The sequence below is a fragment of the Orcinus orca genome, chromosome 19 (genome assembly GCF_937001465.1).
Source record: "Orcinus orca chromosome 19, mOrcOrc1.1, whole genome shotgun sequence".
Classification (NCBI taxonomy): domain Eukaryota; kingdom Metazoa; phylum Chordata; class Mammalia; order Artiodactyla; family Delphinidae; genus Orcinus; species Orcinus orca.
The window spans coordinates 44,509,225-44,612,124 of record NC_064577.1 but is presented as its reverse complement, the minus strand read 5'-3'; the positions used below and the strand labels follow the sequence as shown (position 1 = coordinate 44,612,124).

Below are 102,900 nucleotides of genomic sequence, written 5' to 3'. Positions count from 1 at the left end.
ATCTGCTGTAGCTCAAATGTTTCCACCTTAAAGTAAAAACCATCCTGAAGGGTTTTTTTAAGTCCCTTCACCTGCTGTTTCTCCAATATCCTATCACAGCATAGCATGAAGTCCTGGGCATAGTCACTGACCAGAATGTTCCCAATGAATCTGCTAAAAGCTTACATACTCTAAGAAACACTCCTGGACTAACTCCAACATGCTTCACATCAGAGACGTGGATTTTGCCTCTTCCCTTAGTTGTTTCGACTACAGGTTTTCTGAGATGGCCTTGTTTCTCCTTTTTACATGTCTCCCCTCAATTGCTGGAAAAGAGCTCTACCCTCAGTGGAGAGTAACGATCCAAATCTTACATAAATCTTACTCCTTGGGACTAAATGATTTTTTTTACAGGAGCAGTTACATTTCAGTGGCATCAAGTTAAGCATCTGGAAAAATTTCAAGAATGAAGAGGGATGGACACAGGCAGCAAGACTCCTCGGCTCAATCCATAAGGGAGTTTCACCAAATCACTATGGTTCAAGACCTTAACATCTATCCTTTGTTCAATCTTTCACCAATCCTGAATCAACCCAGGCAGAAACAGCCCTACTGGCTGCCAATCCTTTGCAGGCAGGACTCTGAGCTTAGACAGGTGGAAACATTAGGAAACCACAATTATTTAAATCCAGTCACTACTCTGATTCTCCACCTAAGGACAGTCAAGGTGTTGCTTCGAGAAGCCAAGACCCCTGAGCCCTGGGCGGCCCTCTCTTATTGGCCAGTTCAGTGCAAGGGCCAGGACCCCCCACACTCTGATGAGATGGCATGATTCACTAAGCCTGAGCTGTTCATCACAGGTTTGTGATACCCATTTTACTGCTAAAGAAGCGAGGCCTCAGGTCACGTCAGCTGCCTGAGGTTACACAAGCAACCTGAGATCTTGACTTAGGTCTCAATCCAGTGCTCTCTGCAAGGTGCCTCCTGCTCCCGGTTTTGGCTTTTTATCCTCCGCAGAGGCCCAAAGGGCAAGGCGCCCCTAGCTCGGCGCCACGCGCGCCGCCGGAGCTCCGGAGGTAGACTTGCTGATCTGCGTTAGCCAGGACGTTCCAGCCGCGCCTGCGCACGACGCCCCGACGGCGCGGGCCCGGACCGACGCGGACGCGGGGGCGGGGCGGACCGGGGAGGGCGGGGACCTGCGTAGGGTGAGCGGTAGTCGCGCCTCGCGCGCTGGGAGCGCGGCCCGGCGTCCCCGCGTCCTTGGCGTCTCCCAGGGCGACCTCGGGCGCTTCCTTCTCCGAGCGGTTAATTGGGGAGCGGGATGGGCGCGCATGTCAGCCTACCGCAGGGGCCAGTCGAAGGCCTGGAAAGCCCTATATGCAAATAGGAGGGCCGGGCAGACCCCAAGTTAGGAGGGGCGCGGGTTGGGGTTACGGGTTGTCTGGCAGCCAATGGGAGCGTGTCTCAATCCTTGGAGCAGTGGACCCACAAGTGTGGTTTGGAGCGGTACAGGTGGCAGAGCGGGGCCGAGACAGGAGAGTAAAAATCGCGGGTAAGAGCGCCCCAAAGCTCGGTGCTGTCCCCAGGCCGCGGCTTCCTAGTGCCTCCCCACTGAAAACCAGGTTCTACATGTCCCCGTTGGCCCCCACGGTGCCCAGTGCCCCAGGGCTACCCCCTCTGCCCTCCCTGGTGGCGTTCTACCAGGTGGCAAAAGCCACCCGCACCCGCTTCCTCTCGGCTCCATAGCCCACCGCTTCTCAGCAGGTCTAGGTATCGCTCACCCTCTTCCACGCCCCATACTGAGTTCACTGCTAAAATATTCTCACACCCTTTTCTCATCCTCAAGACCCCCATGCCCAGGACCTTTCTCGCACACCGACCCTTCTTTTCCCAGCTCCTTACTCCCCTCCTGTCCTAGCTTTTCTCCCGAACCCGGGTCGCCCTTTGTGTGCACCCTCACTTCCTGACCTCCCTCGATTTCCCAAACCCGGTGCCCCCAGGGAGCAGTCCCTTAGATACAAGAGATCCCCGGGAATCGCACAACCCTCTCCACCTCCCCCTTCCCCATCTTTGGATCCTTCTCTTGATAACCTTTCTTCCTTTGCCTGGAGAATCCTTAACAGAAAGACACTGCTGTTTTTCTTGGCAGCACAGCCCTCTGCAAATAACCTACCCCCTTTCCAGCCTCTTTTTCTTTCATTTCCAGATGTTATTTCTCACCCTCCTGAAGGAAAACTCTTCTAAGCTTGAGAAAAGTTCTTTGGGATATGAACCCTAGGGAAAAATGTAACTTCCATTTGGGGATGACGCAGGAAGGGAGCTAACAGTTTACTAAGCACTGGTATGTGCCAGGCACTTAAATAAGTTATTTATTGTATACACCAATGCCACCATTATATTTTCATTTGACAATATAGCCCTTATTTTGAGCCAAACACTGCTTTAAGAGCTTTAGAAATATTAACTCATTTAATCTTTAAAGCAACCCCATGAGATGAATATTATTATCTTCACTTTACTTATGAGGGAACTGAGGTACAAAGAAACTCAGTTACTCACCCACAGTCGCCCTTGTAGTAAGTGGTAGAGACGGGATTTAGATCCAGAACCATCTGTCTTTGTTAGTTATGCACTGCGTTTTGTGGAGAAAATGACTGGGCATGAGCCTGCTCTGAAAAGTGCATCTTCCAGTCTTGCAGAATTCCTCAGTTTCTAGCAGAATAAAAGGTGGCATCTGAGTCAGCAAGATTCTTATTGTTCCCAGGGAATGTGGTCAGTCATTCTCAGCACTTACTGGCAAAGCCCTTGAGTACTTGAGTGTCCCCTCCCCTCCCCTGTTAGTCCACGTTTTGCTAAGGATCCCTTCAGGCCCTGTGCTGAAATTCAAAGGGTGGCTAGAATGAAAAGCCAAAGACCATAGAAGGCATCTTATTTTATCCTTCCTGCTTCAAAGCTCAATGCACTTTTCTGGATATGAAGCTTTTATCTTCCTGGTGATTCTGTAATGATGGAGAAGGCAGGGAATGAGGGAGGAGATAAGTACTGGCTTCTTATGACATACTGTGTCAAAGAGGCAAAGCTGAAAGCAAGATTCAGGGGTCCTACCTCCACATCTTTTTTTTTTTTTCCCCTATCTACTTCGACCTTTTCCAAGGACTACCCACTGAAAGCCTTCAGAGGATGCATCTAGAAGGGGAATGAGGACCAAAAGATGAGAAGAGGAGGGGAGTGCAGGAAAGCCTATTATTTGGGAGAAGAGAAGGAAAGTCACAGGCAGACACAGTAGGAAAAACTCTTCAGTGCCGTATGAATTCCTACAGACTGAAAGAAAAGTCTAGGCTGTGAAGGTCAGGGTGAAAAAACTTGGCGAAAACTTGAAACACTTAACTACCAAATGATTCTTTCCCTCCCATTTACAGAACACCCATATTAATTCAGCCTTGCAAAGGAAAGCACTAAACATTTCCCACCCTTCTGCAATACCCTTAGAGCCAAGAAGAGTAGTCAACATGAATAGTCCTTCAGAAGTGGAAACGAGTCCCTCCAAGTAACCTGCAAAGTGTTTGTTTGCGGTGGAGCCATCCCAGTGCTCATCCCCTCCCCCTGGTGGCCAATGAAGGTCATTTTCATGCTGCGTAACCCGGCTTTAGTTGGCAGCCTCTGACTTGGAAGATCCCAAGATCAAATCCCATACCAAAATGGAAGGAAACATCAGGGTTTTTTCACTGTCTTAACTCTCCTACTTGGGAAGGTGAATTGAATGTGTCTTGTGTCATCAAGAAAAACTGAAGATGGTATTTTCTATGTTTGCTACATATATCTGTACAACATAGTGTTCTTTTTTGAACTCCCCAAATCCCTTGGTCCTCATTGCCTGCCCACCTACCTGGCATAATGGAAAGCTATGTAGAAGGGCAGGAAACTGGGGCTTTGATCCTGGCTCTGCAGACTTCTCTCCGGCTTTGTGCATGTCCCCTCCAGTAGCTGGGAGGGGGGATTTCAAAACCTTTAAAAAGCAAACAGATTGAACTAGACACTCTCCAAGGTCCCTCCCAGTTGTAATATTCAGGACTTCCACTAGAAAATGTTCTAATTACACTCCAAATAAGAGCCCTGGTACAGCATGGATACTGGTGAAAAGAAGGGAAAGAAACAGAGTGAAAATAAATGCGAAGTAGAAACAATAGGGCTGGTCCCAGATTATGTCAAACCTGAGGAGACCTAGGCCCCTTGTTGGAAGTGGGAATTTAGAAGCACTTGGCTTTAAGGAAAACAATGTGGGACCAGCTGATTCTTGAGGGACTAAAGTCACCGAGACTGTTTCTGGGAGCTAAGAAGTCAGTTGCTTCTCTTTATGGTCACAATCATTTATAGGTGATCAACAGAGAGGAAAAGGCAGTGCATGGAGTATAGAGGAGAGACAGCTGGTGGGGTCAGACAGACATGGCTTCTAATCCCAGCTCTGCCTCTTAACCTCTCCATGTTTCAGCCTTCTCATCTGTAATAGAGGGAAGAGAGTATCTGTGATATGATATTATGAGGATGAGATGAGACAGTATGTATATAAAGTGCTTTAGTATAGTTAATACCTGTTACTTGGTAAGTAGGTTGTAAGTTGTATTTACTATTATAAGTGAATGAAACTAAGTGTTTTAAGTGCCTGCTATATGAAAGGATGCAAGGTCGATGCTTTAAAAAGTGTTTTTTATTTTTATTTTTTAATGCTCACAGCAACATTTCTATTATATAAATGGGGAAAAAGAACCTCAGTTAGGTGAAACTAGTTCATGCATTTATTCATCCTTCCAGTCCATTCATTCAAGAAGCATAGGAACCTCTGCCATGCGCCAGACACTGTGGTAGGAGCTGAGAATTTAGACATAGCCTCTTCCATCAGGCAGTTCATGGTCCAGGAACACACAGCTGAGAATGATAGGTAGCAATTAGTGAGCACCTACTATGTGCCAGGCACTGTTCTAAGCACATTGTATTAACTCAAATGAATTACCTCATCTAATCCCCATGGCTGGGGCAGACCATTTTACAGATGGGGAAACTAAGGCAGAGGGCTGTTATGATAAGTGAATTGCCTGAGGTCACACAACTAGGAAGTGGCAGAGCAGGGATTTAAATCCAGGCAAATAGACTCCAGAATCTTGAGTTCTTAGCCACGTCACTACAGCTGCCTCTTAGCAAGTGATTTAAAGCCACATCCCTGACTGCAGAGGCCCTTAAACTGGGAAATAGATATAGTATTTCAGGATGCCAGCAGCAGCCCCCTTCTCTCTTTTGTATTCTCCTTAGCCTTGTCCTTTGAATCTGTGGCCCCACCTCTTTTGATTCCCCGAGGCTGCAAGACTGCTTTTGAACAAATTTTAAGGCAGGAGAGGAACCCCCAGGTTAGCAGGGAGCAGTTGTTGAGACTGGGAAAGAGAAGTAGAGATGCGCAGGTGGAGGATGGGTAAATTCAGATGTCTGGGGTCAGGCATGTAGCCTAAATGAGAGAGAAGTGATCTGAGGCATATGAAAATGTTCCCTCTCTCTTAATGCTACTATATGGGAGATAATAGCACAGGGGCAGCTGTCACTTGGCTCCTGAATCACGGAGACAATAGGGAAAGACAGGGACTGGGACAGGCTGGAAAATGGCTAAAGAGGGAGCCATTGCTCGGCCCTAGTTGATTGCTGGCGTGAAGCAATGGGGACCTGCTTTTCCAAAGAGGAATGGAAATCTAGATTTTTATGAGAAATCTACGTTTCCTAGTTATTGGCAGCTACTTCTAGTTTACAGCTATAACAACTACCACCACCACCGTGGCCCAGTAAACATTTCTGTAGAGGCTAGATTCAGGACGCAAGCCCTGGTAGGCAACTTTTTCTTTTTTGGCGGTACGCGGGCCTCTCACTGTTGTGGCCTCTCCCGCTGTGGCGCACAGGCTCCGGACGCGCAGGCTCAGTGGCCATGGCTCACGGGCCCAGCCGCTCCACGGCACGTGGGATCTTCCCGGACCGGGGCACGAACCCATGTCCCCTGCATCGGCAGGTGGACTCCCAACCACTGTGCCACCAGGGAAGCCCGGTAGGCAACTTTTGAGTGAGCCGTTCTCTTTCGAGGGTTGGAGAGAAGCCAGAAGATTTAGCCTTGGGGATGAAACAGGAAGGAGAGGGCTGGGAGAAGAGAAAGCCCCCAAAGAGAAGGCAAATATAGTTACACGTGGCACTGACTGTTGTCTGCCGTCTTGCACCTGTCTCGGGTGCCTTCCAAGAGGTTCTCGTGTCATAGGTAGCCTAGTTTACAGGGGAAGGTGGGCAAGGCTGCCGTGATGAACTAGCTCCTGCAGAAGTATCAATACATGGGCTCCATCCCTTCCTTGCTTACGTGCCTGAGGCCCTCTTGTGCGAAAGTAAACAGAATTTGACTGTTTTTTGTTCTTCTCTTTGAGGCAGACACATATAAGCAGCCACGGCTTGTTTATACCACTTGGGCAAGGATTTGAATAAGGGCAAAGACAACTCACAACTCCAGAGGCCAAATTCAGGGTCAGTTTTCTCTCCTCAAGTTAACATTAACATTTAGGTAAACGGAGCCAGTGCTCCTGGAGGGCTTGGTAAACAGGAGCTGTTGTGGAGGCCATGGGAGGGGAGATGGCCGTTTACCTGGCAGGAAGGGAGCAGCCCAAGGTCAAGATCTCATGTACTATAGTCCTCTTGAGCTTTTGCCAGGAATGTGCCCGTTCACTAAGAGAAACTGACTCACAAGACCCAGGTTTCATTGTTAATTGTGCTGAGCACAACCCTTTCTGCCCCTGTTCCGGTGTCACCACAGAGGCCTTGGGTGTTAAGGGACAGCCCTCTTCAGCAAGAGAGAGAAACAAGTGGCAATCCCTGGCCATTAAAAAACTCTGCTCTCCCTCTGAGAAGTGGCTACGAGCATTCAGTGAGATCGTATATGTGACAATTCTTTGGAAAGCCTAAAGAATGATGCCCATGTAAGGGTTTATTATGAAATTATTCATAGGTAGCCTCTGAGTTAGAGCCCCCTTCCCCATTCTGGTTTGAAAAAGAAGCAGAGAGAGGTGGCAGGGTGTATTAATGTTAAAAAAAAAAACCTGGCCGTAAGGTATAAAAGTTGTCTAGAATTAGCACGGTTGGGTACAGAGGGGAGATGATTCCCAAGAGATTGTGTGACTCTGGTGAGCCTGCTATCATTGCACATTGCTGGTGGTAGTCGAAATTGTTGGAATCCCTCTGGGAAATAACATGGTGATATAAATAAATAAATAAAATATCAGAGGCTACATAATTTTCATATTCATTAACTTAGTAATTCTAGTTCTGGATAAATATCTTAAGAATATAATCCGAAGAAATACAAGCTCTTCTGTACATGAAAGTGTGCATTTTAGAGCTATTTATGTAATAGCAAGATTGAAAGCAACTTACATTGCCAGTAATAGGGCAATGGTTGGTTAAATTCAGACACGTTCCTTCAATGGGATATTATTACACAACCATTAAAAATTAGAACTATGTAAACTTTGCCACAGCCCAAAGGATGGTTATGTTATGATAGTAAGTGGGCGAAAAGCAGATACAGAATTGTTTATCTATTATTGTTACAATCCTATAAGAATAATTATGCTTAGAAATTTAGAATAAAGAAGAATACACAGTAGGGCCAAAGTTGCTATGTTAGCTACGGGTGATTTCCCACACTGCCCTTTTCTGAGCTTCCTTTAATGTTATAGTATTTCAATGATAATAATACATTAGAATAAATTATAATAAAGATATTATTAATACCTTTTTTCAAAGCCAAAGAGTTTGTGAGGAAAGAACAGGGTAAGTAGCAAGAAGAGAGAGGGCCTGAAATAGTGAGGAGGTTGGCGGGCTTTGGGGAGGTGAGGAGAGGAGGGGAAAGCACCAGAAATTTGGCTTTATGGTCATAGAAGCCTCAGATGTGAAGAGGATATGAATCAGTTTATTGGGCCTGGGCAGTTCTGGGTACCCAAAGGCAGACTAAGCACATTCCTAAGGATTAGTGAAGCAGGGGCATTAAAAACCATGTCAAAAAATTTGATATTTGAAATTTCAAGCAAACATCACAGAAGTCATCATGGGGGCGGCGGGGGTGGGGGTGGAATGGGAACTTTGCTGGACTTCCTTGTAGGTATTTTACAATTTGGTCTTGCTTTTATTTTGAATTGGATGGTGAGGGAGACACTGTAGCCCCTTCTGTGGTTGAGGTCTCCGAAGGGCTGCATCTGGCCCCGGGCTTGAATTTTGTTCAACCAGCTACGAGTCAGTCCTGCACTCACGAGCGCCAGTTGTGTTCACCCTCAGGCCAGCAGATTGTGGGAGGGAGGTTTGGTGCAGAGCCCAAATAGTTAACAGACCTCCTCAAAGCACCTCGTCTGCACCCACGGGGACTAAACTCCCTCAGCTAGGGAGGCTTAGGGCTTGGTTCTGAGGCTGTCTCCAGACACTCACTTTAATAATAAGATTGTTTATGGCATGGTGCCATGCATAGCATCTCAGCTTGCTTCTGAAAACCCCAGGAGGGAAAGACCAAGGCCAGTGTTGGCTGAATGAGTCCCCAAGGTCATAGTCATGGCAAAAGGTGGAATCAGCTCCTTGCTGGAGCCTGCACCAACTGTGGAGGTGGCGTGGCATTTTATAAACTGCAACCTGTTGTCTGGTCTCTGAGCGCTGGTCCACCGCCCACAAGAGCAAGGGAGGGGGGTCCCCCTGCAGGTGGATCTGAGTAACTGCCACTCCATTTACCCTCTCTCCAGGGGAGGACCCGTGTTTCCCCAGAGCTTCCCCCAGGCAGGGGAGATGCTCCAGTGCCTGCTTTTGGAAGGAGAGGAAGGGACAGACTCGGAAGAGGGAGAGGACAGTTCCATAGAAGACTCAAAAGAAATCGTCACCCTGGCTTTTGTGAAAGAGAACACTGGGGCTCAAAATGGGCTTCAGCATGCCCAGCAGCAAGGCAAGAAGAAGAGGAAGAAAAAGAGGTTAGGACTGAAAGATGAGGAGTGGGGATCCATGTTGGTAAGAGCAGGAGGGACCTGGAGCGGGGCGGGCCTCGGCTGCTAAGGAGTGGGTAAAGGAGAAACTGTGCGGAGTAAAAATCACACCACTTTTGGTTCATATAAAAAGAACCCACTTTTGATCATCTGTTTTATAGAATCAAATAATGGTGTGTAATATAAAACCGTGCCCGTCCTAATCTTCATTCTATTTGTGTTTAGAATCCCTTTAAAAAATTGTGTGGGGAGAGACGATGGATTTCCTTGTTTTAAGAAAGTACTTAAAGTACTTGTAACAGAATCACGCCGACTTCTTAGGATCTGACCGCAGCTTCCACATTCTAGTTCTTCTTTAATATCTTGCCATACCTTTTGCTCCATTCTGGAGGGGGAGTGAATTCCTCCTCAGACTGATTGATGTCTGAAAGCTTGTCTGCTTTCTAACTCACAGCTTCCCTTAATGGGGGGGAAAGAGGAGGGAGGCCATGAAGTATTTTGGCCAAAAAGATATTCACTTCCCGTTCCCGATGGGCCACTGGAGTAAAAGGATTGAGGAGGCGATGATGTTAATATGAAGCTTCAAGCAAAATCAGCTATAATCACAATACAGAATTTCTAGCTCGTGGGCAGAGTAACAGTACTCTGAACCCATGTTTTCTGTCACTCTGCAACCCTGGGGATTTGTGTCCTCAGTAACAGGGATGGTCAAACCGGGCTTAGCGGGACCACTTAGGTATCAGGCAGCTCCACGTGGGACACGATGTTTCTACGTGCAGCCCCTTGTTCTGGCATGTGTGTCTGTCTCTGTCTTGGTGTTTTCCCCTTTCTCTTTTCCAGATGATTGGTGATCAATCTATCCAGCTGCCGATATGAGAGTGGTGAGCACCTGCATTCAAGGCACCCACCATGGGGACCCACTGGATTCCCCCAAAGAGTTGGGAAGGCTCACTCATATATTCTTCTTTCTTTATTTTTTTTGAAGGGTGATTTTTTTAAAAAAATTATTTATTTTATTTTTATTTTCTGACTGCGTTGGGTCTTTGTTGCTGCCCAGGCTTTCTCTAGTTGCCGAGAGCGGGGGCTACTCTTTGTTGCGGTGCGCGGGCTTCTCACTGTGGTGACTTCTCTTGTTGTGGAGCACGGGCTCTACACTCATGGGTTCTAGAGCACAGGCTCAGTAGTTGTGCCACATGGGCTTCGTTGCCCCGCGGCATGTGGGATCTTCCCGGACGAGGGCTTGAACCGGTGTCCCCTGCATTGGCAGACGGATTCTTAACCACTGCACCACCAGGGAAGTCCACTATTTTCATTTCGAATTTGGGTGCTTTAGTTTGGTCCTGACTCTCCTGGTCACTGCAGGCCCTTCTTTTTTTCCAGGCTCTTGAAGGCATTTGAGTTTGTGTTGGAGTCAGCTCCTAGTTATTAAGATTAATGGGGACCGGGGAAGAAGGACGTGATAGCATGTATATGGTTTTGAAATACACTGCATAGTTTTTTCTGTCAATTTACCTTGCTAATTAAGCTTGGCTCTGGTCGACGTTAAGGATTAGTTTATATCCCCTGAACATTCAGTGCTAGTGCTTGGAGGAAACCCAGAGGCCTACTTCCTGGCAAGGGTGGGTGAAACATTCACCCCAGAAAACCTTCTGTGGAGGTCACTGGGCACAGGCTGTGTTCTCCAGGAGCTTTCCACTCTCCCTGTTCCTTTCTCGGCAACGGTGTGTCCAGATGGGGCAAGATGGCTTCCAGTCCCAAGGAGCCCAGTTGTCTGGCTTCAGTGTACGGTCTGGGAGCACCTAGAAACATAACCTCCCCACCACGTGCTCCTCCCCCACTTCCCGGCTGATGGGCCTTTCTTTCTCCACCTGCCACGGCAGTGCGTAGGGCTGCCCAACAGTATGGCCTTCGAGAGGGAGGGGAAAACGACGACTGGACTCTCTACTGGACTGACTACTCGGTGTCGCTGGGGCGGGTGATGGAAATCAAAAGTTACCAGGTATCTGGGTCAGAGCCAGTCCTCTGTGTAAGCGTGGCATCTACCCCGTGGAGCCCCAGTCTTATGACTGTCCCCAGCGGGAGCTCATGGGTACTCCCATGGGCCCCCTTGTTCACGACTTCCGGCTTCCTTTGCAGAAAATCAATCACTTCCCAGGGATGACTGAAATCTGCCGCAAGGACTTGCTGGCCAGGAATATGAGCCGCATGTTAAAGATATTCCCAAAAGATTTCCACTTTTTCCCTAGGACCTGGTGTCTTCCTGCTGAGTGAGTGCCCACCTGCGCCCCTTTCTCCACTCCCCACCGCCAGTTTACATTTTCCACTTGCCCCCGAGTCCCTGGTTGCTACTTTCCCTTCCCATAGGGTCTCCCATCTCTCTCTCCTCTTCAGGAAGAGAAGGAATAAAGGGTGTGTCCAAGGTTGAGAAAACACAAGGCTCTGCCTATACAATTAGATGACATTTAGGGGCTGGGTGCCTTGGAGCCTGTGCCTGCAGTTGGGATGAGAATTTGTTCTGACCTTGAAAGCTGTTGATTTTGAACTTGTTCCAGCCTTTTCACTGTGCACTTTCGGAATTTTTAAGGCCCTCGAGCATTTCTGGAGGGAGTGAGGTAATCGTTAGCACCCAGGTTAGGAGCAGGGAGGGACACCTAACCTCTGACCCATGGCAGTGCCGTGGATGGCATTCAGCCTTTTCCCATCTCTGGTCTCACTATATCCATCTGGAAAATGGACATCCATTCCTGGTACCTAAAATACTCTGGACCACATCACGAGAAGCAGGAGGAATGTGAGATGACGTGAGCATGACCTGGGTACAGTCTGGTGTTTGGGACGAGGTGGGGGAGTAGAGAAGCATTGCCATCAGAATTATACTTACTCACAAAGGCCCCCCAGGAATCCCACTCTCCCGTCTCCCCCCAGTGCTTTCCCAAACCAGGCGCCCCAGGGTTCTCAGCCTTTCCTAACTTGTCTGGAACAATTTGCAGAGCTTAGCAGCAACTTCAGAGAAAATGTGTTTGCCATCGGGTTGACAGGCGCCTCCAGATTACATGGCCACTGAGGGACATTGCAGTCATGTGACTTCTCCAGGGGTGACAATGCTTCTTTGAGTTAAAATGCAAAACAAGAAGTATAGCAAGCCTGAGATTTATAATCCTTTAAGTTGGTTTCTTTCTTCTGAATATACTTTCTTCAAACTACATTCAAAGATAGTACTTGGAAAAAAAAAAAAAAAAAAGATAGTACTTGCCCTGTCATGCTCTAGCTGGAGTGGAGGTGTTACAGAGGAAAGGCTGAAGCCCAGAGCAGAGGAAGAGACTGATGGATCCAAAGTCACATCATTTGTCAGGGCCTGAGTGAGATTCAGAACTTCACACCTCTTGTCTGCAAACTCAGAGAGCCGAAGCGCTCGGATCACAGTTACCTTTGTGGGGTGTGCGGCATGGACCGGCACCGTGCCCGCATCGTGTCATGTGTGAGATAGCTGTCATTGTCTTCATTGTGTAGATGATGGAATTGAGGCTTAGAGAGGTCAAGTCCTGGTAAAGGGCTACACCGCTGGTGAGTGCTGTTGCCGGGGCTGAAATCCAGGTCTGAATTCCCTCCAGAGCCCATCTTCTCTCCGCTGTGTGTGCTCGACTGCCTCTCCTATAACCAGATCTCTGGGCATCTGTCTGTCAACTCCAGGGCTTTTGTCACTTTTTTCTTTTTTTTTTAAATAAAGAGCTAGCCTTCATTTTCATTGATCCCCCCGCTAAAGGTGTCTCTCATTCTCTTCCTGCTCTGGTAGCTGGGGAGATTTGCAGAACTACAGCAGGTCAAGAAAAAATAAGGTGTACATCTGTAAGCCGGATTCGGGCTGCCAGGGCAGAGGTATATTCATCACCCGGACAGTGAAAGAAATCAAACCAGGGGAGGATATGATCTGTCAACTCTATATCTCAAAGGTACTTCCTCCTCGTGATTATTTATTTATCATCCACGGCAACCTCAGGCTGTAGCTCCGATGGACTGGTTGTGAAAAGAGGGAAGGGAGGGTGGGGTGGGGGTGGAGCCCAGTCCTGCCTTGGACTTGGTCGGACCAAGCCTTCTGACCAGAGACGCGACATGTGCCTGGGCCAGAGCGCCCTTGCCCTTGCACTCTTGTCGATTGGTCTGGCGCTGCCATGCTGGCCCCTTGCCTCTAACAGACGGCAGCTGGGAGAGCCCCTTGGGTCTGTGGAGGCCCCACCTCCTTTGGGAGAGGGAAGTAGCCCTGGAGAGAGCATGGTAACCAGCTGTCCATGACTGGAGGTATAGCCCTTTACAGGGAGGGAGCCTTCTAGAAGATGCATAAGAGACCTGGCTGGCATTGCAATCCATACTGCAACTGCAGGGAGAACTCTGGCAGAAGTGCGACGGTAGCAAGCCCTGGGTGGTGACAACGTGGCCTTCATCACAGGCCTTTTTCCTGTTATTTTGTCTTGTTGCCAGGAAAGCTCTTGGATTGTGGTTACTCATGCCATTTGACAGATGAGGAAACTGAGGCCTGGTGTGGTTAGTGGCTTGCACAAGGTCACATAGCCTAAATCCCCTTGTCCCCCTCCCCAACCCCAGCCCAGCCTGGCCTCTGTAACGCAGGTAACACCGGAGCTGAAGCCATGAAAACAAGACAGGGCGCTAATGGGCTTCAAGTCGGGGTTTCTCCTCTGACGCCGTGTGTCTTCTGTTCTCTCCTCCCAGCCCTTTATCATCGACGGGTTCAAGTTTGACCTGCGGATTTACGTGCTCATGACATCCTGTGACCCTCTCAGGATTTTTGTGTACAATGAAGGACTGGCGCGCTTCGCCACCACCTCCTACTCCCGCCCCTGCCCAGACAACCTGGTGAGCTCGGGGACACGCCGCCTCCCCTCCTCTCTTAGCTGGTAAAAATTCCTAGTTGCACCTACATTCTCAAGGCATGGTGGATGTGGTTGTCACTTGCTGAACTGTGGTTTACTATGTGCCAGGGTGTATCTGTTCTTTCCTTTAGCCCTCCCAAAAGCCCTCAGAGATAGGGATTATCATCTCCAGTTTACAGATAAGGAAATTAAAATCCAGTTATAAGGGACTTGTCCGAGGTCACAGAGCTAGGAAGAGATGAGGTGGGGACTCGTGGCCTGACTGCAAAGCCACAATTCCGTGGTGCTCAAGGAAAGAAGGATGTGGGCAAGGCCCCAGCCCTCCCACAACATCCCCAGGCCCTCAGGGCTCCTGAAGTCCCCCCTCAGCAGAGCGCCACCCAACCTCAGGAGTGGGAGTTTCTTATGCTCCAGGCTGTAGGATACGCCTTCTTACTTCCTCTGTTTTGCCAGTGTAAGTAAGCCCTAAGACGCCCCCTTTCTTTTCCATCTCCTTAAGCCCCAGGGGCCATGGAAGGGCACAGAGAGGAAGTGGAAGGCTGCCCTTCCTCCTGACACCACAGACTTGTGTCTCTTTCCCCAGGACGATATCTGCATGCACCTGACTAATTATTCCATTAATAAGCACAGTTCCAATTTCCTTCGAGATGCTCACTCTGGCAGCAAGAGGTAAGGAAGCGGCTTCCCTTCTCTTTTCTTTCCCTGCTGGGCTCCGAGCTGCTCTCTGAGATTCTATCCAAACCCTGTCAGTCCCCATCAGTGTTTCCATCTTGGGTCACATGGTGTCAGAAAATATTTCTTTGCCTCTAAGCCCAGAACAGACTCCTTAGTCTCTGTCCTCTGGCTGTTAATCATTAAAAGAAGGCCACATCATAAACCCTAGGAGGTTGGGAGGAGGAGAGATAAACACGAACTGTTTCCTCAGCAGGATACACACACACACACCGAAACATACTCTTATTACAGTTGGCCCTTCTGACATTTCTAGACCAACAGATATTTATCGATTGCTGGTCTGACACCGGAGAAGGACCTGCCAGGCCTGTGGTTCCCTGGGGTGTTGCTCCAACAGAGATTCTCAAGTGATGTGTCACGATGCCCCTGCTCTTTCTCTTGCATCAGACTTAAAGGACTGATAAACAGGCAGTCTGTTTGGCTTCAGAGCATCAGAGAAGCACAGGAAATTTCATGACTCCCTTGGTAGCAGAGTTCCAAAAAGCAAATGGAAAATCACTAGGTTAAGCCTGCTGGAAGGGGACGTGTTGGGCTGGCAGGAGGCGATCTCCCCCTTGTCGGAGGGCGCTGGCCACCCGACTTTGCCCACAGCTCCCACACTTCCTCTTTGCCCACCTGGTCTGTGGACACCCTCTGGCCTCCTGCGCGGTTGCATGTTGAACATCGGGGCTCGGTGAGGCCTGGCTTCCGGTCCCCGCTCTGACCCACGCCAGCTGAGTCAGCTGGAGCAAGTCCCTTCACCTCTCTGAGCTTCCATTTCTTGGTCTGTAGAATAGGGCAGTGAGACGCCCTGCCCTGCCCACCTCGTAGGGTCACTCTGAGACTCAAGTGACCTGTGACAGAGCACAGATATTGCTTGTAGTTACTGTGATTTCTCCTTCGTCTAAAAGCATGTCATCAAAGGGCCCTCATCTCCCTCCTCTTACGAGAATGGACACCCCACTAACAGGCCTTGGGCCCTCAGGCTGTGATGGGGGGGCGTGTTATGTGGCGCCAGGGCTAAGGTGAGGGTGTGGAGTATTGTTCTGCTACCCTAATTCCCCCTCCCCCCTTCCCCTTCCTTCTCCTTGCCTCACTCACGGGCCCTGGCCTCATCCCTCTTCTCCATCCTCCCTCCTGCTGGAGCTGTCGGCTGCCCCCCCTTCCCCTGCCCCTGCATTACCCCCCACCTGTCCCCCTGCGGTGCTCCAGGCCCATCTCTCCTCAGCTGCACCTGGATGTCTCCCCGTTGCTTCCAGCTCAGCATTTCCCAATGTCACGTGTTCTCTCACATCACTTCCACCTCAGCAGTCCAAGCTTCCCCCTCTCTAACTTCTAACCCGCAGGACTGGAGAGTTTGGTGTCATCTTAGATGTTTCCTTTTCCAGCATGTCATTGAATTCTGAAGTTTCCTCCTTCAAATGTCCCTCCATCCCTTCCTTTCCACCAGACGTAGCCTCAGCCTCATCCTCGACAGCCGCACGGCCTCCTCACTCTTCTTAGCCCCAGCCGCCTCTGCTTAACCTTTCTGTACCTCCGGTTTCTCCTCTCTAAAATGACGCAATAAGGAATTCCCAGGCAGTCCAGTGGTTAGGACTCTGCAATTCCACTGCAGGGGGCCCAGGTTTGATCCCTGGTCGGGGAGCGTGGCCCAAAAATAAATAAATAAAATGAATCCCGGCTGGCCAGCCTCACAAATATGCCGTAAGGACCTACTGAGATGATGGGTATGAATAGGCCTCAAAAACAATACCCCCTATGCAAGTGGGTGCTGTTATTATCACACATTCCGTATACTCATTACTTCTGCTCTCAGGTAACCAGTGTGGCTCCCAGGTGCCTAGAGCATCCAATTCAAACTCCTCTGCTTGCTGTATGCTTTGACCAGACCCCATTTCCCACTATTATTATTACTACATTAATAGTTGCCATTTTATTTGTTGAGCGCTTCCTGTCTGCCAGGCACTGCTCTAAGAAATTTACATTCCTCAACCTATTTAATCCTCATAACAACACTATAAAGTTGGCATGATATGATCACCCCGATTTTGCATATTGGGGAACAGGTATAAAAAGGTTAAGAAATTTGCCCAAGTTCGCACAGCTGGGAAGTGGCAGAGCTGGAATTAACCCTGGAGTCTGTGCCCTTAACCACTAGCGGTACTGCCGGTGCCACCCGCTCCGTGGTGTTCTCCCAGGACACTCTTTTGCTCATTTTTGATACACAGGCCTTGCTCATTCCCACCTCTCTGCCTTTGCTCAGCTCCAACTGAAAACATGGGAGAACATCCTTGAAGGCCCTTTTGTCAAACTAAGCTTCCGTGTTGCCTTCTCTGACCTGGTTCTAGGTGCTGGTTCAGCCATATAACCACTGCAGTGTGGGTGAAACCCATCTTCTCTGTGGGCCTCTGATACCTCACCTGTCTGATGAGAGGACTGGCTTCCATCTCTAAGGACAAGCCTATGGAATCCGAGTCTAACCACCCCCAGTAACCTCTCTGTCTCTGGACTCCCACCACCCTCACGGTCAGCATCAGCTGTAGCCCGTAACTTCTCTGTGCTTGGGGCACATGTTTTCCTTGTGTCCCCAATGGTACTTAAGTTCCTTGATGGTTAGAATGGTGCCCTGGCCTTCTAGGTGCCTCCCATATTACGGGGCAGAGTCCTTGCCTTTTCTCCCTCCTGTTTGCTTTCACCTTTCCTCATCTTCCTCTTCCCCATCTTTTGAGACAATCTGCTTCTCCTACTAGCCCATCCCCTACCTCAAATTCCCCCCTCCCTAGCCTGAGGCCAGCTGTACCGGCAGTAAACCCCTGCCAGGCTGCAAACTCAGTAGGAGCAATGAAGAAGAAGAAAAACTGGAAACCTGGCAGGCCTCTGGGGCAGAGACCGGGTCCTCTTCGTCTTTCAGGGTGCCTGGCACATAGCTGGTGTGTTCAATTGAATGGACTAGCCACTGGCCGTTATGAAATTGCACAATTATGTGTATTCATTGTGATGTGCCTGAGTCATCAAGAAGAGGTTATGTTATGATTCATAACGTCTGTTATAAGAAGGTAGAGGTGTGTATAATCTACTCTGGGAACATTTATTTTCCAGTTAGGCAAATTAAACACTTTTTTTTTTTTTTTTTTGCACTTGAAAGGGTTGCTTTCAAGCGATCTGGAAAATTCATGTACGTGCAACACTCCGTCCTTGACAATGGCAGGTAGAAAATGTGTGCCTCTATATTGAGTGGCCTCTGTTCATCTGTCGTGATATAAATGCATCTTTGGTTGTCTCATGTGTGTGCTGACTCCTCAAATGGTCCTTAGGCTTCCCAGAAGAGAAGTGCTGGTTTCTTGGGATCCCCTCATTGCATGAGTTTTGCACACACAGCAGGTCCTTAGCAAATGTGCATTGGCTCCATTGACGGGAGTCCATCTAGCTCTTTGGATGGCCCGGGTGAGCTGTGTTTCCTGTCTTCTCATCCTTCTCTTTGTTCTTCATTCCCCCGCATCGCCCATATTTCCTCCTCCAATATTTCCACTTCCCACTTTGGCTCTCTGTGCACACCTGTGTGCGTGTGAGGGGGTGAGTGTCTGTCCCCGCCATTGCCTTTGGGACCTGTCAGATTCGCCCTGTCTCTGTACTGCCCAGCTCAGAGCTGACCGGAGCATTTCCTCAGATGTTTCCTCACAAACCTCTCCTCATGGGGTAGATATCCTCTGATTTCTGTGATAGGGTGACCAGCCATCTAGGTTTGCCTGTGACTGAGGGGTTTCCTGGGATGTGGGACTTTCAGCTCTAAAATCAGACTGTCTGGTTTGCCCTGGGACAGTTGGTAACCCTATCTGTTGAGATGCCCTGGGGTTTCCTTTCCCCTCTGGTCAGCCCTTTAGGGGGTTAACAGTGAACAAAATTTCTGTGTCTTTAGCGTCCCCAGAATCCCCTCAGATAGCTGAGGTGGAACCCAGGTATCGGTGGCCTTCAAAGCCTCCCTAAGTGCTTCTAATGAACACCACAGGCTGAGAAACCATTGCCTCCAAAGCAAAACCATGATGTAGGGTGTTTTTTTTTGCGATACGCGGGCCTCTCACTGCTGTGGCCTCTCCCGTTGCGGAGCACAGGCTCTGGACGCGCAGGCTCAGCGGCCATGGCTCACGGTCCTAGCTGCTCCGCGGCACGTGGGATCCTCCCGGACCGGGGCACGAACCCGTGTCCCCTGTGTCGGCAGGCGGACTCAACTACTGTGCCACGAGGGAAGCCCGTAGGGTGTGTTTTTAAAAAATTTTTTATTCATCCATTCAGCTTTCACCTGGGATACCGAATGCCTGCCCCAGCCCACAGGTGCTTTCTATGTTACAGTGAAAGTGCCCAGGCCAGGGCTTACATGTCAGTATATCTCTGCCCACTCCAGGACGGTGGAGGCTTGAGGAGTACGGCCCTGCGGCTCCTGCAAGGTCCTCCTGAGCCGACACAGCCCTGGTATGACCCTGGCTCCTGGGTGTCCCTCCCCACTGGCTTTGGGGCCTTATCTTCTCCAGAAGTTTCTGGTTTCCAGCATGCCATGGCCTTAGATGACCAGAGGTGGGCTGCCCTGCCTCATGGCCCGTGGGTCCCTTCCAGGAAGCTCTCCACCTTCAACGTGTACATGGAGAGCCACGGCTACAACGTGGGGCAGATCTGGAGAGAGATCGAGGACATCATCATCAAGACGCTCATCTCTGCTCACCCCATGATCAAGCATAACTACCACGCCTGCTTCCGCAATCACACACTCAACAGCGCCTGCTTTGAAATCCTGGGCTTCGACATTTTGCTGGATCACAAACTCAAGCCCTGGCTGCTGGAGGTGCGGGCTTGGGGCGAGGGGTGAAACTGACGCCTGTTACCAGGGTGAGCCAGCCGGGCCCATCCTTCCGCCCTCCTGCTCAGCCAGGATGTTGTAATCCACTTCCCAAGCCACTGCCCCCCAGAGGCGCTTGCTGCCTGGGGCTTCTCCCTTTGCTGAAAAGTGGCCACCAGAGGGAGGTAGACGGCCGGGAATTAGAGAATTCCTTGTGCCTTCTCGAGGTCCACCCAGACTTAGAAGCTCTCATCTCAGGCCCAGAGTGATTCTAAAGACAGCTCTACCTTTCATAACAGAGTCATCTCCCAGAAAGGGGTGGTTCTTCACCAAAGCTGGGTGGAGGGTGTTCAAGATCAGACAGGAGCCACCAGGCTTGGTTCTCAGGGGCCTGGACCACTCAGTCCCAAGCACCAACGGAGAGCGGCCCGGTGTCTGTGGGCACGGGAATGGGTGGGGAGCCACTCAGTGAGTTTCTTGCCTCCCCCAGACCCATGTGGTGGTGGGAAGAGGAGGAAGAGAAGCTCCTGGGTGGCCTCCTCTCTTCCCGATTGGACCTGTGCAAGCAGCCCTTTCCCGTGGCCATTCAGGGTGCACGCCGGGAGTGGGGGTGGGAGTGGGGCTGCGGTACAAATCAGAGGTGCTGGTGACAGCTGCCAGTGACACAGCGTCAGCCCTCAGAGCGCAAGACCCAGATTTACAGATTCCTGGGGCCTTGCCTTTCCTCCATTCCCAGCCCTTATTCCCAAGTGTGGCTGGGAAGGAGAATATGGCCGTTTGGAGCTCTCACCCGAAGAGCAGAATAAGCCACCAGGAGCAGGCCTTCAGAAACTGCTGGAAACCTTCAAATGTCACACAGTGCCTCTGAACAACGTAGACTCTTCTGTGGGCAGAAATGAGTCCTCTCCGTCCTCCCACCAGTCTCCCTGTCAACCCCGGTCAGGATCCCGAATACATCACTCCTTTCCCCTCCCCACCTCCCAGCCTGGCCCTTTGGACTGTCCCCTTCCATCTACTCTCTGGGATGCACAGTGCACGGGACGGGGCACACGCACACCAGGTGGAGGGGAAACCAAAGACAGCCCCCCCCGCCCCCTGCCGTGCTTCTCAGGAAGACAGGACTAAAATGAAAGCTAGTTAAACTGGAGGGGGTTCTGCTTCCTCCTTTCTTCACTGTGGCTCCAGTCTAGACCCTCTCTCCCTCTCCTTTCCATTCATCTTGGTAGCCAGGGCCCCGACCGAGGTGGGCTCGGGTGGTTCCCTGGAGGGGCCGTTTCGCCTCACACCCTGCTTGCACCCTGCCCAGCCTCCCCAGCTGCCGTCTTGCCCTCACAGGTCAACCACTCTCCGAGCTTCTCCACTGACTCCTGGTTGGATAAAGAGGTAAAGGACAGTCTGCTGTATGACACTTTGGTCCTGATCAACCTGAGAAGCTGTGACAAAAAGAAAGTCTTGGAGGAGGAGAGACAACGGGCGCAGTTCCTGCAGCAGTGTCGTTCTCGGGAGACCAGGTACAGTAATGGGTCAATTCTAACAAATGATAATCCTGTTTGGAAAATTAATATATATTGGCAGGATGTGGCAGTTTGAACAGTTTTACTGTGGCTATTCCTTTGTTCCTAAAAATAGGAGATTAAGTTATAGACATAAATACCTGTGATGGATATGAGTTTATTAATATCATATGAAGATCCAGGGATTACCAATTCAAAAGTAAAACCATTTATCTATACAAAAAGGAAGATTTGTCCATCCTCCCCTTGCCACTGTGTGGGCAGGAGCCTCTGTCGCCCTGCTCCCTGCTGGGTAGCATTTACCTTTTAACAGAGGCCTTCCTCTGTAGAGTGAGAAAGAAGACAGGAGCCTGGCCAAGGAGTGGCTTTGTTGCTTTTCAGATCCCACGGTGGCCCGCTGCCCCCCGCATGAGCAGAGCCAGCCTGATCCTTCGGGACTGAGCTTCTGGAACCGGGGCATTGCATCTCGGTTTGGATGGCACTGTGTTTCTCAGAGCGTGTTCACGTGCACTGTCTTCCCTGGAAGGGGGATGGGTAGGCGGTAGCATGGGGTGTTGTATGGTCCTAATTTTGGAGCTAAGAAGACCAAGACTCTGGAAGGAGAACTGCCTTGTACAGGTCACCTCGCTGGTCAGTGGCAGGTCTGGACACCGAGCCCGCTGGGTGGGCTGCCTTCCATTAAACTCCTGGAGAAGGAGGCAGCGTCAGCTAAGGGGCGGCCAGGGCCCTTCTCTGGATCAGTCTCCTCGTCATGACTTGGCCCTGGGTGGCTCAGGGGCTCCTGGTTTCCCTGCTGTAAAAGGGGCTTATCGTTCCTCGCTCCCTGACCTCCACCTCCCCGGGGGGCTGTGAGGAAGAATGAGATCATCACAGCTCATAAAAGCTCATCAGCCTTATCCACAAAGCCCTCAAATTTAGCAAAACACAAGCTGTCAGTTCGCCAGAGAAGGGTAGCAGGGGCTGTGATTGGGAAGATGGCGACAGTCTGCCTCGTCAGAACAAAGCCAAGGGGGAAATAGGCTCTACTTGTAACGGGAGAGAATTTGGTGAGCTGTCAGGAAGACCGTTCCAACCAGCTCTCAGTACACTGTGACACTTGCTGTCCCGGAAGGGCTAGAATCTCCTTTCAGGGAAACTTTTCATGCGTTCATTTATTTAGGAAATACTGACTGACCACTGTTGCGTGCGAGGCCTCCGTCTGGCCCTAGATGACATCCGTGTCCTTGGAAAGGCCATGTCTTCTCCAAGCTCGGTCCCAGGAAACCCTAACTGCAGCCCTGTGTTCTGCTTCCCAACAGGAAGGAGGAAGTCAAGGGCTTTCAGGCCGTGCTTCTAGAGAAAACTGAGAAGTATGAAAAGGAAAACTGCGGAGGCTTCCGCCTGATTTATCCCAGTGTGAATTCGGAGAAGTATGAGAAGTTTTTCCAGGACAACAACTCCCTCTTCCAGAATACAGTTGCCTCCAGGGCTCGGGAGATGTATGCCCGGTAGGAAGGCTCCTGGGGCTAGGGGAGCAGGGTGTTGGGGGAAGAGGGGTTTGCCTGACCTGAGGGGTAACCTTGGGGCAGCCTTGAAGTTGCTTTGGTCTCGCAAGGACCAGGAATCGTAAGATTCTTTGGTGTGGGATGTTGTTAAGTGGATATGGGGCTGTTTCTAGAAACTCACCCATGAGACAGGCACCCCCACCCCACTCCAGCATGCCCAGCCCCTCAGGGCTGCCTCCTGGATTCATGCAGGTGTCAAATCTAAGGACCGGAAGGGACTCATCCCATCCGGTCCATTCCCCGCCCTCCACCTCATTTCATGGAGCAGAAAAAGGATCGTACAGCAGATAACAACAGAAGAGGCTCTAGAACCCCTGTCTCCTGAGTCATGTGACTGAGTTATTTCCGTCACATCATTGGCCAGAGAGGCCCAGCGTATGAAGGGGTCCAACGTGGGAGCCCCTAACTTTAGCGTCCTACGGAGACCTTCTTCCCAGCACCTGCCAGCTGTGGGATCTGGCCTACTGGGAAGTGAGGAGAGAGGTGGGGTGTGGTGAGTGGGGTGCAGCCCGCCACTCCACTCTATGAGGTGGGCAGGGCAGGGTGTCTCATTGCCCTCAAGGAGAGTGTCCACATTCCCAGCCCATCCCTAACCTACATGACTGTTCCTCACTGGGCAGGCAGCTGATCCAGGAGCTGAGACTGAAACAGGAGAAAATATCCTTCCAAACTAAAGATAAGAGGGTGGAAATGCAGGGGGAATCAGCAGGCGAGCGAGCGAGAGGCAAGAGCACGCAGCACTGGCGACAGAAACAAAGGCAGGAGTCCAAGACCGCCACCAGCCCGGCCTCCAAACAAGTAAACCTGGATGGGAGGGGAGCGCGCATGCCCAGCGCCCTTCCCTGGCTGGGGCCAGTCCAGGGGGGGATATGAGGAGACCGCTACTGAGATCTCAGGCACACTGAAGGAATGGGGCCGCATGGAGAGCTGGGCCCCGGGAGGGGAGCCCGGAGGCCTTCAGAGGATCCCTCCATCCAGGCAGAGAGGACTCTCACTGGTCTGCCCTTCTTCCTTCAGCTGGAGTAAAAGCAGCTGGGAGGCTGAGCACCATCCCCATGTAGGGAGTAGGCTCTAAGACTACCTGTGGTCATGGTCCCCAACTCTAGTTTGGGTTGGAATGCTCCCCTCCAGCAGGCCAGGGGCACAGCTGAGAGAGGAGGCCACAGGGAAAAGCTTCTGGGAGGCAGGACCTCAGAACACTACATGGGGTGACTGAACACAGCTGGTGCTTCCAGCCTGCTCTCTGCTCAAAGTGTGGACCAGCCTCTAGGCTGGGGCCAGCTATCCAGTTGTCCTATCATCTGAATCTCTGGATCCCCCGCTTCTCTGCCTAGCTCTCTCTTCTGGCTCCCTGGAAAGATTCATTGACTTTTCAGTCTATCTCCTTCTCAAAGACTTACCTGAAGGGACAGGTTTAGAGCAGGTTTTTATTTTTTAAAAAAATAAGTTTGTTAGGGTCATAGACCCTTCGAGAATCTGATAAAAGCTATGGAATCTCTTGCCATAACGTATACAAAGATACAATTTTAAAACTGCAGTTTCAAGTGGCTCAAAGGCCCCGTGAAACCATCCGTGAGCCCTTTAGGGGTCCTTGAACCCCAGGTTAAGAGCCCCCGATTAGAGAGACTTTGATTCTGATTGCTTTCCTCTCCTCCTCATCTCCTTTGCACCTACCCTCGGGTGCAGATGATCTGGAAGTGGACAGAGCTGGGTTCCCATGGGCTATACGTTTGGTTTCCTCCTTCCCAGTACCTCCAGCCATTGACATTAGAGTCCTGCACACCCGACTTGCTGTCGAGCATCAGAGACACAAAGAAAAATGAGACAGACAGCAGCCTCGAGCAGGAGGCCCCCAGGGAGGAGGCTGGCCCTGCTCCCCATAAGCCTACATCTGCGAGGCCTTACAGCTCTATTACTGACTTGAGGAATTCAAGCCTCCTCAGCTGCTCCAGGCCAGAGCTCAGTAAACCCGTCTCCGGAATCAAGGAAGCCAAATCCACCTCTGCAGTGAACACAGTCACCAGCACTGTGGTAAGTAGAGCAGTCTGCCTTCCCTGAGGGCCGAACTGGTGGTGGGGTGGGGTGGGAGGTGAGGTAGGAGTCTGGCTTTCTGGTCCCTTCTCTGCACGTACTATGGCCCTTTGAGTAAGCCACTTACCCTCTCTGGGCCTCGATTTCCCCACTTGTGAAGCCCAAGTTGTGGAATGGCATACTGTTAGGAGTCTAGACCTATACCTTTAGGGCTTTTAGAAAGGCCGTCTTATGCATCCCCTCTTTTGGGCAGGGTACCGCCTGTTGTGTTAGTTTCTGTAGGGCCGCTGTAACAAATTACCATAAACTTGGTGGCTTGAAGCACGAATCTATCCTCTCACCGTTCTGGAGGCTAGAGATCTGAAAACAAGGTGCTGGCAGGGCCACGCTCCATGTGAGGGCTCTCTAGGGAGGATCCTTCCTTGCTTCTTGCTAGATTCTGGTGGTTGCTGGCAATCCCTGGCATTCCTTGGCTTGTGGCAGCATAACTCCAATCCCTGCCCCTGTCATCACACAGACTTCTTCCTGTGCTTCTCCTCTGTTTCTTCACGTGGCTTTGTAAGGACACCAGTCATTGGATTTAGGGCTCACCCTAATCCAATATGAGCTTATTTTAACTTGAGATCTGCAAAGATCCTATTTCCAAATAAGGTCACCTTCTGAGGCTGTGGGTGTCCATGAATTTTCGGGGGGATATTGTTGAACCCAGTCCACGACCCAAACAGTGTTTTTCAAACTCCATTGTTGTACGGACACCTTTTGAAGGAAAGAAAGCTCTTTTAGATTCCAACTGTAAACTTAAATTATTTGTATAAATATATGCAAGTATAAAACCAGATATAAAGTCTTTACACGTATATAGCTCTTATGCAACTGCAAAACAAAACAAGTAGCACCAATAAAATTTGCATAAGATATTAATTTAATATGACAGTTGATTTTCTATTTTTCTGGAAACTAAGTTGCCACCTGAATGTAGTACCAGCAATGCTAACACAGGGTCTCTTGTGTTCATCATACCTAGGCCCACCAAGAGCTATGTGATGACTCTATTATAACTACTGGAAAATCTTCCGCGTTGTTGGGTCTTTGCTTGGTCCAAATGCAGTGCAGAGTAGTGCAATGTTTTTCAAATTTCTAACCATAGCCCATAGTAGAAATTCATTTTATTTCATAGTCCATCACATACACACACATACAACTGGAGAAAATTTTCTAAAACGGTGCTTAGCCACACTGCATATAGTGACTCATTCTTTTTTTTTTTTTTTTTTTTTTGCGGTACGTGGGCCTCTCACTGCCGCGGCCTCTCCCGTTGCGGAGCACAGGCTCCGGACGCGCAGGCTAAGCGGCCATGGCTCACGGGCCCAGCCGCTCCGCGGCATGTGGGATCTTCCCAGACCGGGGCACGAACCCGTGTCCCCTGCATCGGCAGGCCGACTCTCAACCACTGCGCCACCAGGGAAACCCTCATTCTATTCTTTTAAAAATATCCGTTACATGGGCTTCCCTGGTGGCGCAGTGGTTGAGAGTCTGCCTGTCGGTCCAGGGGACACGGGTTCTAGCCCTGGTCTGAAAAGATCCCACATGCCGCGGAGCAACTGGGCCCGTGAGCCACAACTGCTGAGCCTGCGCGTCTGGAGCCTGTGCTCTGTAACAAGAGAGGCCGCGACAGTGAGAGGCCCGCGCACCGCGATGAAGAGTGGCCCCCGCTCGTCGCAACTAGAGAAAGCCCTCGCACAGAAACGAAGACCCAACACAGCCAATCAATCAATCAATAGAAATGCTGTAGAATTATTTAAAAAAAAATACCCATTACAGTCCACTAAGTTAATTTCCTGACCTACTGGTAGGTTTGCAACCGTGGTTTGATAAACACCGTTACAAGAGTATGCTTTGGAGCTTCATCACGTTGGATTTGGCAATGATTTCTTGGATATGACACCAACCCCACAGGCGACAGAAGCAAAAGTAGATAAGTGGGACTACATCAGACTTAAACAGTCAACAAAATGAAAAGGCAACCTGTGGAATGGGAGAAAACGTTTGCAAACCATATATCTGATAAGGGGTTAATATCCAGAATATATAAAGAACTCTTACAACTCACAATGACAACAACAACAACCCGATTAAAAAATGGGTAGAGGCAGGCTTCCCTGGTGGCGCAGTGGTTGAGAGTCCGCCTGCCGATGCAGGGTACACGGGTTCGTGCCCCCGTCCGGGAAGATCCCACATGCCGCGGAGCGGCTGGGCCCGTGAGCCATGGCCGCTTAGCCTGCGCGTCCGGAGCCTGTGCTTCGCAACGGGAGAGGCCACAACAGTGAGAGGCCCGCGTACTGAAAAAAAAAAAAAAATGGGTAGAGGCTTAAATAGACATTTCTCCAAAGTGAAATCAGCCAGTCACAAAAAGACAGATACTGCATGATTCCACCTATATGAGGCATCTAGAGTAGTCAAACTCTTAGAAACAAAAGGTAGAAGGGTGGTTGCCAGGGGCTGTGGAGAGGCAGAAACAAAAGGATGTTTAATGGGTATAAGTTTCAGTTTTGCAAGTTAAAAAGGTTCTAGATATGTGTTGCACAACAGTGTGCATAGAGTTAACACTACTATACTGTACACTTAAAAATGGTTATGATGGTAAGTTTTACATGATGTGGGTTTATGTGAACCACAGCTACTGAAGCCTGCGTGCCTAGAGCCTGTGCTCCGCAACAAGAGAAGCCACCGCCAGGAGAAGCCCACACACCACAACTAGGGAAAGCCCGCGTGCGGCAACGAAGACCCAACGCAGCCAAAAATAAATAAAATTTTAAAATAATAATAATGAGTAAAGAGTATACTTTGGGGAATCTGGCTGCCACTGTTTAGATCCTGGGGTCTCCTTTTATTATATGTATGACTCCCATCTAGTCACTCTAATCTGCTTAAGCCTCAGTTTCCCCATCTGAAAAATGGTGTTTTCATAATAGTACCTACCAGCAGATCATCGTGAGGAGTAAACGAAAGGAGCCAAGAAAGTGGATCCACGAGTGGTGTTTATCACACAGGAGTCAGTACGCATTAGCTATTATTTTAATATAACTACTTCTTAAGACTGCCCTTGTTCTTTTTGCATTAACTTAAGGCTTAAAGCAGTACTATTGAACACTAAAGAGATTAAAAAAATAAGGCAGCTAACAACAATTCATTCTTTTTTTTTCTTTTTTGGATTTCATGTTGATTTAATCAAAATCATTGGTTCAGGATGTTGTATCATACTTGGTTCATTCAAAGCCTTTGACTGGTTTGTTTATTTACTTGTCCCTTTATCCCTATGCTCACCTCCCATTCATCTATCCACCATCTTTTGTTAGTTTGTTTCCTTGTAAAGAAGGGATTTCAAAATTTTTTTATAATCTTTATTTTGTCATTTTTATTTTAAAAAATTTTTTGGTCACGCTGTGTGGCATGCAGGATCTTAGTTTCCCGAGCAGGGAATCTAACCCGCGCCCCCTGCAGTGGAAGCACGGAGTCTTAACCACTGGACCACCAGGGAAGTCCCAAGAAGGGATTTTTTTAAATACATGCATTTAAAATCTGTTTAAATGTGATTGGGTTATTTATCTCATTCTATGTCCTATTTTTTTTCTTATTGAGCCCCACTCTTTTTTTCTAAAATCTTAACTGTACAATTCTGACAAATAAATACACCTGTGTAATCCATATCCCTATCACAATATAGAACTTTCTGATATTTCCCCAAAGTTCCCTCCTGCCCATTCCTAGGCAATTGCCCTCCTGCTCCCTGCATCCCTCCTCAAGGCATCCACTATCCTGACTCTGACTTTTTCCATCTTAGAGTAGTTTTGCCTGTTCTAGAATTTTGTGCAAATGGAATAATATAGTATATATTCTTTTGAGTCTGACTTCTTTAGTTCAGTATTATATCTGTGAGATCCATTCATGTTGTTGGGTATATCAGTTGTTTGTTCTTCTTTATTGCTGAATTGTGTTCCATTGTACAAATACACCGCAGGTTTTTTTTTTATCATTCTCCTGTTGATGGACATTTGGGTTTTCCCGGTTTTTATTCTTTTATTGCTATTGTAATTAAAGCTCTTATGAACGTTCCTGTACAAGTCTTTTTGTGGACATAGTTTTCATTTCTCTTGGATAATTACCTAAAAGAAGGATTACTAGGTCAAAGGGTAGATCTATGTATAACTTTATAAGAAACTCCAAAGTCTTTATTTAAAGTGATTGTATCTTTTGTACATTTCAGCCAACAATGAATGAAAGTACCAATTGCTCCACATTTGTCAACATTTGGTGCTATCTGTCTTTTAAATTTTAGCCACTCTAATGGCTATGCTGTGATTTCTTATTGCGGTTTTAATTTGCATTTCTCTGATGATTAAGCATGTCAAGCACTTTGTCAAATGCTTATTGGTCATTCTTGTATGTTTCTTTATGGAGAGTCTGTTCAAGTTTTTGCCTTCCTCCCTTTTAAGAAATGGGATTATTTATGTTTTTACTGTTGTGTTGTAGGAATGCTTTATATAGTCTAGAAACTTACCTATTCTTTTTCTTGATAGTGTTTTTTGATTAGTGAAAAAACTTAATTTTGACGAAGCTTATCAATTTTTCTTTTATGGTTTTTGCTTTCTGTGTCCTATATAAGAAATTTTCATGCACTCTCAGGTCACAAAGATATTCTCCTAGGTTTTTTCTAAAAGCTTTATAGCTTTAGCTTTGTGTATAGTTCCATGATCTGTTTCAAATTAACTTTTGAGTGTGCTAGGTGATGGGCACTAGGATTTTTTCCCCATATGCACATCTAGTTACTACACTATTTATTGAAAGACTTTCCTTTCTCATTGAATTGCTTGGGTGCCTTATAAATTCTAGTAAGGATTTTTGTCGTTGATTCTGTAGGATTTTCAACAAACAAGTATGTCATCTTCAAATAAAGATGGGTTTTACTTCCTTCTTTCCAATCTTTATGCCTTTTATTTCTTTTTCTTACCTTATTGCCTGGCTGGGATTTCTAGTACAGTGTTGAACAGGAGTGGAGAGAACAGATATCCTTGCCCTGTTTCCAGTCTTAAAGGGGAAACATTCCAGTCTTTTATCATTAAGTATGGTGTTAGCTGTAGGGTTTTTGTAGATATTCTTTACTAGGTTGAAGATGTTCGCTTCTATTCCTAGTTTGCTGAGAGTTGTTTTTAATCATGAATGGATGATGAATTTTGTCAAGTGCTTTTTCGGTATCAGTTGATAGTATCATATAGTTTTTCTACTTTAGACTGTTAATATGGTGGATTACATTGATTATTATTATTTTTTTTTTTGGCCACACCTCGTGACGTGCAGGATCTTAGTTCGTGGATCGGGGATCAAACCCATGCGCCCTGCAGTGAAAGCACAGAGGACTGCCAGGGAAGTCCCATCATTGATTAATTTTTGATCTTTAGCCAGTCTTACATTCCTGGAATAAACCCCACTTAACCATGATGTATTGTTCTTTTTATGCATTGCTGGATTCAACTTAATAATGTTTTGTTGAGGATTTTTTTTTTTTTTTTTTGCGGTATGCGGGCCTCTCACTGCCGCGGCCTCTCCCGTTGCGGAGCACAGGCTCCGGACGCGCAGGCTCAGCGGCCATGGCTCAGGGGCCCAGCCGCTCTGCGGCATGTGGGATCTTCCCGGACCGGGACACAAACCCGTGTCCCCTGCATCGGCAGGTGGACTCTCAACCACTGCGCCACCAGGAAGCCCTGTTGAGGATTTTTATGTCTGTGTTCATAAAAGATGTTAGTTTATAAGGTTTTATTTCTTCTTTTACTTTTTTTCTTTTTTTTTTTTTTTGGTCTGTTAGCTCCATAAAATAAATTGGGAAGTGTTCCCTCCTCTTCTGTTTTCTGGAAGAGATAGTGTAGAATTGTCATTATTTCTTATTTAAATATTCGGTTAGAGTTCTCCAGTAAAATTATCTTGGCCTGGAGATTTCTTTTCTGGAATATTTTAAACTACAGTTCAATTTCTTTAATGTTATGTATTTTATTTTGAGTGAGTTTTGGTGGTTTGTGGTTTTTGAGGTATCGGTCCAATTTATCTAAGTTGTTGGATTTATATGTGAAGAGTTGTTTATAGTACGTCCCTATTATCCTTGTAATGTCTGCAGAGTTTGTAGTGATACCCTCTCTTTCATTCCTGATATGGGTAATTTGTTTGTTCTTTCACTCTCTTTTTTTTCTTGGTAAGTGTTGCTAGGAGTTTATCAGTTAATTCTTTTCGAAAAACTGGGTTTTTGTTTCATTTTTTTTCTATTATTTTCCAATTTTTTATTTCACTGATTTCTGCCCTTATTAATACTTATGTTCTGCTTGCTTTGGATTATTTTTCTTTTCTTTTTTCTAATTTCTTACGGGGGAAGCTTAGAATGTTGATTAAGACCTTCTTCCCTAATAGAAACATTTAATGCTATAAATTCCTAAGAACAACTTTAGCTAGATACCACAAAGTTTGATATGTTTTCATTTTCATTTAGTCCAAAATATTTTATAATTTCACTTGAGATTTTCTTTATGACCCATGGGTTATTTAGAAATGTAGGGTTTTTTTCATTTAAAAAATTTTATTTTTATTGAAGTATAGTTGCTGTACAATATTATATAAATTACAGGTATACAATATAGTGATTCACAGTTTTTAAAGGTTATACTCCATTTATTTTATGTAAAATATTGGCTTTATTCCCCATGTTGTGCAATATATCCTTGTAGCTTATTTTGTACCTAATAGTTTGTACTTCTTAATCCCCTACCCCTATATTGCCCCTCACCCCTTCCCCCTCCCCACTGGTAGCCACTAGTTTATTCACTGTGTCTGTGAATCTGCTTCTTTTGTTTTTATACCCACTAGTGGGTTGTATTTTTAGAGTCCACATATGAGGGATGTCGCACAGTGTGTGTCTCTCTCTGCCTGACTTATTTCACGTAGCTTAATGCCCTCCAAGTCCATCCATGTTGCTGCAAAGGGCAACATTTCATTTTTTATAGCTAAGTAATATTCCATTGTAAATATAGACCACATCTTCTTTATCCATTCGTCTGTTGATGGATACTTAGGTTGCTTCCGTATCTTGGCAATTGAGAAATGCGTTGTTTAATTTTCAGTTGTTGGGAGATTTTCCTGGTGTTTTTCTGTTACTGCTTTCTACTTTAATTCCATGTCGTCAGAGAACATACTTTATATGATTTCAGTTCTTTTAAATTTGTTAGAGTTTATGTTATGACTCAGAATATGGTCTCTTTTGGAGAATGTTTCACGTGCACTTCAGAAGAATGTCTATTTTGCTGCTGTTGCGTAGTGAGTCGATTAGATCTGTTTGGTTGCTGATGTCGTTCAGTCCTTCTATATTCTTATTAATTTTCTGTACACTTAGTTCTGTTAATCACTGAGTTCTATTAATTACCGAAACCCACCTCAGGATTTCATCATGGACATGGGGGTACAGAGAGCAGAGAAAAGAAAAGACGAAAAAAAGGTCTTTGAGCCACAGCTATAGGGCTTCTCGTAGAGCTTTCTCTGTCTACTCCCCAGTAGCCACTTTTGAGTTTTGAGTTGCCTTGGGTTCAGGTCAGAGGATACTGGAGGAAAAACCGTAGACTCACTGCTCTCTTGCTGGTACTTTAAATTCTCATCTTCCTCAATCTGCCTGCTACTGTTTACTTTTCAGAATTGTCGGATAGCTACTCTATGCATGCATTCTGTGCAGGTTTTATAGGAACAGTCAGTGGGAGAGACAGATGCAGTATGCTTAATCCATCTCAGCTAGAACCAAGACTACTGTCCCTTCTCATTGTTTTAAATTTCCTTATCCCTTTGATGTCTGCATGATCCGTAGTGATATCCCCTCTTTCATGGATGATAAAAGCAATTTCTGTTTCCTCTTTTTTTAATCTTGATCTTACTATGGGCTTATCCATTTTATTAAGTAAAGAACCAGCTTTAAGCTTTGTTAATTTTCTCTATGGTTTATTTTCTATTTCATTGCTTTCCAGTATTATCTTTATTATTTCCTTTTTATTCTACTAGCTTTTAGTTTAATTCGGTCACCATTTTCCAGCCTTTTAAAGTAGAAAGTTAGATTATTTATTGTAAGCCTTTCTTCCTTTCTAATATGTGTTTAGCACTATAAATTTCCCTGTAAACACTAGTTTATCTGCATCTGTTGCATTTTTATTATCATTGTTTGAAATATTTCCTAATTTCCTTGTGATTTCATTTTTGTTCCATGGGTGATCTAGAAGTATATTGTTTAATTTTTTAATATTTAGGGATTTTCTAGATATCTTATGGTTATTAATTTCTGATTTAATTCCTTTGCGATTAGTAGAAATGCTTTGTTAAAATTTATCAAGACTTATTTTACGGCCCAGCAAATGATTTATCTTGATGAATGTTTCATGTGCACTTGGAAAGGATGTGTGTTCTACAGTTGTTGAGTATAGTATTCTGTGAATCAATTAGATCACTCTGGTTGACAGCGTCACTCAGATTTTCCATATCTAGACTGATTTAGTTTCTACTTTTTATATCAGTTGCTGAGAGATGGATGTTAAAATCTCAACCCCAATTGTGGATTTGTGTATTTCTACCTTTTGTTCTGTCAGTTTTTGTTTCATGTGTTTTGAAGCTCTTTTATTAGGTACACATTTATAATTATTTTGTCTTTTTGATGTAGTGACCCTTTTATCATCATGAAATGATAAAATCTTCTTTATCCCAGGTAATACTCCCTGTCCTAGAATTTATTTTGTTTGATATTAATATAACCACTCCAGCTGGTTATGGTTAGTGTTTGCATGGTATATCTTTTTTAAAAAAATTCTTTTAATTTCAACTCACTTTTCTCATTATATTTAAAGGATTTCTCTTATATACAGACATAAGTGGGTCTTACTTTCTTATCCAGTGTGACAACATCTGCCTTATAATTGGAGTACTCCATTTTCATTTAATGTAGTTATTAATACAATTTAGGGCTGAAATTCTGTTTGTTTTCTATACATATTTTCTGTTTCTGCTTTTTCCCCGTGTTCCTCCTTTTCTGCTTTCTTTTGGATCAATCAAAAAGTGAGTATTTGTTAGTTTTAATTTCTCCGTCATCTTTTTAGTTATAAGTTTTTGCCTTTTTGTGGGGGGTGTTATTCTATGGATTGCAATATTCATCTTCAGCTTGTCAGAATCTACTTAGAGGTAACGTTGTACTTAATTTTAAATATGGCAAAATTATTCTCTCTTTTGTACTAACATACACTACTAGTATTTACTGTAGTGCACATCTGTATACTGGTGATGAATTTTCTGTTTTTGTTTATCTGAAAATGTCTTTATTTAAAAGCCTTCATTTTGAAGGAGATTTTTGTTGGACCTAGAATTCTGGGTTAACATTATTCTTGAAGCACTTTCAAAATGCTGTTCCAGTTCTTCTGATCTTCTTCTTTTTCTTTTTTAATGAGAAATTAACTGTATTCATATCATTGTCCCATGTATGTAATGTGTCATTTTTCTCTGGCTGCTCTCTTTACCTCTGAATTTCAGCAATTTGAAATGCAATATGATGTAGTTTTATTTGTATTTATCCTATTTAGGATTCTTGAGCTTGTTGGTTTTGTATATTGATGTCTTCCACCAAATTTGAGAAGTTTCTCTCCATTATGTCTTCATATATCTTTCCTGCCTTATTTTGTTCCTCTCTGTTGTATTTTCTGTCTCTATCAGGACTCTAGGTAGCTCATATAAATAGAATCATACAATATTTGTACTTCTGTGTCTGGTTTATTTCACTTAGCATAATGTGTTCAAAGTTCATTTATGTTGTAGCGTGTATCAGAATTTCCTTCCTTTTTGAGGCTAAATAATATTCCATTGTGTGTATACACCACATTTTTTTTTTTTTTTTTTTTTTTGCGGTATGCGGGCCTCTCACCACTGTGGCCTCTCCCGTTGCGGAGCACAGGCTCCGGACGTGCAGGCTCAGCGGCCATGGCTCACGGGCCCAGCCGCTCCGCATCATGTGGGATCTTCCCGGACGGGGGCACGAACCCGTGTCCCCTGCATCGGCAGGCGGACTCTCAACCACTGCGCCACCAGGGAAGCCCATACACCACATTTTTTTTATCCATTCATTTGTTGGTGGACATTTGGGTTGTGTCCACTTTTGGCTATTGTGAATAATGTTGCTGGGAACCTTGGTGTACTTGTTTAAAAGGAGCAATCTAATAACTTATTTAGCATATATAGCTAGGAGCAGAATTGCTGGGTCACAGGATATTTGCAATCTTATCTAACCAAGTATTTCTAGATGGTTCACCAGAATGGCTGGACCAGCCTACATTCTCAACAGCAGTTCATGAGACACCCCCGCCCTTCCCACCAACACTGATATCCAGCTTTCTAATTTTTGCCAGTCTAATAGCTGTGAAGTAATACCTATTTCTCTGATTACCAGTCTCCAGGGTTTAAAATCTATCTCATGTTTAGAAAACCATAATTCAAAAAGAGTCATGTGCCAAAATGTTCATTGCAGCACTATTTACAATAGCCAGGACATGGAAGAAACCTAAGTGTCCATCAACAGATGAATGGATAAAGAAGATGTGGCACATATTTACAATGGAATATTACTCAGCCATAAAGAGAAACGAAATTGAGTTATTTGTAGTGAGGTGGATGGACCTAGAGTCTGTCATACAGAGTGAAGTAAGTCAGAAAGAGAAAAAAATACTGTATGCTAACACATATATATGGAATCTAAGAAAAAAAAAAAAAGGTCATGAAGAACCTAGGGGTAAGATGGGAATAAAGACACAGACCTACTAGAGAATGGACTTGAGGATATGGGGAGGGGGAAGGGTAAGCTGGGACAAAGTGAGAGAGTGGCATGGACATATATACACTACCAAACGTAAAATAGATAGCTAGTGGGAAGCAGCCGCATAGCACAGGGAGATCAGCTCGGTGGTTTGTGACCACCTAGAGGGGTGAGATAGGGAGGGTGGGAGGGAGGGAGACGCAAGAGGGAAGAGATATGGGAACATACGTATATGTGTAACTGATTCACTTTGTTATAAAGCAGAAACTAACACACCATTGTAAAGCAATTATGCTCCAATAAAGATGTTAAAAATAATAATAATAAATAAAATTGATCTCATGTTTAAAGACCTTCAGAGGAAGCTCTGTGGACACTCCCCACCATCTTCTGCCCTAGTGTTTAACCAGTTCATGGTTAAGAAACTGTTCTAACCAAAATCTTTCTTGCTGCTCATGAACTCAGCTCTTCGTCTGTTTGTTTTAATTAAAAATGGCATAGGAGGGAGCCCTTTGCTTTCCACAATCTCATTTTGGACCATTTTCTTTTTCAGCCTCTAACCTCAGTAGAAACCTTCCCAGAATTCACCACCCAGGTCTCAGACACCCCCCAGTCTCTGCTAGGGGTGACCATGGAGACCAGCTCTGAGTGCAGTAGCTCAGAGATGGACAGGGGGGCCTCCTTCAAATGCAAGCAGCAGCAGATGCCTTGGCACCTCATCCAGGAAAAATTATCAAACAATTCTCTGCCTACGAAATCCCAGAGCTTCTCAAGGAGTCTGAACCCAAGCTGGACTTTGCTAAAGAATGGCATGAAGAAGCAGCATCCCGTGTCAGAGCTGTTCGCCAGGGTTCCACTGAGGGAGAAGCTGTCCTTGTTCCCAGGTCACTACAGCCCAAAGCTGGTGCTGAGTGACAAGTCACGTGAGTGCCAGTGTACAGGGATGTGCGAAGAGCTTAGGGGATGGAGAAACCAACAGAACCTGTCCTAATCTTGGGGAGTGCCCCATCTGAGGGGGGCTGTATTCCCTGCCTTCAGGGAGACCCCAGTCTGATGGTGGAGACATAGTTTTTGTTCTTAGGGAGTCTCTAGTCTTATTGGGAAAGCAAAAAAATGATAAAAGTAGAGCTATGTCTAAGTACCCTCTTCAATCTTTCCTGTTCTCATTCAGATGAGGCCCACTCAACTGAGCCTGTACAAGTTGGGCGTGTTAAGTTTGAAAAAAAAAAAAAAACAACAGGGAAGAGAAACTGTTTGGAGGAAAGGCACAGTGGCTGATTCTGATGCAGCAGCTTCCGCCAATTTTCAGTGGGAGACCCTAGTGGGAGGTGGCCTTCGCCAGGAATTTGTGCTGAGTCCAGCAGCACAGACGGATGATGCCAATGCCTTTGCCTTTCCAGAAAACCCCTCCCTGCCCCGGGAGTGCTGCTTCTGCGGCCGAAGCTCTGGCGAGAAGAAGCAGCTGGATGTGCCCTCCCTCCTCCTCTTGCAGAATTCTCACAGCCATGCTGTTTCCCTGAAGGACCTGCTGGTGGTTGCCACTGCAGCCCGACTGGATCCGAGGCCTGGCAGAAGCCATACAGGTGCTGTGCGAGACCGGTGTACACAGGATCAGGAAGCGTACAGCCACTGCCTGACCTCTGGCCGAAGAGGATGTGAGAGGAACTAGGTAGGCCCACCCATATTCCCTTCATGTGTCTGGTGCACTGGCAGGCACTGTACATATACTTCTAGAACGTTGGGTAGGTAGGTGGACTGATAGATCCATAAATACATACAGGTAAGTAGACAATTAAGACTTAACCTCAGTCAAAATGTGACCCCCTTGCAATGTATATTTCTGCTATGACTGATCCGGCCCCGCTGCTTTAGGTACACTTAGCCTTGTCTTCCACTCATGGGTGAAATTGAGACAGTCGCTGATGTCGGTCCCGTAAGTAGAACCAGGCCAACCGTGAGGGGTTGATTTCCACACCTTTCGTGCTCTGCCAGCCTGGCCTAGGTCCAGGTCACTTGCCCTGAGAGCTGGCCCTGTGATGGAGTGTACTGAGGGCACGGAACACCAGGATGGTGGCGTCTGAGAAGATCTGGAAACAAAGACCCTTAAGCTTTGATTCCACTGTGTAAAAGGACCAAAGAGATAGCAAGGGAGCCCTCTGTCAGAAAGTTAGTGCTTCTAAAGGAAGGTGATATGTAAAAACTTAGGAGAACTCTACAACGTAGTATTGCCTGTGGTGGAGGGATCTGTGCTGCTCGGCGGATTATGGAAGGAGATACATTTTAATCATCTCCCTCACTCCTGCCAGCCACCTAAAGCAGACTGTGACCAGACAGTCTGCCCTGACCCCCTCGTGACCTGGAGCTCACACTGCAGAAGGGCTGGCGAGTGAACATCAGCCCATAGGGATCACTTTGGATGCTCATAAAAATGCATATTCCAAGGCCTGCTCCTGGAAATTCTTACTCAGTAGGTCCTACTGGGGCCCAGGAATCTGCATTTTAAGAAGCTCCTCTAGGTGATTCTGTTGGTCCTCTTACCACCATCAGAGAAAAACTGGGCCTGGTGTTTCCCAAACTTCCCAGATGATATGAATCATATGGGGCTCCTTGTTAAGCCTGTCGTTTCCAAGGCCACACCTCTGGAAATCCTGACACAAGAGATCTGGGACAGGCCACTGAGAATTTGCCTGTCAAGGAAGTATCTCAGGTGTGGTAGTGAACACTGTCCTGTGTTTAGACCCAGGTCTGGGCAGAGGAACCTGTGACGGCCAGGCCTGACCTGTGGGCCTGTGATAGGAACAAAACTCCCCAGTCCTGATGGGGCTCAAACCTACCCCCACTGTCTTCGGTTCGTGATTTTCCATAATTTTAAGTTATTTATGCTCCTACTTTTAAAGAGGGGGATCATGTAGCAGATTACAATAAAAACTTGTATTTAATATGACTGTTAAAATGAAGTTATAATGATCAGAAGCCACACAAGGAAAGGGAAGAGATAATTATATTGAAAGGATGTGATAAAGTGCTTCCCGTAATGACCATTGAATTTGGCTCTAGACAGAAAAAGCCAAACATAGCATTCTGTTTTGGACTTTGTGGTCTCCCCAGTCAGAATAGAGACTCCTTAAGGACATGGACTATGCCTCCACCATCGCACTGGGGTCTCTCTGAAGGCAGGGGCTCCATCCTCCCACCCCCACCCCACACTGAGCTCTTGGACATCCCTGTACACACTGGCACTCACATGACCGGTCACTCAGCATCAGCTCTGGGTTGTAGTGAGCTGGGAACAAGGACAGCTTCCCCCTCAGTGGAACCTTGGCGAACAGCTCTGACATGGGATGCTGCTTCTTCATGCCGTTCTTTAGCAAAGTCAGCTTGGGTTCAGACTCCTTGAGAAGCTCTGGGATTTTGTAGGCAGAGAAGGTTTCGATATTTTCATATCGAAAATATGAGTAAAGATAAGTTTACTCATCTAGTAAATAGGTGATTCTTTAGGGGAGACTTCCTTCCCTGCCTCTAATTTCTAAGAGCAGTTTGTCATGTGGTCGTTTGCTATTATAGACTTACTACCATCCATGGTGGATAATGGCTGAAGGTATTGACATGTTTTCTAATGAATATTAATGATGGTAAAGTTTACCCTTTTTTTGGTAGCGTACTCTCTAGGCGCCAGCACTCCTCTAAATATATATATATTATCTAATTTAATTATAATCATAACTGTACACTTTAGAAAAGAAAAAACTGGGGCTCAAAGAGCATAAGGCTTAACATTCAGGAGGTTCCACGGTGGTGGAGGAAGGATTTGAGTCAGACGTTGCCGATTCCCAGCCCTCGAGCTCTTAAAGCTACACTATTGTTCTTTCAAATGGCATTTTTGATATTAGGCTTCAGTTAGAGCTGAGGGAATAATAAATGGCTCTTTCGTGAAGGCATTTCTGTAGGAAGTAGTGATGGCCAAGGCCAAGCAGGGCTTCCTAGAATACCATGTGGTGTCACCAGATCTCAGAGCTGGTCCTCTGCTTTTGGATCAAATAATGGCTTCTAAAAATTCCCAACTAGCCGGATTGCAAAGGACTGACACATACAAGTCTGATTATGTACAGCAGAATGCCTGTCAACACACTGATTTACAAATGGAGCAGGATGTGGTGTGAGAATAGGGCTTCTGCATAATAAATAATGGTTGAATGAAAGAGGGAAAGAGCAGAACAGAAGTCCAAATTATGGATCCTGGGCTTTCTTGGTAGGTGTAATAATAAAATCTCCCACATCAAGTTTATGTACCGTATCTCATATAATCCTCAGGTCAGTGCTGTGAGTTTGGCAAGGCAGACATTATTCCTTTATCCTCAAATTGCAGATGAAGAGAATCAAGGTTCGGGGACATTAAATGATTTGCCCAAACTCACATGAGTGGTGGGCTCTGGACAACATAGCCTGATATTTCTTCCCCTTTACCACTCTGCCATGAACTTAGATCGCATCCTGACCCATCCTGAGGAATGGACCCCTGACAATTTCCTCCATTTTTCTGCTTAAATCTCTATGATCTCATCATCCTTTCTTGGGATCCACTTTCATAGTGAGTGGGCCACTTATTTAGGGGATAAATAGGCCATTTTGTAGGATTTTAAGGATGATTTAAAGCTTGCTAAAGCAGGGTGCCGGGCACCCTACTGAATAAGTAGCTGCAATGATGATGATGATGATGGTGATGGTGATGACGATACTGTGCTCGTGGTGTTGAGCCCAGCACTCTGGACACTTGCTTTTGGTGTACTAAAAGCTTTGCATACAGTATCTCAATCCTCAAAGCAGCCCTTTGTGGTAAGTACTGTTGTTATTTTCTTTTTTCAAATGAGGAGACCAAGGTTTAGAGAAGTTAAGTAACGTGCCCAAGGGCACATAGATACCAAGAGCTAAGTTTGTACTCTGAACTGCTACCACTTGTTGTCTGTGGCCAGCTTTTAAATGATCCATATCAAATGTTTGGGGCTGTAAGGATGCAGGAAGATGAATGTTGTATAGGAGATCAGCTCGGTGCTTTGTGACCACCTAGAGGGGTGGGATAGGGAGGGTGGGAGGGAGACGCAAGAGGGAGGCGATATGGGGATATACGTATACGTATAGCTGATACACTTTGTTATACATCGGAAACTAACACAACATTGTAAAGCGATTATACTCCAACAAAGATGTTAAAAAAAAATAAAGTTTCTGGTTACTGTGGATGTGAATCACCTGAGTGCCTCCTGACCCATTAGATAGGAATGATGACGATGAGTTAATTGGCTGGAATATTCTAGAAGCCATTTTAAAGGAAAATCTAAGAAAAATCTTTTTTTCTTTTCTCTTTCCAGAATCAGACTGGATCTCTGCCACTGTGTCCCTTTCCTCCTCTTACTCCCAGGAAATGATTTGTTTCTTCCTACAGTGTCTACAATGCCCATAGAAGCAACTGAGTTTTATTTCCTCATCTAGACATCCTGGTCTTATGACTACCACCCATTAGCACCCTGAGGCTAATAGCCTTGACTTTTGTGCCCCCCCACCACCCCACCCCCCCCGTTAGCTTACAGTGCTGGAGGACCATGACTTCTGGGAGTTACTGGTGCTGCCCAGGACACACCCCAGTTGCCCCACTAGTGACATTCCTGTGGGTCCCGCATAGAGCACTGTCATCCAGAACACTCCCAAGGACAGAGCAACACGAAGGGAGGAGAGCTGCAGAGAAGGACTCACAATTTCCAGGAGCCCAAAGCCCTCAGGGCACCAACAGGCCAGTGTCAGTTTGTCTTCAACTCCAGAGAGAAAAGACAGAAGGCTAAGCTTGATGGAGAACTCTGAGCCCTGAGTAAGGGAGTTGAGGCGGTTGTAACTTCATCAGGTAAAGCCCAGACCTCCTCCTATGCCAGCACCTCAGTGTGCAAACATCTTCTGCCTATCTCCCTTACCAGCCTAACTCAAATTGCTGATGAAGACAGAGGTGAGGTGAGAGTACCCTGTCTGCAGGTGTTTCTCCCACTGACCTGCAGGAATGATGCATCTTCCCCTCGAGTGTGCGTTAATCAAATAAACTGCCATGCTCCATGCCAGGATAAGCCGCCTGAGCCCGAGTGAGAATGGGAAGGGGCGGGTGGGAGAGAGTTCTGAGCGCCTCTCATTAAGAGAGCCCCAAATGTGTCAGGAGGCTCTGAAGAATTCTTTTGGATGAGTGGTCTTCAATAAGCCATGTCCTCCTTGCTGGGAGCCCGCAGCCTGAGGTGGCCCTTTTGGGGGCACCATGGCTGCCATGTCTCTGGCTAGCATAGGGCCTGGCTAGACTCGAGGCGTAACATCTCAGTTTGTCCGCCAGCTCATTCTCTACCCTCTCCAGGAATGTGAGCCAGGAGTTTTGCCTCACTTGCTCTTCCTGAGTTAGATCTCTGGGATGAGCTTTAGAGGAGGAGTATGGAGCAGAAGAGGAGGGAGAAGGGTGAGGTCTGAAGTCAAGCATCTGCTTTGCAATGTTGACTCGCTTTGCTTGATGGATTCCCAATGGGATGAATTTCTGGCCTCAAGGATGTCAGGGGATTATGAGATTACCCTTCAGGCAAAAGACTTTAATTATCCAAGATATTGAATGGAGAAGTTAGGCTCTAGCCATTTGTGTCCAGCTGTGAAACACATACAAAGACACACCACCTTTATCCCGACCTAGGCCTGATTATCAAGGACTCCTGGTAGAGGGTTCTTTTTAGTAGTAATTCAAGGCCCACCTGAATACCAGAAGAAGGAAGCCCTGGTTACCACTGGGCAGGCTAGTAAAAGCTTAACTGTCACCTCACCCCCTTTCACCAGCCCTTTCCTGATGCCACTGTCACTATCAGATTGCCATAGGTCATAGTCTGGCCCAGACAAAAGATGTAAGACTTGCTGAAATGGGGCTTCCTGGAAGCTCTGTATCTTTCCCCTTTTCTCCCTAGTCACCAGCCCCAGCCACTCAAGGTTCCTGAGCTGATAAAAAGGAAGTCTCTTAATAAGGTGAAGTCAGAATTATTTGTCTTTCTAAGGGACAATTTTGATCCTAGAGACAGGGTCGGCTTCCTGGGCATGCAGTCTGTGCAGTCACCCAGGGCTCCACACTAGGAAGGGCCTTGCGTTTGGTTTAATGCTCTGCCGTTACCATCTTGAAATGCTGAATAAGTTTTCAGTGAGGAGTCCTGTATTTTCATTTGGCACTGGGTCCACCAAATTAGGTAGCTGGTCCTGCCTATAGAGACTGTAACGGCTCTGAGTTGTCCAATGAGAAGGCAAAACAGTAGTCTGCCTGTCTAGCCCCACCCGCCTCCTGCCTGGGGCTATGCAGAGCAGCTGTCTGCTGAATGCTCATGGGGGACAAAAGACGCTTGTGGTGGTCCTTGCCTCCATGGAGTGCACAGTCGGGTAAGACAGGTCCACGGAGAACTAGCCTGAGTTAAGTGCCGCTGAAAAAGAGCATCGGTGGATGAGAAGGAAACGCTCTCACACCCAGCTGCGAGGATCAAGTCTGCTTCAATAGAAGAGGTGACACTTGAGGTGACAGAAAAAGATAAATGGACTGTTTTTTATTAAAAAGATTTTTAATGTAAGAAAGTTTTCCATTTCAGCGATGATTTATTTGCCTTTGCATGAAGTTTTGTCTAAAAATTTAAGTTCAGAAAAATTTAGGTTCAAATCCCTTTCTCCTACAAAATTTTCTTTTAGGACTTAGGGGGCGTGGGTTCAACCCCTGGTTGGGGGAGTTCTGCATGCCGCGCATGTGTGGCAAAAAACAAAGCAAAACATTTTAAAAAAATTGATGTATATAGTTGACATACAATATTATATCAGTTTCAGGTGTACAACATAGTGGTTCAATGTTTACACACATTATGAATTGACCACCACCATAAATGTAGTAACCATCTGTCACCAAACAAAGTTATTACAATATTATTAACTACACACCCTATGCTGTACATTACATCCCTGTGATTTATTTATTTTATAGCTGGAAGTTTGATTCTCTTAATCCCCTTCACCTATTTAGCCCAACTTCCTCCCCTCTGGTGAACACCAGCATGAGTCTGTTTCTGTTTTATTTTGTTTGTTCATTTGTTTTGTGTTTTAGTCTACATATAAGCGAAAAAAATTGGTATTTGTCTTTGACTTATTTCACTTAGCATAATACTCTCTAGAATAGGGAGGGTGGGAGGGAGGGAGACACAAGAGGGAAGAGATACGGGAACATATGTATAACTGATTCACTTTGTTATAAAGCAGAAACTAACACACCGTTGTAAAGCAATTATACTCCAATAAAGATGTAAAAATAATAATAATACTCTCTAGAACTATCCATGCTGTCACAAATGGCGAGATTTCGTTCCTTTTTATGGCTAGGTAATATTCCATTGTGTATGTATACCACATCTTCTTCATCCATTTATCTATCGATGGACACGTAGGTTGCTTCCATAACTGTCCTATTGTAAATAATGCTGCAATGAACATAGGGGTGCATATATCTTTTCTAATTAGTGCTTTCATTTTCTTTGTATAAATACCCAGAAGTGGAATTTCTGGATCATATGGTAGTTTTACTTTTCATTTTTTTTTTTTTTTGCGGTACGCGGGCCTCTCACTGCTGTGGCCTCTCCCATTGCGGAGCACAGGCTCCGGATGCGCAGGCTCAGCGGCCATGGCTCACAGGCCCAGCCGCTCCGCGGCATGTGGGATCCTCCTGGACCGGGGCACGAACCCGCGTCCCCTGCATCGGCAGGCGGACTCTCAACCACTGCGCCACCAGGGAAGCCCTACTTTTAATTTTTTCAGTGACCTCTGCACTGTTCTCCATGGTGGCTGCACCAATTTATGTTCCCATCAACAGTGCACGAGGATTCCCTTTTCTCCACATCCTCACCAACACTTGCTATTTGTCATCTTTTTGATAGTAGGGATCCCGACAGGTGTGAGGTGATCTCTCATTGTGGTTTTTCTTTGCATTTCCCCGATGATTAGTGATGCTGAACATCTTTTCATTTGTCGGCCATCTGTGTGTCTTTTTTGGAAAAATGGCTATTCAGGTCCTCTGCTCATTGTTTTAAATTGGATTGTTTGGCTTTAAAAAAAATTCCTATTGAGTTGTGTGCTATTTCTTTATATATGTTGGATATTAACCCCTTACCGGATATATCATCTACACATATCTTCTCCCTATAAATAGGATTTTATAAAGTGTATATGAGGTGTGGGACTGAGGTATAAAGTCCTGGAAGAAAATAAAAACAACCCTGAAAATGATTAAGAAGTAAGGTCTAAAAAAAAAAAAAAGAAGAAGTAAGGTCTAGTCCAATTTGGCTGGATCAGAAAGGAAAAATTGGGAGATGACGATAGAAAGATAGTTTAAAAGAAGACATTGGAGACCCAGGTGCTCTTTGTTTATGTCGTCGTTATTGTACCCTTCGTGATGGTGGACCTGTTTGTGTGGCTGTCTCTCCACTGCACTGTACCATGTCTTTACTTCTTTGTATCCCCTGCTTTCAGCCTGGTGCTTAGGACATAATTGGATTCGGTAAATACTTGCTGAATGAATTGATATCGTGAAGAGTCTAAAATGTTATCCTGGGAGGTGTTGACCTAATTCAGTGGGCAGTGGGAAATCACTGAAGGTTTTTGAATGGAAGAGAGACTTTATTAAGTGTTAGAAAGGTGAATCTCATAGTAGATGGTAGAATGGAGGATTGGCAAGGGAAGAGAACGAAGGTGGGAGAGAGATTAGGAGGCTCATTACCATGACCCAGATTTCGAGCCCTTGCAGCCCCTATCAGGATGGCTGACTGTGGGAAAGAAAGGGAGACAGGTGAGAAAAACATTGTCGAGCTTGGACATAGCAGCTGAATGAATGCAGGGGAAAAGGAAAAGAGAACAAGAAAGATGGCTTCAAACGAACCGAGTCCCTCGAAAGAGAACAGGAATTTTGGGAGAAGGAGCTTTGGGGGAGGAGATCAGGGTCATTGTTTCATAAAGCAGATGGATGAGTTTCTGTCTCCAGATGGATTTAAAAGAGCAGCACTGAAGGAAACATTTCCAAATACAAAAGTGATTTCCTAAAGACAAAATTGTTAAATGTAGCCATGTTGGACTGGGTAGGTCCTCCAGGCTCAGAACTGGTAGGTTCTCCCGGCAGCTTAAAAGATCTTTGTGCCCCCACCCATCACACGAAAGTGGTCAGTCTGGCTGGGGTGAGGGGGGCTGTTGACCTGGATTTAGAAAGCTCCCTCAGAGCGTCCAGAGAACAGCCAAGTCTGGGAACCACTTACCTGGCTCATCCCACTGGACGGCCCCAGCCCACCTCAAACAGCCTGGGTAGCTCTCCCTAGCCTTAAAATAGCCATTTCAGATTCCAGTTTTCCCTCCACCCTGGCAGGGAGTGTGAGGCAGGCAGACTGGCAGCTGTTCCAGCGTCCTCCCCCACCCATACTGACTGATTACATGAGCCCAATGTAATCATTCACAACCCTTGTCTTCACAGCTGGCATATCACTTAGCTTAATTACAGCACACAGTGGCATTTCAACTCGAGGAATCTAAAAAGGCAATAAAATGGGTTTTGCAAATTGTTAGGAAGGCAATGAAGACCTTGAAACTGCAATTTACTAAGCATTGCTTTCAATTATTTTGCATTCTCCAGCCATGACTCTTGTTATTAACCAGCAGCCTGGGAAAGCGGATCAGGCCATGTGTCCTGTGGAGGGTATTTCACGTCTCCTGAGAACGCGCTGTGTGCTGGAGAGGTGGTGAGAAGCTCCGGGAGCTGCCTTGAGGTGGGAGGGGATTGTCCTGAGCATGTGTTTTTCCCACCAGGCACCTACTAATCCTGCTTCCGCCATGACTCTCCCGAACCATGGGCCCTGACTGGTCTGGGGTGGTCTTCATCAAGCCCCCTCTTCCTCTTTATTCCTGAATATCTACTGTCCCCAAAAAGCATGAGGAAAGAAAGCAAAATCTAGGATTTAATTTTAAAAATCTAGATTTGGTGCTTGGTGTCTTCAGCTCTCTGTCTGACTTCTTTTGCTGACTTATTTCCCGGCTCCTCTTAATTCTTGAGTATGTACTACTTGGGCAGCCATTTTATTTTATTTTTTGAATTTTATTTTATTCTTTTATACAGTAGGTTCTTATTAGTTATCCATTTTATACATATTAGTGGATACATGTCAATCCTAACCTCCCAGTTCATCCCACCACCGCCACCCCCCGCCACTTTCCCCCCTTGGTGTCCATACGTTTGTTCTCTACATGTGTGTTTATATTTCTGCCCTGCAAACCGGTTCATCTGTACCATTTTTCTAGGTTCCACATATATGCGTTAATATACAATATTTGTTTTTCTCTTTCTGACTTACTTCACTCTGTATGACAGTCTCTAGATCCATCCACGTCTTGTACAAATGACCCAATTTCATTCCTTTTTATGGCTGAGTAATATTCCATTGTATACATGTACCACATCTCCTTTATCCATTCATCAGCCATTTTAAAGGGAAAGACTATGGTGTCTCTCTAACACCCTGCTTCCCCAAGCCTAGGAGTCTTAGTAATGATAATAAAAAGGGACCCTGCCCATCTGAGAAAGGGGCGGAAGCAGCAGGAAGTCCAAGCAGGCACTGAGGTTCCCTTGCTATGAGCAACATTGGTCAGCATGATAATTGGGAGCAGAATGCCCGCTGCCTCCTCAGTCATGCCAGGCGGGAGAGCAAACACCCAAATCCTGCTAGCAAACCAAGCAGGGTCGTCACAACGTGGCCAAAGCAAACAGGAGCTGAGGCAGCCCGCTGTGATGGACTCTCACTTCCCCTTGGATCTGGTAGAGGGTGAGACCGAGGCAGCCAAACCCAGGTGTCAGGGCATCAAGTAGCCATGGGGACACTCATCTCCATCCCCAGGCTGGGGCACAAGCTGGACCCTTGCTCTCCTTGCCATGATCCCCTTTGAATTTGGCACAGGCCAAGGAAAGTCTGATAATGATCAAGCATGTTCACATGTATTACTTTGTTTGTTCTTCACAGCAGTCTTGTAGATCAGTATTATCCCCATCTTGCAGATGAGAAAACTGAGGCTAGGGGACATCAAAGACAAAGAGCCTGGACTTTGTCTCAGGGCCTCTGACTCAGTGTCTGCTGCACTCTTCATCCCCTCTGCCTTTCCACCCCAAACTCTCCCATGTCAGTTCCCAGTCCCATCACTGGCAGAGCTCCCACACTCTAAGCGGGACTTGAGTTCTTTCTTTCCCTTTCTGAGAAAGTGAGCAGCCGCTCAAAGGAGGGAGAGGGGGTTCTTTTTGTTTTTATACCAGGAAAGATTCTGTCTGCCACACCCACCAACACAAACGGAGGCCCAGTGAGATGAATTTGTTTACAGATATTTTCAGTTATTTGGATATTTCAATAGTGTTTCTGACCCCCACCCCTTATTTAAACAGGAAAGATCTGAATCAAGATCTCTGGTTTTCATGTTAAAATTTGGTTGTGTTTGGACATCGTCTGAATAGACCCTCTTCTGACTTGCAGCCTCTTGGTGTCTCTAGGGCCCAATGAAAATTCATATCCCTTGCCACCTGGTTGGGAAATTTATATTTCACGGAGAGTTGCACAGTAGCTATATTCATATCTAATGGAGGCACTGGGCTCCTATTGAGAAAAGAAAAGCCAGCTGTTGGGATGGCTGTTTCCTTCTGGGTCCCCATTCCTCAGCAGATTCCCTGGTTATTTGAAATTTCCTGATTATTTTTCCAACATGACTGTTTGAGGGGAAGGAGGGACAGGAGGAAGAAAGAGAAATCGTTCATTGGACTCGGACCCTGTAACCAGTCCTTTTCCCCCTAACATTTTCATTTGCTCTTCTTCTGGGAACCCTGCAGGGAAAAGCCACTGTCAGAAGGGGTCCGGGAAAGTGGAGGTGGAGGGCGTGATTGGAGCAAGTCCTCCATCCCCTTCTCTGGAGAGAAGACTTAGAAGGCAGAGTGGGGCTGGGGGTCCCCAGGAGAGAGCGAGGTCTGTGCGGAGCTGGTTTGGAGCTTCTGTTGGAGAAGGTGCGGCCCCGGAAAGGCGCATCAGGGCGAATTTGCCGGTAACTGGAGATTAGGACACGCGGAGTAAAAACCTCGCTCCCCACCACCCAGACCCGAAGCGCGGTTGCAAGCAACCCAAGCAGTACGACTGATTTGGGGCGCTGAGCCCCGCACTCCCCAGCGGGGAAAAATCGCGGGTGGACCATTACTCCCAGCCCGCTTCCCCGACACCGAGCCTCACGCGCGCTGTCCGGCCGAGCGCATCAGGGCTCCGGCGCCGGACCGGGCGGGCAAAAGGGCTCCCCGCAGAGAAGCCAGGCCTTCGCCCCAGCGGGGTCGGAGGAGGATCTGTCGGGGCCGGAAGCAGGACAGAGGTTGGGGGAACTGTGCCTGAGCTCCCGCTGAAAACGCTCATGGCAGGGCCGGAAAGCCGGTTACCAAGCGCTTCCCTTTCGCTCCTCTCCCGGCTTCGCCCCACAAAGCCGGAGAAGTAAAGTCGACTCCCCAGAGGCGTGAAATTGGCTTCCTCCGGTACGGACTTGAGAATCCGAATCAGTACGCATCGCTGCTGTTTATTTAACAAATATGATGTTCCAGACCCTGGGGCAAAGCACATAACTAGCTTTATTATTCCCCAAACCACCTGATAAGGGGGCTACTATCCTCATTTACAGATGAGAAAACTGAGCCTGAGAAGCAGAGTAAACCAATATGTGTCAGATTCAAGACTGAACAGTCCATGTCTCCAAAGCCAGGGGAGACCTTGGACTCCTGGACCACCACTGCTTGAACTTACACTTCAGGCTTGGAATTAGTTTCTAGTGTTTAGATCTCGTGCTCCCACGCAGGGAACAGAGCTTGGACATTCCAGCGTGGTCACCTCCGTTCCGTTGCTGCTCCCATAAGGACTCCCATGAAGACAGGGTGGGAATGGGCAACCTCAACCTCAGAACTGGGCTTAGTTACATCCAAGTTATACTCTAGAGAAGTTTCAAGGAAGGTCTTCTGATGTCCTAAACCCAAGAAGAGCTTTCAGCCCGGCTGTTCTCCTGACTTATTTTCAGCCTCGGAGTAAAACACAGACTGTTAGGGGTGTCTCTGCCCATGGTAGCTGTGATTTACTAGCATCTGTCTCTTCCCAGAGCCATTGGTTCTCTTGGTGTGGTGGGCTACAGCCTGGACACCAGAAGAAAGGGAACTGAGCTCTCTCCCTTTCCCTCCCTCCCTCCTTTCCTTCCTTCCTTCCTCTCTGGGGGCTGTGGAGAAGAGTGGAGTTGGATGTTACTTTTCCTTTAATTCACTTCTCAGTCATTCTAGTCACTCGGCTGGGACTAGACAGAGGGCGAGTGGCTCAGGGTTTTTCTGGGACTCAGGTAATTGGGGCCTTAGCAAGGTCTGAGAGGAAGCTGAGGCTGGTGGGATATTTTTCTGACACAAAGTCCCGTGTTGATATGATTCCAGCATCAACACCGTAGCTGTTAGTATCACCCTCTTTTACAGACGAGAAGGTTATGCTCAGGGAGATGAAGACTCTTGCTGAAGCTGGTGGGGAGAGGGATCCGGGTCTGTGCTGGATCTGTTTGACCTCACAGCTTCTCCCTACTCCGCCCATGGCCCAAGAATGACTTTGAATTGACAGTCAAAACAGGCTCCCTCCACATCATCTTCAACATTAAAAATGATAGTCATAGTAACTATGTTCTTAAAGTTTAGTGACCAAGTCCCTCCCCAAACAGTGAGGATTTCCTCTTGTTGGGTATGTGCCCTTAACCTTTCACAGATGCCCAGTGTCCCTTCGAAAGGATGTCCTTTGAGGGATGGGAATCCAGCTGGTACCTGCCAGCTCTTTCTTGCTCCCCCCATCCCCCAAGGCTGGAACCATTTTCAAAGTCCACTTCTGAGGCCCTAGAGAACCAATTCTTTTTTTTTCTGATCACGTTAATTTATTAGTGGACCCTCACTTTTTTTTAAACATCTTTATTGGGGTATAATTGCTTTACAATGGTGTGTTAGTTTTTGCTTTATAACAAAGTGGATCAGTTATACATATACGTATGTTTCCATATCTCTTCCCTCTTGCGTCTCCCTCCCTCCCACCCTCCCTATCCCACCCCTCCAGGCAGTCACAAAGCACCGAGCCGATATCCCTGTGCCATGCGGCTGCTTCCCACTAGCTATCTACCTTACGTTTGTTGGTGTATATATGTCCATGCCAATTCTTTATCTAGCTGGAGAGAAACAATGCCCCCATGGGATGCTCCTTCTTCGGCCTCGAGCAGGCAGCCAGGCTACCCTCAAGAAAGGCCGCCACTGAATTCTTGGCAGGAGAAAGAGAGAGAGGACCTCAGAAACTTCCCTCGTCTCAGTCTCTCTCTTTCCTCCCTCCCTCTCCCAGCCACCCCCTCGGTTTCTTGTCCCACCAATTTTCAAAGTGGAGAGGATGTTTACCCTCTGGAGTGTGGCCGAGATGGCGCTGAGGTCAGAAGCCTGATTCACCGCAGGGAGGCACACGAGCCCGGCCCCCAGCCAACGGCCCCGAGCTCGGCAGAGGGTGAGGAAATCCAGCCTTGGAAACCCCACACAGCCCTGCCAATGACTTGCGTCTGTGACTCCCCAGCCTCCCAGGGATCCCTCTAGCGACCCGGCCCTTCCTCCCAAGCCCGCCTGCTAAGCCCGGATGCTCGCTCAAGCGTGGGAGGACTCCGAGCGGCGTTCCCAGCCCCAGTCGCTGTCAGAATTGAGGGCTCTAGAGAGGACGTTCTCATAATCCACCCCACCTCACCCACAGTTTACTTTAAGACTTTCCTGGCTTGTCTGGTGCATCCCTGTCCAATGGCTAGAGATTTCTGCTCACCTCCCCCCACCTACCCCACCCCCCAACCTAGCTGAGCGACTCTTCTTTGCCCTTGGAGAGAAGGAGCCAGGAGGCGGGGTAAACTCACGAACTTGCACCGTCCCAAAGGCCAGGGGTTGGGGATTCAAAGGGTTTGGAAGTGAATCTCAGGATGCGGGGAGGAAGGGGTAGCAGCCTCCCAGCTCTTCTAGTCCATGACCTCCGAGGAATGGCTCCCCGCTTCAGAACCCAGAAGGGGTTGATATTTCACCAGCTACCCCGTTCCTCCCACCTGGAGGCTCCGGGATGGACTGTCCCCTAGCCCAGCCAGCCGCCACGTCCCGAGTGGGGTCAGCGTCCTCACCTGTGCAGCTCCACCCCGGGCCCTGTCTGCCCGAGCATGTCGCCTCGGCCCCCGCCTGACCCCGACCCACTGATAAGTCCCCAGACGGCCAAACATCGTTAACTTCTTTGCCTTTCTAGACTTCTCTGCCTGTCCTTTCCACGAGCCCGGCTGAGGGCTCAGCTGGTGAGTCTGCACTTCCCCCAGGGGCTGGACTCCGGTGCACCACGCTTTTGGCCTTTCCCCCCACATCCCCTCCCCCATCCTCATGCTTCAGGACCCGGAGCCAGCTTTCTGTGAAACACGGTTGGTCTAAAGTAGGGTTCCTTCACCCTCTGTCTCGCCACAAGTCCCCTTGTCTGTTAGATTCCGTCTCAGAAGAGCTCCAGGGAACAGTAAAAATTAAGACAAAGAAAGGAGAAATTGATGTCAGAGTGTCAATAATGATTTCAGAAACGGAAGCTTAAAACCCCTCTCAGCTCCACCTTGAACTTGGGGGGGAGACTGAAAAGGATTGGACTGTCCACTGGGACTACATAACCACCAAATAATGTTCTTGCTTTCTCAGTTTCCTTTGCTTTTTGAAATTTTGCTCACACACACACGAAAAGGGAATTACGCTAATAGGAGACCATCTGCATCAAAACAACCAGTTGCTGGGAAACATCAGGATGCTGGTGGTTTCCCCCTGGTATCACAGGAGCGTGGACAAAGCCCATGTAGGTCATGGCCCCAGGTTCGCAGACCCTCTGTCCAGGGTGGAGGGAGCCACCGTTACAAAGCTGGGTCTTCTCGCCGCAGCTGCGTGCTTCAAGCACCCCGACTGCCACCAGCGACACCGGTTCTGCCCTCAAATCCTTCCCTAGATCTCTTCTCTTCACTCCTCCAGAGGAAGAGATGGCTACTGGAAAAAGACCCCAGGAAGACAGGCTCTGGCCAAAGAGGAAGTGTGGGGTTGTGGGGAAGTGGCACCCACAGGGAGGGGCAGAAGGGTCCCGAGGGTGGGGATGGGGAACTCTTCTTCCTGGAGCTGAGCACTTAAACCCAAGTATGTAGCTTACACTAATTCAAGCAAATATTTGGATAATTGGATCATTTCCTCACCCGAAATAATGCAATAAGGGGACCAAGAAGTTAAACGTCCTTTGATCAGAAATCAGGTAAGAAAGCCCCTCACGCCTCTCCTGGGAAAGAGGTCTTTTGACTGAAAAATAAATAGATAATGTCATTATCTAATTTTAAAAAAAAAAAAACCTTTAAAATTCGATTTACCAAATCCATACCTCAATTCTGACAATTCTGACGGGATAAAACTTTATAACAAAATCTTGGGGAAGGCATATCTTGTTTTCAAATCTGAAACACTGCCCCGAGGCATTTGACTACCTTGAAATTCCCCCCAATTCCAGGTTGTTAGTCTGGCTCACAAAGCGCTCAGTGTCAGCGCGCGTCCTCTCCTCCTTGGGTAGATCCGGCTCCTGACGAAGGAACTCTGCAGGGCCCGAATTCTCTCTTGACCTTTTCTCTACAGAGCTGCCTAACGTTTTTTGCCCAGGTTCTTTCCACTGCCCAGGTAGGATAAAGACGCAAACCATTCTGCCTTCCAAAGAGTTCCTGAAAGTGGTGGGAATGCGCGGCTGAAGGTCCCCCTCACCCCGCTCAGCAAAGCGCTGGCAAAGGCTCGTTGGTCCACCAGCGGAATATCCGGTGCGGTAGAAAGAGGCTCTGTTTGCGACCTGGGATCGCGGAGCCACGCCTGGAGTTTTGGGAGGCAGGATGCGGGGAGGTCGGCTCGTTGCCGGGATCCCGCGGTTGATGGGCGCCTCTGCGGAGAGCGAGATGCGGCCTCTGCAGCACCTCCGATCCCTCCGACTCCTCGCTTGCCTCCCTCGTTCCCCAACTTCATCCCCGCCGACCCTCCAGACCCCACGCAGTCCTGGCCGTCCCAGATGTCTTCTGGGGAAAACTAAGCGCGTGGTGATCACTAAGTTCCGAGACGGAGCAGCTTTTTCTCAGTTTCCAGAGAACCAGAGGCCAAGTCGACAGACGCCCCCCCCCAACCCCCGCCGTCCAGAGTGGAAGGGCCAAATCTCCAAAGGCCCATCTGCCAGGTGTCTGGAGGAACCGTATCTTAGACCCCACGCCAATTTTCTAGTGATTTCTAAGTTCTTGGGTGAGAGTCTGTGACCTGTTGAGGGGTTTGCCCTGGGCTGAGGCTTCGAGGGAAGGAGACAGAGGGGGAGCCAGGCCTGAGGTCTTAGTTCTGTAGCGCTGAAGCCGTTTCCATCAGAGTCCAACCTGGGACTTTTCTTTGTCTTCTAATCTTAAGGAGAGTCAGAGGAGATGAGGAAATGATTAAGAAAAAACAATTCTATCCCCACTTTCCAATAAAAATGGAATTCTGCAAGAGAAAATCCAAATGGGCACTAGTCTGAAATCTACACTCTATTCCCTCCAGAAAAAAAAAAATGTCAGGAAAACTCTAATACATATAAACTCCAAATCCTCAGTCACAAGTGTAATCATAGGGACAAAAACCACAACCTCACATTTTAGTAAAATATCGTAAAAAACAAATTAGTAGGAAACTAGATTAACAAAAAACAATAGAAAAATGGGAGGACAAGAAAAGACAGTTCTCTGAAAAAGGACATACAAATTGCTTTAACACTGTGAAGCAATGTTCAACCTCTATGAATATTAAAAATTCACAAAGCCTCAAAGATATCAAATACCTCCCATTTCTAAGAATATATCATACTGATACACTTGCATATATACACAGAGTAGTGTATTTTGGTGCAATAGCAGAAAAAAGAAAAAAGGAAGAGAAAATTGGGAACAATCTATATCTATCAGTAGTAGCCTGGTTAAATAAATTGTGGCACATTCATACAATAAAATGGAACCATTAAAAAGACATTAGTAAAGACGTAAAAACATCATTAACACTTAAAAAAAGACAAAATGCAAAGCTCTGTGTATGGTATGCTGCCTTTTGTGTTAAAGGTATTTGTAAGGATACAGAGGACTCTGAGAGCAGTGGTTGCTTCTGGGAGGAACGGAGGTCAGAAGAGACAGAGAACTACTTTTCAATCTATGTCCTTTTGTAACCTTGGAATTCTACTTTTAGCATACATTACCTAATTTTTAAAAAGATAGATTAAAATCTGGTATTTATTATGTTAGTAGTATTCATTTTTAATTTTATAGATAATAAAATTTATTATGGAAAAATTGAAAACAGAAAAATTAAAAACGAATTACATTTCTGCTTATGAGGTCTGATCCACACAGTCTTTGTAACAACTAAAATGTAGACTTCTCTCAGAATTAGAATAAAAATCAGGCCGTTGACTTATTCGTTTTAAAAAATAAAAACTAAGGGTTTTTTTTTTTTTTTTTGGTTGTTTTTGTCTTTTTTTTTTTTTTTCTGAAGCAAGTTTTCGGAGTTTAACTCAATGAGAACGATGCTACAGCAGGCACTTAGCTGGTAGTCCGAGTAAAAAGATTTATTTGGCGGGGTGGGGGCGGGGGCAGTAGGAATTAACTTTTAGCTCCCAGACCAGGTCTATACATCTGCGATCTCCGACCGAAGAGTGAAAAGGGGACATTGTTTGCACCGCTCAGAGCAAAAATTAAGCCAAACTGTAGCCGTTCATTTTCAAGTTGAAACATATGTACTGTTGCGGGACTTTCCCGCCTTCTCCCTGTCGGCTCGGCTCTGTAGATCTTCCGTCCATTTCGCCCAGGGACCGGCCGAGGCGCTCTTGGAGATGCTGTTTCGGCGGCCACTTGGCGGGGAGTCGGCGGGCGACTTGAGCTGGGGCTGCCCTGGGGCATCTGGGGATGGAGACCGAGCAGAGGTAGAGGCACCTCCCCTGATGGGAGTAAATGCTCCTGGAGGGAAATGCCTCCCTCTGCGCCCCTCGCGGCCTCCCCAGTCCCTGGCTTCCCAACCCACCTTGACGGCCGGACCGCTTCGGGCAATCTCAGCGGGTTGGGCCGGCTACCGCGCGTCGTTCTAAAGAAAGTCGGCCCTTTAGGCCAGGTATCCTAGGATACGGTGAGAAAGCCAGCGGGCCTGAAGTTCTCCCGATCCCTGCATTGAGCTGGGGGCCGGGGGTGAGTTGGGGGACATGGGGCGAGAGCCAGGCGGCTTCTGGGGCGCCTGTGGGTCCGCTGCTCCCACCCGCTTCGGTTGAGGTGGCTTTTGGCACTTGCTCTCCGTGTCACTGGAGCGACCAGCGACCGACTCCAATCCATGCAGGAGAAACATGAGTCTGTGGCCCAAATCCTCCCCTGTCTAGACCAGTGCCTCAGCTCTCTTCCCAGCCTCCCTCAATAAAAACATAGGGAAACTGAGGCACAGGAAGATTCAAGACATTTGCTGGAATTGGGTCAAGAAGGAGATCTTGGGGACGGTTTCTTGGCCAGCAGGATATCTGGCAAACCCAGAGGATGAATTGTATGAGGCGGAACAGACAAGTAAGGGAGGTCCGAGTTGGGGGTCAGGAGAGGGGTTGCTGGAGGACATTGAGATCCCACACTCCCGGAGCCCCTCACGAAGAGCCCTGGGGAGGGAGATTTTGATTTAAAAGACAGCAAGGCAACCCCCCACACCCCGTGTCTCCTCAAAGAGCAGCTGCTCAGAGGCTGAAATGGTCCAAACGTCATGGGAATTATAAACTGACTGGATTTACCCCCAAACCATGAATTTCCTTCATTTCCTCCCTTCCTGGGGATTCTGCTACCCATTTTCAGCCCTCTCCAAGGAAACTTCTAAATGAAGGAAAGATCGCCGTCAGCCCAGCAGGGCCCTTGGAATCTTGCTCCTCTGTCACATTCTCCCCCATCTGACTGGCATGGCTAAAATGGGGGGGGGGGGTGGCTTGGAATCTGAGTATTTGCCTAAATGCTCCAGCCTTCTTTATGTAAATATGGCTGTGGCTCTGTCACACCAGGCAAGAGGAGATGACCAAGAATAAGACTAATAATAAAAATAAAATAACAACTCATTGGCTTTTTGGGACTTGAAAATTATGGTTGGGCCTCTGGTCCTGCTTCTGGCCTATAACCTGATCAAGGAAATAAAATTGAAGTTGATAAAACTTCGAGATCATTCAAGGTTGTTTTGTTTATACGCAACAAACCAAAGCACTTCCTCTCCAATATTGAATGAGTAAAGGTGAGAGATTTTCCCCCATGGGAGTTGTGGGAGAGAGTCCAATCCTAGATTGGAGCAGAAGGGGCCTGACCACCTCCCTTCAGGAGTTAACAGCTCAGGGAAAGCTGTTTGGTTGAAGAAAAGACAAACAATGGCTCTGGCTGATTTCTCCTGGAACTGGCTGAGCTGCCTGGGCATTTTGGCATCTTAGAAGGCCAACCTAGCGGGTGCTGAACTAGGATATCTACCTGTGTCAACACAGGTTATGGAAGATCCCAGGCCCCGCTGCTTTCCTGTCCAGCTCACCAGGACTTCCCCTCTGTTCTGCATGCACTGAAATTTCCTAATTTCTTTGCTCCAATTTCGATCCCTATTCTTTTCTCTATATGTGCTCCCATCCGGCTCTCTATCCGTCTCTCTGTCATAGACTGCATCCATTTTTCTAGGGGCCTTCCGCTGAATTCATTCACTCCTGGTGAAAAAATTAACAGGTCACTGGTTAATCGGCTCACATGTTCGGTCAGAGCATCTGTGTGATGATGCAACTGCTGTCTGTGGTTCTGTCAGACTGGTTCTGTCAGTCTGTCCACAGGCGGAGCTTGTGGGTACTGTTTTGGATGTATGATGGACTGGACAAGTTGTCTTCGTGGGGAGGGTGACCCACCTACCTATGCTTATTAAATTCCCACATACTTTGAAATGATATCAAAATTTCTTTCCTCCTGAAACTGAAAATATGAGTGAGCCAGAGAGGGAAGGCAATTTTATTTCGTTTCAGTTTGGAGTCTCCTTGTCTTGGCTATGTCTGGAAAAAAAATTCCAGGCTGAGATTCCAGCTGAGACAGACTTTCCTCTCCATTTGGAAAGACCCCACTTCAGGGATCAGCCAGGACAGATTTCTGGGGTCCAGAGGGAGCTGAGGGGTGTTTGAAATCCAGCCTCCCTTTTCCTAAAAAAAAAAATAAATTCTGGCACCCAAATCAAGGAAGGAAATTAAAGGAGGCAAAAGGGAAAAGAAAACAAGCTGGGGGAGGCCTCTCTTGGCTCCCATCTGGCTCGGTACAGGTCCCCTGGCAGAGCCTCCAAGCTCAACTCAGGGGCCAGACTAAGACTAAGAGAAAACACATCACCCTGCTCTTCTTTTTAAATCTCCCCCTCTTTTCTTCCCCCCTAAAGACCCCCACTCTTCCCTAGGGCAGGAACCCAGACACAGTGCCAGAATCCCCCACCTCTTCTTGGTTGAATTCTGGGTGGGGGGGCTTTAAATCGACCTTGGACCCCCGTCCCTCTACTCCCCTCCCTGCCTCCCACTAGCACTGCCTTGATCTGGGGAAGGAGCTTAGCAAACACGTATCACTGCTCAGAGCAGCCAGACTGCTCCCCCCACCCACTATACCTCCAGACTCTCTTTAAATGAACACGTTCAGCTCCCCAACCCTACTCAAAAAAGTCTAAAAAATGTAGCCTCCCTGATGCTATGGACCAGCCCTGCAGTGCTAACGGCTCTATGGGGATCCCACACTCGTTCTGGGAAGGAGCCTGTTTTGTAGGTGTGGGGCCTGGGGTAAAGGGCTTTTAGGTTAAACAGAAAGGAGTGTAAATCCTAGACAAGAGCAATTCTGTGCTTGCACAGCAGAGACCTCATGACAGGCGGCAAACATGAATCTTGGATGATAAACACTGAATTTCAGAGGCCCCAGCAGTAGGAGGACCAGCAGATGCCAGGTTAGCTGAAGCAAAATTCAGCTTACGTTTCTATTCTGCAATGAGATGGCTTCCCGTGTCCTTTGCAGACATTGCAGAACAAGTGACTAATATACATAAATGTGCATGTGTGCACGTGTACACAAAACACCAGATTTTCTAGGAAAGAAACTCTGTCAAATCAGCAGTTGGAGAAACAAGACTCAATCTCTTAGTACCGCTGTCCGACTTTAGCTCTTTAAGCTGAAGTCACACTTTAATTTCACCCCAAGACCTTCTAAGGATAAATATGAGTTTGGTGTAAGTCTCTGGAGAGGACCACAAACAGCCTGTTACTCTGAATGGATTATGTGAGATTCAGTTTACGAGGGCAAATTGCATTTCACACATGAGTCACCTTGAATAACCCAATAATTAATTAAAACCATGTTCTGCAGGGGATAATTTATTACATTCACCAGCTTTTTATGAGCTAAGTGTAGTTTGGAAATGAAAAATGTGAGGGCTCTTCAATGATGTTTGCACTGCATTCTGCACTGGCTCATGGAGATTCCCTCTCACCAGATCCCAGAGAGCAAAGTCGGGGGTGGGGGACTTCAGCTTGGAAGGGTAGAGCCCATTTATTGCAGCTGAGTTGGACCCTCTTCAGCTCCTGTAACCAGGGCCCGGCCAGTGTTTCCTGGACTTCCTCTTGGAGATGAGTTGGGGCTTTGGGGTGGCTGAGGCACCAAAGCTGGGAGCCCTGGAAAGAGGGAAGTGGTGTGGGCAGTGGGGAAAGGGTTCAGGGATGAAACGAAATCCTAGCTCCAGGCTCCTTGGCAGTTCCTGGGAGAGAAAAGTCAGCATCATGGTACACTTCTCCATGCCAGGAGGTCACAGCTTCTCTGGTTGGGCACCACCAAGCCCAGATCTCTTCTTAGTTTGCAGGTGGGGGGGCATTGCTGTATGTGTATGGAAGTGCTTCTCCATAGACGTGGGACCAGAACAAGCTTGTAGGCTGGTTCCTCTTCCCCCAGTAGAAATCCTCACATTCTCCTCGGACACCACCAACTATGAGAGAAACAACCTATTGGTTATATGTATGTTGTAATCTTTATACAGAATCTCCACTTCCCTCATCTTTATTGTCTCCAAGAAGCCCTGTGTGGAAGGCTGGGCAGAGACAATCACTCCCACTTTACAGATGAGGAGACTGAGAGTTGGAGAGAGATGGCCAGCCCAAGGACACACAGCTGGCAACATGTGCCAGAGCAGGGAGAGACGTTCAAGCTCCCCATGTCAATAATGCCCTAGGGGCAGGAAAGAGTAACATATGGCAAAGCTAGTCTGGCCACTGCACCTTGGAAACAGACCATGCTCTTTGGTTCCCTTGGGAAGCATGGAGGCCTCTGGGGGCACCCCCAAGGAAGGGACTGGACAGTCCTGCCACAGTGGCAGTAATCTTGCCTCTAGATATGAAGCTGTGTATCAGTCTCTGACACTCCTCAAAACTTGGATAATCCAAAGACTCATCAGAGGATTCCATTCTTGGCTGCCTGGGAATGGGAGAGGGAGGAAGGTACCCCATTCCAAGGGCAATAAGGGAACCAAAGGGGGGCAGAATATGGCCTGTGGGGAGAGGGGCATTGCCTGGCCCAGCTCCATTTTCTTTGGGAGCGGGTACAGGAAACTGTGCAGCTCTCCTGTCCACAGCCAGTTGCCCTAGACAGTGGAGCAGAAACCTGTAAGAATAAGTTGTTTGGTCTAACATAGAACAGTAATCTTTTTTGAAGATGACCAATACCTTTGGAAATATGGTTGACCCAGGTTTTTTTTTTAATCTATTTATTTTAATTTATTTATTTTTGCCTGCATTGCATCTTCGTTGCTGAGCTCTGGTTTTCTCTAGTTGCGGCAAGCAGGGGCTACTCTTCATTGCGGTGCGCGGGCTTCTCATTGTGGTAGCTTCTCTTGTTTCAGAGCACGGGCTCTAGGCACTTGGGCTTCAGTAGTTGTAGTACTCGGGCTCAGTAGTTGTGGCTCGTGGGCTCTAGAGCACAAGCTCAGTAGTTGTGGCGCACGGGCTTAGTTGCTCTGCGGCACGTGGGATCTTCCCGGACCAGGACTTGAACCCGTGTCCCCTGCATTGGCAGGCGGATTCTTAACCACTGCACGACCAGGGAAGTCCCTGACCTAGGTTTTCAAATAAACAAATGGTATGAAAAAAAGGAGACAAGGAGACAAGTAGACTGCCATAAGAATTCTGAGACATATCAACCGAATGTAATGTGTGACTTTATTTAGATTATGATTTGAGTAAACTAATTGTAAAAAGACAAATTTTGAGACAACTGAGGAAACTGAAACATGGATAGTATTAAGAGGTTATTGTTAATTTTGTTATGTGTGATAATCACATGAAGGTTCTATTGAAAAAAGAAAGAAAATAAAAAGAAAGAAAGAAGTCCTTGTCTGTTAAGGATTCATACCAAAGAATTTTTGGATGAAATGATGTCTGGGACATGCTTTAAAATACTCCAGAAAAAAACTGAAATAAGATTCGTTTTGAGTTGTTAATTGTTGACACTGAATGATGAGTTTAAGGGGTTATTATACTCTTCTGTATGTGTGAAATTTATTTTTTATTTTTACTGTTTACTCTTCTGTATATGTGAAATTTGCCACTAGAAAACAAATCAATAAGGCTGTCGATCCACATCCCAGAAAAACCACACACGCACACACACAAACACACACACCAACTTTCACCCTCAATGTCAAGGGGTGAGCCTTTGAGAACCTCACGGAATCAAGTTCAGAATCTTCAGGCTCACCAAACACCCATTTTTCCCCAGGGAGAGAGCAGGATTGGAAAGTGTTTTAGCACCAGACTGATCCCATCGTTTTTCTCTGCAGTGCTATGGGTGTGGGCAATGGGGCCAACGAACACTGAGGAGTTTGAGTCTCAGGCGATTCAGCTATAGGTGAATATTCCAGGCATAGCTCCCTCCTTGGTCTTATGGACTAGGCTCCGAAGTGAGACAGGGTGGTGGGAGAGGGGTAGGCATAAGCGGGCTGAGCTCAGTCCCTAACTTTGTAGTTTTAGAAGTCACGGGGAATACATAGAAAAATGACTGCGTGTTCCTGAAATTTGTATAATATTGTACATCAACTATGCCTCAATTTAAAAAAATGCGTGTGTGTTAAAGGATTCCTTTATTTTGGAGTCAGTATTTTATTTGTCCCCAATCCCTTTATTTCCTCCTTTTTCCTTTTATAACTTCCCAAATACCTCAAGTCTGTTTGTATCAGTTTGTACTTTTAAATGGGATTTATTTCCATTTTAAAAATTGGAAACGACTTGGTGTTTGAATAGGGAAGAGAAAGTGAAATGGTCAAAGCCTGGATTTGGTACCCAAAAGACCCATGTTGGAGTCCAGGCTTCATTATTTATTAGCCTCTTGAAGTTGGACAAATTAATCTCCTAAACCTCAGTTTTCTTATCTACAAAAACGAGAATAACAATTGCCCTCCACCCAGTTCTATTGCTGTGGGGATTAAATGAAAAGTACATACAGAGCGCTTACACTCCCTGGCACACCCGCACATGAGTGACGACGATGATGAGGATTCTAAAGGAGACTCCCCAAGAAGCAACGTTGCCCCCAGGAGGGACAACGCGCAGGGAGGTAGGGGCGCGAGGTCCTGGCCAAAGCGGCGTCCAGGGAGGCTGCGTCGCAAACCCGGGTCGGGCAGGCGGCCGCGCGTGTCTCCCCGACGCTCTAAGCGGGTTTTGGTCCAGCGAGAGCTTCCATCTTGAGGTAGAACCTCTGCCTGAGGGTGAGGGATCCCTGGAGGGCAAGGTGCACCTAAGTCTCTGGGTGGAAGGGAGGTCTGGCTCCCATGCTCTCCAGCTGTGCCTTTGAGGTTAGAGACCTCAGCCGCCAACGGGGCCGTTTTGCCAGGCGCGGGCGAGTAGACAAACCTCAGCTGGGTCCGCCGCGTTACTGAAAAATCTGCCGGACCAAGTGTTTACACACGGCACGGAAGGGAATTAAGGCTCTTGGACAAAAGCGGGAAAGTCCTTAGGCTGCCCCTCGTCTTGGTGGAGAGCTGTTGGCTTCCCTTGGGAGCCGCCTAGCCCGCCTAACACGCACGGGTCTCAGGCCACGAAGGGCCCCCCGGGGACGAGGTCCACGGTCCATCTGCACCTCCCCTGGTCCAAGGCTTGGCCTGCATCCCTGGGACAGGTGATTCCTGAGCTAGAAAAACCATGCAGATGGGGCGGGCGAGCAGGGGATAAATGCGGCAGAAACCAAAGGTAGGCTAGTGGGGGGGATTCCAATCCAAGGACGGAGAGCACCCCCAATCCCCGTCTGCATCACCTCCATACACACAGGCAGCTGCACATCTGGGTTGGGCCTGTGCTGGATCCTGGGGGATATGGAGGGACTGGAGGGGATGGAAAGATATGGTCTGCTTCCCATGGCTCTTCCTCAGGCCCCCATCTGGGCCTCTGAGGCTGAGCCCTGTTGCTCTGGAAAGTTTCCAGACTGACCTCAGGAATAAGAAACTGGAGCCCTGGTCTTGCCTAGAGGAGCTGGAACAGCCAGACCAGCAGTCCCTCAACCTGGGACGGGTTGCCCTTGTGACCAAGCTTTGGCCCCGTAGGACCTGCTAGACAGGGAGCTGAGACTTGAAAACCACCCTGAACTTGCGAAGCTTCTACGTACCCAAAAGTCCCCTGTCTGCCTGGAGGAGGCACGAGAGGGGTACTCAGGGCATCACTGGACGTTCCAACATCACATCCAGCTGCCATAGCCGTCTAACTTCAGTGCTCATCCCTCCTCCTGCCCCCACTGTGGCAGCGCAGAGTTGCCTGGACCCACAGAACTGGCTATCAGTTTCCTGAGGTCAAGTCGTTCTGATTTAGGCAAGACAGCTTCTTTTCCTTCCTTCTTTTCCTTAGCATCTGCCACTACTTGAGCACATAGCTGGCTAGAACTGAATGATCTCTAAGGATCCTCCAGTTCCAAATGCCAACTGACTAGTTTGGGTAACTAGGGGATTTGAGGCTTCCTAAACTTCTAGATCCTTATTCTAAACTTCTAGATCCTTAACTCCTGATTTACCTTCTACACCTGGAGCTTCTAAGATTGGAATCTCCTCTCAAGCCCTACTGTGGCCATATAAGCAATGTGAGGGGAGAGCAAAGATTTTCATGTCTCTGGGGAAAAATTTCTGGCATCTGGGGACAATAACAGCCACAATCCCTTCCAATCATGGATAAAGCTGTGGACTCTATGGAGGCCAAATATTTTTTAAAATAAATTTATTTATTTTTGGCTGCATTGGGTCTTTGTTGCTGCGCGGCTTTCTCTAGTTGCGTCAAGCAGGGGCTACTCGTTGATGTGCAGCTCGGGCTCTAGGTGCACGGGCTTCAGTACTTGTGGCTCGTGGGCTCTAGAGCGCAGGCTCAGTAATTGTGGCCCATGGGCTTAGTTGCTGCGTCATGTGGGATCTTCCCATACCAGGGCTCGAACCTGTGTCCCCTGCATGGGCAGGCGGATTCTTAACCACTGCGCCACCAGCGAAGCCCAAGGCCAAATATTTAAAAAAAAATTTTTTTTAGTGGGTGATTTTCCCATTTAAAGTAAAAGACACTTCGTCTACCCTCTCAGAACTCTTAGAAAACCTCTGAAGGAGGCTAGAGGGGAAGAAGCACTAGTTTAAGCCCAAGTGACCTAGAGCTGAGCAGATTATGAGCCCAGAGCTCTGCACCAATCCCAAATCTCACTTTGGTGGAGTTCCTTATGTGTGGCCCGATATCACCTCTGGACGTTTAGGGTAACAGCGTAGACAGTTGGACAGATTCCTCCAGCCCCATAGGTGTCAGGTTCTGGGATAAGTGGCCAGTCCAGAACCTTGGGGGCATGAATGAGATGGGCTTTCCTCCAGGTCAGAGTCCTCAGATGGTAACAAGGAGCTACTCAATGTTCATCTCAGGCTGAGGCTGGGATTCAGAAAGGCAGATGGCATATGTGTGTGTGTGTGTGTGTGTGTGTGTACAGCCAGACACTCTTGGAGGCAGAAGGGTTATTTTCAAGGCTTTCTTGAATTCTCAGAAGGTAGTGTTTTGTGGCATCTTTCCCTCCCATCTTGGTTATGCTCCTTCAAAGACAGGAACTCATGAGCACCATGGACAGGACATGTCTTAGAAGGCATGGATTATGGGCCATTTTCCTCTGCTCCATTGTGTGTGCGTGTGTGTGAAATGCTTGCCTTTCTCTTCTCCCAACTTTGTTCCTTGAAACAGATAGCTCAGTGAGGGGAACAGGGAAAAGCTTTTGCTATGGTGGTGGTGGAGGGAAGAGGGCCACAGGATGGTCTAGTCCTGGGCCATTGGAAGGGTCTCAGATCTCTCAGCAAGGGGAATGAGGGAATCAGAGCAAGAAATCAAATCTCTCAAACTGTACTTTCCCCTAAACCTCAAAACTACAGCTCCAGTTCAGGCCAAATAAGCAGGTTTGGGACTGGAGGGGCCAGGGCCTCGTTGCTGACATTCCTCTTGATTTCAGGAGTGAAAACTTAGCAGAGTCTACACGTGAGTAGCCAGAATTTATCCTGATAATTACCACCTACATCCACATTCCCTGAGGGAAAAAACAAGGTGGAGGAGGGGGTGGGGGGGCGGGTTGTGACTCAGATCGCTTTCTTGAATTTGCAGGTACGTTTGTTGATATATTCCCCCATTCCTGAGCCCCATGCAGGATCCCAGGGGCTGGAACAAAGGAAGCTGAGTCTCCCAGGACCCTGGAAGCTGCTGCAAACCCCAAAGACGTTGGCCGTGGGCTCTCACTTGAGGATCCCGCCTTTATGAGTGGGATTTGAGGATCCGCTCCCGAGTGTGTGTAGCGGGTGAGAAGGCTGGAGGGCTCGGGGACCTACAGGGTGAGGGTGGAGGAGGTGATCTCCTGCACCAGTTTTGTCCCATTTAATGGGCTACTGCGGAGTTTACACCCTAGGGCTGATCGTCCCATAACGGTTGCCTCTCAGAGGCCAGGTCGAGGGGCTGCGTTCCCTCAAGGACCTAAAACCTGCGCCCCGCCCTCTAGACCTGCGCGGAATAATCAGCGGCGAGCCTAGAGGCCTCTTGCTGGCTCTCGCCACGGTTTTCCTCCACACTGAGGCCTTCAACCTCCAGGAGCGCTCCCTTCCCTCCTCCCGCCTGCCCTGCGCCACTCTTGTGCCCAAAGTGAACACTGATGCAGACTTAAAGAGCAGCTGGTCCAACGCTTCCCTTCTTACACACGGCAGATAGGAAAACGGAGGCACAGAGAGGGGAGATGACTTTTGCCCACCACTCCGAGCTAGATCAAAACCTTGCCTGAACCTTGCGCCCCTCAGGGCGGCCCTCTAGGCCCAACATTCCTAACGGCTGGGGCCGGATGCGCCTGGGCTTCTCTGGATTGGGGCTGCGGGCGCGTGATCGAGGTCGCCCTCCCAGTAAAGCGCACAGTCCGAAGGGGGGCTGGGGTCTCTGGGCCAGCGGGCCTTCCAACCCGGCATGCGCACACGTGGCAGGCCAGGAGCAGCCGGCTGTTCAGCGCCTAGCAGCTTTACTCCCATCCCTTCGCACTCCCCGCCTCCCTCCCTCGGTGTTGGACCCCCCGCTCACGTTCCCCGGCTCACCGCTTCTCCGGTTTCTCGGCGCCATCAGGACGGTGGCGGCGGCCATGTGGCTGGCACTAGCTTCTCCCCTTAGCAGACCCTCTTCGATCGCCCCTCAGATCCACTTGCTGGGTGGCGGAGGCCACGATCGGCTCTAATTTATGGACTAATAGCTGGATCCCTCAGCCTCCGCCTCCGAAGCACTTAGGTTCGTCCTGAGAGGGTCCTAAGCCCAAGGATGTCGCAGGGCTGCCCGGGCAAGAGGGATGCGGAGGTGAGAGTGGCCTCCTCCTGACCAGTCAGGCCTCCACTCTCTGGTTCTTGTAGCTCCCAGACTCCGCTGTCATTTTGTCCAAAAGGTTTTCCTCTGAGGCCCGTCCAGGTCCCGCCTGACTTCTTTTCAGGGAGAAGGGCCCGGGTCGCCTGTCATCCCCAGTCGGGCCTGGCCGTTCTCGCTGCTGGTGGGCTCGGGCTGGCGACGCCGCTCCAGGAGCGCCCGGCGAGGCCGCCCCGCCAAGGGCAGGCTCCGGCCGCGGGGAGCTGTGGGCAGGCCCCGTGCAGAGAAGAACAATGGAAAATTGAGAGGGCCGGGAAAGGGGGTAGAGAAAAGTAAGAGGGAAATAAGAGAGAAAAAACAGGAAAAAAAAAAAAGAACTAGACGAGAGGAAAAGACAGAAAAGGAGGAGGGAAGGAAAAAGGAGAAAACGAAAGAAAGAAAAGTGAGAGGAGGAAGAAGCAAATAAAAGGAAAACAGTGTAAGTGACAGAGAGGGAGAAAGGAACCAAGGGGAAAATAAAGGTAAACGGGGGTGGAGGGGGGTGGGGAGAAAATAAGCAGTAAAGACGAGAAGAAAGAAAGAAAACAAGACGGCCCCAAAGGCAAGATAACCAAAATTAAAGGAAAGAAAGGCAGAAAGAAAAATATAAAAAGAAAAGAAAGATTCCAAAAGACAAAAGACAGATGAGAGAACATACAGCCAGAAAGAAAAGGAACGGAAGAAAAGCCCAAAGAAAGGAGAGCACCGCATCAGGCCATTTTCCTGAAACCGAGAGAAGTAAGCGACCTCCTCAAGCAGTTCGGCCAGGCCCGCGCACTCTGGCAGGCCAGCGGAGCCCCAACCTTTCCAGAAAAAGAAGCGTTGCCGCTGCAAATAAATTCTCATTTTTCATCACGACCTCCCTGAAGGCCGCGGTCGTCGCGACCACGTACGTTCTTCCAGGTGGGAGGACGACGGCACCGGGCGCTCGCTTTGCTTTACAAAAAATAAACCATAATTTAACAAATGCCCCAAGCGGGGCTGGTGGGCTTCTCTCGCCCCCTCCCCCTCGTCGGCGGTCCCGAGCCCGGGAGGGGCGGGAGCTGACAAGGAGGTGCCAAGTCCCCGTGGCCGGAACCCCCGGGGGCGAGGCGGCCGCGCTCAAAGGCCTGGCTGTAAAGGTCACAGGCGGTCTGTGGGGCCGCGCTGAATGGGCTCCCGGAGGTAAACAGACTCTTAACTTTCAACTTGGCCTTGACCTTCCTGGAGGTGTCTGGCCGGTATGTAAAGGAGCAGCTGAGGCTTTCAACGCGTTTGGCTGGGTCAGTAAAGGGGGTTGGGATTCGGGGGAGGCTCAGGGGTGCTGAGGGTCTGCCTGGAGGCTCCCAGCAGGACACAAAGGAGTCTGTGGGGCTGGGGGAAGGGCTGGCGCAGCCCAGGCCGGCGGGGAGGTCAGGACGCCTGGGTTGTCCTAAACTTCAGCCCTGAACTCTTGTAGAGCCCAGAGAGGATACGGAGGCACTGAGCCTCAGGTTCTCTATGTGGGAACCGCAGGCTTTACTCGAGGCTGAAAGAGGCAAGTGAGAAGTGACCAATACTCTTTAGAGAAAGTGCCCTTTTCTTTTCAAATAAAAACAGGTGCCTTGTAGTTCATTAGAAACAGATACACATACAGAAACAGAAACAGAGCTCATTTATTCAGTTTAGAAAATGTTTTCATGTGCAAAATCTCATTTAATCTTCACAGCTTTCCCGTGATGTAGAAATTATTATACCTTTGAGGAGATGGATAATTTTTACATATAAGGAGGCAATCTTCCTTTATCTGGCTCCAGTTGAGGTCTATGATAGATCACAGATTGTTGCAAATACATAAACATGTACAGAAAATGGGAGCACATGCTCATATGTTAATAATATGATATCCAGAACTGTTCCCTGGTATCTACTAGATGCTAAATAAATTAGGGAGGAGGGCTTCCCCGGTGGCACAGTGGTTAAGAATCCGCCTGCCAATGCAGGGGTCACAGGTTCAAACCCTGGTCTGGGAAGATCCCACATGCCGAAGAACAACTAAGCCTGAGCGCCACAACTACTGAGCCTGCGCGCAGCAACGGAGACCCAACGCGGCCAAAAATAAATAAATAAATTTATTTTTAAAAGTGCCTCAAAGATATTTAAAAAATAAATAAATTGTAGAGTGAAACAAAAACAACACCCCCATAGTATTTACTTGTATTGAAATGTCTCTGTTTACATAGTGGTCTCCAGCACAGCTGGTGAGCTTCTCCAGGGCAAGGCTTGAGTTGGTCACCTCTGCATTCCACGATGATGCTGAGTTACGTGCATTTAGCTGCTTATTTCCATGGACACAGATAAGAACACTAATATCCAAAAAGCACAGTTGCAGGCGGTGTTGCTATGAATCTTTAAATTTTTGTATTCAATTATTTTTCCTTCTAAAGAATAGATAGGCTGATGTCAAGTGAAGAAATAGCCAGTGTACGTATTGAATTTTTTCACAGTGAACGCACCCCTGTAAGTGTCATATAGATTGAGATTGAGAACGTTTCCAGCCCCCAAAAAGGCTTCCTTACATCACCTCCCTGTCAGGAGCTCCCCCCCCCCAGGGTGATCTCTTCTGACCTCTATCACCATAGATGGATTTTGGCTACCCTTGAACTGCATAGAAATAGAATCATACAAAAGTTACTCTTTTCTGTCTGGCTTCTTCACCCACCTATCTGTGCGATTTATGTTGCGTGTAGCAGTCTTGTTTTTGAAATTGAGGTTTAGTGCTCCATTCTTTAATTATAGAACAATTTACTTGCCCGTTCTACTATTGATGGACATTGGGTTGTTTCTATTTTTGAGCTGTAATAAATAAAGCTGTTTTGGACACTTCAGTACATGCCTATTGATGGACATAAACATTCATTTCTGTTGGGTATATTCCCAGAAATGGAATTGATTGGTCTATTTTTTAAATTCAGGGATCTATTCATGCCCGTGCTGTCATCTACGAAGCAAAAACTAGTAAAAAAAATTCTTAGTCTTTAGGTAAAAATCCTGGTATTTCTGTCTTTCATAATCAGACAAACAAGAGGTTGTAATAAGAAACTGGAAAGCATCAAAGAGCTATCTCCTCCCTTTTCTCTCATGTTGTTTTCAAATACGACAAAATCCATTGAGGATTTCATGCTTGGTGTCCTCATTTATTAGCAGTGTTCATTGAGGGTGATCTATCGTCTTCACTACAGCCCTACAACTTGGGGCAACTCCAGTTTGCATGGGCCCTTTCCCAAAAAAATGGCTCAAGTTCAGACTCAGGTTGAACTCAGGTGAGGGGGCACGGCTGAGCCCACCTAGAGGGCAGGGTGGTCTGTTCTATATAATTGCCTTGACCCTGGTGTAGAATGCAAAAGTTCCTGTCTTCTCCAGAAAACCTGTGAGTTCTAGAAAAAGTGAACCCAGAAGGATTTGATTTGGGAGGGGTAGTGGTGGAAACAGAAAACCTCTGAAGACAGATCTGTGAAACAAATCGGTTTGGGTCTTCTGCCTTGCACTGCACAATAGGCCCCAACAGAGAGGCCTCAGGCAAGTCCTCCAGTGGTTGGGGCTCCCTCTCCCATCTCCTTTTCCTTCTAAGAAAATGTAAAGCCTGGAGGAAGCAGATAGGGGAAATGGAAATCCAGACCCCCTTTTACAGACAGGTCCAGAAGCTCCATTTCCACTTTAGGTCTGAAAGTTTAGCGTCTTCAGTTCTCAAGTCTCCTTCTTTGGAGCACGTGTCCCACTCCCTCTCCCTCCCACCCCTCTCCGAATCCGGAGCTTTCTGGGCAGAAACTTGAGTCCCTGGGGAAGAGAAGTCCCAGGCACTTCCCCGGGCCCGGGAGCAGCTTATTACTGCACATCCAGGATGGAAGGGCACCTGGAGTGAACTGGGATGCTAGTACCTAGGACTCAAAGCAAGGGGCTTCCAGAAATACGCCTTAATCCCCATTTTCCAGCCTCCTCTGACTCAGGCACATTCCCGGGTTCCCCTTTCAGGCCCAGAGCGGCCTCCCGGCCCCACCCCCGACTCCCCTTCCCCCCACGAGATGGACACTTTATAGGGAGAGCTTTTTATTCTCTCGTTAAACCTGCCAAAGCACAGGAGACAGAGAGCCAGGGAGGGAGAGGAGGCGACCGAGGTGGGGCGGGCTCCGCGTCCCCTCTCCCGCCTTCCACTACTCCCCCCCCCACCCCCGACGTAGCTGGGTTGCTCCAAACTGGAAAGCAGCGAAAGGACACCTCCTCTCTTTTCTCTCCTTTTCAAATGCAATAAAAAACCGAGAGAGGGAGGGAGGGAGAGAAGGAGAAAGGGGGGGAGGGAGGAAGAGAGAGAGAGGGAGAGGAAGAGAGAGAGGGAGGGAGGGAGGGAGAGGAAGAGAGAGAGGGAGGGAGGGAGGGAGAGAGGGAGGGAGGGAGAGAGAGAGGGAGGGAGGGAGAGAGAGGGAGAGAGGGGGGGAGAGAGAGAGAGAGAGAGAGAGAGAGAGAGAGAGAGAGAGAGAGAGAAAGAGAAAGCGGGGGTAAAGTATTTTCGCAATTTCTGCCATGAAGATTTTATTAGCTTCTCTCCGCCAGGCCGCAGCCAATCAGCGCGCGTGCCCGGGCACCTGCGTCTCCTGCGTCAAGACGGCCGGGCTGAGCGAATGCAGGCGCCGAGCGAGCTGGGAGCAATTTAAAACGCTTTGGATTCCCGGGGCCTGGGTGGGGAGAGCGAGCTGGGTGCCCCCTGTATCCCCCACCCCCAGCACCCCATGAGCCGACCCTCGGCCCCATGGAGCCCGGCAATTATGCCACCTTGGACGGGGCCAAGGAAATCGAAGGCTTGCTGGGAGCCGGAGGGAGTCGGAATCTGGTCGCCCACTCCCCACTGACCAGCCACCCAGCGGCGGCGCCTACGCTTATGCCCGCTGTCAACTACGCCCCCCTGGATCTGCCAGGCTCTGCGGAACCACCAAAGCAGTGCCACCCATGCCCCGGGGTGCCCCAGGGGGCGTCCCCAGCTCCGGTGCCCTACGGCTACTTTGGAGGCGGGTACTACTCCTGCCGAGTGTCCCGGAGCTCGCTGAAACCCTGTGCCCAGGCGGCCACCCTGGCCGCCTACCCTGCGGAGACTCCCGCGGCCGGGGAGGAGTACCCCAGCCGCCCCACCGAGTTTGCCTTCTACCCGGGGTACCCGGGACCCTACCAGCCTATGGCCAGTTACCTGGATGTGTCGGTGGTGCAGACCTTGGGCGCCCCTGGGGAGCCTCGCCATGACTCCCTGCTGCCTGTGGACAGTTACCAGCCCTGGGCCCTCACCGGTGGCTGGAACAGCCAGATGTGTTGCCAGGGAGAACAAAACCCACCGGGTCCCTTCTGGAAGGCGGCATTTGCAGGTAAACTGCCAACTACTCCGGATCCCCTTGGCGCTGAGTGCGGGGTTGCAGGCCCTCCTGGCGCTTGCCTGGGAGGAGGTGGAGGGAGACTTGGGGCTGGTGAGGAGGAGCTTGGTTCTCCTTGGTTGGCTATTAGGACTCTGAAGGAGGGTCCAGGCAGTTAGAGAGCCTGGGTAGAGGCCCCAGAGGGTCTGTGTGAGGGCCTGAGCTGCGGGCTATCTGAAGCCTGAGGACCACCAAGCCCCTGACCTCCCCAGGAGGCCTTGGGACCAGCCTTTCGATATGTTGGTGTGTTTGGCTCTCTTTGCTGTTGTTTGGGGCTCAGGGTATCCCTGCCCGGCAGGATCCCAGTTTAATTCTTCAAAAGGGCCAAATAACTCTCAATTCATTGAGTATGGGGTGCAGTGGGGTGAGTGGGAACAGAGAAATTGGATGTTCTGTAAAGAATACAACCCCTCACTTTCTCTCAGATGAGTTTTTCAGTTTCCAAAGGGAAGTTTAGATTTCCTGCCGCCATGGCTTAGGTGTGTGCATTAGTGCATGTATGTGTTGGGAGCGGGGGCAGAAACGTGTTCCCCCTGTACAGAACTTGCTTGTAGTATCTATAAGAATGGCCAAGAGTTGGAAAATGCATGTGAGGGTGGACATATGTAGACGGTGGGCAAAGGTCTGGCCGTGTGTGATGGGTGTGTTTGCAGACTTGCAGGTGTGAGGGCAGTGAAGAGTGAGGGTGGCCTGCAGAAACCGCTTTCCAAGTCTGGGCGGTGATCAGAGCTGGAAGCCGAGGTGTCCTCTTGTGCTTTGGGGGAACAGGAGTGCACGAATGCCTGTAGGGTTACCTGAGTTCTCCTGCAGGATGACTTAGCTTGTGGGGCCTGGGTCTGCGCCTGAGCTTGCGCCAGGCGGTGGTGTGAGCATGTCTTTCTCTCCCTCCCTCTCCTGCCGCGCAGACTCGAGCGCGCAGCACCCTCCAGACGGCTGCGCCTTCCGCCGCGGCCGCAAGAAACGCATTCCCTACAGCAAGGGGCAGCTGCGGGAGCTGGAGCGCGAGTATTCGGCTAACAAGTTCATCACAAAAGACAAGAGGCGCAAGATCTCGGCGGCCACCAGCCTCTCAGAGCGCCAGATCACCATCTGGTTTCAGAATCGCCGGGTCAAGGAGAAGAAAGTCCTCGCCAAGGTCAAAACCAGCGCTATTCCTTGAGGGAGCTCCCTGGCTGTGCCTGGGGAGGTGGGGAGGAGGAAGTCGGAGTATCCTGGGGAGACCAGGAGCCTGCCACAGCCAGGCTGGGGCCCAGGACTCTGCTGAGAGGCCCCCAGAGGTGACACTCTTCCCAGACCAATGCTCCTGGGCTGTTCCTCAGGCACAGCTTGGGTACCCCATTGGTCCCAGAGAGCCAGCGAGGCCCAGAGTTACAGCCCAGTCCACCAGGTAACACCACCCAAAGGACCTTGTCCCAGTCATAATCATTCATCCTGGCAGTGGCAATAATCACCATAACCAGTAATAGTTGCCATGATAATTAGTATCATATTTTCTATCTAGAGCTCTGTAGAGCACTTTAGAAACTGCTTTCATGGATTGAGCTGATTACGAATAAACTTGGAAGGAGACCCGTGGCAGGAGAGCTTCCTCTGGAACCCCTTCCATTTCCAAAGCCCATCCCCATCCCAGTGAAGGCAGAGGAGACAAGAAATGGCAGATTCACCCCTGTGACTATGTTGCCCCTTTAGCATTTTTCTAAGATGACAGCTAGGCAGGATGGACAACACTGGAGGGTGCATCTCCCTCCCTCCGTGCCCATCCCCTAGGTTGTACCCACTGGTCTCAGAAGTCCGCATCCCCACCTCTTCAATTTTGTCCGTGTGTGAAAAACAAGCCAGCGAGCTGCCCTCCGGGGTCTGTTCTCCTTCCTTTCAGAGAAATGGGGTTTGAGAACGTGCCTGGATAATTCACCACTTCCTCTCCCAAACTTTCCAAACCCTCCCTTAATGTTCCTGGTGGTTCTGACTTAAGGAGGTCATGGTTCATTGGGCATTTGGGAGCCGCATGAAATAGATATTTGTGGCCTTGTAGACGGAGCCCCTCCCAGGCACAAACGGTTACAGAATGAGGGAATAGTAGCCTATCCATGGTAGGCACGTCCCAAACACACTGGTATAGCCCAGAAGGAGAAAAACAAAAAAACAGAAAGCAGAAAATGGCTCCTTCACTACCCGTTCCTCCTCTGCTTGCCTGCCGGTGACACCGCGGAGCTTGCAGGGCTCAGGCCTGGGAGTCGCGGAAGGCTCTTTTTCGAGTGAAAGAACCACGGGCGGCGGAAGCCCAAAGACCCAGTCTCAGAGTGGGGAACGGCAGGCAGCCGGGACAAAAATGGGCACGGACTCATTTCCTTTTCACTTTGCGCTGGTTCAGTCCACATACCCTGAATTCTGGGTGGGTGGAGGGCAGGTTGGCGCCAACTCTCTTTTCCGCAGCCACGTAGACAGTATGGGAACAGTGCGGAGTTCCAAAAACCTGGGGCAGACCAGCTGTTAGCAGAGCCGGGGACCCTGATGTCCTGTACCTGGGCCCTGTGCCCGGTGGGATTCGCTACCTTGGCCGCGCAGCAAATCAGCGTGTTTGAGCTGGATCTTCCTGCAGCCCAGGCTGGAGGTTTCCGGCAGACACTCTCCCGGCGATCGAGCGCACAGGCGTGAAGTGGAGAGGACCCAACGCCGGACCCACGATCCGAGCCACCGAGCAGCGAGTAGGCGGGAGGCGAGCAGCCCGAGGGAGGCCCCCGGCCATGGTCTCGACGGCCGCTCCATCTCGGAGCAGGCTCCTCCTTCTCCAGGAAACCCTGCGTCGGCCGCCGCAGCCGAAGAATTCGAGTCGGGTGGGATCCCAGTCCTGGCTCTTCTTCCGGGAGAGAGTTGGGAAGGCTGTTCTAAATCTTTTTACCAAAGAGGATCCCGAGGCTGAGGGGAAAGGCCCCGACGGGCAGTCACCCTCCCTCCCTGGGTCTTCTTAGAATGCGTGTGCTTGGGGAAGGGGAGGGTGTCAATTTCGTGATTTAAACAATTCTTCCAAGCCCCGTGGTCCAGTTTAAGCTCCCTGGTATCGCGTCCCGCCCAGGGGAAGTGACTTTCTGCCTTCCACGTTCTCCTTCAAGCTTAGTCTCAAGCGAGGAGCTTTTAATATCACAGGTTCTCAAGCTTAGTGGGTGCGACCCCCTCCCTCGCCGCTTCAGAAAGAGCGAGACTTCAGATAGGCCCATGGGTAGAGAGAGCGCCCTGGTGCCGGCTCCCCACATGGGGAGGAGAAAGGCCGCAAGAAGGGTTGCCACTTGGACTTCCTGAGATGGCGTAGGTAGAGGCCTAAGGAGTCAGGGGCCTCGAGCCTCTGGACTCCCAGAGCGCTAACTCCTCCACTCCGCTATCAAGCCCTTAAAGTTTCGGAGCTCTTCTATTATTCTCTCTCAATAATTTTAGAACAAACAAAAGAATTGGATTTTAGAGATTTATTTCGCTACCAGTGTGTTCGACCTATTAAAAAGACAAGGGCGCCCCCTTCCGGTATAAGCTCGCCATTTCAGGGAAACCCGCCGGTCTGCTCGGCTTTAACCCCTCAACCGAGCCTCTGGCTTCCAGATGCCTGGCGCGTCGGGCCTTCGGGGTTGGGGAGTTCGGGGCTGCGTGTGAGAGCGCCGGGACCCGGAGTCGCCTGGAATTGGGCCAGGGTATAGGCAAATGTATCGGTCCAGCGGCTGAGAGACTCAGGAGGAAGGCTAGGAGAGCAGCGAGCGATCTCGAATAGTGAAAAAACGGGGCGGCCAGGACTCCCGGGAGCGAGGCTGCGGCGCCATCAGCCCTCGGTCCAGGTCTTCGTTCCACTGGAGTATTATATTTATCTTCCTCGCCAGGCCAATTCGCGGCGAACCCCTTCCTCCCCTTTTATCCCCCCGACTCATTTACTTGTATGGAACCTGTGCAAAAAAATTTTTTTTTAAAATTTCGCTTTGTATTAAACCCTTTTATGGAAGCTCTTTCCAAACACCAATTTTACTCCCGAGGCAAATTATACCCCCTCCCACCGAGGCCGACCATTTAAAAATCTTTCAGTAATTTGTGTCAAAATTACAACAAAATATATCTACATGTATTTGCCTGTAGCTATTTGCTTTTTAAATAGGGCCATTTTAAGCTACAGGAGAGAGGGTTTTGCTAAATTTAGACTGAAATGTGTTGACTATAACGTTCACAAATAGGTAAATTCAAACAACAGTCTCATGAACAAATAAACGCAGAGGCGCACGAATAGACTCCGGAAAATACACCGGGCGTCTTTTCACCAGCGAGGTGTAATTTTACTCGGAGCTGCCCTCCGCGCCCTCTCCCTTACTCGGAGCAGATCATCCCCGGTTGAGTCTCAGCAAACGTCGAAACAGGATCCGAGGGTCGCGTCTACGCTGCTCCAGGACCGAAATCACTTACTTCCAACTCCAAACCAGGTGGATTTTATTAGGCCGACTTAGGGGGTAGTGGTGGAGAAGTGCATAGACGTGACCTCCGGAAGCTCTTTTCGAATCTAGGTTCTCCAAGCAGCCCAGCGGAGAGCGAACCCGAGGCTCTGGCTCCGGGGTCCTTCACTCGTGCTGGCAAAAGCTTCCCACCACCCTGGAAGTCGCGAGGCCGAAGCCGGCGACTCTGCACAGCCGTGCCCCCCTCCGCAGTCACCTCTAGCTAGCCACCCCTACTCTGAGTGGTTCGAGGACCAGAAGATGTCCTGCGGCAGGAAAAAGGCCCAGATCAAGACCCGCCAGTTCTACGAGAGGCGCGGCTCCCCTCCTCCAACACGGGGCCAACTGCCCTCCCCTCTTCCAGTCCCCCTCCTCCCCTTAATTAAAGTTTTATTCAAGGTCCTAAGTGCTGCACTTTAATTAGGTTTCCTTCGGGGGAAACCCTCTGTGCCCCCGCCCCCGTCCGGTCTAATAGAAACCCCAGAGCTTCAAACGTGAATTAAATAAATGAACCCGTTACCGTAAACTGGCAATAAAGCGCGGAGGCAACTGCTGCGGAGGGGGCGAAAGGAGAGGTTCCGTTGTTTTTGAAAGAAATGTATACCACATTCTCACCCACCTGAATAGTCCCTCTCCGGGAAAGTGGGGAGAAAGCACTGGATCTGCCCTCGGCCTCTCACCCGAGTGGGACACCCCGCCCCTCCCCCCAGGCGCTGGCCTGGGCCCGGGGAGAGATTTTAAAACATCCAATGGGGAACTGATGCCAGCCTTTCTTCCTCTCTAGGCTACCAGTTACTTTTGTGTAGAAAGCGGGTGGGGGTGGTCGGAGCAGACGGAGAAGAGGGAGTTCCACCACTGGTCCCCCTCCCCTAAATTGCCTCTAAAATGATGGAGAACAGCAAGAGTTCAATCACCCTCGGAAAGTTAGGGAGGGAAAGGCAGTCTGCCGGCGCCCAGAGGTGAGGGTCGGGTCGGGGCCTTTGCCATTGAACTTGAAGTTTCAGGCCTTTGGTCTCCGCTGCCCCTACCCCCACTCTCCTCAACTCTTTATAGAAAGAGTGAGGAAGGTGAGGGAAGGGGTCCCATCTCTGGCCTCGGGAAGGAGGGAGGAGGCCAAGCGGCGTTGGAGGGGCCAGAGCGACCGGAAGACCGTCCAGAGACGCCGAGGTTGGCGGGGAGACGAGGCGGCCCCGGGTTGCAGTGGGGAGGGGTACTCCAGCCTTCTCTGGGCTCCCAGACCCGAGGTGGGGACCCTGGGGCTGTGCGCCATCTCCCTGAGCCTCGCCCAAGACTCGGCTGGGAGGGGGGCACCCGGTGCTGCGCTCCATTCCTTCCTCCTCTAGCCTAAGGTGCTCGAGCAGAGCCCTGAGCCACTCGGAGGCTGGAACCTTCAGGCCGGCGCTGCCCCAGCTCAGGGCCTCGGGGCCCAGCTGAATTCCAGCCCTGGCCTTTGCAGAGGGAGCAAGAGTGTGATGCCCCTATTTCTCAGATCAAGACCCGCTCATTTTGCTACCTCCAAGAGTGCGTTTCTCTCTAAAAAGATAAACTAGCTGATTCGTGGGCCAAGGGCGTTACCGCTCTCTCAGCCTGAGGACCCGCTCAGGGAGCCCTGGGGGGGGGGTCCTCCCAGGAATTTGGGGGACTCCGTGGTCACGGCGGGCAGGGAAGGGCGAGCGTCAGGCTCTTGCAGAGACCACTCGGCGGAGCGCCTCCTCGTTGGTTCCTGGAGAGACCGGCAGACACCTGGGCAGAAAGGGACAAAGAAAGCGCTTCGCAGCACGCGGGACCTGCGCGCCCTCGGCAGGGGAGAGTCTGGCGGGTGAGAGCAAGGCCCCCCCCGTACGACCTTATATTTGTCTCTGACTGGATGGAATCCTGGTACAGACAAAATTAATGTTATTGTTATGTTGGTGTTCTTATTTGAACTGCAATACTTTACAAAACATCTACTTTGAAAGCTGGGTGAAAATTAACCGTAATGATAACGGTAATGATGATTTATTAACACACTCTTAAGGGAAAGGCTCTGGCCCTTTAAAAAATAAATCAGCGCAGCTTAGTCTCAGACGGCTGCCTTCCTTCTGCCATTCCTATGCCCTCTTCGGAAGCTTGGTTAGTGCTGAGATCTGAGGAGCAACCGGAGGTGTTGCCCATGGCTGGCACATCTGCACAGGGACTCAGAACCTGCACAGAAGCAGCAGGGGGCCACATGCCCTTGTCCTCAGCCACTGACACTGCTAACTTGTTGTTCTTGGGGTGGGGGCAAGGTAATCTACAGACACACTCTGGACTCACCTAACCCTCCCCGCCCCAGCTGGTTCCTGCCCATGCCTTCTCAGAGCTACTGTCCCCACACTGACAGAACCCACTTTATAAAATGAGGACGCTGAGACTAAGTGTAAGTTACTTGATCAGTGTCGCAGACAGCAGTGGCTAAGCTGGACCCCCAAAGCAGGAGCTCCTGAGGACTAAGCTCTGTGGTCTACGCCAGCGCAAGAGAATAGGAAGGGGACTTCCCTGGGGGCGCAATGTTTAAGAATCCACCTGCCAATGCAGGGGACACGGGTTTGAGCCCTGGTCCAGGAAGATCCCACAAGCCACGGAGCAACTAAGCCCCCGTGTGCCACAACTACTGAGCCTGTGCTCCAGAGCCCGCGAGCCACAGCTACTGAGCCCGTGTGCCTGGTGCCCGTGTTCTCAGCAAGAGAAGCCACTGCAGTGAGAAGCCCGCGCACTGCAAGGAAGACCCAACACAGCCAAAAATAAATAAATAAAATTTTAAAAAGAGAGAGAGAGAGAATAGGAAGCCAAGCCTCTCCTTCACTCCCAACATACCTCTCCTCACCTGTTTCCATCTGGAGCCATCCCTTGAGGTCACAGAGCTACACTCAGACTCCCTAGACCCAACCCTTCCTGGGTGCACCCGGCAGATTTGCATAAGTGCAACAACAGGGGAGTAAACACAAGTTCCATCACTCAGTTTTCGAGTGCCTACTGCATGCAAAACCTTCCACTGAGGTGGAAGGCTGGAGGTGTTACAGTGGAAATACTATCTCTCTTCCTAGTGATCACTGCCTCTCGTTCCGCCTCTCACTTGCTGCCAGGTCTTAGGTCTGCTGTTTCCTCAGATGTGACCTGAAACCGGGGGACTATATTCTGTGATCTCTGACATTGTAAGGTGGGCCAAATGCCTACACATGGGGAACTGAGACCGAGAAAGAGTCACCCCTCCCCCCACAGCATACGGAGAGACTTTCTGGAAAAGGCTGTGTTGGAGAAGGACCTCGAAAGATGCTTAAATACCAAACCCGGGTGGAAGATGTGAGCAAAACTCGGGAGAGGGGACAAAAGAGGCAGGTCTCTTAGGGAGAGAGGTCTGGACCTCCGCTCTGGTTGGGGCAGAGCTGGTAGGGAAGAGCGCAAGGGCGTTCTCACTGGGTCCTGAACGCTGGGCGAAGCCTGTGCTGTGATCAGACAGCCTCCTGCCCATTCAGGCTGTGACCGCCCCACTCCCACCCAGGCGCGCACGCACCGAATGTTGGTGCAGGCGCTGCTGGTGGCACACCGCAGGCCCCAGGAGGAGATAAGGAGACAGCTCTCGGAGAGAGGAATAGGTACCCCCCTGGACTCTCAGCTTCCCATCTTAGGTGTGTCCAGTCTGTCGCCCCCGTCTGAGACCTGAGCTCGGTCTTCGGCTGACGGTTGAAGTTCGCCGCCCTTCCCCCTCCAGGCAGGGTTTTGTCGTTGAACTTGAGCCAGGCCATAAACATTCCTTCACCCCTCGGGGAGCTGGACCGGGACGGGGAGGGGGTGGAGGGAAAGGTGGCGGAAGAGGGCTGTGGAAGGATCCGGAACGCCAGAGACCGGGCATCTCCCACCCAAGCCTGCATTGCTATATCAACGAGCTTCGGATCTTTGCATTCTGCGGAAAATTCGCCAGATCTGCATTTTTAAAACCCGATTATTGAGGCCTTATTGCAAGTTAGACCAATAATTTAGTCAGGATCAACGTAATGTAACTTTCATTTTCACTCATTCGTAATTCATGTTTTCTTATCTTATTTTAGGTAGTAATATCCCCTATTTTTTTAATGAGCAGGAAAAGCAAATGCATAAAGACCAAACGAATAATAGCTACAGCAGAGGAATTATTAGAGAAGATTGGAGTAGGTCATCCCTAGGCCATCGCCTCTGCATTTTAAAAGCGCCCCTCTCTGGGCGGAACAATCCCAGCCTGCGGCCGACGAGCCCCGCGGAGCCCTCGTTCTCCCCAGGATCCGGAAGCTTAGACTTGGTAAATGCCCCCCCCGCCCCCATCCTTGGCCTGGGGAACCGCCCGCGGGACCCGGGAGCCTGCCGCGTGCTTCCCAGTGACCTGCCGCCGGCGGAGGCTGCTCAGAGCGGCCTGCTGAGACCTTGTTAGAGTTTTTCCTCCCTCCCTCCCTTCCTTCTTTCCTTCCTTCTTTCCTACCTTCCTTCCTTCCTCCAGGATCCCGGAGCAAGGGAGGATCAAAGACTCTATCCCGGGGTCTTTTCCTGGCTCAGTAAAACCCAGTGTAAGGGTAACTGGGCGCGCTGCGCGGGAGACGCGGGGCTCTTCTGTATCTCGTGCGGGGCAGCTCCGCGCGCAGGGCTTCCTTCCCCGCGAGGAGCCCAGGCGGCTCGGCGAGCGGCCGAGAAGGCACCAAACCCTGGCGAACCTACGACAAGCTCCCGGCCTCCTAAACGCCCGGAGGCAGGTCCTCGCTAGCAAACCGGAAAAGGGGCTTGACGGAGCGGTCAGGATACTACTCTCCGCACTCAACCCGCCCCCTCGTCCCCATCTGGCTTTAACCTGCCCGAGGACTTGGACCGAAGAGGGTTTTTTGTCTCATTCTCCTCCCCAGCCTTCGATTCCCCAGGCCCTCGGGGCTCCGGAAAGAACTCAGTCAACCCCTCTCCCTTTGTCTGACCTTTGGGGAAAAGAGGCGTGGGCGCCTGGGTCAAGTTCACGCACCCGGCCAGCATCTTTTAGGGCAAGTGGGGCCACCTTTGTCATTTGTACCAGAAGGGTCCTAAGCAATCGGGATTGGGGGGAGGGGCGGGGAGGCAAAGCTTCCAGAAAGGCTTTTTGATTTTAGTCTGCTGTTCCGTTCTCACATCCCCGCCCGCGCCTCCACTCAGCTCTGTAGAGGAGAAATAACTCGATCTGAAAGGAAGCCGTTTATTTGGAAAAATAAATGCGAAGGCTTCGTGGAGTGAGCTTCTCAGAAATGGTCTTAAGTCTTTGGCACTTGGGTAGTTTTTCGTTAGTTCTGTCCCGGTGTTTATGAAAGTTAAGGATTTACAGTGTTTATTTGGTACAACCGTTTCTGCGGAATCTGACTTAGAGCAAAAGAAGCCACATCTACACTGCTCCTCAAAAGCTTCAGACTAAACACATTTAAATAATTACCTGCAACATTCCAGCCCTTACAAAAAACAAAAACAAAACAAAAACCAAACAAAACAAAAAACCCTCAAAGTGCAAAAACAAACAAAAAAACAAACAAAAAAACCCTATTCAGATAGCAGAAAATAGAATATGGGGCTTTAAACACACACATATTCTGAAAACTTTTAATAAACAACGCTCTTTAAAATTTTTTTCCCATTCTTTATTCCAATGCTCATGTTTTATAATTTGTAATCACTGTTTTTCATTACTTTTGTCTTTCCCCTCCCAGCTTAGTTATATGCATCCTATCTCGAGTCTAAAAACACACTATACATTTACAATGTCATAAGCAATTTCCCAAGTTATTGCAATCTTCTAAATGCCATTTAAAAATGCATAATATGAAATGAGTTATCATTTAGAAAACCATTTCCCTAATGTTGGTCATTTAGGTTGTCCCCACATTTAAAAAGAAAACTATTTTTTCCTAATTAGAAAAGTAACACATTTTCATTGTCAAGAATTTTTTTAAAATCTAAAAAATATTATAAAGAAAAGAAAACTACCCCATGTCCTATCACCCAAAGTTTACCAAAATGAATCTTTTGTTGTATTTTCTTTAGTTGTTTTTTATACAAATATGTATAATTTCAAAATTGAGATTCTGCATGAACATTTTTGAATCTTGCCTTTTAACTTAATGTTAGATGAACATTCCTCAGTGTCATTAACCATTCTTCAAAAACATGATTTTAATGATTGCATAGTATTCAGTCTTCCAGGGCTGCCATCATTTGGAAAAGCATTTCTCTAATTATTTATCATTTCCGTGTTTACTTTTTAAAATAATTCATAAGAGAGTAAGAGAACATTGTTATGACCCTACGTGTGTTTGGTAGGAAGACAAGAGTTGAATCTCCTTCGAATAGAATGCTTCGAAATTTTTAGGTTAAAAAGTCCCCCTCCTAGGTCTCTATTGGGAGGGGATGAAAGTGGGCCTTCTAGAGTGCTGGAAATATTCTATGTTTTGATCAGGAGGGTGGTTCCATGGGTGTGTATACATGTGAAAAAATCATTAGGCTGAACATTTAAGATTTCTGCACTTTACTTTTATGTTTTTTAATTACTTTTTAAATTTTTATTTTATTTTTGGCTGTGCTGTGTCTTCATTGCTGCGTGCGGGCTTTCTCTAGTTGTGGCAAGCGGGGGCTACTCTTTGTTGCGGTGCGCGGGCTTCTCATTGCGGTGGCTTCTCTTGTAGCAGAGCACAGGCTCTAGGCGCTCAGGCTTCAGTAGTTGCGGCACACGGGCTCAGTAGCTGTGTCCCGTGGGCTCTAGAGCGCAGGCTCAGTAGTTGTGGCGCATGGGCTTAGTTGCTCCGCTGCATGTGGGATCTTCCTAGGTCAGGGCTTGAACCCATGTCCCCTGCATTGGCAGGCGGATTCTTAACCATTGAGCCACCAGGGAAGTCCCCACTTTTTAATTTTAGCACTTCTTTCCCACTCCTGAAAGCCTATATCTCTTTACACAGAAAAGGACCAATGCAGAAAATAGGTAGGTGGAGGAAGTGAGAAAGGAGTGGGGACCAACCCAAACTGGAGCAGTTCACCCCTTGCTAGGGTATTACCTTTGGTTCATAGAGACCAGAAGTAAATATTGAACAGCTAGTGAGGAGAAAACAGACAAAATAGAGCCTGGCCCTTCCTCCCCACCCCATGTTAAATAAAGAAGATTTTTTCTATCACACTTACACTCATGTAGCTTTGAATTTTCCAAGCGAGTAGAAGATAAAAATAGGCTAGATGAGGTTTATAAAGAGAGTTAAAATTAACATATAAATAGCTGACTCAGCTAACATGGTCACGTGAAACAGAAGTGGGGTGTTTTTTTTGTTTGTTTTTTTTTTTGGGGGGGTGTTTTATATACAATGAAAAAAAATTTTAATTTCAGAAAGATTCATTTTGGATCTATTTTGTAATCTACATTTTCACTTTAAAAGATAGCAGACAGGACTTGGAGTCTGCCGGGGCAACTGCTCCCCCAGATGACGGGGAGGACCCGTGAGGGAGTGGAGTGGTGTCTGCTGTCTGTGTCTGGTTTTATTGGCACTATCTCGTGTGATGCTGCGTGCCGGCCAGAACATATGCTCCCTCCCTGGGATGCTGGAGGAGTGGGGAAAACCCTCCAGACTAGTTGGCCCCATGCTTACTTCCTGTTGTACTTCAGAGAGAAGACTGTTACAACCACTGCACACTATTCATCGGCGATTTTTAATTTTTTTTAATTAGTTCACTTTTTCAGTTAGGATAAAGTTGGATTTTTAATATCTGATGAAGAAAGACATCACAGACATCTTTCCATGTCAGGAAAATATACTGTGGGTGTTTTTGCCGCTCCGCAGCATGTGGGATCTTCCCGGACCGGGGCACGAACCCGTGTCCCCTGCATCGGCAGGTGGACTCTCAACCACTGTGCCACCAGGGAAGCCCCATGGGTTTTATTTTATTCTATATATTAAAAAAAGAAGCTTTCCCTGATCTTTTGAGGTATAGCATAATTCAGTAAAGTCCATTAATCTTAAGTGTATGGCTCGGGAAATATTTACCCATGTAACCACCATTCAGAACGAGTTATAGGACATTTACAGCACCTCTGTAGGTTCCCTCTAGCCCCTTTCCAGTATAATAGTCCAGAGATAATTGCCATTCTGGTTTCTGTTGCTATGGATTAGTTTTGCCTCTTCTTGAACTTCCTATGAACAGGTCATACAGTACAGAGTACAGACCTCTTTTGGGTCTGGTTTCTGCCACTCAGCAAAACGTGCCATGTTGTAATGTGTATCAGTGTTCTTTTAAATTGCTCTATGCTATTCCATTGTATGGATGAACCATGAGTAGTTCATCTGTTCACCTCTTGACGGACATTTGAGTTGTTTCTATTTTGGGCTATTATGAATAAGGCTATTATGAATATTCTTGAACAGATCTTTTGGTGGATCAATTGATTCATTTCCTATAGAATTTCTGGATCATAGGGTAGGTATATGTTTAAATTTACTAGCTATGTGGCATTTTTAAAAATCAAATTATCCATGGACCAGTCCCAATTCCCCACAACTAGCACAAGTCGTCAGATTTAAGAGCAAGAAAAATCTAACATTAATGGTTATGATTACGTTTGCTTGAATTTCTAGAACGAGCTCATTTTGAGGTCTTAATGACCTGGATCCTCGGGACAGCAGAGATTTGAGTTTGCTGATAGCAGAGCATCAAAACTCATGGCTCTGGTTCTTCCTGTAGCCTCCCTCCACTGATCCAGTCATGGGGCAGGGTAACACCTGCAGGTTAGGTCTACATGGCTCTCACCAAACTCCCCCAAATGCAAGTGCAATGAGTCAGGGCAAAGAAGAACTATGACTGAGGTCAACGGTAGAATCAGCAGGGCGCCCAGGGGCCCAGGGGCCCAGGGGTTAGCGCTAGAAGATGGAAGTGATTCTCCCGAGTCCTGACTTGGATGCTGAGTTATGACTCAGGAAATTTATGGCCCCACGGTCTTTTAACAAGAAACAATCTATCTTCCTGGGCAGAACTTCCATTACGAGTGACAGGTGCCTGCAGCCAGCTTATTAAAAACCATCATTTCACCCCCAAAGCGAAGGTGTCACAGTGTGTTGGAACAGAATGCTAATTTCCAGCTTCATAGCTTAATCTGGGGCATGGAGAGACATTATGAGACATATTAATATTGAAGAGAAAGGAAACCCAGTGCTATTTCTGCAGCTACACCCTGAGCCCAGGGAGTGTTAGGATCTGCCTGTGTTTCCCAGATCACACTGCCCCATCCCAGCAGGTTACACAGCTCACAGACTCTCACCTGCTGCCTTGGGCTGGCTCTGCCCTGGCCTGGCTCTGCCCTGGCCTGAGACAGAGCTTACTTACCTTGCTGCTCAGCGGCTGTGGTGGAGTGGAGTGAGCACTGCACTTCCGGTCGGCGGGCTGGATTCAAGTCCCAGCGGTGGCAGAGGGAAAAGCCCTCTTATGTTTGCATGGTGCTTTTTAATTTTTCCAAGTACCTATGTGCGTTCGCATCTTTTACCTCGTGTGGTTCAGTGACGTACAAGGAGAGGGAGAGAATCTGCCCATTTTACAGAGAAGGTAAATGAACACCCTGGAGGCAGCACTTTGTTGATATTTTTGGAGGTGAGAAGAGCCTCCACTCATTGGCTTTTGTCTCTAACTCTCTCCTATGCAGCTTTGAGAACAACTCTGAGAAATTTGTATGGCGGGAGGGGAGATATGGGGGCGATATTTCACAGAGATCTCTCAGGGTCGAGCCAGGTTTTCTGCCCACACAGTTTCTCTACCCCCATCCAGTCTCCTGGATGATCTTCCTGGCTAAGTTATCCAGTTATCAATGAACTTTCTGTCTTGCAGGCCTGGGGGTGCTCAGGCCAAGTCAAAGGGCGATCTAAGGAAATGGTCTGAATGGTCAGGTCAAGAATTAGCCACGTAATTGAACCAAGTACAATTACTTGTACAAGACAGCCCATCAGTAGATACCTCATCTAAATGCTTGGAGTTGGGGGCATGGGTTTGGGGAACCTGGTACTCAGACATGGTAGTGGGAGGGATCTCCCCAAGAGGTGAAGTGGAAGGTTCATTTTCAGTTGCACCATAGCAAAATATTTTAAAATTTTCTGTTGTTTCTAACTTAACAAACAACACGAATTTTGCATAGTTGCCATGAAATAGCAGAACGTTTCACAACTTTTTGCGGCTGATTTCATGTAGTTTCACAATTTACATCAACTATATAAAACTGCCCTAGAAAGTTTTGTTCCTCTGAGAATCTGGGGGGCACGTGCTATGTCCTTCTTTCTGTGTCGTTTTTAAAAAAGTAATTAATTAATTAATTAATTAATTTGTGGCTGCGTTGGGTGTTCATTGCTGCGAGCGGGCTTTCTCTAGTTGCAGCGAGCGGGGGCTACTCTTCATTGTGGTGTGCAGGCTTCTCATTGCGGTGGCTTCCCTTGTTGCGGAACCCGGGCTCTAGGCATGCAGGCTTCAGTAGTTGTGGCACGCAGGCTCAGTAGTTGTGGTGCACGGGCTTAGTTGCTTCGCGGCATGTGGGATCTTCCCAGACCAGGGCTCAAACCTGTGTCCCCTGCATTGGCAGGTGGATTCTTAACCACTGCGCCACCAGGGAAGTCCCCTTTCTGTGTCTTCTTACTCTGATACTCCACCTGAGACTCAACATTATTTTCTTCAGACTCCTTCCCTCTTTATTAAAATATTTGGGTAAACAAAATGAGCACATCTAAATTTCCTATTGCTTTAGCATCTCAGGGGCCTGTAGGAAAATGACGCCATTGTGTCTAATTGAATTTTTCATCTGCATGTTTGGGGCCATGTGGTCTGAGGCATGGGAGATCTGAAAACTTGGTGCCGGGGACTCTTGTGGAGTGTGTGTGTAGGTGACAATTAAAACCAGTTTTCCCTCTTTGTCAGCATGGCCCAAGATGGGGCTTACTTGGCTTTATAGACAGAACTACTTCCTAGGCCTTGGACCTAAGAATCAGCTGTCTCCCTTCCTACTGCCACATTCCTGGACAGTAAGCCCTGGCTCTAAAACAAAGGATTCCCTATTAGTGTGCAAAACAAGTGTTTCCCCAGAGGAGCTTCTCCTTCAGCCCAGGTGCCAGTAACAGGAGACTGATTGTTGTTTCATTTTAGAGATGATTTAGATGATCAATACAAGCCCTTTCCCAATAAAAACATTTTATTTGTCCCTGAGAAGGTTTCCTTGGAAGCATCTCAACATGCCCCACTTACTATTTTTACTCTGAATGTTTCCGTGGTCCAGAACATTTTTGGCAAAACTCTCGGGTGAAAGCGTGACTCCAGGCTGGGAAGCCTGCCTCCACGTTGCCAAGGGGTTTTCTAGTGGCTGGGCTGAAGTGGGCCATCTCTGCCACCTTGGTTCATTAAAGAGGCTGATGAGGTTTGCCCTGCATCTGCACCACACCTCAATCCATACCCTCTGATCTTTTTTTTTTTTTTTTTAATTTATTTATTTATTTTTTCATACCCTCTGATCTTTAAAGCAGTTTTGCAAAGCTGCGGGAGCATCTGGGGAGAGAAGGAAGTGGGAATGAGGCATTCTCCCTCCTAGTCTTTAACCGCCAAATGGAGAGCCAGGCAGTGACACATCACCAAGTCCCAATTACCTGCACAAGAATTTTCTGTCCTGGGCTTCTCTTGGCTAATCTTATGATCTACGCTGTCGGCGCCATCCATTCACCCTCTTAACCTGACACTTCTGTAGTTCTCAGTCCTGCCTCAGTTGATCCCTTCCAGGTGCAGGGAGCTAGAAGTCTGAGAAAAATACGAGCTCTGTTGACCGTGAGATTTGAGGAAGTGGATGGCTTCTCTGAGGCTCTGGTTTTGCTTTCACTGGCATGATGTTCCAGAGAGACAGCGGGATACAGCTGAGAGGTTGTGGAACTCATCCTCTTCACTTGGCACTCACAGCATAGCTTGATAACTTGACTTCAGGGTCACAAGTCCTGGGTCTTTGTAGGTGCTGGATAAATGTTGGTTGAATGAATAAATATACAAGGAATGAATAAATCAGTATATTCCAAGGACACTATCACAGTTACACATCATACAACTGAACCTGCATTCAAAAGTAAAACTGCAAGTCATTTTTATAATAAAGTAAAACTTGATTTGATATGTGGTTGCCTGTCATTGGTAACTGAAAGATAAGATTTTGATTCCACCTTGCAGCACTTAATGGAATGCCTATCATGCCACCCCTTGCTCCTTCTCTCCTCAGTCCTGGAAGTCACTTCTTTATCCCAAACTCTTCAATGTTCGCTTCTCTAAGGCCTTCAGAATAAAGCCTGAACTCTGCCGTATGTCCCGCCCCCAGGGCCATATATGATCAAATTCCTATTTACCTTTGCAGGCGTAACAATTCACACTGTATAGTCCTCAGAGTTTTCATTAATGTTGCCTCATTTAATCCTTCTAATCTTTCTGGGAGATAATACTTTTCATCCCCATTTTACAGATGAAGAACCTATTATCTCACCGAAGGTAGAACCAGGACTTGAACCCAGGTTGTTGAGCCCACATTCTCTATGCTTCCCACACATGCACTACCGCTCCCAACCCCCTAAGCTGCTACCTTTTACTTCCTTCTCGGTGCCAGAATTGTCTGACCCCTAGATCTTTGATCATATGATACCTCACCCCCAACACTGTGTGTTCAGTCTTGTCCATTTTTCAAAGTTCAACTCAGATTCTCCCTCTCCTCTGAGTGGTCAGGTTATGTTTAGTCTCCTCTCTCTTTTGTGCTCTCATTGCCCTTGACTTTACTGATTTTAAAATACTCAGCTTTAAAATACAGTGTGGCTATTTAAAATACAGTTATCTAAAGCAAAGTGTAGTTATTTGTGGATGAACCTGCCTGGCTCCATCACTAGGCTGCAAGATCCTTGAATACGGGGACGGGTTTTACTCACCTGTTTTATGTCCCCCAGGGCCCAGCACAGTGTCTGGCACCTGGTAATTACTCAATAAATGCTTATTAATAAAATCATGATTTTATTGTTAAGTGAAAAAAGTATAGAGTAGGATATAGTAGTTTACCTTTTGTCTAAAAAGGGGGGAAATAAAAATATATTATCACAGTAATTTTTATTTGCATAAAGACAATCTGGAAGGACATATATATAAGAGACTAATCACAACGGTTTCCTCTAAGGGGACAGGGCTACGGTGAGAATGGGAGAGATGGAGACAGTGCGGGAGGGAGATTTTTCACTTTATACAATTTTATAGTTTTCTAAAACCATGTGAATATATTTCTCTTAAAAATCAAAAAGGTTGCTGAAGTGATTTACCCACCAGGGGCTATTCCTGATGCTGTCCCTGCACTTATGAGGTGACAACATCCACAAACTGTCATCAGCCCATCAACTCTAGAGCAGGTGGCAGGGCTGTCCCTGCAGAAGGCGGTAAAACTCCACTTGATATATGGAAGGGATGGGGAGGGAGGTGGGGGTGGGGAGGGAGGGAGAAAAAAAAGGATAGAAAAAGGGATTTTCTTTTCAATCAGATAAGTGGCAGCTCTTTTTATTTAAGGCATATTTGCATCATATTTATAATTTTTTAAACGAAAAGCTAGAAAGAATACAAAAGTCTTTTGCAGGATGAATTTACCTGGCCACTAGCAATGCAAATTTAAGGTCACCCAAAGAATTACTCCTCTAGACCAATGCCTCATCTCTCAGAGAATCAGCTCTGAGAAGAAACTATGTTTTGGAGACCATAGAAAATGAGTGAATAGGAGAGGAGAGAGAGAGAACAGAGTGAACGATGGAGAGAGATAAAGAAAGAGAAGAGACAGGAAAAAGATGGAGGATACCAGAAAGGAAAAAGAAAACAGATTTTATTTATTTATTTTAATATTTTAATTAATTAATTTTTTATTTTCATTTTTGGCTGCGTCGGGTCTTAGTTGCGGCACGCAGGCTCTTCGTTGCAGTGCGTGGGCTTCTCTCTAGTTGTGGCGTGTGGGCTCCAGAGCACGTGGGCTCTGTAGTTTGCGGCATGTGGGCTCTCTAGTTGAGGCATGCAGTCTCAGTAGTTGTGGCGCACCCAGGCTTGGTTGCCCGGGGGCATGTGGGAACTTATTTCCCTAACCAGGGATCGAACCCACGTCCCCTGCATTGGAAGGTGGATTCTTTACCACTGGACCACCAGGGAAGTCCCAGAAAGCAGATTTTAAAAGCTAGAAAAAAAAGGAGACATAGAGAGTTGAGAGTGAGAAAGAGAAAGAGAGACAGAGAGAAGCAGAGAGGGTATGTGCCTGGGAAAGGCTTGGAGGATAATTCCCAAACCAGGCCAGCAAAAGGTTCACGCGGCAGGCGAAACCAGCCCATGCCGTCAGGGACCTGCTAGGCTCTGAGATGGGGAGGCTCCATGTTCCTGGAGCAGAGAGTCTCATCAAAGGTTTGATCCCGGCCACCCCTCCATGTATGTACACCACCTCTACAGCATGAAGCAATGGAGGGGAGTGGTTCTCCAGGCTTCCTTGGATCTTTCTAGGGCCAGTACCATTTGTCTCTAGGAGCTGAATTCCCAAAGGCAGGTACTCTCGATAGTCTAATTGTGCAGCCTCTGGGGATAATCTAGTCTGAGGGGAACTCATCTGTCCTGCTCTGGTAGTAGGCACAGTGCCACAGTTCAGCCTCCAGCTTCAGGTTCCCTCCTGAACAACTGGAGAGGAGTGGCTGGTGCAGACTTTGTCCAGATTCCCCCTTCCTAGGCGGGGAGGATCCTGAAAAGGTATGGAGAAGGCTAGAGCAAGAGTTAAAGTTGGTGGTAGAGGAATTTTAACCTTGAGTTTAGCTGTGTACCCATGAACCCAGACAGAGATGAGGGGATAAATGTCCAATTCCAGACAGGATGGAGCTCTCTCTTCCCCACTTTGGACTGCTTCCATGTCATTGGTAAGACAGCTACAAAAGAAAGGAATTCAATAGCAACTTGTTAAAAGGTGTGTGTGTGGGGGGGGAGTTGCATTCTGACTTTTTTCCAGGGTGTCTTCCCTAATCAAAACCAGCTGGGTGAGGTTGTTCTATGCTGTCAGCCACCACCTGGGTAAGTCACTTTCTTCTCCTGCGTGTGATTTCTATCCCCCTCTTTTACCTATTTCTCTCACTTAAAGTCCTATCCACAGGCTTCAACTAGACAGAAAATCAACAAGGGTATATAAGAATTCAACACTACCATCAACCAACAGGATCTAATGGATATTAACAGAAACTTCCATCCAATAACAGCAGAATCCTCATTGTTTCCAAGTGTCCATGGAATATATACCAAGATAGACCACATTATTGACCATAAAACAAATTTCAACAAATTTAAAACAATTGATATCATACCGAGTGTGTTCTCTGACCACAATAAAACCAAAGTAGAAATCAATAACAAAAAGGTAACAGAAAAATCTCCAAATACTTGGAAACTGAACAACATACTTCTAAATAATCTATGGGTCAAAGAGGGAATTCTCAAGTGACATTTAAAACTACAATGAATTGAGTGAAAATGGAAATATAATATTAAAATTTATGGCTAAAGCAGTACTGAGAAAGAAGTTTGTAGCACTAAATTCATATATTTTCCAGTGGAAAACTCTCAAATCAATAATCTAAGCTCCCACCTCAAGAACCTAGAAAAAAAAAAAAAGAACAAAATTAATCCAAAGAAAGTGGAAATAGTAAAGATAAGAGCATAAATTCATAAAATTGAAAACAAAAAAAAGAAGACAGGGCTTCCCTGGTGGTGCAGTGGTTGAGAGTCCACTTGCCGATGCAAGGGACATGGGTTCGTGCCCCGGTCCGAGAATATCCCACATGCCGCAGAGCGGCTGGGCCCATGAGCCATGGCCGCTGAGCCTGTGCGTCCGGAGCCTGTGCTCCGCAATGGGTGAGGCCACAACCGTGAGAGGTCTGCGTACCGCAAAAAAAAAAAAAAAAAAAGAAGACAGTAACAGAAAACAGAAAAGAAAAAGAAAGTCAACATAACAAGGAGCTGATTATCTAAAAAGATCAATAAACCTCTAGCACAATCGAAAAATTTTAAAAGAGGGAAGAAACATATCACCAATATTGGGAATGAACAGGAGATATCACTACAGACCCTGTAGACATCAAAAGAATAATCGGGGAATAGTATGTAGTAGGCTGAATAATGGCCTACAAAGATATTAGGAACCTGTAAATATTACCTTATTTAGAAAAAGGGCCTTTGTGGATATGGTTAAGTAAGGATTTTGAGATGAGATTTTCCCGGTAGGCCCTAAGTACAATCACAAGTGTCCTGATAAGAGAGAGGCAGAGGGAGATTTGACATACAAAGAAGAGGAGAAGATAATGTGACCATGGAAGGAGAAGTTGAAGCCATGTGGCCACAAAGAATACTGGCTACCACTAGAAGATGGAAAAGGCAAGGAATGGATGACCCCCTGGAAGGAGTGTAGTTTTTCCAACACCTTGATTTTGCCTCACTGATACCGGTTTTGAATTTCTGGACTCCAGAACTGTGAGAGAATAAATTTCTATTGTTTTAAGCCATTATGTTATGTTACATTGTTACAGCAGTCACAGGAAACATACAGTATGAACAACTCTACACACATAAATTTGGCAACTTAAATGAAATGGACCAATTCCTCAAAAAACACTGACTCATGCAACTCACCTGGTATGAAGGAGGTCATTTGAATAATCCTATAACTATTAAGAAAATTGAATTTATAATGAAAACCCCCCAGTCTTCCCCATTTCCAGGCCTAGATGGTTTCACTGGAGAATTCTACCAAACATTTAAAGAAGAATTAAATTTTACACAACCTCTTCCAGAAAACAGAAGAGGAGGAATACTTAACAATTCATGTTATGACGTTAATATTACCCTGATACTCAGATACAGACAGTACCCAAACACACACACACACACACACACACACACACACACACACACACACAGAGCTATAGACCAATGAATATAGAGGTATAAGTCCTTAACAAACTATTAGCAAATAGAATTCAGCAAAATATAAAGAGAAATACACAACATGAACAAAGAGGAGTTTATTTCAGGGATGTGAGGCTGATTCAATATTCAAAAATCAACAATGTAATCCACCATATTAACAGTATAAAGAATAAAAACCACATCATCTTATCAAGTGATGCAGAAAAAACATTTCACAAAATACAACACCCATTTTATAATTAAGCAAAGCTTCTCAGAAAAACAGGAATAGAAGGGAATATCCTCAATTTGATAATGAACACCTATGAAGCCCAACGAACATTCTACTCGATGGTGAAAGATTGAATGTTTTCCCCCTAAGATACGGAACAAGCCCCCACCTGAGGGGTCTCATGAGCACATGTGTGGACACCTCAGTCTGCACAATCAGCCTCCATCCATACCTGCTGTAAGGCTGCCCTTGGACTTAAGAGTGAATATGCCAGGAGCATACTCTTCTATCTGGAAGGAGGATACATTAAAGAGGACTGCACAGCCTTTAGTCTCAGAAAAGAGACCTGCAGAGGCTTTGGGCCAATTGGAGGGCAAATTCCAGTGTCCCAGGGGCCTGGGACAAGGTCTAGAAGCGGGGGTGTCTAGGCGTCAGGTGGGACTATTCTTTTGTCTCACAGACTCCTCAGCTAGTAGGGAAGGGCCACTTAAAAGAGGGGCAAAGCAGGGGTCCTCTTGTCTGGGCCGAATGTCAACACTGTAGATGAGTTTGAAATTCAGAATTGTTCAGAAAGATAACTGTTTCAGAAGGATAATATGCTGCATACACTGAGGTGAATAATTATCCCAGTGGGGGCTGGGGAAACAGAACTTAAGCAAATATATGGACACTTATGCAACAAACACATTAATATTCATTCTAGGTGGGTTAAATAAAGACTATAACTAGTCTCTATAGATGTCTCATGTCATTTCAAATCAGATTTTGCCACCAGATGAGTTCGTGCAAAACCTCAGAAAAAGCTTTTGGGGCTTCACTGGTGGCGCAGTTGTTAAGAATCCGCCTGCCAATGCAGGGGACAAGGGTTAAAGCCCTGGTCCAGGAAGTTCCCACACGCCGCGGAGCAACGAAGCCCGTGTGCCACAACTACTGAGCCTGTGTTCTAGAGCCCGCGAGCCATAACTATGGATGCCCGCGTGCCACAACTACTGAAGCCCAAGTGCCTAGAGCCTGTGCTCTGCAAAAAGAGAAGCCACCACAATGAGAAGCCCACGCATTGCAAGGAAGAGTAGCCCCCGCTCGCCGCAACTGGAGAAAGCACACACGCAGCAAGGAAGAGACAATGCAGCCAAAAATAAATAAAATAAATAAATAAATATTTTTAAAAAAGAAAAAGAAAAAGCTTTTGATTTTTCAGAACTTTTGAGATTTCAGAACTTGCAGATAAGGGGTTGCGGCACTATAAGAGAGTTGTGGAGTAATCCATGGCTGCTCAACTAAAGACACATTTTCAGACCCTCTTTCAAGTACGTGTGGCCGTGTATGACTAAGTTCTCACCAACAGAATGTGAGCAGAAGTAAGGAGGGCCACTGGGGTCTGAACTTTAAGACCTTGGGCTGTGCTTTTGCACAGTCTCTTCCCCGCCTCCTGCAAGCTGTGATGCAGATGGGCCGTCAAAATGAGGAAAACGTTCTCATTTGGTGAAGCAACAACATGGGAGGAACCAGAGTTCTCAGGTGCCTGTGTCAGGGCAGAGTCCTTACTAACCAGACGGCCCGACTCAGGACTGCCATGTGGGAGAGAGGTAAGTTTCTATTCTTCTTTAAGCATTTTTGAGCCTCCAGTCCACTTAGCCTTGAACCAATTAATGTGAGAGATGAACGTTGGACATGTTAAAGATGGAAGCTGTAGTCCCTACCCTCAAGGGGGTTCCAGGTTAAGTAAGGGAACTCATTTATGTACAGATAATTCCAATAAAATGTGCTATGCTGATAAAGCTGCTATGGAAACACACAGGCCCACCCAGGGGCTTCAGGGAAAACTTCCTTGGAAAGATGATGCCTTGGCTGAAGTATGAAGGTTGAAAAGAAGTTGGTCAGGTAAGAAAATAGAAAAGGTATGTTATGGGCTGAATTGTGTCATCCTTACAAAAGAGATATTGAAGTCCTAACCCCCGGTGCCTCAGCATATGACCTTATTTGGAAACAGAGTCATTGTAGATATTCTTAGTTAAGATGAGGTCATGCTGGAGTAAGGTGAGCCTCTTAAAAAGAGGAACATTTGGACACAGTGACAGACACACAGGGCGAACACCATGTGAAGGCAGAGACATGGGAGAGACAGCCATGTGCAGACAAAGGCAATGATTGGATTATGCTGTACAAGCCAAGGAAAGCCTGGGGCCACCAGAAGCGGAAGGAGGCGAGGAAGGATTCTCTCCTAGAGGTTGTGGAAGGACCATGGTCCTGCCAACACCTTGATTTCAGACTTCTACCTTCCAGGACTGTGAGAGAATAAATTCCTGTTCTTTGAGCCACCCAGTTTGTGGTGCTTTGTTACTTCAGCTCTAGGTAACTAGCACAGAGTGTTTTGGGCACAGACAACAACAGAGAGATGAGCAACAACATGGTACGTGCAAGGAAACTGTAAGCTACTCCCTATTTATAGAGCATAGCGTTCAAGGCAGGACATGGCCTGTGACATATATATCTCATAAATGATATATATATATAATAAATCAAATATATATACATATATTTATAGGAATAAAGAAATGCAAAAAAGAATGATCACCAACATGATAACATAGTTATCTCATGGTAGTTAAATTTCAGGCAATGCTTACATTCTTCCTTGTTCTTCTTCTGTATTGACTGGTACTTTATTTTTTTTATTATTATTTTTTTTTGTGGTACGCGGGCCTCTCACTGCTGTGGCCTCTCCCATTGCGGAGCACAGGCTCCGGACGTGCAGGCTCAGCGGCCATGGCTCACGGGCCCAGCCGCTCCGCGGCATGTGGGATCTTCCCAGACCGGGGCACAAACCCGTTTCCCCTGCATCGGCAGGTGGACTCTCAACCACTGCGCCACCAGGGAAGCCCTTGACTGGTACTTTAAATTATCATACATTTTAATATAATCAGAAAATAAGCTATTTCATTCAAGAAAACAAAGTCCATCAATAGGGAGAATTGGATAAGGTGGAGCAAGACTAGGAGCTGAGAGAGTAGCTAAGAAACTATTGCAATAGGTCAGATGATATAAGAGGAGGGCCTGAACTCAGAAAGTGGTAGCAGGATGGAGAAGTGACATATTCAGAAGGTAGAATCAGAAGGACCTGGTGAGTGATTAGATGTATTGGGATTGGTGAGAGAGAAGGAGGATTCTAGAATGACTCTCAGAGCTGTAGCTGGGGTGACTTGGTGAATGGTGGCCCCATTCACTGAGGTTAGAAGAACAGGAGGGTGTTCAGGTTTTTAGGGGAATATGGTGAAACACCAGTGGGGGCATTCATGTAGGAAGATCCTCATCTGGTAGCTGTAAGTGGTGTCTGTCTGCATAGAGATCAGACTTGTGGTTGCCAAGGGGGAGGGAGGGAGGGAGGGGGATGGACCGGGGTTTGGGGTTGGTAGATGCAAACTATTACATTTAGAATGGATAAACAACAAGGTCCTACTGTATAGCACAGGGAGCTATATATCCAATCTCCTGGGATAAACCATAATGGAAAAGAATGTTAAAAAAAGAATGTGTATAACTGAGTCACTTTGCTGTACAGCAGAGATTGCCAAAACATCGTAAATCAACTACACTTCAAAACAAACAAACAAAAAAAGTGGTGTCTGTCCAGCATTCCACCCTAGACTTCCTCTAGTAAAGCCTCTTTCCCCTACTCCATCTCTGTGATACTAATGGTAGTTTCTATGTTCATATAGATCCTATCACCCTAACTACAGTTGATTGGTCAAGGATAGAGGCCTGACCCAAAGTTCTTTTTTCTTTTTAAGTTTTTTTTTGAATACTGAAGGCAGGACTGGTGATAAATCTGGGAATCACCCCGTAGAGGTAGCAGTGAGATCCAAGAATGAACGAGACTTCCTAACAACACTTTGCAACGAGAGGGTGTCGGGGGAGAAAGAAGTCTGAGGATGGAATCTACCAAAGGTTAAGGAGAGAGCAACGGGAGAAGACTTCACAACAGAAATAAAAGGAATGTTCAGAGAAGTGGGAAGAAAACCAGGAGAGTGTACTACCCCATTTTGGGTTCTGTACCCAGTTCCTATGTATGTGTGTGGAATTTCCCCCACACAACCAAGCAATTCTCAGGACACCATCTGAATGTCTTAGAATTCAACTCAATTCTGAAACTCTCTGCTCGGAGATAGCAAGAGAGCTCACAGGTTAACGGTTCTGACTGGGACTCTCCACAACTCAGACACCAGTTGAAAGCCCAGTTGTCGCCTGTGCCTCTGACCCACAGGCTATAAATCAGTGGTTTCCACGACCCTCTCTTTGGGTTGGATTAATTTTCGAGAGTGGCTCACAGAACTCAGAGAAACACTTTACTTACTAGATCATAGTTTATTATAAAAGGTTATAACTCAGAAAGAGCCAGATGGAAGAGATGCATAGCAGAAGGCATGGGAAAAGGGCACAGGGGTCCCATGCCCTCTCTGAGCACCCCATTCTCCTCAAGTCTCCAAGTGGTCACCAACCTGGAAGCTCTCCGAACCCTTTTTGGGTTTTTACGGAGGCTTCATTACATAGGCAGGATTGATTAAATCATTGGCTACTGGTGACTAGACTCTGTCTCAAGCCCCTCTCCCCTCCCTGGAGTTTGGGGGATGGGACTGAAAAGTCCAAACCTCTAACCCATGGTTGGCTCTGACAACCAGCCCCCATCCTTAAGTAAGGACCCCAAATCACCTCATTAGCATAACCAATGGCCTTTTTCTCACTCTCATCACAGGAAATTCCAAAGGTTTTAGGAGCTTTGTGCCAGAAGACCAAATATATATTTCTGATTATACATCACGATATCACATGCCCCCATTTAGAGGTGAGGAAACTGGAGTTAAGAGGCTAAGCTGAGAAGCTGGCTGATTCAAGACTCAATCCAGCTCTTTGTTCTTTCTATTACACCAATGCCAAAAAGTCCCATGGATTTTGATTATTCTGTGTTTTCTTTTTTGTTTTTTTTTTTTTTTGCGGTACGCTGGCCTCTCACTGTTGTGGCCTCTCCCGCTGCGGAGCACAGGCTCCGGACGCGCAGGCTCAGTGGCCATGGCTCACGGGCCCAGCTGCTCCGCGGCATGTGGGATCCTCCCGGACTGGGGCACGAACCCGTGTCCCCTGCATCAGCAGGCGGGCTGTCAACCACTACGCTTCCAGGGAAGCCCCCAAATGAATCTTTGAGTCTTGATGCCAGTAGGTTGTTTTTTTTAAAATGGACTTTAAGGGAGAGAGTCAGTATAGACAACCTGTTTTATTTTCCAATTTCCCTCTCAGAGCCTGTGCCTAGTTTTGCACTGAAGGCTGCCTCTGCTCTGCCCTCCTGCTGTTGCCATCCTATTGATCAATATTCACAGGTCTGGCCTAGGATTAGGTACTTTAGGCCTAAGGGCCTGATCAGCACCAAAAGCATCAAGGTCCTCAACAATGCTTTGGACAAGGGCAAGTAGAATGTTGAAGCAGAGTGTGGACGGAGACCAGGCTGAGGGTGTCTGAAGCCCTGGGGCCACATGGGAGAGCATTCCTGGGACACTGGGAGCCACATGCCCACCACATTTTCTCAGAGACTTCAGTTTATCACATCTGTCATTTCCCCACACCTTATTCTCAATGTCATAAGTCACGAAGATGACTCGTTAAGCTGATTTACTTAATTTATCTTGTGAACACACTAATAAAAAGACTGTTATTGAATTCCTATGTCTTAGATAATGGGCAGATGACAGGAGTTTTAAGAGATCCAATAATTCCTTTTAATTAAATTAGCCAATGACCGTTAGAGCTAGTAATTAGTGTCACTTGTCTGGTAATCGAATGGTTGGTGTGAAAAATGCCTCCATGTTAGGACCCATCAAGGAATGAAGGTAGGAAGTATACAAATTTTTATATTCTTTTATAATTATTGTGCATTTACTATGCATCAGGAAGTATGTTGAGCAACAGACTCAGAGCAGTGAGCAACACAGATGAGGTCCCTATCCTTCTGGAACTTGAATTCTAGTGGACTGGGTTAAGTCCACTAACTGAGGACATTCCTATCAATTGAAAAATGCCTTTCCCTATTTCCCTTCTTAGTAAGAAAGAACACCCACCAGGATCCAGGCCAAGTTGTCAGAAGGATATGATAATTACATTTTCACATTTTAATTCTCACAGCAGCCCTGCAAGACAGGGTAACATTGGAGAAAGGGCCGGACCTGGGTTCAGATGCTGGTTCTGCTACTTCCTACAGCTTCCTCTCAGAGCCACAGTTTTCTCATCTTAAGCCCTGAGCTGATAATATACACACATAGCATATAAATATTTGGCATATTCCATAAGCTATTCCTATTGTTATTAGCCTATTTTTGAGGATGAGAAACTTGACACAGAGAGGTAAAGTGATTTGTCCAAGATCACACAGCTGATAATTGGCAGAGCAGGAATTTGAGCCCAAATCTGATTCCAAGACACCTCCTCTTTTTTTTTTTAAACATCTTTATTGGAGTATAATTGCTTTACAATGTTGTGTTAGTTTCTGCTGTATAACAAACTGAATCAGCTATATGTATACATATATCCCCATATCCCCTCCCTCTTGTGTCTCCCTCCCATCCTCCCTATCCCACCCCTCTAGGTGGTCACAAAGCACCGAGCTGATCTCCCCGTGCTATGCGGCTGCTTCCCACTAGCTATCTATTTTACAGTTGGTAGTGTATATATGTCAATGCTACTCTCTCACTTCATCCCAGCTTACTCTTCCCCCTCCCCGTGCCCTCAAGTCCATTCTCTACATCTGCGTCTTTATTCCTGTCCTGCCCCTAGGTTCATCAGAACCATTTTTTTTTTTTTTTAGATTCCATATATATGTGTTGGCATACGGTATTTGTTTTTTCCCCTTTGACTTACTTCACTCTGTATGACAGACTCTAGGTCCATCCACCTCACTACAAATAACTCAACGTCATTTCTTTTTATGGCTGAGTAATATTCCATTGTATATGTGTGCCACATCTTCTTTATCCATTCATCTATAGTTGGACACTTAGGTTGCTTCCATGTCCTGGCTATTGTAAATAGAGCTGCAATGAACATTGGGGTACATGACTCTTTTTGAGTTACGGTTTTCTCAGAGTATATGCCCAGTAGTGGGATTGCTGGGTCATATGGTAATTCTATTTTTAGTTTTTTACGGAACCTGCCTACTGTTCTCCATAGTGGCTGTACCAATTCACATTCCCACCAACAGTGCAAGAGGGTTCCCTTTTCTCCACACCCTCTCCAGCATTTATTGTTTGTAGATTTTTTGATGATGGCCATTCTGACTGGTGTGAGGTGATACCTCACTGTAGATCTGATTTGCTTTTCTGTAACGATTAGTGATGTTGAGCATCCTTTCATGTGTTTGTTGGCAATCTGTGTATCTTCTTTGGAGAAATGTCTATTTAGATCTTGTGCCCATTTTTGGATTGAGCTGTTTGTTTTTTTGAGCTGCATGAGCTGCTTGTATATTTGGGAGATTAATCCTTTGTCAGTTGCTTTGTTTGCAAATATTTTCTCCCATTCTGAGGATTGTCTTTTTGCCTTGTTTATGGTTTCCTTTGCTGTGCAAAAGCTTTTACGTTTCATTAGGTCCCATTTGTTTATTTTTGTTTTTATTTCCATTTCTCTAGGAGGTGAGTCAAAAAGGATCTTGCTGTCATTTATGTCAAAGAGTGTTCTTCCTATATTTTCCTCTAAGAGTTTTATAGTGTCTGGCCTTACATTTAGGTCTATAATCCATTTTAAGTTTATTTTTGTGTATGGTGTTAGGAAATGTCCTAATTTCATACTTTTACATGTAGCTGTCCTTTTCCACCGCCACTTTTTTTTTTTTAAATAAATTTATTTATTTATTTTTGGCTGCATTGGGTCTTCATTGCTGCGTGCAAGCTCTCTCTAGTTGAGGCAAGTGGGGGCTACTCCCCATTGCGGTGTATGGGCTTCTCACTGCGGTGGCTTCTCTTGTTGTGGAGCATGGGATCTAGGCATGTGGGCTTCAGTTGTTGTGGCTTGCAGGCTCTAGAGCGCAGGCTTAGTAGTTGAGGTGCATGGGCTTAGCTGCTCCACGGCATGAGGGATCTTCCTGGGCCAGGGCTCGAACCTGTGTCCCCTGCATTGGCAGGGAGATTCTTAACCACTGAGCCACCAGGGAAGCCCAGCACCACTTATTGAAGAGGCTGTCTTTTCTCCATTGTATATTCTTGCCTCCTTTATCAAAGATAAAGTGACCATATGTATGTGGGTTTATCTCTGGGCTTTCTATCCTGTTTCATTGATCTGTATTTCTGTTTTTGTGCCAGTAACATACTGTCTTGATTACTGTATCTTTGTAGTGTAGTGTGAAGTCAGGGAGCCTGATTCCTCCAGCTCTGTTTTTCTTTCTCAAGATTGCTTTGGCTATTCAGGGTCTTCTGTGTTTCTATACAAATTGTGAAATTTTTTGTTCTAGTTCTGTGAAAAATGCCGTTGGTAGTTTGATAGAGATTGCGTTGAATCTGTAGATTGCTTTGGGTAGTATAGTCATTTTCACAATGTTGATTCTTCCAATCCAAGAATGTGGTATATCTCTCCATCTGTTTGTATCATCTTTAATTTCTTTCATTAGTGTCTTATAGTTTTCTGCATACAGGTCTTTTGTCTCCTTAGGTAGGTTTATTTCTAGGTATTTTGTTTGTTTGTTTTGTTTTTTGCGGTACGCGGGCCTCTCACTGTTGTGGCCTCTCTCGTTGCGGAGCACAGGCTCCGGATGCGCAGGCTCAACGGCCATGGCTCACGGGCCCAGCCGCTCCGCGGCATGTGGGATCTTCCCGGACCGGGGCACGAACCCGTGTCCCCTGCATCGGCAGGTGGACTCTCAACCACTGCGCCACCAGGGAAGCCCTATTCCTAGGTATTTTATTCTTTTTGTTGCAATGGTAAACGGGAGTGTTTCCTTAATTTCTCTTTCAGATTTTTCATCATTCGTGTATAGGAATGCAAGAGATTTCTGTGCATTAATTTTGTATCCTGCTACTTTACCAGATTCATTGATTAGCTCTAGTAGTTTTCTGGTGGCATCTTTAGGATTCTCTATGTATAGTATCACGTCATCTGAGAACAGTGGCAGCTTTACTTCTTCTTTTCCGATTTGTATTCCTTTTCTTTTTCTTCTCTGATTGCTGTGGTTAAAACTTCCAAAACTATGCTGAATAATAGTGGTGAGCATGGGTATCCTTGTCTTGTTCCTGATTTTAGAGGAAATGGTTTCAGTTTTCGCCATTGAGAACGATGTTGGCTGTGAGTTTGTTATATATGGCTTTTATTATATTGAGGT

General features: G+C 47.6%; 2 protein-coding genes across 2 annotated transcripts; both read left to right on the top strand.

Annotated features, from left to right (window-relative positions):
* The first annotated feature begins 8,779 nt into the window (after nucleotides 1–8,779).
* On the top strand, nucleotides 8,780–41,510 carry TTLL6 (tubulin tyrosine ligase like 6). The gene is made up of 14 exons (XM_049702533.1): nucleotides 8,780–9,889; nucleotides 10,889–11,007; nucleotides 11,145–11,275; nucleotides 12,802–12,958; nucleotides 13,734–13,877; nucleotides 14,478–14,563; nucleotides 19,217–19,442; nucleotides 20,772–20,947; nucleotides 22,249–22,437; nucleotides 23,115–23,292; nucleotides 24,244–24,525; nucleotides 35,943–36,312; nucleotides 36,790–37,058; nucleotides 40,756–41,510. The coding sequence occupies exons 2-13, from the start codon at nucleotides 10,987–10,989 to the stop codon at nucleotides 37,056–37,058; spliced, it is 2,229 nt and encodes a 742-aa protein (XP_049558490.1). The 5' UTR covers nucleotides 8,780–9,889; nucleotides 10,889–10,986; the 3' UTR covers nucleotides 40,756–41,510.
* A 29,607-nt stretch (nucleotides 41,511–71,117) lies between these two features.
* Nucleotides 71,118–73,471, top strand: HOXB13 (homeobox B13). The gene is made up of 2 exons (XM_004282662.2): nucleotides 71,118–71,846; nucleotides 72,797–73,471. Exons 1-2 carry the CDS (start codon nucleotides 71,243–71,245, stop codon nucleotides 73,048–73,050), a joined length of 858 nt encoding a protein of 285 aa, XP_004282710.1. The 5' UTR covers nucleotides 71,118–71,242; the 3' UTR covers nucleotides 73,051–73,471.
* The last annotated feature ends 29,429 nt before the right edge of the window (nucleotides 73,472–102,900 follow it).

Excerpts from the sequence above, each read along its gene's own strand:
- HOXB13 (XM_004282662.2), top strand. The coding sequence starts at position 71,243 with ATGGAGCCCGGCAATTATGCCACCTTGGACGGGGCCAAGGAAATCGAA. Across the intron at positions 71,847-72,796 it reads CTGGAAGGCGGCATTTGCAG|ACTCGAGCGCGCAGCACCCT; the intron begins GTAAACTGCCAA and ends CCTGCCGCGCAG.
- TTLL6 (XM_049702533.1), top strand. The coding sequence starts at position 10,987 with ATGGAAATCAAAAGTTACCAG. Across the intron at positions 19,443-20,771 it reads TCAAGCCCTGGCTGCTGGAG|GTCAACCACTCTCCGAGCTT; the intron begins GTGCGGGCTTGG and ends TTGCCCTCACAG. Across the intron at positions 20,948-22,248 it reads TGTCGTTCTCGGGAGACCAG|GAAGGAGGAAGTCAAGGGCT; the intron begins GTACAGTAATGG and ends GCTTCCCAACAG.